The 144,179-nt window shown below is 29.9% G+C and overlaps 2 protein-coding genes across 5 annotated transcripts; one reads left to right on the forward strand and one right to left on the reverse strand.

The window, feature by feature from the left end:
* Nucleotides 1-13,558: 13,558 nt before the first annotated feature.
* On the reverse strand, nt 13,559-22,336 carry LOC129983993 (MAPK regulated corepressor interacting protein 2-like). The gene is made up of 6 exons (XM_056093737.1): nt 21,979-22,336; nt 21,822-21,903; nt 17,005-17,120; nt 16,156-16,212; nt 15,577-15,627; nt 13,559-14,024 (listed from the first exon to the last, which is right to left on the reverse strand). The coding sequence occupies exons 1-6, from the start codon at nt 22,028-22,030 to the stop codon at nt 13,954-13,956; spliced, it is 429 nt and encodes a 142-aa protein (XP_055949712.1). The 5' UTR covers nt 22,031-22,336; the 3' UTR covers nt 13,559-13,953.
* An 823-nt stretch (nt 22,337-23,159) lies between these two features.
* Nucleotides 23,160-81,460, forward strand: LOC129983992 (techylectin-5A-like). Of its 4 annotated transcripts, XM_056093736.1 has the most exons (9): nt 23,160-23,357; nt 25,150-25,275; nt 28,084-28,202; nt 31,627-31,715; nt 50,877-50,971; nt 51,608-51,768; nt 55,337-55,442; nt 56,987-57,151; nt 58,975-59,605. In XM_056093736.1, exons 6-9 carry the CDS (start codon nt 51,631-51,633, stop codon nt 59,280-59,282), a joined length of 717 nt encoding a protein of 238 aa, XP_055949711.1. In that variant the 5' UTR covers nt 23,160-23,357; nt 25,150-25,275; nt 28,084-28,202; nt 31,627-31,715; nt 50,877-50,971; nt 51,608-51,630; the 3' UTR covers nt 59,283-59,605. The 4 variants fall into 4 exon arrangements, with proteins under 4 accessions (XP_055949711.1, XP_055949710.1, XP_055949709.1 ...); XM_056093735.1 differs by lacking the exons at nt 23,160-23,357; nt 25,150-25,275; nt 28,084-28,202; nt 31,627-31,715 and adding an exon at nt 41,803-41,955 and having other exon boundaries at nt 58,975-59,606; XM_056093734.1 differs by lacking the exons at nt 23,160-23,357; nt 25,150-25,275; nt 28,084-28,202; ... (4 more) ...; nt 56,987-57,151; nt 58,975-59,605 and adding exons at nt 41,858-41,955; nt 69,905-70,002; nt 70,750-70,910; ... (1 more) ...; nt 76,937-77,101; nt 80,768-81,460.
* Nucleotides 81,461-144,179: the final 62,719 nt, after the last annotated feature.

A 144,179-nucleotide genomic window follows, 5' to 3' on the forward strand; every position in this document is an offset into this window, starting at 1 on the left:
TTTTTAAAAAAATTATCTATTTATGTTGGAGCAGGGTCGAAATGGCCTGATGTGAAAGGCTCGACTTCGGGATGAAATGGGCGAAATACCGTCTGACCTAATACGTGTTAACTTGATCGACGTCAAAACCTCTTTCCATTGGATCTAGCGTGGAGTTAGGAAAAGCAGAATCTAAAAGGCATCTCCCTTGTTCATCTCCCGATGTTTAAAAATTGCCAAGATTAAATCCAAAATAGTACTCGTGATTGCTAAAAAACGACAATGACTGTTTCGCAATTAAGAAATAATATCTTCATACTGGACAGGGCGTCTGTGAATCCAATTGCATTAATTTGCTTTGCCTGCAAAAAATAAATAAAATAAAATGTACATATTTTTACGACGTATAGTTTTCAAATTCTTTTTTCAACTCCTTACAGAATTTTAGGAATCCTAATCAATAATAATAAATTACTAAGTTAAAGCTTTCTGATAAAAGAAATTCTTAATCTCTCTATGTAGTAATAGTTTAGGGTATCACTCTAAAACTTGATAACATATATTTAGCTTTGGGTGAAATACGAATTTTAGGTAGATACTGGCAAATTTTAGCAATTAAATATTAATTTTAATTTTAAGAGAAGACAACCTGAAAGATTACTTGGTCCCAAACACTTAATACTTCCTTGATTTAATACCTGAAGTAATAACACACAATGGATTTTTATTACAAACAGAATTCCAACAATTATAAAATTCAAACAACATTCTGATAAATAATTTTGGGAAACAAGCAGCCTCAATGGAAAGCCAACGGACGTGAAATTAACCTTATATTCATTCAAAATATATTTTTGGTTTGGTGCAGATTTTGTAATCTACGTTAACAACCATACTATTACTTTAGGAGTCGTGATATCAAAATTTTCTTTATTGTTTAATCAAATATTTAAAATCCAGAATTGAAGTATGAGCCTTGACAATATAGCAGTAATAATTAAAAAAAAAAACTTTCAGCAGGAATGGTCTTCATGAAACTTTCTTGCATATTCGCCAATAAAAGTCTTAGCCCCCTTAAATTGTGAGCCCTGGGTAAGACCGCAAATAACTCGCATGGCTTTGGTGAATGATAATTAAAACACATGGATCTTAGCTGGATATATCGCAAGACTATGTATTTGGGACAGCTTTTTGGCGACCGACTGACAAAAATTTGGCGTAAAACTACAATTGTAGCCACAAGATAACATATCAAATTCATCGCGTTTACATGCATGCGAAAGTACAAAACGATAAAGGGCAACCGTTTGACGGATTCGGTTCAAAATTTGATATCCATATTTTAGATGCTAAACTTGCGTACCGAATTTTATTTATTTAACTTTTTACATTATATAGCCATAGAATTCACTTGTAATTGAACAACTGGATAGAAAGCCTGTGGTTGAATTTCGTTCAAAATTTGATAAAGAAAATCTGTAAATTTGGCCGTAATTTCATATACCAAATTTCAACGGTTTAGCTCAAAGGCGTTTGTGAGTATCGTGTTCATAGACAATGATTACAATACTTCCTCTAAACTTCATACACGATGAAGTAAAAAAATGCTTCAGTTGTAGATAGTATGAAATTAAAAAACGTTTTAAAAATTTGCAATTTTTCAACATCAAGAAATCATTTCAATCAAGAAAACATCCTTTGACACGTTTTAAAAGGCATGACTTTGAAATCGTGGCAATAAAGTATAAAAATATAATAAAAATTGATAAAGTTATCTAGTGAAATGAAATTTTATTTAACGAGCCCAAAGACTATAAAAAACTGTCCTTCAAAAGACATAAAATGATCTAACTCGGCACATTCAGAAATAGAAAATGCTAAAATATGAGACAAAACCAAGCCAAATCATAAAAGAAATTTTAATAGTTTTTAAATGATGTATATAAAGATAAATTATTATGGTTACATATTTAAAAAAAAAACTTATGCTATAAAACAATTTTTTTTAAAAAAATAAGGACATATCCGAAGAAAGAAATTTAGTTTTGACAAAAACGTACGAGTAATACATGTCATTAAATATTAAAATCTGTTTAATATTTTACGAAAAAAAAGGAATTATTACAAATTATGTTCAAGTTATTTTAGTTCAAGTTAATTGAAGAAAAAAATATTTTATCTCCCTTTTACCTGTATTAAAAGGGGCATAGAAATTTTTTAATACTGCAACTAATCCTTCAAAGTGATAAGAAACATTGCTTCAAACTTCATCCAAATCCGACAAGGAGTGTGGAATTGTATTTATTCAATTGCTTGAATTGTGGTTCTAGTAAACAAATAGACAGTCAGACGCTTATTTTTAGATACAAAGATAATAATCTTTAAATTATCGGCAAATATTATTGAAACAATAAAATCGAGACACAACATCAAACGATAAAAAAACAGTGAAAAATCCTAAAAAAGGCTCATTTTCTGGATATTTTTAGATTGATACTGCTTTTTTTTTATAACGAAAATCCATTGAAGAAATTTGTGTGGAAATAATGCATAATCAATTTTATTTTGTTTACAAGTAATAAATAGCATTCTTAAATGAAATTGTTCAAAACATTCTATAAAATAATGGTGTAATCGAATTTATTATTTCAGAAAAGGAAAGAGGAGAAATAAAAAAGCAAAATTGTCATATTTTCAAACAAGGAATAAGTAGTTTTTCCCCGTGATATTGCTTGTTGTGAATTATTTATATAGAAAATGAAATTTGAAAGTCGGCTTATTTATTTAAAAAGGTGAAAAGAAAAGTTCAGTCGTTTGTAGTGTATTGTTTTAATAAAACTATCTAACTCTATCGGAAACCTGGAGAATAATAGATCAATTTCAAAAGGCTGATCAAACATTTTCTCCGATAGATGAAATCTAGAAAATCCCACAAAATGCGGTTACCAGACTCTGAAATCGTTGTTTACTTTCTCGCATATGTAGTATAGAGAAAGTATAATAATCGTCGAAAAATTCGAACCCGAGATTTCAACGAATCTCCACGTTTTAGACCTCACTGAGATCGAGAAACACTTTTTTTTGGAAAATATTCCCCTATCTGTGACAAAGATAGCTCAAAAACACTTTGAAATAAAGAAGGAACAAATTTGTAAATTGTTCTACCAAATTTTGAGCACACTTTGTTCATAGGAAATTTGTCTGTCCATCTGTTCGAATTTAAGTTAACACAATAACTGCAAAACGAAAAGATCTTGATTAATAAAATTCAGTACTCAAACTTAACGTCTATAGCGTAGACACGTATTAAAGTTTAAGCCAAATCCGACAAGGAGTTGGCCTTCTGTTTGTCTATATTTCGAGAAGCATGTAAACGCAATAACTCATAAACAGAATTATTTAAATATATCAAATATGGCATGACATTTTGTGAATAAAAGTGTAGTTTTGTTTGGGAAATCGGTTGGGAAAAACGTGACTAAAGCACAAATCCGATTTTCGGATACTATTAACTACAAGCCATGGCTTAATTGTCACAAAACTCGCCAAGGATGACACAATAGATTCAATAAAAATGGTAAATTTGTGCCAAAGATTTAGTGACTATTGCACGTCAGTGCAATGCAAGGAATTATCTAGAGCAACATTATCTAAGGTTATTAGAGAGGAATTATCTAGGATAATTACAGAGTATGCGAGATATGAGGAGATTGGTTCTTATCTCACCAGATTGGATTCCGATGACCAGAAGCGATATAAAATTAGGTCCGATAACATTAAAAAAATCGCCATTCTTCTGAAAGTAGCTTATTTGTCACTCGTAAACAAAGTGTGCACCTTTTTTTCCCCTCTCAACTCAGTATTTGTCGGAATAAAATGATTTTCGACCTTCTTTTTACTTTCTGATACTTAAAATATTTGAATTGTAAAAACTCTAGCTGAGTCTCTACTAATAAAAATGAATGCGTGTACTTGTGTGTGTTGGCTACATTGCTAAAGCCAGACCGTTTGATCTACAGCTATCAGATTTGGCATTTATATTCATGTAAACCTTAAAGGGTCGGAAGGAACAACTTGTAATAATTTAAAAAAAAAAATTAAATTAAAATTTTAAATAATTTAAGCTGAATTTCTACTTTTCTTCGCGATAACTTCCGAAAATTTTGTTATTCAAAAATAAATTTTACACAGTATCAAAATTTAAAAAACTACCTTTTTAACAGTGGGAATAGTTGTGCAAATGTTTACTGATTTACGACAATTTTTTAAAGATATTTTTATTCCAAATATCCAGTAATAGATTACATTGTTGTCCTGCAATTCAAAACATGTTCATTGTTTCATCAATATTTAATAATGTTGTTTTTGTCCATCGCTGAAAGCTAACGAAGAAGAATTCTATTGTGTAATTTGAAAGATAAATAAAAACAAATAATATATAGAAAAAATTTTTAATTCAATTCCTACTTAGGTCAACAAAAAAAATTATTGTAGTTACTTTTAATTAAATAATTACAATTAATATAAATATGCATATACATTTGACAGAATTACAATATTAAGTGCCAAAATAGAGCTTGGCGACATGGCGACGGATTTGGCGAGTTTGGCGACCAAATTGAAATTACTGGACAAATTTAATTAATTAATTAATATTTGAAAAAAAATTGTATTAACATCAAGTGTCATCCACTACAAGTTTAAAAAAATGTATTTGAACTTGAGTGGATGAATAAGAAGTATTTTATTTTATTAACGATTGAAAATTTAAACAAGATATATATGGAGAGAGTGTGAGCTAATAGTAGGAATTGAAAAAACTGAAATTGCCAAATAACGATATTTATAAAATAAATGAACCCCGCATTTACATTTTTAATAGCGCTATGATGTCTGGAGATGGTCTCCATAAGAAAGGTTCACATACAAAAAGAACAAAACTTATGCCGTCAAAATAACATGGTTTTAATGTTTCATGTAATTTGTCGGAATGCGGACATGAAGTTATATCTAAAGGATTTAACTGAAATTAAATATAACCAATAACCTCGGCGAACCAGCTGTCACCAAAGGCGATTGGTTTTCAATAACCTCAGTGTTTTAGACCACCTTAGCAACACTAATTCTTGTTTGAAGCAAACACTTAATTCTTGTTTATTGGATCTAAAATTAGAATATTGTCATTAAAATTGCAGATCTGCGTCGAATTTTAAAACGGTCAAAAGGAGAATGACCATAATAATCACCCAAAAGGAGAATCGCCATACTACAAAACACACACACACACAATATATATATATATATATATATATATATATATATATATATATATATATATATATATATATATATATATATATATTCTATTTGTATGCGAATTTAAGATTCGTTATGCTAATGTCCTGTTTAGAATCAACACGAGGGCAATTTTGGGACGGATCTAATGATTTAAAACTCTGGTCAAATGATGTGGACGACACATGAGCTAGCACTCGGTTTCCATCAAATAAATAAATAAATAAAATGCGCCCCATTCTATTTGTATGCAAGTTTAAGGTTGGTTATATTAATGTCACGAGAGTAACGAGACAACACGAGAGCAATTTAAGGGCGGGCTTTATGATTTTGTTCGATTAAATTATAAGGACGACACCTGAGCTAATACTTCCTTCTTCAAAATTTTGCCCACACCAAATGGAGGACAATTAGCATGGAAGAAAAATGAGAGAAGAGCTTTCTTGTTTATTTTAAATAAATTCCTCTTTTCTTATCGTTCTTTTAATAATGAAGAGATTATCATAGAAAACATAAAAGCACTTTATATACCTAAGTTACTTTAAAACTTGTTGAAAAGGGAAATTAAATTTAAAAAAATGAATAATTCAATGTCAAAACATAACAACATTTTATTTAAAACGGCGGGAATGGTGAATCATTGATTCTATGTATTAAATGAATTACAGCAATCGGTTATTCACCAAATAACCTAAATTCATGTAATATATTAGAGTGTGCTGTATATGGCACGCTTTATTCAACCTTTCAAAAATGATATTAGCTTTCTAACCAATTTTTAATGTTTAATTCAAATAATATTTCTTTTCCCCCATTGTTTTTATTCACATAATAGGAATGACATTATGAACACAAAAATAAGTCGGCATAGTAATGCCATTCTTCACTTTGATTTTAATCCAACGAATTCAAGCAGCTATTTTATCCAACTACAACTACAATTATCCAATCCAACTTTCACCATCGAAGCTCAGGTCCTGAAGAGTAGCTGTGCTCTGTTAATCAACTTGTTGAAAAGGTAAAAGAAAAAAAAATAATTTCTCACAATTTCTTTCAATTTTTATTCCGTTGTATATAAAACTAAAATTAATAGAAACAATTTAAGCCTTCCTTATCTGAAATAATTTAGAACTCATTTTTGATAACTAAATTAAATGCGCTGGAGCGTGGCCAATTCGAACTTTTTAAATTCAAATTCGTCGGCAATTAAAATGATAGACTATCATCCAAATTCGAATTCATCTTGGTTAATCAGAAAACCAAAAGTAAAAACTTGTGAAAAAATATTTTGTTAAATACATTTGTATTTTGTGCTTGTTTCAATTTACGTGATGATGTATTCAATTAAAAAAACAATAAAAATCTCATTTTTTTCGTTGGAGGAATCTTTATGTTTTTGATTTGTCTCAAGTCCGAAAAACAATCATTCTTGGGATTGTATCTTTCCAGGAATATTTTTTAAAAAAGCATGAAATTTGGTGTATGGTCTGTATATCAAAATTGCAGATTTTTTTATCAAATTAAGAGGATTAGAAAAATCAGCAAGAAGTCTGTGATTTTCGTTCCTTTATGTCCATTCGAATATGGTTATTCGAAAATGAAAATAAATGGACGGATGAAATTAATCATGTTGTTTTAACATTAGAATTACAAATTTGTTTCAAAATTTGGACCAAGTGAACGTGTATCGGTTTGTACATTTGCATGTACCCGAACTTGGAAATTACTAAGACTTAAACAAATAAAATTTGATATGTAATCACTAAAAGTGCAAATGCATTTTGAAATTAATGGATATTTAATGGAAAAGAAGATCCAAGTCCGGATGAAGCAATTTAGGACAGTAGCGTAGCGAGGGTTTCAGTTAGTGTTTTTTCAAAGTGCAAACAGCACACCGGGCATGGCGTTATTTTTTCACTTTTTCCTCATGTTTTTCTTTAAATAATGATATTACAGACATAAAATAAAATTTGCAAGAGTTAATTAGGAATGTATTAAAACGATTCTCTAAAAATTCGAATGGTAATTGACTTTAATTTCCAAAAGTTCGATTACATGACTTTTTTAATTAAATGGAAATACAAAATTAAATTATCCTGAGAATATCGAAAAAAAAAAAAAAACGAGTATCAAGGATTTTAGGCTTTTTGATAATTTCCTTAAATCTATATTCAGTATCCTTCACTAAGCACTGAAATAGAAAACATGCTATATTTTCTTAACCCTTTCTAGGGCCGTGGGAAGTATGCTTCCCACCAAATTTATCAATCTTTGTATGAAATTATGTAGGTTGGCATAAGTGCTGACACATTTTTTTAGTAAGTCAGAAACTTAGATGCTTCAGTTCTTTATTTCAGACAAAAGGATGTGTCTTGATGTGTTACTTAATTATTAATTAACCAAATTAATTAATGAATCAAATTAAATTTATCGAATAAGCTAAATGAATCCCTTTTCTTATTCTAATGTCAAGCCTAAAAATATCTTAACATAATATGACTATAAAAAAATGGCTCTTTAAAGGGTTAATATACATGTCGAGGAGAAAACTGATTTTAAAAACTTTGAACACATTAGCTATGAATTACATAGTTTACGTTAAAATTTTATTGCATAATTGCTTAATTTAACATACTGCATATCGGTTTTTTATTACAATTACTTGTTAAAATTATGTTTTTGAAAAATTATTCACTTTATTTATCAAAATTGTTTTCTCTTTATTGATTTATTATTATATATTTAAACTATTAAATATTAAAAATAAGAATTCACTTCTATTTTTAATTTAAATTTTTTCGTTTTCTCATGCTGTTTCGCCCAGCTCTTAATTCAAATTTTTAGATATATCGAATTTTTATATGATCCTGTCAGCTTTAAATTAAGCAGATTCCACTATAATTTCATTATGAAAATTAGTTCAAAGATAAAACAAACAGCCATTAATCACCACATTACTATATTCAATCGTTCTCGCAAATTTCCATATCTGACACACAATCATACAAATGGAAAGTAAAACAAATAATATCCCGAACTATTTCTCACAGTCAATTGAGTTTCACATGTGTCAGTCAGTACCAGCATTTCCCCCCCCCCCCCCTTCCCAATTTCCCATCACGAAATATACGATCTGACGTCATCCACGCGGTTATTTGACGCTTCAGTCATTCAGTCTTTATATAACGGTTTCTATTCGCGCTGTTAGGGCAGAAAGGCGAAGGAGAAATCAATTGAAAATAGCACTTTGTCCTTGCTTAGTTGTCTGTTTTATGCTAGTTTATTTACCCCGTTGGCAGGTTTAACTCAGTTCATCTGATTCAACGAAATATTTTGATTCATTGCTTCCTTTCTGAGACAAGTTTAATTATATTTCATTATTTATTTTAGCAAGAATAACGTTCTTTATTTCATACTTTTTTTCACCAGGACTTGCAACTATCGCACGAAATTGAACTGATATATATATTTTATTTTCATCGTTCCGTTATTTTATTTTCTCATACAAGAAGTAGAAGTACTTAAAGAAAGAATACAAAAATCGTTAAAAGATTCTAGGTTTTGATGATTCTCTAAGTTAGTGCCCTCTATATCGGAATTATGAAACTGTCTATCGGTCTGTGAACTTTACAAATAATAAAGATGAGTATGTGTGTGCTGACGCTCTACAAGTCAGGCTGTAGGATTAGAAGCTAATAAATTTGCCACATATTTACCTTGGAGGGTGAGAATGTACAACGCGGAACGATTTTTTGAAATATTAGTTAATGTGTATGTACACACTTGAAACTTCGAAAATCGTTCAAAATATCTAATATTTTTTTATTTCTTAATAATGTTCTCTGATCCTTTAGCTTTCAAACGATACCAAGATGTTATCAATATTCGAAATATTTCTCGAGTTATAATTATTTTTCTTGAGGTACTTTCATTAAAAACTCTAGTTACGATTTTTTTAAAACTCATTTTATGAAGAATGATATTTTTCTACTATGTTGCTTCATTTTATAACTCAACAAAAAATTAACCAAATACAATTATGTATATATAAAAATAATTTGCATGAAATAGCGGATGTTTTGTGCATCAATCAAAGTTATATTTATAGAAATAAATTTTTAATAGCTATTTAAAAGTTAAAATTACAGAAAAAATCTCGCTTTTTCTATTTTTTCGTTGATGAAAAAATTGTTAAAAAAAACTATATATTTTTCATAACTTGATTGAGGCAGACAACATGAAGACTATTATTAGGCATAATTCCAACTAGAATTGTGTGTCTGTACAAATTAGAATTTAAGATATCCTGTTTCAAAAAATATGCTAATTAGCTCATTAAATATTATATAATTAATTAATAATTAGTGTAATATGGTTTTTTTTGAGCTGAAATCAGTTTAAACATATATTTATGGCCTACTGTGAAAAAAACTGGATTTTTACAGTTAAAAATCTTCTAGTGTGTACGTACACCTTAATTAAAAATTAAACGAAATTTGAACTTTATCCTATCTTAACTTCCAAAAATATACCACAAAAATGCAGTGCAACAATTTTTAAATTGCTAAAATTTAAAAATTTATTTTTTTAATGGTACCAATTTGATAATTACGCAAATTTTTTTTATTAAATATCGGCAATTTAAACATTTTTTTTGTTTGCTTAACTTTTAATAATTGATAACTTTGTTGTCCGAAACTCAAACCATCTTCATTCTTTCATTAAATATTGAATTGCGTGATTTCTTTAATTGTTAAAAGCCCAAGAAAGATTCTATTTAATATATGTGTAGTTTGCAAAACGAATAAAAAAGTGAAGTTAACAATACCACCAAATTTATAAGAGGGACATTTACATTTTTAATAGAATTATGTCATAGAATTAGTCTCCATTAGAAAAGTTCACGTATTCATACGTACAAAGCCTATGTATGAATATCAAAATAACACGGCTTTACTATCTGATAATATTATGGAATCACGAACATAAAGTCATATCTTAAGATTTAACTGGAATTAAATACAACCAATTTGGATTGATACAAAATTTGATGCGTCTATGTTATAGATGTTTTATTTTTTCTGAATTTGGTCTGTTTAGCTCTCTTCGTTCACAGTTATCGTGTTAACGTATATTCGAAAGCCAAACAGACGGATTCTTTCTAAATGGATCTTACCCAAAATTTTATAGAAATCTATAAATTTGGTGTGAAGGCCATATACGAAACTTCATCCGTCTAGCTCAGAGCTTGTTTGAGTTATTTTTGTTTCAGACAGATATAAAGTTAAGAATGTGCTTCTAGAAGAAAGGTAGGTCTAAAATGTAGAGATACGACAAAGTCTCAAGTTCGAATTTAATTAATGATTGCAATACTTTCACTGGCCTTCTTACATGAGAAAGCAAAAAAGGGCAGAAAGAACAATGGAGCCTAATAACATAACGTAGATAATTTGCGTAGATGTATATGTTTGAGGCATAATGGGACAATATGATTGATTAATGTTAAGTGATTCTGAAAGCAATCAATCACTTTTAGATTAACTCAAGGAATAGATTAATAACTTACGTTTTAATATATATTTCTTGCTTTTTCATATTTCTTGAACAGACTTTTGGATATGAATAACTTTCACTTTTTCACATGAATTTCGGAGAGCAAAATTATAGGATTGAAAAAAAAAAATCCCTTATCTTTCTGCCAAAATTACTTTCGTGTACTAAAAAATTGGTCAGCCGTATACTTCAAGTTGGGAGCCTTTAAACTGGACGTATGAAATTTGATGAGGTCTTTAACCAAAATTTTATTTTGGGTGAAATCGGTTCAAAGAAAATCCATCTACCCGTCCGAGTGGTTGCGACTACGATAACACAAGAAGAGAAATATATGAAATTTCGTATATTGTTTTATTACAGAAATATTAGATGCGCATGTGAAAAAATAATAATGTTTCCAGAAAGTTTAGAAAAAGTTCTAGCTATAATATATATTATACATATCTGTTAATTTTTTTTCAGATATTTTACCAATAATTCTTCTATGAAGGGGAGGGTGATATTTAAAATAAATGTTGATACTAAAATTTAATAGGACATCTCCTTCAAACGACAAAATTTTACAACATCGTTTTCACCTAGATCCTTCCAAGAAAATGTGATCAGTGGAGACCCGTCCAATAAAAGCTGCAGGATTCCCAAAAATTATTTTTTGAAGTTGCAATTTCGTTTTTTCAATTCAATTTATTTGCTTCCCCCCCCCCTTTAACAGCTCGATTTTTCACTCCATGAGTACGATGATCAAGTAAAAAGGGTTAACAATTAGGCAGCATATGAATCAACATGCAAGAGAAATGAGGTCGAGGCTGCTATGCAAATAACTCATTCAAGATAACTGTGCATGCAAATTATGGAATGAAAGGAATTAAAAGCAATCCTTTCAATTTTGAAGTAATGAAGTTGCAATCAAACCAACGGCTTAGACAGCAGGAAAAACCTTCCCCCCCCCCGTCTCAATTTTACCAACTTCGCTTTCATTTTTTTCTTTTCTCTTTCATTGGCCGTTTTCAGTTTCGATTCTTGCCGGCTGGGTAAAAACACATTTGGTTTATTAGATACTAGTCGCCTCTGGTGACCAGCTGATTCGCCGAAAATTCTTTTGCTAGAAATCTTTCGTCGAAAAAAAAATTATGAGGCTAATTTTCTAAAATATTACTCAGAAGAAAATTTTTATAAGGATGTATTAATATACTATCAATTACTCGTGAAAAATGATGAAGTTGAAGATAATATATTGTATATCATATTTGATATTCATTTTTGGGCAAGCATTATGAAACAGTGGGTAAAGATAGTGTGCAGGGTGGGTAATTCTATCTACAAAATCACTTCCTTTTTCATATAACTTCTATTCACAAAACTACAAGGAATTTATATCATGTTTATTTAATATTTTCGAAATTAACTGCAGAAGTCACAAAAAGAATTTTAGATAAATCTAAATAACTTAAAATCCTTTATGCATTTTTTTCCCTTGCAGCCTTAATTAATAAAATGAAATCAATATCAATAAGTATGCAAAATTAAACATATATAATAATTAATATTTTCATTCCTAGGACATCCCTCTTTGCCTAACAAGGAAAGAGAGCAATACTGTGCTTTTTCCTCAAAATAAAATAACCGATGCAAATTCTCAATCAAATCGGATTATATCACTAATATCCCTGGCTAGAAAGAGACCTAGTTACAAATTACAAAGGATAAAATGATAAGTGGTAACTTATCTTAGTAAAATCATATTATGGCAAAGTATTAACCAACTTTTGAAGACGTAAATTTAAATTGAAAATTTAGGCAAATGAAATCGAGACAATATATATACATAAATCCTTAGTAGCATACAGAAAATGGGCAATATCAACTTGGGAATATTCTGAAATTTTGCATGCAAACATTTAACATTAATTATAATGCGAAGGGTAGAGTACATTTACAAATGGAAATTGTATGAAATCTTATTCATAGTAATAATTTTTTCATGAATATGTATTTATGTTCTTAAACAATGAAAACGTCTCAAAAATATTAACTAAATGGTTTAATTTAATTAAATTGCATTGCACTTTTAGATATATTTGAAATAAAATAATATTATCCAATAAATATCCTGGGAGCCTAATCTGCAGCATTCAAATATTTCTGGATACATTACAGAATTTTGACAATACAAAAAAAAAAAAGAGAGGCATTTATATATGCTCTGGGAAATGAGAAGGAAGGTGAAAATGAGGCTTATATATAGACTCCTCGGATCTATGTCATCGCATATTACAAACCTTGAATGTATATACAGAATATATTTCCAAAGCTCTGGGGACAATTCTGCATACAGATAGATATTTGAAGTCGCATATCATCACAGGGCATAATTACATAACTCTCATATGATAATAAAATGCGAATTAACTCTATTTTTTAAAAATATTTAACTATGTATGAGCTTAATTATAAATAATCCCTATGATTTTTGATATTAATCCTTTAAGAGTGATGTCAAAATTGAAAACAGATTTTCACATGCCACAATTTTAACAGATAACAGAGCCACAAAACATGATGAAACAAGTTCCAGAGTTTCCAAATTTAATTTATCCAGAAAAATATCTTCAAAGGCATAGGGTAAAGTAATAATGTTTTTGGTTATGATTGATTCTATTATGCTGAAAGTTTCTTTTAAATGAATAAAGTGAAATATTTTTTTTAAAAAAAGAAAACTTTTCATACAAAATGTCATTTATAATTTTATTGCTGAGATTGCAATGCATTTCCTTCATAAAAATCACAGTTTTATTTCCTACACTTTTGTAAAATAATTGTACAAAATGCAAACTGAAACAAATTGGCTAAAGGAAGAGTAGGCTTCCAATGAAAAGATAAACCAGTCTGTTTTAATGTTTGGATGAATAATGGAAATAAATGTTCGATGCTTGTCCACCAAGCCTAAAACAGCGTGAAGGAATTATGGAACTACAGTTTCCCCATGATGCAATGTTCACTGGGAGCAGGTTGAGGTGGAATGCGAAACATTTCATTGCACTCCTTTAATTTATATTTCTTCTAAATTCACAACAAATTCACACTATCTCACTAGTACTGTCTTTCAATTGACTACAATTTTATTACTTATGAAGTTAGTTTAATCTTTCGAAGAAATCTTTCACCCCAAAATGACTCCAGATCAAATGGTTTAAAGTCTAGAAAAAAAAGAAAATAAAATTAGAATAATTTTAACATAGCATAATTCATAAAAATAATATATAATTTATTAGGAACTTATTGACACTAACAATATATTTGAGGCATTTAACCCATTAGTAAAAAGTATTTTACAATATTGTGAAATTATTTTCTTTATACTGTGCAGCAATCAAAACTTTAAGCAATTTTAGCTTTTTGTGGCCCAAAGCAGTATACAATATGAGGTTTAGTTCTTTTTTTAATAATCTGGATAGTTTCATTTCATATTTCAATAAATTTGTTGCTACAAATAATTCAAATGATTTATATTAGGTCACTATTATAGAACCTTTGTAAAATGCATGTTTTTGATTATTTATTATAATTCTTTCTTTGCATTTACATTTGTATATTCTACTAATTAAGCAGATATTTGAAATTTATAAATACTGAAATATCTAAATAAATACAATGAAACAGATATGATAATTCTTTCACTTTGTTAATTAGTAGAATTCCTAATATCTATACACTGACTGACTAATATGAAACTCACGACAAATTTAGAATATCGAAACATCATTCTTAATATTGTGTGTTATCCTGTATATAGGGTAGAGAATGATCAATAGTTTTTAAATTAAAAACTAATTCAATATGTAATTAAAATTTCATTTTGACAAGAATGAGCTATTTCATGAATTAAGATTACAGATTCTTATTTCTAGGCTTCCAAGTATTGAATTTATATTCTTCAAGAAAGATGCTTATCAGAAATTTATTAAATATATTTAAAAACTTCAAATTTTTTTAAAAAAGATTAAAATAAGATTGTTTAAAACTATTTTGTCATTCATTTTGAATTTATGAAAGGAAATCTAACTATACATAGCAAAATGATTGAAATACATTTTAAGTCTAAAATAAAACCTGTAATTCCCTTCATGTGTTAATAAAAAATATCAACATAATACATTGTTATATTTACATTATTTAAGACATTTAGTTTGCATATGACCATAAACTATATAAAACCACTGTCACGTCTATAAAACAAACACATAAAAAATTATTGTATTTTAGATGTTGCCCTTAACATCTTACTTTAAGCAGATAGCAAGATAAATGATTAAGAAGAAAATATCTCAGCAGAATTATTAATTCTCATTTTGACAAAATAATAATAAATATTTTGATGAAATGTCCAATCTTTTCTCCTTTTACACACACACATACACAAATTCCTCTACTGCTCTGTGAGTTAATGTTCTAACAAGAAATTACTTATGAACATATAAAATATTACACCAATGAATGCATATAATGTATAACAAACATGCTTAGTGTGATGATAAGGATGCTAAATCCTTTCAATTGCAAAGCATCCCCTAATTACATAAATAACCCACAAAATTTTCATAATTATTTAAAATGGCAGCTAAATTCATAATGAAAAAAGGGGCTAAAGTTATAGCAAATGGAAATGCCTAAAAAAAGATGTTAATTATTACTGTACTATTTATACAAATAAATATTAAAACAAACAAAATACTACATTACAATACTTACTAGCAAGATGCGAACTTGAACTGGTGTCTTGATAGAAGACAACTTTAGGCACTAAAAATGCAGTAAAATAAATAGATCTCAGTAAATAAAATAAAAAAAAAAAATACTAAGCATTAAATAATGCAAAAAGGTTTACATGTTGAAGCAAAAGTACCAGAATGGTAATGAGCTCGATTTAAAATATAGAAAAATTTAAATATATAAAAATACATTTTTCACATTATAGAATCTGGGAATGCATAAACTGAAACAGCAAATAAAATATTTTTTAGATAATTAAAGAATATAAATACACTTTAATAACCAAAAGTATTGTGAGAAACCATTAATCATAATTGTTGCGAAGTTAGAATTAATCACAAAATTTTAATTTCTTATGAATGTTATATAAAAATGATTATAACTACTATAAATACTCTATAACTACTCCTTGATTTTTTTTTTTTGATAAAACAAGTATTGTAATAAAATTAATACAGATAAAATATGATTTATAATAGTAACCAAAGAAGGGAATTTAAAAGCAGTATGAATAAATTTTAGAGAAAAAAGGATATTGATAAACATATGAAATCATACCTTTGTTATCAGGTGATTGTTTTGATGTATCATACTCCTTCACTACACCAGTCCATGCTACAAAGCAAACAAAGCAGTTACAATACTTACAAATTTTGAATTTTTTAGACTGATATTATTTATTTTGCATCTGTATCAAGATAGTTCTCATTTAATATGGATGTTCTTTCTATCTGAATTTTTCAAAGTATAATTACCATTATTTTAACATTCTCAGCTTGGTATCAATTTCCAATGAGCTTCAAAAACTTTTGCAAAATCCTGAATCAATAATTTTTTATCTTTGCATTTATAATGATGGCTACTTCTCATTCTTGAAGTTATAAAAAGTTTCTAGTTAATTTGTTATTCGTTTTTAATTATTAGGCATATGTCAATGATTTGTACAATTTTGCTTTATTCATTTTAAAATGATCACAAATTGAAATTATCTAAAATTCAACTAAGGAAAAATTTAAATAAAGATTTTTAAAATCATTTGAAATGACTGCATTTCACATTTAAAATATTTAGAAAATAAAAATTTTTACAAGTATATTTGATAAATTATTTTTTGAGTTATTATTCGAGTTATATTTGCATTCTGGATTCATAAACTGATTTTCATCCTTTTTATCACATTAACTTTACCTGATTCTTCGAATCAGAACTTTGAATAATATTGTTGCAAATTCTAGTAAATCATAAATATATTACAGTTACTTTTAAGTTCTACTGTGCTAGTAAACTCTTTTTAATATATATCCTTAGTAGTGAGAAGAAATGAAATTATATTGATATTTGTTTATTTTGTGCATACAGAAATATGTATAAAGAGCATTTTTATGAATAAAATTTGATAATACTCACTATCTTGAATATATTTGATTAATTCATCATATTGTGGGGGAAAATTTTCTTGTTTGACTTTCTGAATTTGTGTTTTCTTACCATTCACTTGATGACTGAAAACAGGCTTTGGCAAACTGCAAAATAAGAAATATCATTAAATTAAATGAATTATAAATTAATTTTTTCTTTTTATTTTAAATTTATTAAATTCTTTATTCTATTTAAGGAGCTATGGAAATGTTTTCAAAAATCGCAGTTCACTAATGCATCAAGTAACATTAAAAATCAAGTTTTGATTAAAAAACATGGAAGTTTGATATTTTTTTAGTTCGAGTATATTATTTAGTTTAGTTTTATTTTCATAATTAGAGATATTAAGTATGTTATTTTGCTAATGAACACATAACTCAAACTAGGAATGTTTTCCATTTTCATGGTTTGAATTTATGACACACAAATGTTATATTAGATACTATGAATTTTCTATCCTTTATAGTTTCAGAGTGATTTGAACTAGTAGACAACTATGTTTAAAATAAAAATAGACAATAATAATTCATGATAGATAACTTTTGGTCACTTTTTAAAACATGACATCAAAAGGGAGCTGCATCATAATCAATTTTCACATTCAGAAACTATTTTTCTTAGTAAAAACCCTCAAGATTTTGAGGTACTACAAACATAATATTTAATCTTCTTTTTGATAACAATGTTTGCTTTATTGAATTATCTCTTGTCCAATAAATAAATTCATGCTTCAACATTTTGATACCTTGGAACCTAGACAATTAAATGAATAAGTACAATACTGGACTTTTCCGTAATTATCTTTTCGTATTTCTATTCTATTGTTGTTTGCTAATTAATATATAATAAAACATTAACTCCTTTTAATTACTTGTTTTTTTTGACAAAATTTTAAAGTGAAATTGAATATAAAAAAATATACACAATTAAAAAGAGTTCTTGCATTGTAACTGCTTAATATACCCACACTAAGTATTTTTCTATTCAGAATAGCTTAAATTTTACCTTTTTAACTGATTTTAAATAATGTAATCATTATTTAATGAAAATTAATTATTGAGATTATTGACTTGTTATAGGTGAGCTTTATTAAAGGAGTTTTAACTAAATGAACTCGAAACAATTAGTTTCAAAAAAAGTTTATTCTTACTTATAAAGATAAAACTGCAATTAAAAAAATGTATAAGTCTAAAATATAGAAGTAGGGTTTTCATGTATTAATTTACAAGAAAAATTCTAAAGTACAATTTTTATATTACTTTTTTTTTTCAATATCTTTTATTTTCTTATTTCTACTTCTAGTCTTCCAAAAAATAAAGATAAAAAAATAATAACTACACCAGGAAACATTCTAACATTTTTTTAATGTCTCCAGCACTGCACTTTTCAAAAGTTTTGTCTCCCTTCAAGCTAAGTGTATTAAAAGAAAAGAAAAGTAAGAAATACAATATTCTATTATTTTAACCACAGAAATTGATACTTTGTAAAATCTTCCAGGATTTTTTTTCTCTCTGTGAAAAGATATATATCATTCCCATTACATAATATATCATTTTCCATTATATTTACCTTGAAAAAAGAAAACACTAAAAGGAAACTGCTTTAGATTTTGTCAGTTTTAAATTTATAACATTAAATAAATCAGTAATGAAATTTATACAAAGATGAAACCTAGAATTGCTACATTTCTGCAATGCTTACACGCACGTCATCTTTGGACATGAACAGTAACACAGACACACTGAAATAGTTTTTTTTTTTAAAAAAAAATCTTATTATATTTTGGTTTTCCAAAACAATCTCAAATTTTTAACACATCTTTAAGGAGAAAATGATCCCTAACTAAAAAAATACTACTAATTTGGGCAAGAGGGTAAAAACTAACTCCTTCGATTGTTACCATGGAATTTATAAATCTACTTTATGAAAAACAATTAAAATATGGAAATACATTCAAATTTAATAAAAAGCAGAGATTAAGCTTCAGTCTTTAATATCCTCAACAAGCTTGAAACAGTATTTCACTTCTAAATAAGTAAACTGCTGTTGTATCTAGTAGCTTCTTAACGAATTCAACAGCATACTAAAATATCACATAAACTCCAATTGTTGAAATATTAAAACAACTTATAAACATTTTTTAAAAGAATTACAGGTTATTTATTTCTTTATTAATTATATTTTTGAAAAACATGCAAATGAAAATATTGAATTCTCGACAGAATAGACTATAAAGACAGAACTTATTCAACTATTTTTGATAATATGAAAAATCACTCAAAGGAAACTTATAACAATATTTTATGCATCATAAAAGAAAACAAGACAAAGATGTTAAAGCAAAATTATATTAAAAAGATGAAATAATTTAACAGCACAAGAAAAATTTAATTTTGTTCAATTTTTTCAAATATTAATTTTTCTTTTCTTTTTTAGAAATTCCTAACAATTCCTTTTCATTTTTGATGACTTTTATTTTACATCTTAAACTGAAGCAGATTATACACGAAACTGGGGGGTGGGGGTGCTTTTCTCAGTTTTTAGTTTTATTTGTATTATTATTACCAGTGTTATTACCATTCAGATTCATAGAAATTTAAAAACAAAAATATTTTACATGTCAATTTTTTAGTAAAAAAAAAAAAAAAAAGAAAGAAAGAAAATAATGATACAATATTGTATAATTCTAATAATCATTTGACGTCAAATTTTAATAATTCTAAAACAAATGACAACAGAATCATAATAAGTTGTTTCTCTACTTTCAAGAAATTTTAAGGAAAGAAAAAAAAAAAAAAAAAGATGAATTAAAAAGGGATTAAATAATCACATAAAATAGAATGTGAAAATAAATGAAAATACAACAAAATATTGAAATAAAATTATTTAAATAAAAATATATTGCAATCTAAAATGAGTTGAATCATTATAAAGTACTTATACATTCGAAATATCCAATAAAATAGAAAGTATTTGAAAAAACATTTTTTTAACTGAATGTTTGGCAAAAAGTCAGTGCATATTTCCAATTCTCTGTATAATGGAAGAATACAGAACATTAATAAAATTTAAAATTTCTCAAAATAAAACGAAGAACAAAAATCTTTCATGCATTTCTAATTTACACATTAATTTCTCTGCTGTATCTTCTTTTAGCAATAAATAATTACATACTATAAAAATTTTTAATTCTCCAAAACTGAAATAAATTATAAATTAATACAAAGTATGAAGGAATTTTTTTTTTGAAAAGTAAAAGTTATACTTAATTTTTTAATTTAAAAAATTCAAAAAATTAATCTAACTGAATCTTTTTTAATATCCTAATTTTAATTTGTTTACTTTTTTTTGGAAAAAGATATGATAATCTAATTTATTCTGTAACTATATTAATTATTATTTAAATGTATTTATTCTGAACTTCTTATCACATATAAATTTCAATAATATGTCCAAAAATTTTATTTTAATTCAAATATTTCCTTTAAATCTAAAAGTTATTTAAATTTCAACATAAAAAAAAATCAATGTGTTTTAACAGACCAACAAGGAAGTTTGCTGACAAGGAAAAAAAAGTGACATAAATCACATTAATTAAGAACAAGCATGCTCATACCCTAACTCCGATAATCTTTTTCTATTTCTCATCCTGCTCTTTCTAAGCTATGCAACATACAAAATAAATGAAAGAGGCCTCTGGGTTACAATAAGAGAAGTGGAAATTTCTAAAAATAGCATTACCAAGATCAAGTGCAGGAAGGCAACCATTCACAATAGCTTTTAGCAAAAGTGCAGTTAGATTGAACATTAAAAACATAATTAACTTCCTACAATAAAAACTATGCAAATAGGTTTAATTTAACATTCTGTTTTAAGTATGATTAAAATTTCTAAACATATATAAATAAATCTTTATTCTCATCTTATAAAGTATATTTATTTTGATGAGTAATTTTTTAAAACATAAAAAAAGCAGAGACAATTATATACATATAAGTGGAATATTTTAATAAATCTGTACTCTAATTAAAAGTATAAGATTTAATGTTTCAAGTTTTAAAAAGTATTATTTAAAAGAAAGAATTTTACATTTGTCCATTTAGCAATAAAACATTAACCTTAAATTTATTCAGTATACAATTTCAATACAATTTTTATGTAAATATATTTTTATAAAATAAAAGAGAATGACCTTTTAAAAGGTAAGAAGAATTAAAAAAATATTTTATAAAACTTATTGTTTTATTTTTAGAATGTTTGAAAAGATGAAAAATAATTTTAATCAGAATTCTAAGTGTATTCGACAAGAAAATGATTATCTAGCTTGAAGTGCATTTTCTAAATGATCATGGATCACTGACCTAGTAACTAGATAACTAAAATTTATTATCACACTTGCGCAACTATTCTGGAGCATCGCTTATATGTAGGTCATCATAAAAACAAAATAAGAGCATTTTTGAAATTTACTGAAAAATAATCAGAGATAAATCTTCAACAAGATACGATTCAAGGTAGATGGCTATAAAAGTTTTTGATACGATCAAAGTAAAAATTTAACTTGCTATTTATTTTAAGATAAAATATCAGGTAATATTTAAAAATTAATGAAAATATTCTTTTGTAAACTTAGAAAAATAAAGAATTTGTAAAAAATAAACGAAACAGATTCTAATAAAAATTATTTAAGAATTTCATCTCCGCAATAGCAGAATCAGTTACATAATCGAATAGCTCAACAAAATAATTATTTCGGTTTAAATGAAAACAATAGAAAGTTTATAAATAGTAAAAAAAAAACTTACTTCATATCAGTGTGATTTCCACATTTTACGAATTCGCGATTATTAGTCGAAGTTTCAAGTGGATCAACTTTTTGTGCAATGCCTGAAAAAAAAATGATGAAATATAAGAAAATTTTAAAAATGATAGCAGATAGCAGAAAATGCAAAAAATAATTACCTCGTCTTGTATTAGCTATTAATTTGTACGGTCTATTAGAAATAGTATACATATTTTTTCCTCCTTAATTGAAACTAGCATGCATGGATCACCGTGAATGCGACCTTACTTGCACGAAGCATGGACTAAGTTAAAACATATTTAATATTTCACTGTTTTCTTCTTGCGCTTAGAAACAGGAGTAACAAACTTTCATGCACATCTGCGCTTGCCCACAGCCAAAAAAAATTAACACCTTTAATGAAAATCAGTGCCGTATTTCGTATGTACTTTATTAAACAATATCTTTTTAAAAATCCATTAATATAATCTTTGATTTCCAGTTGCTTGAAATTTCTAAAATTTACCTTTTTTCACATTGTTTCTTTTACTTCATGCGCATGCGTAGCAAGTCGATATATACTTTCAGTATGCGTTTCGTTTTCAATTTCGCTCATTTAGAACCTCTCAAACTTCCGGTCTAGCAGTTTAACTTCCCGTGCACTGCATAGTCTAAGAAGATTTTTAAATGTTATGCAGTTTATTTAAAGATATCGGTCAGCATTTATAACTTTTTCCAAATTTAAGAAAAATTCTGAATTATAAAAAAAAACATAGTTTTATACTTAAAGCGTTGGTTGTTGATCCAAGTATGAGTGCCCTTTTGCAAAATCTTTTTCGTCGTTATTTCTGATAAAAACATATCTTCAACTTGCATCGGATTCTGGTAGTATTGACTGTTTTCATTTTTCGAATATGAATCATACTGCGTTCTATTATCTCCAAAAATTTCGCCAATGAGATTTTGGTGAATCTTCTTGAGATAAGTGAAATTTGTTTTGCGCTTTTACACTGAAATTATGACTTTGAATGAAATTTTGGATAAAATGGGATCATAAGTTTGTATGCATATAAATATGATAATTAAAAAAAAGCAACTCAAAGAATAAAATTTGTGTATAGTTTTATCTTAAGATTCTTAAAAATCTATCTAATTTTGGTCAAATTCTGTTAATTGGTTGACTGTTTATTTTTTGAATTTGAGTTTTCAAAATCGCAACAAGTTAAATAATGGAATTCAGTTTGAGATTTTAAAATTCTGAAATATTCTCTGAAGAAAATTTCAAAGGTACTCGGGTAGTTAAAATGCAACCGCAAGAAATTTGTCCATAAAGTAGTGTGGCAACAACATTGTCGCGTTTTATTTACCGAAATCGAAACTTCTGTCAAGACTGTCGCAGTCTCACATTATTTGCGAACTTAATTTGACAAGATGTGTGCCATCACTGTCTCTGACAAATATACAATTAAAAAAGGCATTGTTTATGTCCAAGATTTAAGAGGTGGTGCCTCCCTAGTAAAATATAACGTAGTGCCTTTATTGGAACTTTTCAGATAAGGTAATAAAATTCTTATAAAATAATTTCATCGTTTTTTTTTAATGTTGTTGGTACCGAAATTCATTCGAGATTTACTTATAAACTCTGTCGTCAATAATTTGGTATAATGTTGTATTTTAAAAAAACGTTTTTATTGTTAAGAATAATTGTAAAATAATATTTACGTGAAGCATTGCTAATTGCTGAAAATTATAAATATGTTCTACTGATCATTAAATAAACAAATAAACTTGACCTCAGTATTTATGACCTGATTTTAGCAGCAAGCATTTCTAAATGAGAAAGGGCCGCAAAATAATATTTTTCTCCCTACTGGTTAAATGGTTTCAATAACAGAAAAACAAAACTATCTTCTGATACATATTTTTTGAATTAATTAAATTCATGTTCTGATCATATATCACATGGGTATGTAAGTCTACATTTTAATATGTGTCATTATTATTATTATTATAGATTATATCAATTGCAGTGATTGCGAGTAATTTTATTCTTCTGTTTATTTCCTTTTTTCTTTATGCTAACTGATACTTCTTTAAAAATTTAAAACTATAATGTTCAGTATAGATAAATATATTACCTCCCATTATTAGCTCAAAGATATATATATGATTTTGTCAGAAATTCTTAAAACTGTACAATTTCGGGAAGATATCATAGCATTATTGTAGATTATCTTATGTTATATGGTTTATTAATGTTAGCTTAGAGTGAGCTTTTGTGCTATCAATTTTAAGTAAGGTCTTGTGTCTTTAAGCAGTGGATGACATTCTAATACTGCAATATTAAATTATGCTGCTTGTTAGGAATTTTAATTTTTTTTTTTCAGTTGTGTCAAATAACAAGGCAAATTAAAAAAGTTATTTGCATTTCATATATGTGGTATAACAATATTGAAATTCAATAATCTGGGTGAATAAGCTGGTCACCAAAGGTGGCCAATTATTTTTTAAATCCGTATTTAATTGAAAATGTTAAAAACAATTAATGGGAAATAATGCAAGTTAAAAGTATGAATTTTTTTTGTCAAATACTCTGATTTTTTTTATAGTAGAATGAAAGTTTACTATTTAAATTTTTATTGGTGGAACTTGTATTTGGTCTGATGCTTTATAATTATCAATATTATCAAGTGGAGCAAGATATTTCAAACTTTCTCCATTGCAAGAAATTCATTTTCATTGTATCTAAATAAGTCTGCTTTGTCATTTATAAAAATGATTTTTATGCAGGATGATCATAAAGTCTTTTCCTTATTACAAAAAAAAAAAAAAAATTATAGAAGGATCTTTGAACTTAATACTGTAAAGTTTTTACTTTTAAACAGTTCTTAAGCTTTTTTTGTCCAATAGATAATGCAACTAATGGAGAAATAATGATTTTACATTCAGTTGTTATCATAATGGCATCAATGAAGGAAAAAGTCATCAATGTCATCAATGTTACCATGAATTCAAATCGATCATTACAGTTCATTTTCAGATTTAGGTTTTGATAAAGAACAAAATTTTTGTACCATTTGTACCAAAATACCATTAAAAAATATTATTACTCTCAAAGTTAGGAGCGGAGATAATGCATGTGGTGTCACTAATGTTGGACAGTACTTGGCAAAAATTGGAATACTGCTTTGATATTTTTTTACCTACCTAGAGTGTTCATATTATAATTTACCATTGTTATTGGTTTTATTGAAAAATTGACTATAAAACTGATTTAGTATAAAAAATTTTATATTAAAACTATTTTATTAAAATCTGTATATAAATAAACTTTTTTCTCTCCTCCATAGATTTACTGAATTATATGAGTGAAGTTTGTTTTATCTGATCTTTCATCTCTAACAGAATGCTGATAAGTTTGGAGATGAGTGTGAAAAATTATCCCTCAATTTAGGATAATAGTGATAATGTGGAAGGTAAATATAGATTTTTCATTGAATTGACTTTTTCATCTTTATTTGTATGTCTAGATAGAGAAATGAATTAATTCTTTTGAGGGATAATTTTATGTATTCCTGGAAAAATGACATGAGTTTATTTTTAAGTGATTTCAGTTCATTAATGTGTTTACTTTCAGCATATTGTTATTTTTTATAGAACATTTATTCATTATATTTAACAAATTCAGAAAGTTATATAGCAAAATTTTTAAAAAGAAATATAAAACTTTGTTTGCATAGTCAATAAAATCTGGAGTTTTTATATACCATTTTTAATTACTTATGTAAAAGAAAAAAAAAATCTGTCTTTCTTTTTATCCTGAGCAACCTTCTTTCAGAGAATCAATATGTTAATGAAGAAGCCACTTAATGTTTCTTAATGCAGCTTAATATAATAAATTAATTTTAGATATAAATATAATGACAGAGCTTTAATAAGATTAAAGCTCTGTCATTATAAATTATTTTCATTAGAAAATTACAGAAAAAACATGGGTTAATGTTAGGCAATCATTTCTAGAACCTTAAACAATATTTTTTTTTATACCATGAAAGATTCAATTATTTTTGAAATTTAATTTCGTGTAACTAATAGCTTAGTTCAGTTGGACTAATATTTATTTGACTTTTCCAGGAAATGAGAAGGACATATTTCTCAAGTAGCTGTTGTTTCAATCATTAGAGGTTGATGAACTTACTTTTTCAACCTTGCTATAAATTACCAAACTTACTAATATTTATGAGCCGAGTTTATGTAGGAAATTTTCATGTTACCTGATAGTATAAATTAATTTGAGAAATTATACTTTCGAAACTTTTATATTCATCATGATGCCATTAAAATGAAATGATGAAAATTAAGCCATTACATATAAATAATAAATTTTTTATTACTCTTTTATTTTTCAAAGGAAACTGAAATTTCATACATAATTATTTTAAAATACACTTTTTAGTAGGAAATGTATCTAACTCTGTTAAAGAAATTGGTTCATTATACATATATTGCAAATTTTTCATTAGACATTAATGATATTATTTGTTTGCATAATTTAAATATTTAGTATCTCCTTCTTCAGTCTTGTAGTATTTAAAATAAAGTGCTTTTTCTCTAGAAATAATATCTAAATTTTTTAATTTCACCTGAACATCTTTTGAATTGTCATTATACTGGTCAAAAATTTTAAATTTATGTTTTGATATTTCATAATTCATTTTTTAAAAATTTGATTTCTTGTTCTATCTTTAAAAGTTCTTAAAACATTGTGATGTTTTTAATTTATTCAACTTATCATGGATGACCTATAAAAATTGCCTGGTTCTGCATCTTTTTTTTTTTTTGTATTATAAATTAATTTACAAAATCTTCAAAATTATCTAAATTTGTGGCACACATTTTTAATTTATGTGTATTTTGTTGAATAATTTTACAGAACGTTTTTCTCTCATTCAAGAATTCATACTTTTGATTTTTAAGAAGGAATTATTAATGAAGGGAAGATAAAATATCTTATACGAGAGAATATAAATCACTATTTTATTATTATTAAATATATAATCTGTAAATTTATATTACTTTAAAACCTGGTATTGTGCAAACTGAACTGGGTAATTTCAATTTTATAATTCATATTTAGAATATTTTGCGAGTGGTTTTAATAATTTTAATATTAGAGTATCCTTAATAAGCTTTCAATTTAAACTAAATTGTTAATTTGAAGATAGTGCTAAACTGTTAGATTGAAGATAGTATTATGTAATTTTTGCATTCAAAAGGAAGAGTAAGTAATTTCTATATGATATTGAGTACTTGTTTTTAGTTCCTGTCATAGGCCGCCACTCCCATCATAGGCCGGGATAGCCTGGTTGGTAGATCGTCAGATTCGCGTCCCTTAGGGTGCGAGTACGAACCCTGCCGGCCGAAGATTTCCCGCGTGCTTGGTGGCTGACGCGCGTTAAATCTGTCGTGGTCACAAAGTCCTCCATGTCGAGAGTAATACCCCTGGGGGTACTGGATCAGGGGTGATCGTTCTCTGATTCAGGTCTAAATTAGTCCGCCCCGTAAAAAGGGTTGTGTCGTGTGTGTAGCTAAGTCGTTCTCTTGGCCCTAGATGGCGCTACTATAGAAACAAGAGTCGCTCCCCTACCCCAGGCTTAAATCCGCTGTCTTCGAACAGCGGGCTTACCTATGGCAAGTGCCATAAGAAACAACAACAACAGTTCCTGTCATAAATCTGGCATTTGCTTGTAGCTGTATTTGTAATCAGTACTATTTTTATTTATCAAAATAAATTTACAAATGCTTACAAAAATACTAAGTGCATTTTTGTTCAAATGGAGTCTTATTTATTGCATATCTTCTCCATTGGTAAAGAATTTCTGTATTTTGAAATAAAATATATTTGAATTAGTTATAATTTCTTATAAAAAGGTTTGATTATTGAGAATTATTCTCATAAAATAATATTGATATATATAATCTAAAGATGTATTTTATAATGATTATGTCTTCATGAATGAGTAAATTTATGAATGTTTACAGGAGAGAAGAAGCATGCATTTATAACTTATAATGTTGCATTTATATGTACATTTATAAATAATAAATTTTATTATATATGCATTTTACAATGCATGCATGAGTTGGGAAATAAATAACCTAACCATAAGTTCATGGTGGAAATGCATTTTGTTTGAAGCCTAATAAAAGAATTTTTATTATATAGTTTTCAATGAGTGACTCATGAAATAATGAAAATTAAATTTTCCTATCATGTTTTGTAGTATGAAGGAAAACTTGGGACTATCTGAAAATCATGGATTGGAATGGGCTGCTGATTGAATTTGACATCGAATTGAGACATCAATTTTTAAATCGGATGCTATTCTTCAAGCAAATCCAGGTAAATTGCAGTTTTTTGTTTTTATTTTTTTCAATAAACTTATTTTTAAAAATTCATTTTAGGACTTAAAAAATTACTGTTTATATTCCTATAATTCTTATTGGAATTATAAATGTTTTATTCAGTTCTCAAAATTGTGAAAATGATTTTTTTTTATGTATGTAAAGGAAATTAGATTATGAAATATTGATTTGGCTATCAATATTTCATTAATATTGATTTAATTAACAGTATTAAAAATTTTATATAATTACAACACAGGTAATTATATATAAATTTTAATGAAAATGTGATTTTATATTATTCAAAATTTAGGAATGCAATTTTATATGTATTTTGAATCTAAAAATGCTATATAATTTTTTTTAATTGTAATGTTTGTTTTTCTCTTTTTTTTATGAAACAATATGAATGTATAGTTTAGTTTCCAAAAATATTAAATGTATCTGTTTTTCTTCTGGAAATTTGTTTCCAAAAATTACAATATTGCTTTTGGAATTACTAGGTTTGTGTCTTGTAATATATAACTATGCTATTTTGTGAGTTAAGATTATTAAAAAACTGTTTTAACGACATAACTTTTATAATATTGTTGATACTAACTTTAATGCAGAAATGATAAAACTTTCAGAATGATATAAAATCTCCAATTTTATTGCATCAGCATTAAAAAAGGATTTATTTTTTCTGTTTTGGTTTAATGTTGATTCACCATTGATTGATTTTTTATTTATTACTTAAAAGAAAACTTAAGTTTTAATTAAATCCATTCTTATCTTAAATTATTTTCTTCTGTACTTCCAGATGGTATGGTATCTTCATGTTCTCTATATATTATTCAAATACTTAAATTATAATCTGTATAAATAAAAGCAAAAATACTTAAATAGCTTCTAAGCAATATAAATCCAAATTATTAAATATTTCATCTTCACATTTTGCTGATAAATCCTTATTAGCATAAAATATTATATCTTTATGATATTGTGTGGCATTTATAATATCAAAAAAAAAACATCATATAGATACTATATAATATCTGTGTCAATAAGGATGCTATGAAACATACAAAAGATTTTGATGAAATTTTTGTGACAATTAATAGTTAATTTTTTATTTGAAAACTATGCTTCCATGCAAATTTATATTTAATGTTGACATTCTTATTGAATAAAAATGTTGTATTTAAAACAATTTTATTCATTTATCTCTGAATTTTGATTCAGAATGTTTAATTAAGTTTTGTATCATTCTTTAAAATTATTAATAACTTATAAAAAAAATAATTTTTGACAGTTTTTGAAAAATTTTGATACACCAAATAATTGTGAAAAACTTCTAATTTTAACTGATATTACCATTTCAACTAAAAATAAAGTTGTATTTACAGAGATACTTTACATTTTATTATATTTAATATGCAAAAATATTTTTTAAATCTATTTATCTCTCTCTCTCTATATATATATATACGTATATTAAGAAATTATTTATATATTGAAATTTCATTGAATGCTAATATATTTTTACATGGTAACTTTAATCTGTACTTTTGTTATAATATTGCTTACAAATGCAGAAACATAAAATTATTTGATAATTAATTAAATAAAAAGAATGTAAGAAATGTGCTCGTTTCTATAAATTTTTAATTCAATGTATGAATGTTCTAAATTTTGTTCAAATACATTAATGTAATATAATCAGATCATATTCAGGATTACTTAACTGATTTTAATGGAATGCTCAGTGTAAGTTTTCTTATGTTGTTTTTAGAAGTAGATAGATCTATCACATACCATTGAATTATGCTTTTTTCTCCAAAAAGGTGGGGGGGGGGTTGATTCTTTCTGATGAACTCATAAATAAATTTGATTCAGTCATAGCATTTATTGTGTATTGTGGTTGTGCTATTTTTGTAGTTATATTCTCCTTTGTTGAGAACTGCTTTAAGATCTGTATAAAATGTGCAAATTAAAGGTCATATATTTATATAGTTTTATTTCTTTATACACCCTCTGTCACTAATTTTTAATTAGTAACATAAACATTAAATCAAATTTGTTGGATGGAAATTATTTCATTCAGATTTACAAAAAAATTGTCTTTAAAAAAATCAATTTCACTGATAAAGTCAGTTTGATGAAGCCCAAGTATTTTTACCCCTTTGATAATTAATATTTAGTTGATTTATAAAAGAAACTGCTAGCTTGCAGATACCATTTACTTAAATCAATGATTTGTTGATGGCTGTAAGGTTGAATTATCAAATGGGCAGAGCAGGCCTACGTAATAGGCAAAGTAGTCCTTTAGACTCCTATGCAATCACATATGAGTCTAAAGCTTTTAATTCTTAAGATTTAAAGTCTTCAGATTTTTCATGCATTAGTTTCAGAGTAATTTAATTTGTGCTTTCATTTAATTTATAAGAGTTGTGCAGTACTTATTTAAATCAAGATGAAATATTGCTTAATTTTCTGATAATTATTCTTTACATTTTTTTTTTTTTTTATGTTTGTAAATAAGTATGACCAAAACATTGGCCTTCTTTAACTACCTGCAAATTAACAACCTTAGAAAACTTTACATTAAAATATTTATATTGTGCTAATAAAGATTTACATTTTTTTTACTAAAGAATAAAGATTTGTAATTTTTTTACTATTTTGTTCAAAATTATTTTTAAATTGCCATAGTTTTTATACAATAGATACTGAAACATTCTCAAACATAGTTCTAACAAACATAAAGAACAGTATAGCAAGACATTCTTTTAAAATATAACAAAAGAAGGAGTGAGGTGAAATCTAAACTAACATTTCAAAAGACAATTTCATTTCTTAATAGTAATAATGCAACTCTTTGTTATTATCATTTTTCATTACAATTCATTTTGTTCACCTCTGTTAACATCAATGATTCTATTATAGTCAACTGTTAGGAAATATTTCAGTCCATATAAAGATAAAATAATATGGTGATTGGGTTGCTGATTTTTGGCTTCAGATAGACAATTGCTTTAATTTAGAAGGGACAGAAATGTGAAATGGAGAGCATATTATGAAGAAATAATTGAGTTATAATAAATGTGATTGTGTTGAACTCGGTAATTTTTTTCCTCATTATTGATGTTTATTCAATATGATTGAAGAAAATATTGTAAAACATGGGAAACTTTGATCCATGCATATCGCATAAAATTAAATTGGTCTGATGTCACTCAATTCAATTGTCACATCTGCTAAGTCGTCAAAGCCAAACTAATGTTTCTTTTTTTCTTATGCCATAAGCAGACATAAATTATAAACAAACTAGATATTCTGTAACTGATTGTGGCTTGGATATATCCAGATTTTTTTTTATATATATATATATTCTTAGATTCATAATTTTCATATTTGCTTTTTCTCACATTTTGTTTCAGGCTAAAAATATCTTCAGAGATTGATTTTATGACTGATATTATGACTGAATCCTGAACATCTTTGAACATAAGAGCTTAAAGCTGCACAGGTAATGAAATACAACGTATTGCTCAATAGCAAAAATATATGCAAACTTTTAGTATCAGAAATCTATTATGAGACCTTATTCGGGAGGAATTTAAGGATATTTAGTGAAATAACTGGTTATATTACAAAATATTTTATATATTATAAACATTAACTGCAATTTTTCTTTTTAATTATTAATTGCTAGTGCTTGTATTATAAGTACTATTAATAAGTAAAGTTCAAATTCTAATATGATGTATGAAGGAATAAATATTGATATACTGTGTTCAACAAAATATATTTTTATTCATAATGATTTTTGAGCTGATAGTTTGGAAATATTCATGCATATTCCTTTGTCAAAAAATTTGAAAATCTTTTTTTAAATGTGAGGCTACACAGTAATAAATTACTTTGGGAATTTACGTTAATTAAAACAAAAACAGTTATACTTTATGTCTTGTTGATGTAATTTTTCAGAATATGTAACTCTATATCTAAGAATGTGTGTAATGGCAGATTTAAATTAATGAAAATTATATTTGATTCGTACAAAAGCATAGTTTTCTGGCTTTTTGAAATGGATTTGCAATCTACCTATAATGATGAATTAAAAATTACAATGAACTAGTTTGTGTCGTAATACAGTAAAAGAGAAAGCGCACTAAGATAAGGCACAATTGATTAACAGCAACATAATTATGTTAGTCATTTATGTATTTCAAAAACACTGTAATGTTTTTTTGAATTAGTTTATATTTGAAATTTTAGTGACAATATTAACTTTTCACTTAATATTGTGAACTTTTACTTTTTGCTAAATGCTGTATGAGTTCAAATTAATATTTTACAATCATGACATTTGAAATCTGGCATTAATAAAAATTTTATTGCTTCCTGAGTCTTCATTTTTTTTAAACTGATTGCATTGTTAGATAATTATTTATAAAAAAAAGTAGGCAAGAATGATGCTACAGTGTAGAATCAAGCAAGCAAGAAATGTTATAAATGTCCCAAGTACCAATATTTGAGGACACTATAAAGATAGAGCATTGTAGCCTTTATGTCACATTTTTAAAATGAAATATCCTGAAAGAGTGAAAAAAAAATACCATTTCCCAGTACCATTTACACTTGGTTAATTCTGATGATGACCGGGAGCAAAATAGGTTTTATGCAATGAGTACTAATCATTTTCCCTAACCTGCTGAGATTAGAGTTTTTTCATCAGTTGATCTAAGTTAAAATATTTCAAATATTGTTTTCTAATGTGATGATCCAAATTGCTTATTTTTTAGAGTTATATAATATTGCATAGAAGTGATCTTAATATAAATTTGATTCAAGTGAGATATTTGAAACATATTCGTAGTGTTATGATTAATAAATTTATATATATTCTTTTATTTTCTTTTATTAATTACAGTTCAGCAAATGCAACCAAAAGCTAAATGGATATGTCAAGAATCTTATCCTTCTTTACCATCAGCTATCCTTTGAATCCACTTCGAACTGATAAAAAAAAATGAGCTAAAGTAATTTATGCTACTTGAAAACATATGATGACATTGAGTTATACAAACTAGTGACAAAGTAATTGTCTTTTTAGTTTTCTTTTTAATGTCTGTTTTAATTATTTTATATTAAAATTTATATCGGGCATTTTTATTGAAAGTATGAATTTTAATTTCTACCAATGAGGACTTGCGATTTTGTTTCACTACCTTTTTCAGAGTTTTGTGGCTGCTTTCACCAAGTTTTTTTGGCCTAATAGTTCGTTTTTCTGCAGTTTCACTGCCTCGACGTTTCCACTTCACAATTACATCATTCACAGTTGATTTAGGCTTCTATAGAATATCCGCAATCTCATGAACTGATTTCCCTTAAAGGTGGCATCCGACTGTACTGCCACGATTAAACTCACTAAGCACCTTTCACTTACTTATTGCCTCACAAACGCATAATTACAACCTGACAAACCACTACTAAAGTTTTTATAGCTTTCGATTACGCATCAAATTGCGTCAGCCGCCAGAACTACTTTTTTAAGGGGTGTCCAGATACTTTTGGCCAGATAGTATATATATATATATATATATAATTAAAAAAAAATCTGAGCTAATTTATTTTAATAGCAACTTAAATTTCAATTATGAGTTTATATAGAAATATAGAACATGCTGCTTAATTTGAATGAAATGTTCATAAATATGCTTTAAATATTAGTATGATAGTTTTTTTTTCCCATTAAATCAAAAGAAAAAGATTATTAAAGACAAAATTATTTGAAGAATTTAAGAAAAGGATATGTGCTTTAAAATATGAATAATTTATAAATCGTAAATATTTGTTAGTAAAATATTTTAAATTATTATTATGTATTGATTATCTTTAATTAAAATTAGAATGAATGTGTGTATTGGCACTTTATAGAACACACTGTTTGAGCTACAGCTACCAAATTTGGCATGTTATATACCTTGAAGAGTGTGATTGTGATCATTTGGGCGATTTTTTAAAATTTTTTTATTAGAATTTGAATTAATTAAAAATTAAACTGAATTTTGAAATTTTTCGCAATAACTTTCAAAAATATTATGGCACAAAAATAAATTTTACACTGTTCCAAAATTTAAAAAAAATTTGTCTCTTAACAATTTAGATAACCGTGCAAAATTTTTCTGAATTTCAATAATTATTATTCATTATTTTTTTTTTGCCTAATTTTTGACAATAAATTACATTGTTGCTCTGAAGTTGGAACTGTCTTCATGGTTTCATTAACTGTAATTGTGGGTTAAAATATGAAATGTGTGAATTTTTTCCATTTTTAAAAGTTTAAGAATAAAGATTTCTTCGTTTAATTTTTATGTAGGTTGAGACAAATAAAAAAAAATTAAATTGAATTACAGCAAAATTTATAAGAAAAATGAACCACACATTTCCATTTTTATTAGCTTCATGATGTTATAGAACTGTTCTCCATTAGAAATGTTCTTGTGCACAATGAGTGGAGCATTTGTAAGATAAAAGTAGTAAGCTTTATTGTCTGATAATTTGGCGGAATCATGGATATGGATGTTATATCTAGATATTATTATACCTACATGTATCTATTATATTTTTAATAAGTTAGCATGTGAAAAATATTTCACTAATTATGAGCACCTTTATATGTATATGGCAAGAAATGAAAATTTATATTTCGTAATTTTTCAGCATTATACTTATTGACTGAAATGACTTACAATCGAGTTCAATACTTCATTTCAAAACGCTGAAAGAGTATATATAATATTTAAAAATTTGATTCATATCTTAAATAATTGTCTATTTTTTTTTTCAGTCTTAAATTAACTGATGTTGCTTTATTCTAAAATATTTTATTTCTTTATTCATATCCCACTTTTTTATTTATTTCTAATGCATGCTCTAAAAAAATTAATGGTAATTGCATTTCTCACTCCCTGAATGAAAGGTTAAAAATCCCTAACATCTTCTATATTTCATTCAGAGATACCTAAGATTCCCTTTCCTAAATGGACATGTGTCTCATTGCGAAGCTTTTTTTTTTTAATTGGCCAATTTAATCTCTTTAAATACATTTTAACATATTAATGTTTTATTTTAGTTATTTTTTATTTTTATCAACTTTATGAAAATGTATTTGGCTTTATTTATATGTTATGACTCCAGACTGCCCATCATCCCATTCATACATAATATTTACTTAGATTGAAGCTGGTGCTCGATATTTATAAATATTCGAATAGCAATGGGAACTTAATAAATCATAAAAGAACTTTACTAATTACATATGATAAAATATTAACATTATCCTAGTATTTTATAGTTTATAGAATTGGTTCTTTTTACAATCGTATTTTCTTGGCAACTAGGAAAATAAAATTCTGTAATTGACTTGTTGAAATCCCCCTATTAGCCTTGTTTTCCTAGGCAGCTGCTTAGCTTGCTTAGAACAGATCTGACATCCTGAATGCTAGAAAAAAGTTAGTTTTTCACGAGATTGTAGCAGATTTGTTATTTTTCAGGATTGCAGTAGATGTTCTCATATGTAAAACTATTTGAATACCTGTCAGCTTATTATTTCTTATAGCATTATTCTTCTTCATGAGCACAGCAATCCCTTGTAGACCTTGGCTGCCTCGACCACGTGCACTTTCCAACGCTTTCTATCCCCCACAACTAACTTCCAGTTTTTTATATTCAGAACATTCGAGTCTCTTTCCATATCATCCAGCCATCTGGTTGGAGGTCTTCTGGCCCTGGATTCCATAGGATTTTTAAAAGTAGATATTCTGAGGACGCTGTTTTCAGCCCTTCTCTAGATATGACCGAGCCATCTTAATCTATTGCTCCGAATAACCAGTGTTATCTGTGGTTTCCTATAGAGTTTGTATAGTTCAAAATTGAATCTACTTATAGCACTCTACAGAATCGCAAATTCATCAACGAATTTTAACTAGGAGAATGTTGTACATAATTGTTGTTAAATGTGAAAACGCCAGGAATGAAGTATACAGCAGTGTATGTTTTCAGTAAAATTGTAATAAATGGAGGTTCCAGTTGAAAGACTTTTTTTTTGCCGGTTTAAACTGAAAGTTGGTAAATTTAAAAGAGCTATAAATTTCTTTCGCCTTTTATATTTTTAAGGTATTTGTAATGATATGCACACTCATGAAAATAGTTAATAAAACATTCTCACAATTTGTTGGAATTTTTTTTCGGTTACCGTGCCCAAGAACTGCATTCTGGAATAAACTGTTCTTCAGCGTTTTTATTCTATAAAGCATCAGGTAAACAGTGCCAGCAGAAAGACAGAATACATTGCATGCAACAAGAACACTTTTTCAAGAAATCATCGGAAGTGGTTTTTCTCGAAATTTACTGACATACACTCTAATAAATGTACTTGGGAATTATTAATCATATGTCATTGGTGGACAATAATTTTAAAAGAGCTTATTAGAGTGCAGTCTCTAGCAATGTATTGCTGGGGTGCGGTTAATATAAAAGCCTGAAAGTCGAATTGGTATTTGAGTAGCCTTTTTTTCCAAAATGGCGTTCAAGTTAAAACCAAACAGAATATATTTATAGAATTGATGCGGAACTATAATTGTTGTCACAAAACCATGTACCAAATTTCATATAATTAAGTCACACTTGTGAATGTACAGACCGACAGATGGTCTCTCCTTTGACGGATTCGATTCCAAATTTTATATATTGAATTTGTATCCAATTAAATCCATCTAGCTCTCGTCGTTTTGCAGTCATTGCGTTCTGACAACCAGACAGATTTTTTCTGAACGGATTTCTTCAAAATTCGATGGAAGTCTACAAATTTGGTCGTAAGTCCACATACAAAATTTCATCCGTGTAGCATTTTTGAGTTATCTGCTCGAAGTATTTTCGAGTTATGTTTACCGACAGATGGAATGGCAAAAATGTGTTTTTTAAACTTAGGGAGGTTTGAAACGTGGATATGAGTTTAAATTTTTTGTCGATTACAATAAATTACTCCAAACTTTGTATACAAGTAAATAAAATGGTTGCAGTGGAGCGAAACATTTCAAATTAATGATACTTCATTACAAATGTTTGTTAAAATTCATATACAGTAGACTCCCGATTATCCGCGGGCGGGTTATCCGAGCCTGCCGCACAAAGTTTTTTTTTTTTTGTACAAGCGTAAAGCAAAGAAAATAAAAATGTTCACAAAACTGAGCGAAACGTTAAATTTGCTAACATCGTGCTTATTTATGGCAAAAATATCCCAGGCCTTCTCGGAACCTATTTGGAAGAACAAGACGACGCGGAGTTGGCCGAGAAACTTATGCTACGAAAAATGCAATCTCGGATCAAGAGAAAATGCTTCCAAAACAAGAAGCAAACACAAATGACTGATTTCTTCAAAAAGGTGTAGTTTTACAGTTATGCTTTTTAATTACATAATACATTACAGTATTAAAACAATACATATGTATTCATTTTTCTGTGTATCCTTGACGCCTCTTGTAAGTACAAAGCGCATTTCTGTTTTCATTCACAAAATGCATTTTAGGTTAGTTTTGAATGATATGCTAAAATATTAAATGTTAGTTAAACACTTCCTGCTGTTTATTTTCCGTTTTATTGTACATAAAACAATTTTTCAAAGTTGGAATGACTGTTTGCTCTTTTGCTATACCCGTTTTTAGCTTTTTTCGGATTATCCGCGATTTTTGTTATCCGCAGCGGCCGCTCCACCCAATTCCGAGGATAATCGGGAGTGTACTGTACTTAATTTCATGTATGCAGCTCAAAGTGTTTTTATGTTATCACGTTCCTAGACAGATATATACATGAAATCATAAACGCATATTTGGTACTCGAGGAGATCCAAAACTTAAAAATTCGTCAAAATCTCGAATTCGAAATTTTTTTGACGATTACAATACTTCCTCTTTTAAACGTGAAAGCAATATTGTGTCTTTGATATAACATGTATCACAATACAAAAACAATCAAATAATTAAATACCTGAAAATGTTACTATCTTTTACTTCCTCGTAGACTTAGTACAGAGAAAGTATAGTAATCGTCAAAATATTCGATCTCAAAATTTTGAACAAATATCCATGTTTTTGACTTTTCTGAAAACACATTTTTGGAAAATTTCTGTCTGTCTGTGACAAAGATAACTGAAAAAACGCTTTGATCTAGACGGATGAAATCTTTTATACGGTCTTTATACCAAATTTATAGATTTCAATCAAATTTTGTGCAAAATCCGCTCAGAGGAAGTCTGTCTATACGGCTGTTCGAATATAATTTTATATGATAACTACATAACGGAGGAGAGCTAACTAGATAAAATTCGATACACACAAATAACATCTGTAGTTCAGACACTTATGAAATTGTGAGCCAATTCCAACAAAGGATTAACCGTCTGTCGGTATGCACTTTCAGAAACATGTAAACATGATGACTCAAAGACGCAATGACTTGAATATATCAAATTTGATATTTGATTTTGTGATTGCAATTGTAGCTCTATATCAAATTTTTGTTCTAATCAGTTGGGGAAAGTGCGACAAAAACGCAAGTTTGATTTTCCAATACTATTGGGTTGGCAACTAAGTAATTGCGGATTTTTTTTAGAAAATCAAAGACAATTTTTTCATGGAACTAAATAACTTTATTCTGTAATGTATTGCCCATTTTGATCAATGACCTTTTGCCATCTTTCAGGCAACATCATAATCCCACGTTCATAAAACTTCTGGTTTTTATTAGCAAAAAACTGAATCAGGTACGATTTGACATCATCATCATTATTGAAATTTTTACCATTCAAGGAGTTTTGTAAAGATCGAAACAAAAAGTAATCAGATGGTGCAAGGTCAGGACTATATGGTGGATGTGGCAAAACATCCCAACCAAGCTCCAATAATTTTTGCCGTATGACCAATTATGTGTGTGGCCTTGCATTGTCACGATGGAATACAACACCTTTTCGATTTGTCAATTCGGGCCGCTTTTCTTCAACTGCATTGTTTAATTTCGTTAGTTGTTCAATATAGACATCAGAATTGATCGTTCGGTTGGGTGGTAAGAGTTCAAAGTAGACAATTCCTTTGTAATCCCACCAAACTGATAACAAAACCTTCTTTTGATGAATATCAGTTTTTGATGTTTGAGTTGGTTCACCTGGCCTGCTCCACGATCTTTTCCGCTTGATATTGTGAACAACCCATTTTTCATCGCCAGTTATCAGTCGTTTTAAAAATGGATCATTTTCATTACGTTTCTTTAGCAAATCGCAGCTGTTAATGCGTTGCGTTAAATGCGCTTCTTTCAGTTCGTGAGGAACCCATGTATCGAGTTTTTGAACATAGCCAAGTTGTTTTAAGTGATTTTCAATGCATGTATGTGATACATGAAGCTTCTCTGCAATCTCGCGTGTTGTACTGTGACGATCCGAATCGCACAGCTTTGCTTTGATTAGGTCGTCATCAACTTCAACTGGACGACCAGAGCGTTTTTCATCTTTGAGTGAAAAATCACCAGAACGAAATTTGGCAAACCAATTTTGACACTGCCGTTCTTTTAAGGCTTCGTCACCATAAACAGCACATAACTTTTTATGAGCTTGCGATGCGTTTTTCCCTTTGCGGAAATAAAAAAGCAAAATATGACGAAAATGTTCCTTTTGATTTTCCCTTTTTCAACGAACGCCAAACGAAAACTACGCAACCGATCAAAAAACTTTTTTTACTGCTTGACAGCTGAATTGCCAACTCTCAAATAACAAAATGTGTTTTACATTTGTACTACGTCTGCAAACCTAAAAATTCAACTGGAGCCATCTATGAGTGAAATCCGCAATTACTTAGTTGCCAACCCAATATTAACCGCATACCAGGGATTAATCGACAAATAACTTATCAAGGATTACACAATAGATTTAGTAAAAATGCTATATTTTCTCTAAAGGGCAATTTTAACTATTGTACACCAATAGTACCTTTATTAGAGAGTGTGCGAGAAAGTTTTGTGAAAACCATTCCCACTGGTTTCAAACTAATTATTTGACATAAATGATATTGGGGTTACTATATTGTTTACGGAAATAACATGTTTTTGGAAATAGAAATAAGTTTAGTGAATTATTTTTAATTAAATATTCCTTAGTAATTAAAAAATAGAAAATTGGGATAGTGAGGGATATTTCTCGAATTTGGTTCGCTTTTTCAATCCAGCTTAATCAAAAATCAAAATTTTCTCAACTAATCCAGAACACTTAATCACTTTATACATTAGCAAAATGTGGGAATTCAAAATTAATTTTTTTCATGCAATATTTTAAAGTTTAAATCTAAAGTACTTGATAGTAATATGGCCACTCTAAATGTTAACTAGAATTGTGACAATTATAATGATGTTAAAAAAATTATCCATTGGAAACCCGTGGCTATTAGTTCTATCTGTTCTCTTCAAATTATATATATATAATATTTGTTTTCGTTATTGAGTTTCAATTTAAAATTACATAAACAACTTTTTTTTTAAAGTAATATATCCATTTAAAATAATTCAGCAATTCCCTAATTATTTTTCAAAAAGATTCGTTTTTACTGCATTTCAATTACGAAAACAAACAATGATAAAAAGTTGCAAGTTTATAATTTTTTAAAAAGAAATTTGTTTATTTCTATTTTGAAATAATTCGAAGGTTAAAATTCCAAAACTATTACCAAAAACACATGGATTGGGCAGAATAAACAAATAAAACTCTTGAATTTTGAAAGAGTAACAGCATGCATTTACTAGTATGTTGATGGAGTTTCTTTAATTCTTTTAAAAACCGTAACTATTTTGTGAAGATTCATCATTTAATATTGAAGAGCATTAAAAATTCAATCAGACTCATTAGTACATTATACTTCTTTAGTTAAATAACTACACACACACACACGCACACGCACACACACACACACACACACACACACACACACACACACACACAAAAAAAAAAAAAGATTAACTTACACGATCAAAATCTGGAGGGCTGCTCTGAAATACAAAGAAATGCATATTCCTTCATCCACAGGAAAGCTTATTGGGTAAATTCATCTCAGTGCATAGTTGCAATTTCTTGAGGTGTATTTCAATCCTTTTTTGGTAAAAGTTTAAACTTTCAAATTATAGCCATATTTACTCCCAAAAATTTTAATCGATTTTTTTTTTTTGAGCATAGGCTCATTGTAAAATTCGAAAACTGTATAATTCTTTTGATCATCTTAATATCCATAACATTCGATATAAGAAAAATGCAAATGAAGAGTTAGCTTTCTATTATTGTTCTTAAGTTGTTTTCTAAAACTTTTTATTTGACACGGAATCGATTTCTTCTTTTCTTTCTAATCTTAACAATTAGTTTCATTTTGGATCAAAATCTTATCTTTAAAGCGATTGTAAGTTATTTTTAAAGATGCAGCAGAGATATAATGGAAAGATCACACACACTTGCTAATTTCACATTCTCTATTACGCGTGTGATTCTCAGAAGAATGATGATTGGCTCATTTTTTATCATTTTTTTTCTTTACTTTTGCATTTATCATTGAATTGTAGTTATCAAACAATAAAATATAAATAAAGCGTACATTTGAATAAATCAATCTTTACGGCAAAACTTTGTTATTAAGTTCGATTCATTTAGAAGTTGTTCTACTATTTTCTCTAAACATGTAAGTATATTAGAAATTTTCATCTATTATTAACTATTTCGCATGCATTGTTGTATTTAAGATCTGCATGGGATAGCAAAATTGAAGGTATTTAAATTTGTCATAGTCAAGGCAGCAATAATTTAAAAAAGATAAGCAGTCATTTATTCACACTTAAATTGCTAAGTTATTTTTTGAGTTCTTATATGTATCGAAATAACAATAAGTATTCCTATGTTGTATCATGTAATTAGATAAATTCGTAGGACAAAGAGTCTTACGAATTTATAACTACAATGCAATCTCGAGAATCCGGCCTAATGTGGTGGATGGGCAGATTGGATAGCAAAAAAAGCCGGATAGGCCGGAGTTCTATGAACTCTTTTCTTTATTGACCAATACCAGAATACAAAGTTTTTTTTATACCAAAACTCCCTGTTATAATACGCATTTTCGCACTTCTTATTGAGTGCTAAGCCCTTCATTTATCTCAAGCCACGCAGAATGTAAATGTCGCAGAGGTCCGCTGAATCATAGAAGCAGTTGCCAGTAGCGTGTCGAGTTAAAATAGAATGCTCTGTACTGGTATTTTATATATGTTTATATACTGCACTGCATGTTTCAAGCATTTATTAGAGAAAAAGTAAGTTCAAGAATATAAACTATTCACATTTTAACATAAATTCTGTATTACTCAACTTAAATGCAGGAAGCATAAACAAAAGTAATGTAAGTCGTAGGTGTAATTCTTAAGAAAATTGACTTAAAACTGATTTTATTTTTTTTACTGATAAATGATTACACAGACATGAAAAGGTAACCCTAAGATAAGAGTCAAAAACTTACAGTTTTTAGTTTTTAAAAAGTTCTAACAGATGACTGCTTCTGCCTTTCCTTCCTCATTTAGTTACGATAAAAGGAAACTGGGTCGGATAGTCACGAACCGGATACTCGGCAGTGTACTGTACTAACTTTTTTTTACCACTGCTAACTTTACTTCGCCCTGATTTACACAGAAGCAAACTTTGTTTACTTCTGCTTAAAGTAGTAAGATATTTTTAATTGTTAATTATGTGTAATATTTTTAAATAAGTTCTAAAACTTTTTATATCTAAGTGAATTTATGTTTGACTAATTTGACTCCCCATTAGACTGGAATTAGAAATTTGAGATTGATGGGCTGGAATAATTTGATATCCCATAAGAATTAGACTTAGGTGTTTATGTTCCCTGGTTAGAGTAATTTGACATCCCATCAGAGCTGGAATTAGGAATTTGGGATTGATGGGCTGGAGTAATTTGATATCCCGTCAGAAATGGAAATGTGTATTTATACTTCCTGATTGGAGTAATTTACGCCTTGTCAGAACCGGAATTTGGTTATAATCCTTTGAAAATAACTACAAAGTGACTGACTGAAAAAAAAAATTATAGATATACTTAATAATCCTTACAATTTACAAATCATGTTAGCCAGACTCTAATCCCTGCAATCGTATACATAATTAATTTTAGCGATTGCATTAAAAATATAAAAAAAAAAATATCCACATACATGTTCTATGTGAATATTTTTTGGATCGATATATTTAAGTAGAATTATAAAATCAATGACTGTCTTATTTGCAGTCATAATCTCATTTTTACTTTTAGTACATTTTAAATTATGATTAAATTAATTTTTGCTTCAAAATTAAACAAAATCAGTTAATAAGTTTTAAGGTATTCTTAGATTAACGGCGTATAATCCATAGACATATAATCCGTATAATTCATAATGTGATTCTTTGAAACTCTGTTTCAGAATTTTAAAATAATTCATTTTATTTGCTTTTGCTTAACTATGGAATTACGTAACATTTTCATTTTTTATTCGGCTCTTAATGAGTTTTAAGTTTTAAAATTTTGTGCAGTCGTATATTCCCGTTGACAATACAATATTTTAATATTTTCTGAATCTAATTAATAGCCAATCGCTTCATTTTAATTATATTTTTATTCCATGTGAGCATTGTCATAAGGAGGTGAATTTGTAAAAAAAATTATTTTAGAATTACATAATATTTATAATAATGAAATATGATATATATTTAATACAAATGCTTATGATATACAGTGGCTCAAAAAATTGAGAGTACACCCTAGTTTTACTTGATAAATCTGACTTTCATTGTAAATAACACATTACCGGGAAGTGCAAACATGTTTTTATTTTTACACATAGCAAATGGTGTAATTTAGACAAAAAATAAAGAAAAATCAACGAAAAACTTCAAAATTGAAAAGTTTCAGAAGCATTTTAAATAAACATACGCAGAATTTTGCCTCAAAAAATAGAGAATACACCAATGAAATTTTTGCAATATCACGCATAAAAACAAAGTGTCACTATTAAGTTGCATGTCTTTTGGCTCTTAAAATGGCCTCTAAACGTGATGGTACCATTCGACATATTTTTGATGGTATCTGAAGATATTTTACCCTATTTTTCTTGCAACACTTGTTTTAAATTAGTTTTGTTTCTAATTTTGTGTTTTTAGACCACTGCTTCGAGTGTGGTCCACAGATATTCAATGGTATTGATGGCGGGGTACTGTGGTGCTGTGTGTAACTGCTGTTTACAATGAAAAAGACATCATATTTTGACGTTACGTGCATTCTGTTTGGGGTCGTTATCCTGCTGGAAAATGGAATTTCCATCTAAATCCAAATTTTTATCACTTTCCTTTAGATTGCTGCGACTATATGATTCATCCAACTTGTTTCAGAAACTTTTCAAATCATAGGCAGAAGTGTAGGTGCTGAAACTGTGCGAAATGCCATAGACACGCTGGATATAAAAGTCGCATTGTTAGAGAGAAACCGTTCATCAGCTTGCAAATTCAGAAAAAGCATTTGAAGTTTGCAAAAACTCATCAACTGAAGACTAATAAACTATGGAAGAAAGCTACATTTAGTAATGAAAGAAAACGCAACATTTTTGGCAGCGACGGCCGTCGTATTGTACGGAGAAAGACTAATACTACTTTGAATCCAAAAAATTTACGTCTTACAGTTAAACATGATGGTGACTCCGTCATGATGTGAGGTTGCATGGCTTCATCCGAGGTAGGAAATTTAATTTTTATAGATGGCATTATAAACGATATGGTTTTCTTGAATATACTTCGCAGAAAGTTAAAGGAAAGTGTTAAAAATTTGGTTTTAGATGGAAATTCCATTTTCCAGCAGGACAACGACCCCAAACAGAATGCACTTCAGGTCAAAATATAGTGTCTGTTTCATTGTAAACAGCAGTCACACACACCACCACAGTACCCCGACATCAATACCATTGAATATCTGTGGACCACATTCGAAGCAGTGGTCCAAAAACACAAAATTAGAAACAAAACCCATTTAAAACAAGTGTTGCAAGAAGAATTGGGTAAAATATATTCAAATACCACCAAAAATGGGCCGAATCGTTACCATGACGTTTAGGGGCCATTTTAAGAATCAAAAGACATGCAACTTAATAGTGACACTTTGTTTCTATGCGTGATATTGCAAAAATTTCATTGGTGTATTCTCAATTTTTTGAGGCAAATGAAAACATGTTTGTTCTTCCCGGTAATAAGTTATTTACATTGAAAGTCGGATTTGTCAAGTAAAAGTAAGGTGTACTCTCAATTTTTTGAGCCACTGTATATATATATGTGTGTGTGTGTGTGTAATTTTTTTTTCAGTACGTTACTATTATTATAATCTAAAAGTTATTAGTCTGTTTGGCGACTGACTTCTCTCTTACCATAATAACAACATTAATTTAGTCTTCAATAAATTTTATAAATTAAATCTTATCAGGGTAAAAAAAATTTCATTAAAAATATATTTACATAGTATCACAGATTAGTATAGCTGTTTAAATATGTTTCGAAGATGGTGATATTAATCGACAAATAAAATTGACGAAATCACTCTAGTTGTTGAGACTGGGGCGGACATCTAAAGCTTTACTTTACAATATATTTTAAAACTGAAGCATTTTGGAAGGCAAAATCTCCATACAGAAATGCCCAATGAAATAATATTTTTGAAACCTGTCTCAAAAATGAAAGGTAGCGGTTGAGTGCAGTTGGTCAAATATCTGTAGTCAACCGTCAATCTACTAGTCATGATTTTTCATTCGAAATTAAAATTGACAAAATCGAATTAGTGATTGGGGGTGGGGCTGGTTTTTTTATTTATATAATCTTATGAAATATATAGATGCCATCAAAAACAATAACTAGTAAAAAAAAAAAACCCAAGTCTCGCAACTCAATTCTTCTATCGTAAAAAGTTGTGAGATCCATGTAATACCAAGTCGGTCAATTTATTCAGTCCCTACTTAAGGGTCCTTCTGTCTTAAGTTGTTACGTAAGTAGCTAACCTAACAACATCTTATAGTAATCATATCAATATTAAAAATCTTTTATGGTTAAAATAAATAGATTGACTTGGCCATCGCATAGATTGACTTGGCTTCTCGGTGAACGTCAGGTTGAGACCCCATCACATGAAATCACAATGTATCTTTACATTAAATTAGATTACATTAACATATTATATTAAATTAGATTGTTTGGTGCGATTGCCAAGTCAATCTATTTATTTAAAAGATTTTTAATATTGATATGGTCACTATAAGTTGTTGTTAGGTTAGCTAATTACGTAATAACTTAAGACAGAAGGACCCTTAAGTAGGGACTGAATAAATGGACCGACTTGGTATTACATGGATCTCACAACTTTTTACGATAGAAGAACTGAGTTGCGAGACTTGGTTTTTTTTACAAGTTATGTTTTTGATGGCATCTCATTTCTTTTTGCATGTAGTCTTCCTCTTTTTATCTGGGGGCACGGCAGTGCCCTCACCAAGTCGAGCAAAAACAAGCGGCACGGCCGTACTATCCTTTTCTCGAAGCAGTTCAGGCCATTTTCAACCCCCTATAACTTCGTTGTGGATAAAACTAGAAGCCTGAATTTTCAGTAACCAAGCAGGCATTATATAAACAATTTATTTCAAATTTCAAATATTTATAATATTTCAAATTTCATTAAATTTGAACCAGTAGTTTAAGAATTATAACTAGTCAAAGTTTGTGAATTTTGTCACTGACTGACTGACTGATTGATTGACTGACTGACTGACAGATCATCAAAACTCTAAGGCACTTTTAGCAGACATAGAAGCTTCAAATTTAGAATACAATTAGTGTTTAGTGTATAAATCAAGGAAAAACTAAAATATCCATGTAATAATGGACGGATCGATAAATTTTTCGAAGGTTCGAGCATTATCCATTTTGTCGGCAAATTCGTCGCCAAGTTTGTCACCAAGCTCTGGGATCACTGGCTCGGCATCCGGCAGCATCCAATACAGATTACTGTAAAACGGTCTTTCATATGATGACACTATTCTCGCTGGGAAAAATTAATTAAATCTCAAAATTACAGGTTTCTAACAATATCTAATTTGAAATAATTCAATTTGAAGCTGTGGAAGCTACAAACGCAATGGGTGACTTTCAGAAAATCAATCTGGTAGAAGAAAGCAAACTGATCTTCAAAGTATGATCTCAAAACTTAATGTCGATCAAAAAAGAGTCTTCGATATGATCACAAATAAAATGGACACAACCGATAATAACGCTGACGTTTTACGCTGTTTTGTGAGTGGAACTGGTGGCACTGGAAAGAGCTTTTTAATTAAAATTCTGAAAATTTGGGTTAAGACTTATTTAAACAAAAAAAAGTGGCAGTTAGTTCTCCAACAGGAATAGCTGACTATACATAGAATAGATTGACTATACATAGACTATTGCAACTGCCTGTAGAACACAAGCAAATACCGAAGTACAAACAACTTTCTGATGAAGTGCTCCTTCTGAGATCAGATTTGAAAGAAATAGTGTTGTTTATAATAGACGAAGTGTCGATGATATCCAATGTTTAACATATATTTACTTACGCTTATCTGAAATATTCGACACAAGAGACGATCAGAATTGGTAGTTTGGAAAAAAACATCTTGTAGTTTTCGGAGATCTCGTACAGCGTCCGCCGGTAAGAGAAAAGTCACCTTTTGAAAAACTATCAATTGCTGAAACTAACAAGTTATTAGGTTCCCTCAGTGTACCGAATCTGTGGACTGAACTGTTCATATACGATGAACTTACAATTAACATGCGACAACTCAATGATTTTGACTCTGTTGAAATGCTAAATAGAATAAGATTAGGCGTGACTACACAAAAAGACCGCGACTTACTCTCGACTAGATTAATAACTCTCAAATCCAATTCAAATGAAAACAGATTAATTGAAATAATTGAACACCTCTCGTAACTTCCTGATGATATCGTTTGCTTATTATCTACAAAAAACATGTGTCAACAATTAAATACTGCAATGCTTAAATCTCTTCTACATCCCAAAATAAAACTTACAGCTGTAGATAGCATAAATTTCCCCAGATACCTAACAAAAAGAGCTCGTGAATGCATAAAAAAAATATGAAGACGATGCTTCTATGACTGCAGGCCTGGAAGAAAACATAATTATAAAAATAGGAGCAAAAGTCATGTTAAGGCGAAGTATTGACGTGAGTCTTGGTTTAGTTAATGATTCTATCGGTATAGTGCAAAGAGTAAAGGTTGATCAGGAAAATACAAAAAATAATTAAGAAAATATACATTGCATTTAATAAAGAACATGTTTACGAGCTTAGTCCGGTCAAAACTAAATTTGAAATTATTAATAGAGCTTATGTTCATCGCGAACCGTTTCCCATATGTATAGCCTATGCTATAACTATACACAAAAGTCACGGTCTAAGTCTAAATAATGCACTGATGGATATTGGTTCTGCAGCGTTCACATCCGGTCAAGCTTACGTGGCACTTCCGAGAGTTACAAGTCTGGACAGCTTACATCTAATAAATGTCGACTTTGCAAGTATTAAAGCGCAGGAATCCTCAATTTGTGAATATAACAGACTAAGAAGCATTTACCGTCCAGACTTGTCAAAAATTGTAATATCAAAGCTTACGAGAAAAACCCATAGAGACAGAGACTGGGCTTTGAGAAAAACTGTGGCTGAATCTCAAGAAGTAGTACCGGAAAAGAAAAAGGGGAAGACTACATACAAAAATAAGAAAAGGACTATCTACAAAAAGAAATGAGATGCCATCAAAAACATAACTTGCAAAAAAAACCAAGTCTCGCAACTCAGTTCTATCGTAAAAAGTTGTGAGATCCATGTAATACCAAGTCGGTCCATTTATTCAGTCCCTACTTAAGGGTCCTTCTGTCTTAAGTTATTACGTAATTAGCTAACCTAACAACATCTTATGGTGACCATATCAATATTAAAAATCTTTTATGGTTTAAATAAATAGATTGACTTGGCAATCGCACTAAACAATCTAATTTAATATAATATGTTAATGTAATCTAATTTAATGTAAAGATACATTGTGTTTTCATGCGATGGCCAAGTCAATCTATTTATTTAAACCATAAAAGATTTTTAATATTGATATGGTCACCATAAGATGTTGTTAGGTTAGCTAATTACATAATAACTTAAGACAGAAGGACCCTTAAGTAGGGACTGAATAAATGGACCGACTTGGTATTACATGGATCTCACAACTTTTTACGATAGAAGAACTGAGTTGCGAGACTTGGTTTTTTTTACAAGTTATGTTTTTGATGGCATTACATATATTGGTACACTGAGTCATTCACTGCAAATGCAACTTTGTAATCTGGCGGCACGGCATCCTATATATTATATATATTTATATGGGATTGCAAAGTTATTTATGCAGTTGGTGTATCTAGAAAACTAGATCGAAATTACAAAATATTTTAGTTTTTCCTTGATTTATACTCTAAACACTAATTGTATTCTAAATTTGAAGTTTCTATACGTCTTAAGCCAAACTTTCAGAAATTTTATTAAAAAGCCCTTTCCGGTGCCACTCACAAAACAGCGTAAAACTTCAGCGTTATTATCAGTTGTGTCCATTTTATGTGTTATCATATCGAAGACTCTTTTTTGATCGGCATTAAGTTTTGCGATCATACTTAGAAGATCAGTTTGCTCTTCTTCTACCAGATTGATTCTCTGAAAGTCACCCATTGCGTTTGCAGCTTCCCCAGCTTCAAATTGAATTATTTCAAATTAGATATTGTTACAAACCTGTAATTTTGCTTCCCAGCGAGAATAGTGTCATCATACGAAAGACCGTTTCACAGTAATCTGTATTGGATGCTGTCGGATGCCGAGCCAGTGATCCCAGAGCTTGGTGACAAACTTGGCGACGAATTTGCCGACAAAATGGATAATGCTCGAAACTTTGGGAAATTTATCGATCCGTCCATTATTACACGCATATTTTAGTTTTTCCTTGATTTATACACGAAACACTAATTGTATTCTAAATTTAAAGTTTCTACGTCTGCTAGAAGTGTCTTAGAGTTTTGATGATCGGTCAGTCAGTCAGTGACAAAATTCACAAACTTTGACTAGTTATAATTCTTAAACTACTGGTTCAAATTTAATGAAATTTGAAATATACCATGTTCCGATAATGAATACTTGGTTTCTGAAAATTCAGGCTTCTAGTTTTATTCACAACGAAGTTATAGGGGGTCGAAAATGGCCTGAACTGCTTCGAGAAAAGGATGGTACGGCATGCCGCTTGTTTTTGCTCGACTTGGCGGGGGCACTGCCGTACCCCCAGATAGAATTTATTCACAAAATAATGTGATTAAACGATATCCTTTAGTTTCCAAATAGTAAGTCATTCGCGAGCTCACCTGAATCCGAGTTATACTTCATTTTTCAAAAATTTGTTTCGTTAAATACATTATTTGTATTAAAAGATTTTTTGGTATCTCTTTTTTAGGGAGAAAATTCTGATTGGTTTAGCCGTTTTTGTTTCTGCTTGCATAATTCAATGCATCGGATCAACTCACACAACCATTATACCAACTACTCAGAGTAAGTTCTTTTGCTTTATAAATTATTTATTTAAAGTTTTGGGCTTTATATTTATTTATAGTTAATCTACTGATCAAAACTTTGCTTGAAATTCAATACATGGTTTCACTTTAGACGCAATAAGTTAAAATTATTTGTTTTTTGAAAAAAAGTCGTGTATTTAGCTTGAATTATGTTCGGTTTCGGGGCCACACGAAAAGTATATTGAAATGAATTGTGATTAAATAATGAGACCGGTTCTGACCTTGTATACCACCCTTCGAGACACACTCTGTAAATAAGAGACCACTTAAAATCTCCAGATTAAAGATTTTTGACGATTGCAATTCTATATCTATATGCTCTATTTATAAATGAGGAGCTAGTTTGAGCTGTAGTCGTAATAGCTGTGTTAACATTTCAGAAAAAAAACCCGATGATGTATTTTTGAGAATTTATTATTGGATTATGAATCATCCTTCGTGATATGGGTTGCATTTTGTTTAAATTCTGATAAAAACTATGCATACTAAATATGAATATCAATAATGGATCCAAATTTCCATAAAATGGTTGCTAGTTTCTAGTTCCATACTATTTGGTCCACTTGTGATTAAAAATTATATTTATTTATGTATTGCTGCAATATTTTTTTAGCGCCACAACCCGAGTATTACCCGATGCCCAAGGATTGCGAAGAAGTTCGCAGAAATGGCCACAATGTGAGCGGAGTGTACACCGTGTACCCCAGGAATAGAATTGCCATGTGTTCCGTCGCAGTGTATTGTGACATGAAGACAGAAGGGGGTGGATGGACGGTACGTATTCACTAAAATCCATTTTCATTTTTATTTGTTTTTGACTTCCACCACGGGGCATTTAAGAAATGAGGATATGGTGGTTGGTTCTCGCCACAATGATACTTTCAGAAATGTGGCTACCCCCTTCTGATGATAGGACGTTCATTCCACGGGAAGGGTTGTACTGTGGCCGGTGATGGTCCTTAGAACTCAGCTATCTTTCGCGCCAGTATTGCTATCGTGGCGGTCTGGTCATTCAATTTTTCCGTGAGCTTTAGGGCGGGTCGGAGTAGTCAATTTATGATTATTTATTTTTGAAATTTTTAAATTCATATTAAGAGTGAAATCAATTAACGTTCAAGTAACTTGAATCAAATCCGCATCTGTAGTTAATTTTTGGAATCAATTGCGCAATTTGTAGGATGGAAAATATTATCAACGTAGCGTAAAGCGATATGGAATTAGATAATAGTTTACATTTTTCACACCAAATACATTAATTTTTTACAAGATAGTAAGATCTATGCCGCATCAGGAGAAAATAGAAGCAGGTATCCTTTTAAATGGCAATAATGGCATCTCGCCTCTGCCGGAGACGAGGCTTTTTCCATATAATTGAGTATCAGTTTCTATTTTCTATATTATAAAATTTTGTATAAGTTTATATTCCGTATAAACAGAGATACTATATTTTCCCCCGTTGCATATGCAATCAACTTATGTGAACAGGCGTCTTTTTATCGAGCTTAGATGAAATTCAATCTACAATTCAATAATGAATCCTCTGTCTTTGCATATTGTAGCGTACAAAATAACTTTTCCAGATGCATAGTAATTTTCTCGTAAACAGGCAATAGCTTCGCTTTTACCAACACTGTTTGAAAGTGAAAAAAAAAATGAATTTCTCTATATACAGAGATACATCAATGCGCCTCTATTTATTTCGTTCATTAGAAATAAATATTTCAAATTTGTTCTTTTTCAAATAAAAAGGTTATTGCCTTTAATAGTACTTTCAAACAGCATTAACTGGTCCCCCACCGAGGGGCACTACAGATTTGAATACGAGAAGCTTCCGGCATAGTGGTTGGTTCTCGCCACCCAGGTGGGTACAGAAATGGTATGGGATCGGCTACCCCCTGCTGACGTGCTTTCCACGTTAAGGGTTGTACCTTGGCTGGTGATGGCACTTAGGACTCGATCTTAAGTCCCGATCCGACGGCCTATGCACATCTTCAGACATGCATTCTGTCCTCTTCTCCTTTTCTTGTGATTTTCCGGTATTCTTTGTTATCTGTTCATTTTACCGACAATTTGCAAGAAACTCCCGACCGACGTCCCCAGGCAGGGGGGGGGGGGTAGGTCTTACAATTGGTTAATCGGCAGATTTACTATCATATCCGTAAAGGCAACAAGCCATCGGAATGCGGCTTTAGTTCCTGCCGATGTTGTTACGGCGTTGCGGTCATTCCGATTTTTCCGTGTGCCTTTGGGCGGGTATTAATTGTAATATAATAGCCAATTTGTGATATACAAAGCTGGAAAACTCTTGAAAATTTTACCAACAAATGACTCACTATTGTTAAGTTGGTTGTTTTTTACTTCCTTATATACGAAGTGCAGAGGAAGTATTGTAATCATCCAAAAAATTCATACTCAAAATTTTGATAAATTTCCACGTTTCTGTCCGCAAAACACAGTGACGCAATTATGTCTATCTATAAACACAACAATTAAAAAGCAGTTTGAGCTAGACGCTTGCAGTTTAATGTATGGAATTATTACGAAATGTGTAGACAAACTTTTATCAAATTTTTAATGAAATTCATTCACAGGAGGTCTGTCTCTGGCTGTTAGAGTATAGGCGAATTCGAAACAAACAAGAGCGCAAAGAGTTAGGTAAATAAAAAATAGTAAAAAATTGATAGTCACATTTACTGTCTAATATATATATATATATATATATATATTGTTACGAAATTTCCGGGTTCGTTTGGATAGCGGAAGTTATATGGTGTGGACAACGCTCAATCGGCAGGCGGCAGTAGAAAATAAAACAACGACGTTTATTTACACGAAGACACACAGGACAGCACAAAAGACGATTATCTTCAGCCGAGACGTGCAGCATACAACCAGACTCTACTGCAGACAGTAGCGCACAGCTTAGTTCAGCACTAGCTTCACTCCGTCGCTGCTCCGCTTAACTCTGGAAGGCCAATTCTTTATCGTCGATTCCGACTACTATCCTCTGTCGATTCCGATTACTCTCGACTACTACTGGTTCACGTCTACTCGGCAGCTGCAGGCTGCTCCTTTTATAAGTCTCAGGAGGCAGGACTAGAAGCCTCTCAACCAGCCAGGAACGTTCGATGCGTAACTCGGTTCCTACTGGACGGATCTGGAAAATTCTCGATATTTCGGGTATAATATATTTTGGCGCCAAAGTCGCCAAATGGTCGCCAAGCTCTGGGACCTCTTATGGAACCAACTATGCTGGGAAGCCGCATCACACATTCGTAACAATATATATACTTATCAAACTTTGAACCGATTCCGTCAGATGATTGACTTGATCGTCTGTCGGTCTTTACTATAGCACGCAATAATTCATAAACACTGTGACTTAAATGCATTATTCGGTGTTATCATGTAACTACAACTGCAGTTTCGTGTTAAATTTTGGTGTTAATCAGCTGGTAAAAACGCGTCCAAAATACAAATTCTCTCGATGCTAAATTCACTCCGAAAATCTATATTTCGTAAGTATTGTTCACCAATATCATGCTATGTATTCGCGTCCCTACCTAAGGTGCACAACTTTAAGCAGAAAAAGAGGTATAAAACCTTTACTGGAGAGTATGAGAGAAGACCATTCCCGTTGGTTTCTTGTTATGCTGCAAGCGGAGTACATATTTAGGTCAGCATTTCTTCAGCATTATGCAAATTCTCTAGAAAAGCAACATGATTCTATGTAAAATCAAATAACTATTTAAACTCTACCTGAATTATTATCTAGATGTTTCAAAATCACTTTGATCAAGGAAAATGTCCCTTCTCTTGGTTAGATATGCGAACAAATATTTTGAATAATTAATATTTTGTAATGTTAAATTTCTACATTTTATATTGCAGAATTATTGTAAATTTATTATTAGTTTGGATCCTTGATCTCGAAAAATTAAGAAATGTTGGCACGTTTCCATTTCGCCTGCGCAAGCGATAAAGTCGCCGTGATACAACCGGTTTCAAACGGTTGCTATTGACATTTTTATATAATATATACTTTTTTTAGTATAATGTTGCCAATAAAGAAATCGTGGCGAGATTTGTGCCGGCGAAATGCAAAAATATCGAAATTTTTAATAATTTTATAGAATGACAATTGCATGCCAAAAAAATCGAAGGTTTCGCAAGTTTTTTTTTTTTTTACTTATCACGTTTTATTATATTCTTCCATATTTGTGTCATTTGTGATATATATATATATATATATATATATATATATATATATATATATATATATATATATATATATATATATATATATATATATATAAATTTAATTTTTGACTTATTTTGTTAGGTAATTCAAAGAAGAGGAAATTTCGGAAATCCCATTAATTATTTCGCTAAGATGTGGCAACAATATAAATACGGATTTGGCTCTTTGGAGAAAGACTTCTGGTTAGGTAAACGTCTGTTCTTATTCAATTTTAATCGTAATTTATTATTTATTTTAACTTATTTTAGTCATACAGTTTAAGTAAACTTTAATTCACAAAAATGCTGCAATATTAAAGTGAGACAGTCTTGAGATAATCACTATATGTATCAATCATTATGTGACTCAGAAATTATTCTTATTATTTATTGTTGAATGGCAATTGTCAAATGTAAACAAACTATCATACAAATTTCAAGCTGCTTTTTAAAATATTTTAACAGCTGCGTTGAATTGACCGTTTCGCTTAGCTAATTTTTGGAACTGCAAAGTATTAGAAATGCTCTGGAGAGTCTTCGCCGTGTCACCAAAAGGTCCATTAAATCAGAGTGTAGAAGATATAAGAGGAGTCGAGAAATAGGCATCTAATGGGAAGTTTAATCGAGCTCAAAAATAGACTTAGTTATCATTGGATGGGAAATTATTATGACTTGTCTATGGAAATAGCTTTTCATAACTTCCAAAACAATTATTTTATAAAAATGATTTTCATATTATCTTAAGACTTAAAAAATTACCTTTTTTAATGATATGAATTCCATTTTAATACAACTTTTCCTTGAATTTCATTGATATTTTTTTAATTCGGTTTATTACTTAGTCTAAACAATATCTTTCAATATTATGGAAGAATTCAAATTCATCCATCAATATATTCAACCGCCTACTTTTAACTCCATAGTTTATATCATAATATATGCCTTTACCTTTAAGAGGCATGCAGTTAGTAGAACCCCGAAAACTCTTTTTTTATTTTAGATTTGAGTTAATTCTAAATAGATGAGGCATTTGATTTAATTATTCATTTTGAGAAATTTTTTTAAAAATAATTCCATATTGTGATCTTATTATTATCTGAAGAAAGCAACGTTTCGAACGTGAAATCATGGAGAGAGAAAATAAAAAGGCGAGACTGATTTGTAAACTTTTGAAATGGGAAATACTCAGAAAAAGACTTATTTTTTCTTTATGAAGCCTTCTATATGGATCAGTACAGAATATCTATTTTGAAGAATAAAATGTATTGACTTAAAACAATAATCAGATTTTGAGACTCGTGTCAGAAACTAAAGATTCGAGTGATTCATAAATTAAAGGCTGAAAGGTTTTTTTCCTCTTTTTTTTATACTTTTGAATTAAAGTAACAGTGCTTTTATTTTTAAAATTATATGACATGAAAAAAAGTTATTAAATACATTTTTACTTTCTGGTTTCGACTTTGGAGTTTTATTATATATTTTAGACCATTCGAAAAATAAAATTTTAGAATCTTGGACCCAATCGAACATAGAGTAGTGCATGCATGCATGTTAAAAATGTTCTAAATACATTTAATTTTCTTCAAGCGTAACGCAAATCATAATTTGTTGTACAAATGCATGATAATAACAGGAAGAGAGCTCCTCTATTAACTTTTTTGTGCATCTATGCTAATCTTTTTGATAAATAAGAAATATGTTTTTGTGTATTATGCTCAACTTTTTGATAAGCAGGAAACGCTTTTTCTCGCAGGTAACGACGCTATCTTTGCTCTCACCAACCAAGGCGCCTATACCGTTCGATTCGAGTTGCAGAATGCGAATGGAGTGTATGCTTATGCCACTTATGATTCCTTCTACATTGAAGACGAGCAGAACAAGTACAAGCTGCACATAAGCGGTTACAGTGGGAATGCTGGTAAGATCAATCATTATTAATATTTGCCTCTTCAAATGTCTCCATGTTTATTAAAATCTGTAGCAAAATAATGATAGAATACTCAGTCCAAATTCAAGCATTACTTGATAGTTGGGACAAATCATATATATAAACATATTTTATGTGAAGCAGAAGGCAGGTTGGAAGACATTGAGGAGACATTTTACATTTTTAAATTCATTTTAATCCATCTCGGGAAGGCAATTTGTAAATAATCAGGCGCGGACAGACCACGTCCACAACAGCGCGGAACAAAAGCAGAAGTGAGGAAGGGACGAATTAAATGATCACGTCTTATATAACCTGGGATTTCCGGCCATGTGGCGATTGAATACACGTGTTGACCTTTGAGAAGGGCAACGGAGGAATCATTTTCACTTGACACGTGGAACTGATGGCGCTGTAATTTTTACACAGCTTCATACGTGGAATGGGATCAGGAAACAAGAGAACACTTTAGAATGACCCTGGCATGGGCCGAAATGTAGGAAATTAATTTGGATTAAAAGATATTAAAATATTGTATGTGTGTGTGTGTATTGATATTTTAAAATGTTTAAACTTAATTAATTTCCTAATTTTTGTAATTTTTAGCACGTAATCTGTATGAAATGAAATAAATATGAAATATGATGTTTTCTAAAAAATAAGTGCAAGAAAAACTGTTGCCATGCTTTTTTTATAATATCTATATTATTAATTCTATAAATCAGTTTTATTCAATCTTAGTTTTAGTTTAGTTTAATGTAGACAGGATATCCACTCTAATCAGGGCCAAACAGTAATTTTGTAATCTTTAATAATAGCCGTAATCTGTAAACAAAATGGCCTAAATGAAGTAAATAATAAATTTTTTTATGTAACTTCAGCCAATAAATGTTCTGATGAATTCGAATTTTAAAGTTTTATACAGATCCTGTTCTGTGAAATATATATAATAAGATGTTCATGAGACATTAATATTGTAAAGAAAAAATTTCCACTCTTTTTCATTGAAAATATATTGAGTTATGAAAATGTGAATGTCTCTATTCTATAAAAAACGCGCGATCTTATACCTCTCTATTTTGACCATCTTGAAGAAAATAGCTAATCATTGCTTGGACTTTCCCTTAGACTGATAGTTTAAAATAATGAAATTATTAATTGTCCTAAAATAATGATATTCAATGCTCAACGAAAGGATTTAAATGCCTTATGGCTCTGTAGATTGAAACTTTAGATCGTCAAAATAATTTTACTGGGGGATTCATAAAATCGAAGGACTGTTAAAATTTAGACTTTATGATTGTTTTCAGAAAGGCATTGGCTGTTTGAAATAAATTGCCGCATTTAAATCCTTTCGAATGTGAACTGGATTTTATGATGGAGAAATTTTTACTGAATAGTTCTTTGAAATATTAAATAAATTATTCAAAAATATATTATGTTGTACACATAAGATTGCAATACTGAAGGATTCGATTTTCTGCAGTCATATTTTTAAAAAGTGTGTTTCGTTTCAGTAAAAAAAAAAAGTTTTCTTATTTATTCAAGTTTTATCTTATCCATTTCAAATTCAAATCTTATTGCGGCTGAGAGCAAATTAGAGAGATATACAATGACCAAAATATCGTAAGGCTACAATAATATGAATCATGTGACCATCGGAATTTGAAGTTAAAAAAATATTTTGCCGAAGAAGCTATTAAGAGGCCAAGGTACATAAATATGTAATTGATAATTTTTGAGAGCATTACTCCTAGCAAACCAGCTGGTCGCCAAGGGCGGCTAGTCTCTAATAAATTTCTTCTCTAACTTAGGCGATTCTATGTATTATCACAACGAAAACTTCTTTTCCACTCCTGACCGGGACAATGACCGCACCAGCAATTACAACTGCGCCAAAGACAGATCGAGCGGATGGTGGTTCAACTACTGCATGACATGCAACCTGAACGGACTCGCATGGAAAGGCCCATATAAAGGCACCAACGACTTCAATGACGGTATCGAATGGCAGAGCTTCATGGGAGCTAAGAATTCTCTGATTAGTACCGAGATCAAAATTCGACCAAGAATATTTTGCACCAAATATAATGTTGAGGGTGCCACCACTCCGAAATTATAATCTTGGATTTTCTGTATATGCATTCATTTTTTTTTTTGTTTTGATCTTACAAATCGTATTCAGAAATCATCTACTTTTACTGATTATATTGTCAGCACCAACTCAAGTTGATAAAATTTCTAAAAACTCTAGAAGTATTATTTCCTTTTGGATTGTTCTGAATATGATTCTAATATATTTAAAATAATATATAAAGAAGTTAGTTTTAAACGTTATATTTAATGTTAAAAAAACTGCCAAAAAGGACAAGATTCGGAACTTATTGTATGGTTTATTAATAGATATGATAATGAAACGATTATTAGAAACAAAATATATTTCAATTGATATGTTATTAAAAAATGTTTTTTTCTGAAATATTAAATAAAATTGTTTCTTTTTTTCTATAATCTAACATTATTTTAGACTCATACTTTCTTTTCACATTCATTCACTTTCAAAAATATTGTTACGAAAATTGTCCGGAGTTCGTTTGGATAGTGGAAGTTATATGGTGTGGAGAACACTCAATCAGCAGGCGGCAGTAGAAAATGAAACAACGACGTTTATTTACACGAATACACACAGGACAACACAAAGACGACAATTATATACAGCACACAGTTATCTTCAGCCGAGACGTGCAGACAACAGCACACAACAGACTCTAATGCAGACCGTAGCGCACAACTTAATTCAGCACTTATTTGACTCCGTCGCTACTCCGCTAATCTCTGGAAGGCCAGTTCTTTCTGTCGATTCCGACTACTCTGCCCTAACAGCTGTGGCCGCTTCCTTTTATAGGTCTCAGGAGGCGGGGCTAGACGCCTCTCAACCAATCGGGAACGTTCGAGGCGTATCTCTGTTCCTACTGGACGGATCGGGAAAATTCTCGATGTTTCGGGTATAATCTATTTTGGCGCCAAATTCGTCGCCAAGCTCCGGGACCCTCCGACGCGACACCGGACTCCGTCCAATACCGATGACTGTAAAACATTCTTTCCGATGGTGGAACCAACTATGCTGGGAAGCAGCATTACAGATTCGTAACAATATGAAAATAACTTATTGGTAATAATACAGATTTGGATTACTGAACATTATTGTAAGTTATTAAGAAACAACGAGATGTCAAATTTCTTAATGTTTCAACATTGGGGAACAATATTATTTTAATAAATTTTTCAATATTGCACAATATTATATATAGGATCAAACCTAAATGATATACATATTTAAATTATTCTTTAACACTACTTTATACCATAAATGAACAATACTGATAAGATATCAAATTTCTTGATGTTTCAACATTGTGGAAAAATATTATACAATATTATTTATTATCATTTTTTTTCTATATTACACAATATTATATATAGAATCAAATATAAAGGATATTATTTTAACAAATTTTTCAATATTGCACAATATTATAGATAGGATCAATGATATACATATTTAAATTATTCTTTAACATCACTTTATACCATAAATGAACAATACTAATAAGATATCAAATTTCTTCATGTTTCAACATTGGGGAAAAATATTATACAATATTATTTATTATCCTTTTCTTCTATATTACACAATATTATATATATATAGAATCAAATAGAAAGGATATATATATATTATATAATATTGTACAATACTATTTAGCATTAATGAGCGATATTAATAAATTATCAAATTTCTTAATGTTTCAATGTTTGGAAAGAATAGTATTTATACGAATTTTTCAATAATGTGCTGTATTATGTACGCAAATAGGATCAAGAATAAAGGATATTTTAGATAATAGAATCACAAGATGAATTTTTTGACTTTAGTAAAATCTGCTTATTTAGTGAGGATTTTGACAAAATGACACCACAAGTGCAAAATTATTTTGCGGACTTTCCCTCTAGACAATGTCGCCACTTCATCCTCTGTTTAACAGTGGAATAAATTGTAAGTGCTCCACTCCAATATCTCAAGGTGAGCGCCGCCTATAGAGATTTGCTCAAAAATTACTGTTATATTAAAATTTTAGAAACACTTTTAAGTCATTAATTAGCACCTTTCGACTAGTTTTAATTTGAGTTGTCTCTGACTCTTGTGATCAAATAAAATCTAATCATTTTTGGTTTTCGATGTGAAAAAAAGGTTTATCTGTTCAATTTCGCACGTATTTGAGTTAACATAAGAATCATATTGCGGCGATCAATTGTGTGTTTTTTAAAAAAATTATATAAAAAACAGTGATAAAGTTTGACTTTTTTTTAATACCATTCCTGTATTACTGGATTTGGAAATACTATAGCCATTCTAGATTTCCAATATAATTTATTAATAGTGGTATCATTGTACACTGTTGCATATCAAATTATAGATTGAAGTATGCTTAAAACTGAGATGTATTTTATTTCGTCATTCTTCAATCCGCAAAGGTACAAGAAAGGGAAAATTTACTTCGAACTCTCGTAACACATTTACCTATTCGTTATTACAAAGGGTTTTCCAAACTAGAATTGAAATATCTTGTGCTAGACTATATGACCAAATAAAGATGAAACACACATTACCAATTATCTCACAGTTTGAGGCATTAATCTTAGATAAAATACTTTAGTTTCCCCTAAATAAAAAGCATTATACCTCTGACCTGGTTAAAGAAACAACACATCATAGTTTTCAAAGGTACAACATAATACAGTTTCATATTCAGTTTGGAAAAGGAAAAAAGGATGTGTACAAAATAAGATTATTAGTCTGTTTGTAATATACATTTACTAATATCATTTCTTAATAGTTTTAAGAAATACTATGAATCAAAATAATTTTTTTATTGGTGAAATCAGGAGAATATATATATATATATATATATATATATTTACTTCACAGTAAACATGTCTTCCAAACAGAAAAAATCGAAATTATGCAGCTGGTAGAATATCTTTGTACTAAACACATGAATTTCTAAATTTTTTGATCAAACTGAAGTTATCAAAAGATACAACACCATTCTTTCCGATGAAACGTATGACATTGATAAACAATTATTGCAAATGCGCCTATAAGCGCGCAGTCCTTTTCGATTAATAGCTGGCATGCATTTAATACACAAGTACCAGAAAACCGAATAGGTATTTTAAATGTCTTTTTTTTTCAATCGACTAAAATGAAATTTCCACACAAAATTGCAATTGTAGTCATAACAAAGCATGCCATATTTCATTAATTCAAATCATTTTGTTTTTGAGGCATAACGTTTTACATTTTTGAGAAAATACAAACTGTTAACCGTTTGATAGATTTGATTTCAAATTTGATACATACCTACATTTTAGTTTATAAAACTGTGTACCAAATTTTATCTATTTAGCTTTTTATATTTTGATATTATCATGTTCATTTTTACTCAGACAACTAGATACACAGACATCCTCTGAATGGATTTACTTCTAAATCCGATAGATAGTTGTAACTTCGATGTAAAGATCATATTCCTAATTTCATCCATCTAGTAAACAGGGTTGAGTTATCGTGTTCCTAGAGAAACAAATATAATTCCCAAAACATGTTTTCCGGACGCAAGGAAGTCTGAAACACGAAGATTCTTCAAAATCCCGATTTTGAATTTTTTTCTGATTACCCTTTTGAGACACAGAACATAAAACTACTGAATTTCAGGTAAAAATTGATTAAATTAAATAAAATACACAATATTGAAATGAAAATGACAATTTATTAATTTTTTCGACAGCACTATATAGAGCTAAGAGCAGTGGATTCAGTTGAAGCCACTGTGTCAATCGTCTAAGAAAAAAATAAAATAAAAAAATAAATAAAAGGCTTGGTGGATTAGCAAACGAAATGACTATGCCTCAAAGAATTATCACACTTTTTATTTGTATGCGAAATTGTAAAAAATTTAATCCAGAATAGAACAACTAATCCAGAATACTTAATCATTTTATACTAGGGATTGCAATACCGGTATACCGGGATACCGAATACCGGTATTTTGAGCCATTTTACAATTTCGTAATACCGGTATTCACAAGTTTAAATACCGGTTTTTCGGTATTTAATAGAAATTTTTTAAATTGTCTCCACTATATGTTCAGGAATCGCCAACATAGCAAAATAGTATACGTTTTTGTTTTTATGTCTCCCTAACGGGCGAAATTAATTAGCTAATTAATGGCTTAATTAATTGCTTAAATCTAAATTAGCGAAACATGGATTATCCTTGAAAGAATATATTGTATCCATAACGTCTAATGGAGCAACAGTTATGAAAAAAGTTGGAAAGTTGATGGGTGCAAATCAGCAATTGTGCTATGCTCATGGAATTCAATTAGGAGTAATAGATGTATTATACCAAAAAAGTAAAGAACAAAAGAATCCAAATATTGTGGATATAGAAACTTCGGATTCCGACATTGAAGAGAGCAAGAGTGAGAGTGATATTGACAATGAAGATAATGACAATGTAATTGTGGAAGTTGATATTGCTAATGAGGATGAAATATTAACCCATCAAGAATTGCTTCCTATAATTTATAAAGTTCGAGAAATTGTTAAAATATTTAAACTTTCCCCTACAAAAAATGCCATATTACAAAAATATATACTAACTGAAAATAAAACAGAATATATGTTAATAATAGATTCTAAGACACGTTGGAACAGTTTACTCCTAATGATGGAACGATTTTTGAAATTTAGAAATCCAATCCAAAAAGCAATAATCGACTTAGACCTGCAAATTAATTTTTCAGACAGTGAATTCGACTTAATATCTAGAACTATATCAGCTCTACTTCGAATAAAACTGGCTGTTGAGGCATTATGTCGGAGAGATTCTAATTTTTTAACAGCTAATGCAACAATAAATTTCATGCTGCAGTCACTGAAAGAACAGCACACATCACTATCTGAAGAATTATATATTACATTGAAAAATCGCACAGAAGAAAGGCATACCGAAATAGAAAATGTCTTATGGTATTTACATAATTATAATGATTTTAAAAATGAAAATGAAAAAGAAGAAAAGAAAATAATCCATTCAAATCTGATTAAGTTTATAGTAAATTTTCTTACAATTTTTTACCCACAAACCTATCCACATTCAGAAGAATTCGGTTCAGTTATCGAAGATTATGATGACACTAATGTTGATAGTGAAAAGGAATTGTCTCTTGAACAAAAATTAGAATTAGCGATAAATAAATAAAAAAAAAAAATTCAACGAACCAAAATACAATACAGAAATCAGCTATATCCAAAACCATCCGACGAGAAATTGATTTATTTGAAGATGAGGGATTTAGAGATAAATACTTGGAAAAAGTACATCGCGTATTGCTAACAGTATCACCAACTGGCGTAGATGCCGAAAGAGCGTTTTCGACAGCTGGTAATTTTTACGCAAAATTACTTTTCAGCTTTAATGACAGTACAATTGATGCATCATGTTTTTTAAGATCACATTTCAAAAATTTGCAATAGTACCACAGACTAAATAGTAATATTTACACTTTTTTGTGATTTAAATAAATAAGTTGTTCTTTTACTTTTTTGTGATTCTTTATATACTGTTATTTATAAGTTCCATATCATTTTTTGTGATATTTACACTCTCTTATAAAACTGGCAAATAAAACAAAGAAATACCTTGTTTTCTTTCTTTTTCTAAAATCCCGGTATTAAGATCTAAAAAATATCGAATACCGGTATTGAAATTTTGGTCCGGTATTGCAATCCCTATTTTATACATTAGCAAAATTTGGGAATTTAAAATTAATTTTTTTCATGCAATGTTTTAAAATTTAAATCTAAGTAGAGTAATATGGCCACTCTAAATTTTAACTAAAATTGTGACAACTGTAATAATTAAAAAAAATCCATATAAAACACGTGTCTGATAGTTTTATCTATTTTTTTTCAAAATAATATAATTGTCTTCGTTTTTGATTTTCACTTTCAAATGTAAGTTTTCTCTAATTCGTTTGGTCATCTTAATATATATAACATTGTATATAAGAAAAATGAAAATGAAAAGTTTACTTACTATTATTGTTTTTAAGTTGTTGTTTTTTGAAATAACATATTGCCATTTAAAAATATTCAGCAATTCCACTTTTTTTTTTTTTTTTTAACAAAAGATTCATTTTTATTGTATTTTTTTTTCAGTTACGAAAACAAACAATAATAAAAAATCGCAACTCTATAATTTTTAAGAAGAAAACTTCTTTATCTTTATTTTGAAGTAATTCAAAGGTTAAAAAAATTCCAACTTTCTAAAAAAATGCTGTCAAAAAGTTTGAAATTATTGCCAAAAACGCATGGATTGGGCAGAACAAAGATTTAAACAAATAAAACTCCTGGATTTTTGAGAGTAACAACATGCAGTTATAGCACGTTTACGAAATCTCTTAAATTCATCTCAAAGTCATAAATATTTTGTGAAGATTAATCATATGACATTGAAGAGCATTAAAAATTCAATCAGACTTAATAGTACATTATAATTCTTTAGCTGAATAACTACATGAAAAAAAAAGATTAACATACGGGATCAAAATCTGGAGGGCTGCTCTGAAATACAAAGAAAAGCAGATTCCTGCATCACAGGAAAGATTGTATTCATCTCAATGCGTTGTTGCAATTTCTTGAGCTGTTTTTCAAGATAATACAATCATTTTTTGGTAAAAGTTTAAACTTTCAAATTATAGCCGTATTTAGTCTCAAAAATTTTAATCAATTTTTTTTTAGAATAGGCTCATTGTAAAATTCGAAAATTGTATAATTCGTTTGATCATCTTAGTATCCATAACATTCGATATAAGAAAAATGCAAATAAAAAGTTAGTTTTCTATTATTGTTTTTAAGTTTTTTCTAAAACTTTTCATTTGACACGGAATCGATTTCTTCTTTACTTTCTAATCTTAACAATTAGTTTCATTTTGGATCGAAATCTTATCTTTAAAGCGATTGTAAGTTATTGTTAAAGATGCAGCACAGATATAATGGAAAGATCACACACACTTGCTAATTTCACATTCTCTACAACGCGTGTGATTCCCAGAAGAAAGATAATTGGCGCGCTTTTTATCATTTTTTTGCATTTAATTTATCATTGAGCCGTAGTTATCAAACTATAAAATATAAATAAAGCCGTATTTTTATATAAATTAATCTGTAGCGCGAGACTTTGTTACTGAGTTCGATTCCTTTAGAAGTTTAGACTATTTGCTGCTAAACATGTAAGTATATTAGAATTTTTTTATCTATTATTAACTCTTATGCTTGCAATGAAGTACTGAAGATTTGCATGGGATTACAAAATTGATGGTATTTAAACTATCATAGTCAAAGCAGCAATGATTTAAAAAGATAAAAAGTAATTTATTCACACTGAAGTTACCAAGATTTTTGAGTTCTTATATGTATCGAAATAACAATAAGTATTCCTATGTTATATCATGTAATTAGGAAGTTAGATAAATTCGTAGGTTAAGGTGTCTTACGAATTTATAACTGCAGTATTTTCGAGTATCCGACCTAATATGGCAGAATGGCAGGTCGAATAACAAAAAAGCCGGAAAGGCGGAGTTCTAAGAACTCACTTCTTTATTTATCAATATCAAGAGACAAAGTTTTTTGATACCAAAACTCATTGTTATAATATGTATTTTCTCACTTCTTATTGAGTGGTAAGTCCATTTTTCTCAAGCCACGTAACATGTGAACGTAGCAACGGCCATCTGAATCATAGAATCAGTTGCTGGTAATATGCCGAGTTAAAATAGAAGGCTCTGTACAGGTAGTTTATATCTGTTTATATACTGTACTGGACGTTTTCAGCATTTATTAGAGAAAAAGTATGTTAAAGAATATAAACATAATTTCTATAATGCCTAACTTAAATGCAGGGAATATAAATAAAATGTTAATATAAATCGTAGGCCCAGTTCTTAAGAAAATTGACTTAAAACTGACTTCATTTTTTTACTGATAAATGATTACATTGATATGAAAAGATAACCCTAAGATAAAAGTCAAAACATACAGTTTTTAGTTTTCAAAAAATTTCTAATAGTCGACTGCTTCTGCCTTGTCTTCCTCATTCAATTACGATGAATCTAGACGGATAGTACGGAAGCCGAATAGTCGCGAACCGGATACTCGGGAGTGTACTGTACTAACATTTTTGTAATACTACTAACTTTACTGCGTCCTAATTTAAGCCGAAGAAAACTTTGTTTACTTCTGCTTAAAGTAACGACGTATTTTTAATTATATGATTTCAAATAAGTCCTGATACTTTTATATCGAAGTGAATTTATATTTAAAACACCGACTTATCTTAAAGAGTAATTTGCTGCTTATAATCGGAGCTAGGAATTTGATTTCTCTGAGTTGGAGCAATTTGACTCCCCATCAGAACTGGAATTCGGAATTTGAAATTGGTGAGTAATTTGATATCCCATCAGAAATGGAATTACGTATTTGTGCTTTCTGATTGGTGTTAATTTACGCTTCATCAGAAATGTAATTAGGAATTTTGAAATTAATGGGCTGGTGTAATTTGACATTCCATCAGAAATAGCGTTAGGTATTTATACTCCCTGATTGGAGTAATTTGACACCTCATCAGAGCTGGAATTAGGAATTTGGGATTGATGGGCTAGAGTAATTTGATATCCCGGCAGAAATGGCAATGTGTATTTATACTTCCTGATTGGAGTTATTTACGCCTTGTCAGAACCGGAACTTGGTTATAATCCTTTGAAAATAACTACACTGACTGAAAAAAAAATATAGGTGTACTTAATAATAATTACAATTTACAAATCATGTTAGCCAGACTCTAATTACTGCGATCGTATGCATAGTTAATTTTAGCGATTACATTTATAAATATAAAAAATATCCATATGCATGCTCTAAGTAAATATTTTTGGACCGATGTACTTAAGTAGAATTACAAAATTGATGATTGGCTATTTACTATCCTAATGTCATTTTTACTTTTAATATATTTCAAATTATATTTAAATAAAACTTTTCTACAAAATTAAAATAAAATCAGATTAATAAGTTTTAAGGTATTCTTAGATTAGTAGCGCTCTGTGGCGCAACCCAATTAGCTCATTGGATTAGACTGTTACGTAATGTTGTTCTGCAACTTGTAATGAATTTATTGAGACATGATTTTCATAAAGCTTCGACGACTTCTTTATCTAATTGCATTATTCGTTATTATGTTCAATGAAACTCTTCATAATGCAATTCTTTGAAACTCTATCCTCAGAATTTTAAGATAATTTATTTTCATTTGCTTTTGTTTAACCAGAGAATTATTTGTTTTTTTTTTCTGTATTCGATACATTTAAATTTTGAAATTTCGTGCAATCGTGCTTTCCCGACCGCAGTACAATATTTTAATATTTTCTGAACTTAATTAGTATTCAGTAGCTTTATTTTAATTGCATTTTTGTGCCATATGGGTGGTGTCATCTGGTGATGAATTTAGAAAAAAAAATTATTTCAGGATTACACAATATTTATAATTATGTATTATGATATATATTAAAAACAAAAATGTTGAAATTGAAAATATTTTTTTAAAGCAGACTTCTATCAATATATTAGGAGTCGATTTTTTTCCTTCCAAAAAATATAGATGTCAAATGAAAACTGAAAAAGAGCGAGGCAAATGACGACTGGTGCATAATATTTATTTTCCCTTTCCCAATATCTTTCGTCCTTTTCTGGCCTTAAAAATGTGAAATGAAAATAATTATTTTGTCTTTGCGACTCTTTATTTCTAAACACTTGCTCTTGTAGCATCTTTATTCCTATACATCTCTAAATACGTCGTTGTTATTATGCTACCATTTAGAAGCTATTAGTCTCTTTGGCGACCAGTTGCTCTCTCACCACAATAATAACATTAATTTAATCAAGTTAAAAAATTTTTGATGAATTACAGCTTATCAGGATAAAGGACAACTTCATTAAAGATATATTAACGTAGTATCACAAAGCAATATGGCTGTTTAAATATACTTCGAAAATGGCGATATTAATTGATGAATAAAATTGATGAAATCACTCTAGTTGTTGAGACTGGGGAGGGCCTCCAAAGCTTTACTTTGCAATATATTTTAAAATTGAAGCATTTTGGAAGGCAGGCAACCATTGATGATATATTTGGAAGTAATGAGAGATATAGATTAGCAAAATCACCATACAGAAATGCATAATGAAATAATATTTTTGAAACCGATCTCAAAAATGAAAGGTAGCGGTTGACTGAAGTTGGCGAAATATCTGTAGTCAACCGCCAATACACCCAGTCTAGTTGGACGTATCTAGGAGTCATGATTTTTCATTCGAAATAAAAATTGACGAAATCGGATTAGTAATTGGGTATGGGGTTGGTTCTTTGATTTCTCAAAATATTTGAAATATATAGGTAGAGTTTATTCGCGAAATCATGTGATTAGAGGATATCCTTTGGTTTCCCAATAATAAGTCATTCATTAGCTTAGTTGAAATCCAAGTTATACATCATTTTTCAAAAATTGGTTTCGTTGAATACATCATTTGTATTAAAAGATTTTTATACTCTTTTTTAGGGGGAAAATTTTGATTGGTTTAGCCGTTTTTGTTTCTGCTTGCATAGTCCAATGCATCGGATCAACTGGTTCACCCACTACACCAACTACTACTCAGAGTAAGTTCTTTGTTCTTTATAAATTATTTATTTAAAGCTTTGCACTTTATATTTATTTATAGTTAATAAATAAATATAATGAACACAACTAACTATAATCAACTAATTAAAACTTTTCTTGGAATTCACTATATGATTTTGTGTTGAATGAATGTTATTTACCGCAAAATGCCAAAAATATTTATTTTGTGGACACAAGTGGTGTGTCTAGTTTGATTTATTTTCGGTTTCGAAGCCACACGAAATGTATATTGAAATGAATGTCCTATTACCGAATTATGATTATATATTAACGAGACTGATTTTAATCTAGTATATCACCCTCCGAAACTATACTCTGTAAACTAGAGATCACTTCAAATTTTAAGATTAAAAATTTTTGACCATTGCAATTCTCTCTGGTTGTATATACTTCTTATATGAAAAAGTTAAAAAAAAATATATCTCTGTTTATAAATGAAAAGCTAATTCCAAAGTGCATTGAGTTATAGCTGTTTTCGAAAACATTTCAGAAAAAAAAAATTCTATGTATATATTTCAAAATTTATTTTTGGGTTATTAATCATCCTTTGTGATATGGGCTGCAATTTGTTTAAATTTTGATAAAAACTATGCACATTTAAATAGGAATATCAATAATGGATCCAAATTTCCAAAAAATGATAGCTAGTTCCTAGTTCTATACTACTTGGTCCACTTGTGATTATTTTTATTTTTATTTATGTATTGATGCAATATTTTTTTTAGCGCCACAACCCAAGTTTTACCCGATGCCCAAGGACTGCGAAGAAGTTCGCAGAAATGGTCATAATGCGAGCGGAGTGTACACCGTGTACCCCAGGAATAGAATTGGCATGTGTTCCGTCGCAGTGTATTGTGACATGAAGACAGATGGAGGTGGATGGATGGTACGTACTCACTAAAATCCATTTTCATTTTTATTTCTTTTGACTTCCACTAAAAAACGAGGATATGGTGGTTGTTCTCGCCACAATGATACTTTCAGAAATGTGACTACCCCCTTCTGATGATGGGATGTTCTTCTCACGGGAAGGGTTGTACCGTGGTCGGTGATGGTCCTTATAACTCAATCAGAGTTCGCGCCAGTATTGCGGCAGCGACGATCCGGTCATTCAGTTTTATTCTTTTGCCTACGGGAGGGTCGGAGTAATCAGTTAACGATTATTTCTTGTGACTGCCACCGAGGAGACCTCAAATATGAGGTTGAAGAGCTGGTATGGTGGTTGGTCAGCACAGAAATGATGGGTGTTGGCTATCTCCTCTCGATGACGGGGCTATTTCCCGCCGGAAAGTTTGGACCGTGGCCGGTGATGGTCCTTTGGATTTATCCATGGTTCCGCCAGTGTTACTGTCGCGGCGGTCTGGTCATTGAGTTTCTTCCGTGAGCCTTAGGGCGGGTTGGAGTAGTGAATTTCTGATTATTTGTTTTTTGAAATTTTTGTATTCATACTTACAGAAAAATCAATTCATGTTCGAGTAATTTACATTAGAGGCGCAAACTGCATTTAATTTTTGGAATCAATTGCGCAACTTGTACGATGGAAAAAATCGTGATATCACAATCCACTTAAAACGAAGTGGAATTAAATGTTGATGTTGTCAAGCCAAATAAATTGGCAGTAGATTCCATGCCACATCTAGAGAAAGTATAAGCGTCTAAAATTTTATATAAGTTTATATTTCTTATATACAAGGTTATTCAACGGAGTGGTAAATTTTAAATATTTATTTCTGATGAATGACCTTGAATACTTATACGGTACTTCATTGAACAAAGAAAAGCCCAAAATTTAATCTTATGCATTCAATAAGAGCTCCATTTTTTATTTAGCAAACGTCGAATTATAAGTGTACTTCTTGCCACACGTGAAATAATTAGTCCCTAATTAAAATTTAATGCAGCTAGATCTGCTCTTGTTGATCTTGAAAACAGGCAACAACCTTCATACCGTTGGTTGCTGTATATCAATTTCTTTGCTCCCTCTGCTTATGGTTATGGCTACAGTTACATACGAAAGCAATTCGGATACTCTCAACATTTTCATCTGATATGCGACGATGTCTGATGCTTTTTTCTTTGCACATGCAATCATCTTCTTTGAACATCTTGTACAAACTATAAATCTGTTTATAACGAGGCGTCTATTTGCTGAACCTCGATGAAATTAATTTTACAGTCCAATAATGGATCCATTCTTTGCATACTATAGCATAGAAAATAGGTTCTCGTAAACAGGCTATACCGTCGCTTTTACCGGCATTGTCTGAATGAAAAAAAAAATCTCTCTATCTAGAGACGCATTGTATGCATCTCTTTCTATTGTCCTTCATTAGAAATAAATATTTTAATTCGGCTCCTTTTTTAATAAAAGGTTTCTTGCCTTTAGTAATAATCTTAAACAGCATTATACAAAGCTGATCTTCCACTGGGGGGGGGGACCTCAGATTTGAGAATGAGAAGCTTCCGACATGGTGGTTGGTTCTCACCAGTCGGCTGGGTACAGAAATGGTGTGAAATTGACTACCTCTTTCTAATGACGAAACGTGCTTTTCTTTGGAAGGGTTGTAGAGTAGCTAGTGATGGCCTTTAGAATTCAACGATAGTTCCCACCAATATTATCGCGGCGGTCAAGTCATTCAGATTTTTCCATGTGCCTTAAATAACTATGCATCCGGAAAATTAATTTAATAATTTTTTAAAAATAATTTTTTCCAAAAGAATAGTAATTTTCTCACAAACACGCAAAAGCGTCGCTTTTACGGGTCTGAATGTTAAAACAAACAAACAAAAAAACCCCGAATATCTCTCTATCCATAGATGCATCATATGTGTGTTTGTCTGTCGTCGCACATAAGAAATAAATATTTGAAATATGTTCTTCTTTCAATAAAAGCTTTCTTACCTTTAGTAGTAATCTTTAACAGCATTGTATAAATCTGGTCACCTAATAGGGGGCACTTTATATTTGATGATGAGAAGCTTGCACCATAGTGGTTGCCATTGGATACAGAAATCGCCAACCAGGTAGTATTCGCCACCAGGTGGGTACAGAAATGATGTGGAATAGGCTACTCCCTTCTGATGATCGGATGTGCTTCCTACGGGAAAGGTTGTACCGCGGTCGATGATGGCCCTTAGAATCCAACCATAGTTCCCGCCAATGTAATAGCAGCTGTCCTGTCATTCAGATTTTTCCATGTGCCTTAGTGGCTGGCTAGAATAGCCAATTTGTGGTATACAAAGCTGATGAACTGAGGAAAACTTAATCTACAAATTGCTCACTGTTGTTGCTTTTTTACTTTCTTGCTTACAAAGTATAAAGGAAATATTGTGATTGTCAAAAAATTCGAACTCCACACTCCCATTAAATCTCCACATTTCAGAAAACCACAACGCCAAAATTATGTCAATCTGTAAAACCAATAACTCAAAAACAGTTTGAGCTAAACACTTGAAATTTGGGATATGGAATTACGACGAAAGTTTTACATATTTCCATCCCATTTCGAATGAAATGCCTTCACAGGGGGGTCTGTCTGTCTGGTTGTTCGAGTATAGACGAATTCGTAAGAAACAAAAACACAACGAGTTATGTTACTAAAAGTTGATGCATTTACCATCTAAAATATATATACTTACCAAACTTTGAAACAAATTCGTCAGACTATTGATTTGACCGTCTGTCGGTGTTTACTTTCGCTCACAATAATTCATGAACGGATTGATTTAAATGCAGGGAATTCAGTGTTATCTTGTGACTATAACTGCAGTTTTGTGTCAAATTTTGGTGTTAATCAGTCCGCAAAAAGGTATCCAAAATATATTTTTTGGTGGTGGTTTCAGTAAAAAAGATAAATTGACGCCAAAGATTATATTTCGTAAGTATCGTTCACCAGTATCATGCAATGTATTTATGGCCTAATCCAAGGTCCACAATTTTATGCATAGGAAGGGCAATAAAATCTTTATTGACAATATAAGAGAATATTTCAGGAGACCAGTCCCGTTGGTTTCTTGTTATGCTGCTAGTGAAATATAAATTTAGATCAATGTTTTCTGCAAATCTTCTAGAAAGACAATATGATTTCCAAGACTGGAGTTATGTAAAATCTCTATCAAGGTGTTTCAAAATCACTTTGACTAAAGAAAATGTCGCGCTTCTTTCTCTTGGTTATATATGCTGACTAACTAAATTGGGAAATAATACTATTCATTTCGCTGTCGTTCAGCAAAGACAGCTTTTCAGAAAAAAATATGCTTCTTTAATGCTTTACCTTACAGAAGTATCAGACGATTTGAATTAACTTTTGAGATAAGCTCGTATAATCCGAATAAAATTCTTTGTTTTCATGAATTTTAATAACTTGAACTTGAATATAAACAGTGAAGGATATAGCGACAAAGGCTGTTATCTCATAGGAGCGAAAAAGTTACAGTTAAAAATTTTAATACATGAAAGCTGTTAAGTCCGACTTTAAAACAATCACTACAGCTACTTTTTTTTTGAAGCCAGGATTTTGAAATTAAATTATTAAGTGTAGTGTTGTTGTCAAATATTTTAGAATATTAAATTTCTAAATTTCATATTGCAACATTATTGTAAATTTTTTACTAGTTTTGATCCTTGATCTCGGAAAATTAAGTTTTGGTATGTTCCCATTTCACCAGCGCAGGTGTTAAAGTCGCCAGTAATTATACAACCGGTACCAAACGAAATACTAGTATTATCACTAGTATACTAGTAGTGTTGACATTTTTATATAATGTATATAGGGCGCGTTGTCGCCAATGAAGTCTACTTGGCGAGATCTGTGCCGATGAAATGGAAAAGTTTCGAAATTTTTAATAATTTGATAAAATGACAATTATGTGCCAAAAAAGTCAAAAGTTTTTGCGAAGGCTTTTTTTTTAACTTATCACGTTTAATTATATTCCCATAAGTTAATTATATTCCCATATTTGTATCTTTTGTGGTTTTTACATATTTTGCTTGTTTCTTAATTTTTGACTTATTTTGTTAGGTTATTCAAAGAAGAGGAGATTTCGGAAGTCCAATCAATTATTTCGCTAAGAAGTGGCAACAATATAAATTAGGATTTGGCTCTTTGGAGAAAGACTTCTGGTTAGGTAAACGTCTGTTCTTATTCAATTTTAATCGTAATTTATTATTTATTTTAACTAATTTTAGTCATAGAGTTTAAGTAAACTTTAATTCTCAAAAATGTTGGAATATTAAAGCGAGGCAGTCTTGAAGTAACAAAATATATAAAACGTTAAGGTATAAATGGTGCAGAAATCGCTCTTATTATTTAATAATGTGAGTGAACAAGTTGGTCTCTAAAGGCGGCTAGTTTTAGTTGTAATACTAGATGTGTCTCAAATGAAATATCAATAAGGTACTTCTTATTTTATTAGTAGATCCAAATTTACGCTCAATTTTAACTGACTGAAGTTTTAAAATTTTTAATATAAAATAACTTAGAATGCTTGTTTAATGAAATCTTTGTTCTGATTAAGAGTTGGAAATTTTAAGCATTAAAGAAAAAAAAAATCTTTTCTGCAGAGCTATTGATATCTAGATAGATTAAAAGCAGTTAGTTGTTGTTGTTTCTTATTCCACTTGCCATGGACAAGCCGCTGTTCGAAGACAGCCGATTTAAGTCTGAGGGGGGAGCGCCTCTTGTTTCTATAGTAGCGCCATCTAGGGCCAAGAGAAGGACTTAGCTACACACACGTCACAACCCTTTTTACGGGGCGGACTTCATTCACGCATTTCATTCGCTCAACCACAGATCGTAATTTAGACCTGAATCAGAGAACGACCACCACTGATCCAGTACCCCCAGTGGTATTACTCTCGACATGGAGAACTTTATGACCACGACAGATTTAACGCGCGTCAGCCACCAAGCACGCGGGGAATCTTCGGCCGGCGGGGTTCGAACTCCCAACCAAAGGGACGCAAGTCCGATGCTCTACCAACCAGGCTATCCCGGCCTTAAAAGTAGTTAGAAACAGTTTAAATCAATAAAATATGCTTCTAAAGTTTTACAAATTCTGAGGAAAAGTTATCTTTTCATTTCACATGCCCCATATAAAAATTAATCATATTAATTGTGTTAGTAAATCATATTCAAGTTCTTTATTGTTTATTTTTGTAGTATAATAAAGTTATCTTTATAAAAACCACAAATATATTTTTATATTGCATATTTAGTTCATGAATTAAAGTATACTGACGATTGCAGTGCGTACACATCAAAACAGTAGAAATGTCTTCTTTAGACTTCTTTTAAATACTAAAAATACGGAATGTTTTTGTATTGAGCATCGTAGTATCATAGAGAGAATCGAAACGCATTTTAGACTTCTTCAGTTAATCATTTTAGTCGGAAATTTCATAAAGATCATTTGAAATTTTAGAATCAAAGAAAACATATCAAATACGATACACATCTAAGATTCTAGAGATAAAACAATACGCTAATCAAGTTAATTAAGATTGAAGGACAGAGAGATTAAACCCTTTGACGGGTTTCATTCAAAATATGATAATTATCTGTAGTAAATAGAGTAGAGATCTCATTCTAGTTTTCATCATCTTAGTTCATTTCGTTTTTTCATTTTCGTATACGAATTCGTAGAGAAAGTCTTATAATCTTCAAAAAATTCAATTTCTAGATTTCGTTGGATCTTCACATTTTACATATTTTGAAAACATATTTTTGGAATTATGGCTGCTTATGTACACGAGGTAGTAGTCTAAACGCATGTTAATTTTCTTTAAGCGGAACACCAAGCATTACGTGTTGTACAGATGTATGATGATGACTGACAGAATGCTCTTTTGTTGACTTTTTTGTTCATCTGTGATCATATTTTTTGATAAACAAGAAACTCTTTTACTGGCAGGTAACGATGCTATCTTTGCTCTCACCAACCAAGGCGCCTATACCGTTCGATTCGATTTGCAGAATGCGAATGGAGTGTATGCTTATGCCACTTATGATTCCTTCTACATTGAAGACGAGCAGAACAAGTACAAGCTGCACATAAGCGGTTACAGTGGGAATGCTGGTAAGATCCCATCATTATTATTAATTAATGTGTTCCTACTAAAATCCCTCCATGTTTATTGGAATCTGTAATATAGTTATAATTGTAGAATTCTTGATCAAATGCAAATAAATTTAAGCTTTACTTAATAGGTGAGACAAATTATATATATATATATATTAAACTCTTAATTTAAACCAAATTAATTTCCAAAGCTATATCTTAATTTAGCCCATCATAATTTCATTCTCTTATTTCCTGATCCAATTCCACTTTCTATTTAATTAATTTAACTGAAGCTTTGTAAAGATGATGCACCATCAGTTCTACGTGCCTAGTGAAAGTGATCCCTTCGGTGCCCCTATCCAAGGTCAATATGAGTATTGAATTGACACGTGGCCGGAAATCCCCTGTTATATAAGACTAGTGATCATTTGTTTCGTCCCTTTCTTACTTCTGCTTTTGTACAGCGCTGTGGCGAACGTGCCTTGTCTGTGTCTCTGCTTGTAAATAATTATGCATTCCCGTAATGGATTAAAATGAATTTAAAAATTTAAAATGTCTCTTTTATGCCTTCGAACCTGCCTTCAGCTTTAAAAATTATATATATATATATATATATATATATATATATATATATATATATATATATATATATATATATATATATAAAGTAATAAAAACCAAGTTAATAGGAAAATCAAATTAAACCAAATAAAAAAAGAAGAATCCGGCCTGAAGACTTTTTCAAGAATCACCCTCTGGCAGGGATTCAAAAAAAGGGATTTTTTTCTGTGAAGGAATGCAGACTAAACAGTCTAATAATGATTCCTCGTGGCCCGAAAATCCCTTGAAAGCAGGCCCAAGAGATATACCATTTTAACAGAAAGAAAAATACAAAAGAAGAAATTAGAAGAAAACATCCACTAATAAGCAAAAATACAATAACAAAAATAAAAATAATAACAAAAATAACCATAAAATAACACTCAAACCAGTAATGAAAACAAAAAGGAAAGAACATAGCTTTTAAGGAAAAAGGAAATAACCCGAATAAGACAAAGATACTATAAAAAAAAAAAGTAATTTATTTTTACAAGTCGCTGTGTAAGAAAAGTGGTTGCCATTTGATGAGAAATTAAAAAGGAAAAAGGAGCTGATTGGTTTATTCCAATCCCTATGCTGTTCTCTCATATTTCACTAAGTGAAGCTAATTGGGCAGAAGAACTGTGTATAAATTTAGAATTCATATTTTTTCCCCCAGCAATATATTTATTGGCTCAAACAACCTACATAATTCTTCAGATCACTTATTTTATCAAATGGAAGTTGATATCTATCTCTAATGGTTTAGAAAGAACTTAATGGGCCATGATTAAAATAAACATTCTCTATGCATATTGTTACGAAAAAAATCCAGTGCCCTTTTCTGGATTGTGTAGCGAAAAGTCCAACGGCTCAATAACGAATAATGATTTTTATTCTACATGGATACAAGATACGCAAGTTACAAAATACAAACAAAGCGTATAAAAAAACTGCACATGTAGAAAACAGGAAAAATGCACAAGTAGAAAATCACGATTATCAAAGTCCTTAGAGAAACTCAACTATTCTCTTTCTAGAGTCTCTACTCTACTACTGTCTACAACTGATTTGAGGAGCCGCGGTGGCCTAGTGGTAAAGTCTCTGTTTTGGAACCGGAGGATTTCAGGTTCGGGACCGGATTCCATTGAAGAACCGTCGTGTAAATGGGTCTGATGTACGTCGGGGCCAAACGTCTTCCCGCTGGTGTAGTGTGGACGTTTGGAGAGGCAGGTGCCAGCTCAGGTGTCGTTTTGTCATTTGACAGCTGTTCAAAACTACGAAATCCGTCCCAAAATAGCCCCAGTGTTGCTTTAAAACGGGACTTTAATCTAACTAAACTAAACTAATCTACTACTGATTTGAACTCTCTTAGCTTTTTATAATTTTTGTAACAGAGAAAAGAAGCTGTTAGTACAAAAGCTGAAACTTGAGTAAATGGAATTATCCCAAGATTCCCAAAAATTCTGGCTCCTTTATTTTTGCCACCAAACTCGCCAAATTCGCAGTCAAGCCCCGGACCCACTCTTTCAACAGCCACTCAGTGTCCGTTGGAACTATCTAATGCTCTTTTTCTTACCATGAAACTGACTCTGTAAGGAAAGCAATAGTATAAATTCGTAACAATATGGACGAAATTTGATGTTTTGCTTATCAACAGCCTCGCATGCTTTCTAATTTAAAAATTGTACGCCTTTTATTAAATTAAACTTGTTTGGCTTTTATTTCGAACACCAAATTGAAACCAGCTTCGTTTTTTCTTTCATCATTAATTGTAGAATTCTGTATTCTTTTTATTTTCAACTTCTTTCAGTTGTTTATTTCCTTAAAAAGGATCAGTATCCGACTTCGATATATGCTTTTTAATCGTTATAAAGATCGACGACGAAGCAATTATAAGAATTATTCTGTAAAAGAAATAGGCTTGTATATTATATATGCATCTAAAAAAAACAGTCGTTTTTACTTTTGAAAGTAAGAAGTTCAAATTTTATTTTCCTAAATTCCAGATTTTATTTACATTCAGATTTTTTTCTAAGCTTCAAAAAAGAAAAGAAAAAAAATTCTAATTGTTTTTCAATAATATTTTCAAATAAAGGGTGTCCCAAAATTAACACAAGATTTGAATTTGTCACCATTCGTGCAATAAAGCGTTGGAAGCCCTGTTAAAACCCCCCATTTGACAGCTGATAGTTTAGGGTTAGTAGTAATGGAGCGTTACACGATGGAACAGCGTGTTAAAGGAATATTTAAATAAAATAAAAAATAATTTTTTTTCTTTAAATTATATATTTTTATTCAATCGTATAATACACAGGATAAGGTTATGTATAGAATAACACATAGGGCAAACGGCCTCCACATTTTTTCTAGCACATGCACACTCTTTTGTAGAAATTTTCCATGATCATTTTGCATAAATGTGGCTGAATTTCGTTGATGCAGCGTTCAATTTCCTCCTTCAATACACACGTGCTTGTGGGCTTGTTGGCATAGACCTTTGACTTCAAACAACCCCATAAAAAGAAATCCAATGGTGTTAAATCTCACGATATAGGGGACCAATTCTCACATTTTCGAACTGTGACCGTCAGACTTTCATTATTTTTGAAATATTGTTCAGCAATGCAAACTATCTATGTTATATCGTGTAAAGTTCCTTTTAAATTATGTTTCCAACACTTTACTGCACGAATGGCGGCAAATTCAAATCTTGTGTTAATTTTGAGACACCATCTAGAAGGCTGATAATTTGAAAGTTCTCATTGAAAAGCATTACACGGTAACTGAATGATTGGTTTAGTTTAATTTAGTTATATTAACGTTCCGTTTTAAAGCAACATTAAGGCTATTTTACGTCTGACCTCGTAATTTTGAACTGCGGTCATAGGACGAGGACGACACCTTTGTTGGAAACCTCTTCTCCAAACTTCCACATCCCACCCGCGGGAAACAAAAGCACCACGTATAAAAAACAATGAAATAATTTGGCTTATAGTTTTAGTTTTGATTGCCAACGACCAATTAATCCAGAATATATATTTTGACTTCAAATCTGATTTTGTTATCCAATATCTCTAATAAATTTCTTTTCTAACTTAGGCGATTCTATGAATTATCACAACGAAAACTTTTTTTCCACCCCCGACCATGATAATGACCGCAGTAGCTATTACAACTGCGCCAACGACAGATCGAGCGGATGGTGGTTCAATTTCTGCTTGACAAGCAACCTGAACGGAATGGCATGGAAAGGCCCATACAAAGGCACCAACAACTACAATGATGGTATCGAATGGCAGTCCTTCATGGGATCCAAGTATTCTCTGATAAGTACCGAGATCAAAATTCGACCAAGAATATTTTGCACCAAACATCATGCAGAGGGTGCCACCACTCCGAAATTATAATCTTGGATTTTCTATATATTCATTTATTTTTTTGGATCTTATAAATCGTATTCAGAAATCATCTGCCTTTATTGACTATATAGTGAGCAGCGACTCAAGTTGAAAACACTGCTAAAACTTCTACAAGCATTATTTTTTTCAGTTTAATTATTCTGAATATGATTCTAATATATTTAAAACAATGGATGAAAAATTTAGTTTTAAATGGTACATTTAATGTAAAAAAAACTGCTAAAAAGGGCCAGGTGTGGAACTTATTGTAAGATAAGTATGGTTTATTAAGATATATAGTAGTGATAAGGTTATTAGAAACAAAACGCATTTCAATTGACATGTTATTAAAAATTGTTTTTCTGAAATATTAAAAAAGTTTTTTCTTTTTTTTTCTACAGTCTAACATGTTATTTTAGATTCTTAGATTATGATATAAAGCATTATAAATATGAAATTGAGCTATTAGTAATTATACAGATCTGGAATAATAAACAATATTTTTTAATATTGAACATTATATATGAAGAAAGAATAAGATATCAAATTTCATAAGGTTTCAATATTGGGAAACAAGATTATACAATATTATTTTGACAAAATTCTAAATATTACACAATATTATAGAGAGGATCAAATATAAAGGATAGACATATTGTATCATATCATATAATAATATGACAATAATGTATCGCATAAATGATAAGACAAAAATAAGATATAAAATTTCTTAATGTTTCAATGTTTGGAAATACACTGATGTTAAAACTTAAGCAACAGTTCTTTTTTGGTTATAACTCCACCGGAAATCATCTGAGAGACATGAAATTCAGAAATAAGAGACAGAATTTTGTACTTAAATGATGATGAAAGAAAAATTACGTAAATATAAATACAATGCATATAGTATGGAATCAGACAAACAAAGGCTTTATTGAACTCATAGTATCGTTATACATGATTGTCTGTCCAAGAGGAAGAACAACAAGCAGATGATCATTACTATGGGATTTGCTCTCCCATTACTGCAATGATTGCGTCGTATCGTCTCTCCATACTCAGCACCAGATTGTACAACAGTTCTTGAGGTAAGAGTGCTTATTCCTCAATCAGCATCTGTTTCAGTTGTTGTGTATTCTCCGGAGGATGTAATTGTGCCACAAGGCTTCTACCTAAAGCATCTCACACATGTTCTGTGGGATTTAAATCAGGAGAGAATGCTGGCCAATCCATTGGAGTAATATCTTCACTTTCCAGTAGCTGTTCAACATCAGCAGTCCGGTGTGGCCGTGCATTGTCATCTATAAAAACGAAGTCCTGTTCAATAGCACCTCGGAACAGATGAACATGGGGAAGGATCCCGATCTCTCTCCAAATCCACTGGCGTTGTAAATCGGTCGTGGCACTGAAATGACTCTCATCAGTAAAGAGGACACGGCTCCATTGATGAGATGTGCTCCTTATACCCCTTCAAACAATGCCACCGATGGCCACAGTAAACCGCAACACTTGTTGCCCTGTTGCTATATACAGTTGCTGAGTAATGGCGCTTGCTGACTGGTATAGGATTCTTTTCGCCTGCAGGATGATTCATTGTTTCACTTTTCGCTGTTTTCCTAGGGAGACAACACCAACCTTTCTAACAGCTGTACCTGTGGTTTGGAAGGCTTTCCAGACGCGCGAAACGACACTTTTGTTGATTCCGAATTCTTCAGCTACACTGGTCAAATTACGCCCCTCCTCCGGCTTTCCAATCATTCTTCCACGTGAGAAGTAGTTCTAGTGATTTCTTCTAGCCATATTTCACGAAAGAACTCATTTGCACTTGCAGCGAATGCCTTTAATTGCCCCTCCGTTCTTCCTTTTATTGTAATCTTAAGCTGCGCTCGCCAGCCGCAAGCGTTTTGCATACACTCACGTCGCCTATGACGTTTTGTGCTTGACATTTGCATACGCATCACCTTTCTACTGAATTGCATATTCATTTTTCTGACCGCAATACCCCCCCCCCCCCCCCCCTTTTCTACAATTTCATGACTATCTGCTTAAAATTCACATTGTTCCTAAAGATTTGCACACCAGTGTAATATTATACAATGTTATCATACGAATTTTTGCAATATTGCACTGTATTTATACTTAAATAGGATCAAGCATAAAAGATATTTTAGATAATGGTAAGATTCTATTCTATAATGGTAAGAATGGTAGATGGTATTCTGTAAGATGAATTTGTTTGACTGTAGGAAAATATGCTTATACAGTGAGGATCTTGACAAAATGACACCACAGGTGCAACATTATTTTGCGGACTCTCCCAATTACCAACTATCTCACAGTTTCAGAAATTAATCTGTGATAAAATATCTTTTGTTTCCTCTAAATAAAAAGTATTGTTCCTCTGATTTGGTTTAAGGAACAGCACTTTATGGTATTCAGAGGTACAACATGGTATAGTTTCACATTCTATGTCATATTTAGCTTGGAATAGAAAAAAAAGGGGTGTGCGCAAAATGAGATTATTATTCTGTCTGTAATATGCATACACTAATATCATTTCTTAATAGTATTAAGATATACTATATATCAAAAATAATTTTTATTGGTAAAATCAGAAGAATATTTTTATACAGCACAGCACGCATTTCTTTTAAGCAGAAACAATCTGAACTAAGTGACTGGTAGAATATCTTTGTACTAAATACATGAATTTCTAAATTTTGTGACCAGTTACCTGCACAGACAAAAGTTATCAAAAGCACATTCTTCCCTGCAAAACAACATTCTTTCCTATGAAACGCATGGCATTGATAAACAATAATAAGCCTATTAGGCCCAATTATTTTTCAATTAATCGCTGGGAATCATTTAATTCAGAAGTACTAAAAAGCTGCATAGGTGTTTTGGATGTTTTTTTTTTTCAATTTACTAAAATAAAAAATTTCACACAAAATTTCAATTGTAATCAAAACATCGCATACCAAATTTCATTAATTTAAATCATCGTGTTTTTGAGTTATTACGTTTTACATTTATAAGAAAGTACAAACCGACAGATGGTTAACCGTTTGATGGATTTGGTTCCAAATTTGATACTTATTTACATTTTAGATTATAAATCTGTGTACCAATTTTTATCTATTTAGCTCTTTATGGTTTGAAATTATCATTTTCACTTGTAATCAGACAACTAGATATACAGACTTCTTCAGAATAGATTTTGTTCAAAATTCGACAGATATCTTCATATTTAGTGTAAAGGTCATATCCCAAATTTCTCCGTCTAGTACATGGGTTTGAGTTATCATGTTCAGAAACAGGCAGATATAATTCCGAAAACATGTCTAAAAAACATGTCCTCTAAATAAAAAGTATTGTTCCTCTGATTTGGTTTAAGGAACAGCACTTTATGGTATTCAGAGGTACAACATGGTATAGTTTCACATTCTATGTCATATTTAGCTTGGAATAGAAAAAAAAGGGGTGTGCGCAAAATGAGATTATTATTCTGTCTGTAATATGCATACACTAATATCATTTCTTAATAGTATTAAGATATACTATATATCAAAAATAATTTTTATTGGTAAAATCAGAAGAATATTTTTATACAGCACAGCACGCATTTCTTTTAAGCAGAAACAATCTGAACTAAGTGACTGGTAGAATATCTTTGTACTAAATACATGAATTTCTAAATTTTGTGACCAGTTACCTGCACAGACAAAAGTTATCAAAAGCACATTCTTCCCTGCAAAACAACATTCTTTCCTATGAAACGCATGGCGTTGATAAACAATAATAAGCCTATTAGGCCCAATTATTTTTCAATTAATCGCTGGGAATCATTTAATTCAGAAGTACTAAAAAGCTGCATAGGTGTTTTGGATGTTTTTTTTTCTTCAATTTACTAAAATAAAAAATTTCACACAAAATTTCAATTGTAATCAAAACATCGCATACCAAATTTCATTAATTTAAATCATCGTGTTTTTGAGTTATTACGTTTTACATTTATAAGAAAGTACAAACCGACAGATGGTTAACCGTTTGATGGATTTGGTTCCAAATTTGATACTTATTTACATTTTAGATTATAAATCTGTGTACCAATTTTTATCTATTTAGCTCTTTATGGTTTGAAATTATCATTTTCACTTGTAATCAGACAACTAGATATACAGACTTCTTCAGAATAGATTTTGTTCAAAATTCGACAGATATCTTCATATTTAGTGTAAAGGTCATATCCCAAATTTCTCCGTCTAGTACATGGGTTTGAGTTATCATGTTCAGAAACAGGCAGATATAATTCCGAAAACATGTCTAAAAAACATGTCCTCTAAATAAAAAGTATTGTTCCTCTGATTTGGTTTAAGGAACAGCACTTTATGGTATTCAGAGGTACAACATGGTATAGTTTCACATTCTATGTCATATTTAGCTTGGAATAGAAAAAAAAGGGGTGTGCGCAAAATGAGATTATTATTCTGTCTGTAATATGCATACACTAATATCATTTCTTAATAGTATTAAGATATACTATATATCAAAAATAATTTTTATTGGTAAAATCAGAAGAATATTTTTATACAGCACAGCACGCATTTCTTTTAAGCAGAAACAATCTGAACTAAGTGACTGGTAGAATATCTTTGTACTAAATACATGAATTTCTAAATTTTGTGACCAGTTACCTGCACAGACAAAAGTTATCAAAAGCACATTCTTCCCTGCAAAACAACATTCTTTCCTATGAAACGCATGGCGTTGATAAACAATAATAAGCCTATTAGGCCCAATTATTTTTCAATTAATCGCTGGGAATCATTTAATTCAGAAGTACTAAAAAGCTGCATAGGTGTTTTGGATGTTTTTTTTTCTTCAATTTACTAAAATAAAAAATTTCACACAAAATTTCAATTGTAATCAAAACATCGCATACCAAATTTCATTAATTTAAATCATCGTGTTTTTGAGTTATTACGTTTTACATTTATAAGAAAGTACAAACCGACAGATGGTTAACCGTTTGATGGATTTGGTTCCAAATTTGATACTTATTTACATTTTAGATTATAAATCTGTGTACCAATTTTTATCTATTTAGCTCTTTATGGTTTGAAATTATCATTTTCACTTGTAATCAGACAACTAGATATACAGACTTCTTCAGAATAGATTTTGTTCAAAATTCGACAGATATCTTCATATTTAGTGTAAAGGTCATATCCCAAATTTCTCCGTCTAGTACATGGGTTTGAGTTATCATGTTCAGAAACAGGCAGATATAATTCCGAAAACATGTTTTTCGGAACCAGGGTGGTCTGTAACATGGTGATTTGTCAAAATATAGAGGTTGAATTTTTTACTGATTTCCCCTTTGAGGCACAAAACATAAAACTATTGAATTTCAGGTAAAAATTGTTTAAATTAAATCAAATACATGAAATACGAAATGAAAATGACAATTTATTAATTTTTTTGACTGCACTATATAGAACTGAAAGTAGTCTATTCAGTTGAAGTCACTGTGTCAATCGGCTGAGATAAAATAAAAGCTTGGTGGACTCAAACGAAACCATTATGCCTCCAAGGGTAATCACATTTTTTATTTCTATACGAGATAGTTAAAAGTCTATCATGTCAACTGGACACATGTGCATTTAAATTCTGTTTTTCTTGAATAGATTTCTTATGTTGAGAGATATATTTTAGTGCTCTGATTTTTGTAAGAAATTGTAAGCATGATTTTGGTGAAGATCTCAAATTGTAATTAAGAGAAGTGTCATGGATAAGAGATGGAGAGTTTGCAATTTTCTGAAATAATAAACTAATTTTAGATGGTTATATAGAAATAACCATTCCTTTACTACCAACGAAACAGAAGTATTTGATAATGAAATGATACAAATGAATTATCATTTGTATCATTTCATTATTTGCTTATCTTAATCATTTATCAAATGACGACTTCTTAATTTTTTGTCTTTGGGTTTTTCTTAGTTAAGGCCAAGAAAACATATATCTAGTCATGAGGAATAGACGAAATAGTTCATCTGAACTAAATTTTAAAATATAGTTAATTGCAAATAAAATTTGAAAATTTCGGAAATACATAATATTATTAAAAGTGCAATAATAATTTTAAAAATAAATTATATCCCCTTTCAATCTGGGATTTACTAGTCTGGTATTACCTTATGATTTTGTCTTTAACCTGTAAACCAAGTATGACTGAATATGTCAATGCGAAATAAGTTGAATTTGCGCTATTTATCCTTTTAACAGATTAATCGAACAATTACAGATTATATAAACAGTTTTAAAATTTATAAACCTTTAAACGTATTTATTAGAGAGGGAATATTTAATAATCTTTTTGGTCGTAAACTGTAGTTTCTTTAATAGATAATAGATGGCGCCACATCGCTCAGTTTTAAATGAAAACTCTTACGGATGACAAAAGATGGCGCCGCATCCTATTCCTAACGTGTTTTTAAAGTGGAAGATTACCAAGATCAAAATCCTTAATGTTTTAAAGAAATTATTTGAAATTGATTCTGAAAAGTAACAAAGGAAATCGTTTTATTTTAAAATGAAGTGTTAAACTTACTAAACTTTAACTTTTAACTTTTATTACATATGGGATTGCGAGTGGAGCATAAAGGACATATTTATCCGATGCAGCATAGCATTTTATCACGATATATTTTTTTTAATGAGACTTAGCTAAGTATTGAGACAATTCGTTGCAATTCAGAAGTTCAGATGCTATTCTATGATTTGTTTTGCACTTGAATTAGCTCACTTTTCTGATGATAAAAATATACTCCAAAAAAAACCCCGAGTGGACAAAATGATAACTATTAGCGAGTTACAGTTTAATTTTTACTTGTAACTCAAAGTTCGGTTTTTAAAATGTAAATATCGGAAAGGCATTTGGTAGATGAATTGAGAATGATACTGAATGGTGGCATTTACAAAACTATTTTAATTTCTTAAAATGCCCTTATGAAGTAAGAAAGTGAAAATTAAATGAAATGTAAAAAAAAAAAAAAAAAAAAAAAAAATGACTGATTTCTGTGAAGAAAATCTGTAAAGATTTTTTAATAGAAGTAAGAAAGTTTAAATTTCTTTTTTTTATTATGCATTGCCCATTTTATCAACTGAAATTAGAAAGCTTTATTTTATCATAAACATTACTTACTTTTCTCAAATAAAAAAAATTTAAATAAATAATGAAGATATAATGATGAATTTGTGGATGATTTAGTATTAAAAATGTCTGACGAATGTCATTTATCAATTATTCGTACAAGTAAGTTAAACGTAAATTGACTCATATGTCCTGTATGCCGAATTTAATTTATTTTGTTTTATATTAACGTCCCGTTTTAAAGCAAAACAGGGTTATTTTGGTACTGACCTAATTATTTTGACCCGCTGTCAGATGACGAGGACGACACCTGAGCTAGCACAATCTTTGTCCAATCATCCACGCCACACTAGGCTGTGTTCCGAAATAAATCTTGAAAAGAAACAGTCACCTTCCTTTAGAAATAAGATGCCAAAAAGACACACTATACCAATGGTGCATTTTTCAATACGCGGCAAAAGACAAAAAAGTATAATTTATCTCTATATATTTTAAAATAAGTAAATGTCGATTTCTTGGATTTCTTTTTTGAAAATCGAACTTTTAATTTTGGATAGGAAAAAATAACATATTAGACGAATGGTAGAAAAATATGATTAGTAGTAGAAGAAATTTATTCACTATATTTATTATAAAAATATTTAATTCTCATATTTTAATAACATATTTAAAATCAGTATGGTTTCGGAGTTATTTTTGCTCAACAATACTAAAAAAATCAAACAGAAAGTGGCTTTGATGATCTAGTGGACGATTTTAACTTCAGAACAGAGGGTCGTGGGTTTAAGATCCAGTTCCAATGAAGATTCGCCGCATACTGGTGCACTTTAAATATGTTGACATGTATCGAAAACAATTGTAGAGGTGTGGGTACAAGAAAGAAAACTTTTTCCCTTCTGATTAAAGCCACGATTACTAAGTTCATCCCGGAGTTCATTTGAAATAATAATAAAATAAATAAAATATGACTGGTACTTCTATTATTGATGCTTTCAAAATTTTTACCCTTTGTACTCGATGTATTTATCTTTTGCGACTTGCATGTATTTATTTTTTGGTGTAATAAACAGGTCCATGTATAAAATGAATAATCATGAATCGAATTATCTTTCCGGGTGCAAAGGGTTAATATTTGTGGACGTCTATGAGGTATTCTCTATCGAAAATAAAAATATGTTCAATTCAATAGCTGTTGATTTTAAGAGGTATTTTTTAAAAATCAAGATTAAAAATATATGCAGTTTAATAAATTCTCCATTTAGAAAGAAAATTTCTGTATTTTAGTCATTCATGGTTTTAATAGGTATTCTCAATCAAAAATAAAAAATTGTGCTGTCCAGTAATGTCAGTTTTAAGAGGTATCGATCAAGAATAGGGACCATGGTGGCCTGATGGTAAGGTCTCGGCTTCGGAATCGGAGGGTTTCTGGTTCGTGACACGATTCCACCGAAGAACGTCGTGTAAGGGGGCCTGTTACACGTTAAATCCGTCATGACCAAACGTCCTCCCGCTGGTGTGGTGCGGTGTGGAGAGAGGGGTGCCAGCTCAAGTGTCGTCCTCATCATCTGACAGTGGTTCAAAATTACGAGGTCCGTCCCAAAATAGCCCTAGTGTTGGTTTACAACGGGACGTTAACATAACTAAACCAAACCAAACCATCGATCAAGAATGAAAACTTATGTAATATTTTAACTACAAAGAAAACCAAATACAGTTGATGGTAATCATTCCTTCTACTTTCAATAGCTTTTATTGATTGTGAAAAATCTAGATTATATTAGGTGCATTAAGATGTTTTCTGATTAATTTCGCTGATGATATAGAAGTAAAAGTAAGAAACAAAGAAGTAAAGCAAAAAATATCAAAGGGAAAATTATTTCAGTCATTCAAAAATGCGTCAATGTCTGCTTGCATATCTTATGACACTAAAGGTTAAATTGTACTTCGTCTGTTACTTAATAATAGTTGCAATTGATGAATTTAATTTACTTCCTAACGATAGAAGCAAAAGTAAATAGACACAGAAGGCGAAATTTAATATTAAAGAAACTAAATGAAATTCAATAATTATTGAAAATTAAAAATATTATTCCTATTTTGCATATTTCAATAATTTCGTTTTAAACTTGTAGGTAAAATAGCTTAGCTGCGAAGCTTTGCTTTTTTTTTCTTTTCTGTCTGAATTGATGTCAAATGGTGTTTAAAACTTGTTTTATAGATTTTCCTTTTTTTTTTTCTCAAAATTTTAATAATGTAAATTCTGGAACCCCAAAGGCGTGAATTGTTGATCTTATGATGCCTTTTCTAGCAAGAAAAATAAGTCGAAGGTTTTTCTTTCTGTTTCTTTATTTTTTTCTTCTGATTTTCTCTATATTCTTTGCATTAACTTTCATCAGCACTAACATAAAATCCATCTTGGCAATTGTTTTCCGAAGCACGTTTCCAAATTCTAGGCTTGGTCAATCTGTTGCACTGAAATTGTTTTGCAGCTAGCGCCATTGCATCTTTTAACGACTTTTCGCTTTTCTTTTGTTATGTCAAGAACTGGACAATCGCAAGTCGTCTTTTGCCTGAAGTTACTCTTTCTCTCCCTCATTTTTTTTCTTACTTTTTCGTATATGTAGTACAGACAAAGTATAGTAATCGCCAAAAAATTTCGGACTCGAGATTTCGACAAATCACCACATTTTAGACGATGCTGAGTTCGAAAAAAAAAACATTTTTGGAAAATATCCGTTTGTCTGTCTGTGATAAAGATAACTCAAAAACGCTTTGATTTAGATGTTTGAAATTTGGTATACGGTCTCTACACTGGTTTTGTAGATTTCTATCAAATTTTGAATAAAGTCTATTCAGAGGAAGTCTGTCTGTCCGGCTGTTCGAATTTAAGTTAGCATGATAATTACAAAACGAAGAGAGCTAGATTTATAAGATTCGGGCACATAGATTTAAAATTTATAGTGTAGACACCTGTTAAAATTTCAGCCAAATCTAACAAAGGTTTGATTGTCTGTCGGTCTGTACTTTCAGAAACATGTAATAAGATGATTCAAAAATGCAATGACTTAAATATATCAAATTTGGTATGTGATTTTGTGACTACAGGTGTCATTTTGTGTCAAATCTTTGTTCCAATCGGTTGAAAACATGTGTCTAAAACACAAATTTGATTTTAATATACTATTAACCGCATACCAGGGTTTAATCACCAAATAACTCGCCAAGGATGGCATGACAGATCAAGTAAGAATGCTAAATTCGTGCCAAAAATTAATATTTCGTAACTATTGTACGCCAGTACCATTCAAGTCGTTCTCTGGAATGACAAGTTTAATAGAAAGTATGCGAGGAAGTTTCAGCGAGACGACTCCCGTTGATTTCACCTTAGTTTCACAATAAGTTGATATTCAACTATCAACCTATAAATATAAATATAATAAAGCATAAAATTTATTATAAATAAAACAATTCATTTGGATCATGTTTGATATTAGGAAAATAATTCGTAATAATTAGATGAACCTAAGCATTAAAAAATGTATCAAAATAAATGAGAGATGTTATGAAGATTTGAAAATTTTGATCTACAACATCACTTACACCTACTTCTGCCAGTTATTCCAGTTTAAATATTCACTTGCTACTGTTATTATGGGACATAGGGAGTAACTGTTAGGGTCATATATTCAAATTATTTTTACAAAGAATAGATAGTTTTTCTTTTATCATGGGATAATATTTTTGTTGTTGGGACTTATGGCATTTTACAAGCCCGCTGACAGTAATCTGTTTGCGATTTAAGCCGAGTGAGCGTCTCTTGTTTTTTCAGTAGCGCCAACTAGGGCCAAGAGTACGACTTAGCTACTTCATGCGACATATTTGCTTGCACAACCACTCTTTATGGGGGGGGGCATATTCACACACCTCACAGACAGAACACAGAAGAACAACCATGCCCGAACCGGGAAAGCCCAGATCACGGGGAAGATTTGCTATCCAGGACGCCGGCAGAGTTCTATCATAAAACATATATACGCATATTATCTAACAAGTAACGTCGTGTTACACTGAATTTGAACATACTTTTTCCCCAGAAAAATAAAATGTGCATTGCATTTTAAGGCTAACCTATCCCGGGTACATTTTTTTAACAATTTTTTGATTAGAATCCTTTTACGTTATTTTATCTCTTAATTTTGTCATCATAACCGAAACCGGCGTTTGTGTCATAAAACCTCACTTTCCATTCCATTCCATTTCCCAAAGAAGAATTTCCTCCTAATAAATTTTCAGCTAATGAGGGATTTAAAAATTCACATTTTAATAAAAATGCAATTTTTAAAATAAAGGATATTTTTTCAAATCATCGATTCAATATATAACTGACTATCGCAGTAGTTGATACTTAATTTTCATTGGTCCCTCCTCTCCAGCGTTATGAGTATATCAATGATTTAGATATATACAGGGACATGTAGATATATACATAAAATAACTTTCCATTTTTGTATGCATCTCCAGCGAAAACTTATGAGCGAAATGAAACCGAATTTCATATACAGATTATCAAATGTACGAATAGATGAATCATCGCTTAAAATGCTTGAAACAGAAATAAAGTATCAAAAATCACCGATGAAAGAGATTTTAATGCTTTCGGAATGAAAACAAAATCAATAATTATAACAAATGCATGGGAAATGTATTATACAAGATTTCCTTTATGTTCTATTGATAAAAAATACAAATATAGTTACAAATGCCAGGCAATATGAAATTACCAGAATATATTGTTTCATTCATTTGCACCAGGCTTACATTTTCAATGCTCTGATTTTAACATTTTGTATACTTTTTTTAAAAACCTTTGCAACTTTTTTTTTTGCATTCCATATTCTGAATATGAAACTTAGTTTCATTTCGTCCATCAGTTTTATCTGCAGTTGCCTAAAAAGAAGAAAAGCTATTTTAAGACCACCGTATATATCACACCATATGCCAGAAATACTCTAAAAATAGCATTTCGAAACAACATACAAAAATGCCCATCCAAATTGAATACGATATGTTTGTCATTTCCCCAATCCACTGTTCATCCAACAATACATCAAAAAACACCCGCACAAATCTCCAGACAGCCTCAGTGGTCCTTCCATGATGATATTCCAAAACTCATCATGGGAGGAGGGGTGGATTTTGTAACATACCCACTTGTTCCATCAACAAAATGGAATGCACAGTGGATCACAATGCCTACTGATCCTTTCCAAAAATTGCCTCTTGACAGTTTTAAAACAAATGACAGATGCAACACTTGCCGGATGAACATTGGATTATTAATGAACTGGAGTACTACAGTAACTCTGGGAGAAGGAGACTGGACACGGGATTTGTCTGGTGTTAATCATATCTCCTGCATGCCTTCCCTCCTCCCCTCTCGGGGGAAAATCCTTTCGTCCTGGTTATCAAGGTAACAGAGTCCCCTGGCTGGTTGATGACATATGGTGGGGAGTTTTGATAGATGCAAGCCCTCTACGTGGAATTGGTCTCATTTGAATACTTAAGAATAATTTCAAGAATGTGCTGAGATGCAGGTTGTTGGTGTTGTCGATTATGAGGTGGGTGCGTGAAAGATGTTAGGAATTCCTTTTCGCGGGCAATGAAATTAATTCCTGAAATCTTTTAGATATCGTTATGTAAACGATTTAGAATTACAATAATATCCAAATAGTACATAATTATGTATTTTAAGCATGATATATCAATAAAAAATTTGAATTCAAGAAATTTACTGAAAAATTAAAATTTTAATGATGGTGCCGTGTTAAGAGGTCAGATTTCAACAGGTGCGAGATGTGATGTATCCATATTAAAAGATTTTATTGAGCAAAAATACTTTCAAATATTTCCATTTTCTTGCTTTTCACTTTCTCTACACATGAAAATAAAATTCTAAGCAGCACGAAGTTTTAATAACATTTAAAATAAAAAAGAAAAGAAAAAAATATTTTGATATTTTAGTTAAATTTGTTGGAGAAGAATCCTCTAAAGTATTCTCACATATCCCCTAATAAAGATGCTATCCCTCCCCCTACTCTCGCATAAAAATAGCAAACCTTGGGCAAGGTTGTGATAGCCACCAATACTTAAGTTTATATTTTCAAAGTACCACACATGAGTGTTTTGTAGTTCTTAGTATAGTGAAGAAAACCATGTGTAATTTTGGATGCCTTTTTTTTCAACTGATTGAAAGTAAAATTTGATACAAACTACAGTTTTACTTACAAGATCTTATCGAATTCCTTTTTATCTAGTAAATCCTTTTATTTAAGTTTTGAATTATACATACACATGCATAGAATGTACAGACGGAGAGATGGTAAATTTTTTTTAAAGATATGGTTCAAAATTTCATATGGCTCTGTTTCTTAGATGCTAAAACTGTATATCAAATTTTGTCCTTCTAATTATTTACGTTTTGTAACTATCGTATTTTCTTGTATTTGAATCGATGACAGACAAATTTACTGTGATTAGATTTCGTTTAAAATTTGATTAGAAAATCTAAAAATTTGATGTAGAGACCATATATCAAATTTCATCTGTCTAGCTCGAAACATTTTTGAGTTATATAGTTCATAGATAGACGGACAGGGAGATCAAAAAGTAAATAAATGTGGTGAATAAATTTATCCGGTTGTGCCTTTACTATGTCAGTATATCCCAAATTTTGATTCGTCATCTGACCGCGGTTCAAAATTGCGAGGCCCGTCCCAAAATAGCCCTAGCGTTGCTTCAAACGGGACGTTAATATAACCAAACCAAACCAAACCCAAGTTTTGATGGCGTCGTACTTTTGGCATAACAGTATAGTAGGGGATTATAATTCACGATTAATGAAAATGCTTTTCATAATAATTATGATATAGAAATGTAAATGTATTAATAGTAATATAAATAGATATAATAATGAATAAATACCAATAGATTAAATATTATAATATAGAAATAAGGTGAAAAGCATATGCATACTAATTACGGATATGAATTAATATAGAAAGAGTATTTCTATTTATACATAGCCATTAAATTACAAGGAAATAGTAAAAAACTATATTTTCATAATAACGAACATATTGCTCCTATCAGAGCATTGGCGGAGACAATTTTTCCATTTGTTAAATGAAGTGCAACACGTGTCAGAACCTCTCTAACGGCTATAGCTTATATGGTGGCATTCCCAATACAGAGAGTATTGGCATAGGGCACTATAATTCCAAAAATGTATTTTCTGACTCGGAAATGTCTGAAACTGGGAGATTTCTCTAAAACTCGAGACCAGAATTTTTGAAGATTACAAAATTTCCTGTTTTTATACATCGTATAGGAGGAAGTAAAAAGTAAAGTATTTAAATGCAGCTATGGTTTTGGCTGATATTAATGTCTAACTGAAATTAGAGAATTCGCTTAACTTTATAAAGAGGATTTAATCAATTACAGAATAATTATTAAAACAAATTCCCTATATATGATATGAGCCTCTACTGATAATAGTTGAAGAATAAAGCAAAAATCAATATTGCGGTTCTCACAGTTAAAGTAACAAAATTTGGAAAATTTCAAATGGCAGCACTTTTTTTTTTCTTTTATTGGAATATTATTCTAAAATTAAGCTGGCAAAGGCTAAGATAAAAGACGAAAACAACCAATAACAATATGGAGGCAACTGAAAAACAAGACATTTTGTGTTTCGCAAATTTTACACGTGTGTTCAAATGCTTAATCTTTGTTTCGAGATTTTAGAAATATTTTACACATATATTTAGTTACTTTAATTTATTTACGAAGAAATTGCCAAACTTTAAGTCGAAATGACATATTTATACATGTGTCTGATTTATCGCTGATAAAATTAGTTGCAGTTTTGAAACTTTTAAAACTATTTATTAAAAATAATTCAGCAGTCAAACTAATATTATCAGGAGGCTAATTTTTTAAAGATGACAAAAAAATTGAGTTATTGGGACTTAATCAATCTTATCGATGTAAACTTCGTAGTTGTGAATAAAAGAAAATAACACAAAAAATATGTTTTTGGATATTTTTAAAATTTTTACATAGGCCAATCGATACAGTTGATTAAATGACAGATAAAAAATATCATTTTTGGCAGCATTTTGTGATTGACATTCTTATAAAAAAGTGTAGAAAAAAATCGAACAAAAAAAAATTGCGATTTATTTTTCAATCGCAGCTGATTTATCTACTCACAAATCGCAGCTGTTTTGAATAATTTCGCAGATGGTTTTATAAACGGAAAAATTATGTTCAAGATTCTCTTTCCTCAATAATTTTTTTTTCAATTCTCATTTATTAAAATCCCACAAAACTTCTCCGTGTAAAAGTAACACGGACATAAAAAAAAATTAAAATCGCAAACTCAATATCAAAAACGCATTACATTTTTAGATTGCACAATTTATACTTAAAATTAATTTCCATCTAATCTATATGCGAGCGTGTATTAAATACAAAATCCATCTCCCCTTACTTTGGAAGCAACAGATAGCAGACGATAAATAGAGTGCTCGTGCTATCACTCACTAAATGCAAGATTTACAGAACAGAATTTAGAACCACATTACTGGATGGTTTATCAATATGGCGCGTATGCTTCATCTGAACGTCGGTAATTCGGAAAAATGCGCATTCTTATCTCAACCGTGCATTATTGCTGAATTTACGACATTTATATGCATTAAACGAATCCTGTTTTTCATTGTTATTGACTTTTTCTGACTTGCAGAAACAGAAAATAAATTCGCAATCAACTTTGCTGCCATCAACTGACTTAAAAGATATTTTTTTTATTTGTATTTCTTTCTTTTTTTAAAAATTCTAATCGGTGGTGGGGATCTTTTTTATGGAAGAAATTCCCCCCACATTTATGCTGGGGGTGTATTTTAATGAACGCGTGGTGCGATGGGGGATTATGAGGTGGAAACAACTTTTAATTCCTTCGGATATTAATACAGAATGTGTCGCAGTTATGCGTTATTTGAAAAATATTTTATGAGTCAATTATTTGTGCTATGTGGAAGGAAATATGATTAAAGAAATGCTTTTAGTATGTGTTGCGTGACGTTTTTTATAAATATAGTGGTGGCAGACGTAATATACCAGCCACAAGTGCCTAATTATAAAATTTGTCTTGATGGCTTCGTTTAAGTTTTAAATGTCTCGGGAGATGGCTCTAACATGAATTCTCAACTATAAAAAAAGACAGTGTTATGTAAGGAAATAAAAGAAGTTTTATGAATATTTCATAATTTATTTGTTTTATTTTCATAAAATATAAATTTCAGAATTATTGAAAATTAAGTTTGTGTTAAAGTGTTTCCATAAAACAGCCAAAAAATTTTGTTAACAGATAAAACAAAATTTAGTATTTCAGTGCTTCCAGATAATAAAGTTTCAACATTTATTGAACAAAGAAATGTAACTAGTATTAAAGTGTTTCAGATTTTTTTTTGATAAATAAAAAAAATGAGAAGAGATCTAGAGTGATATTATAAAAATCATTTCAAATTTTGTTTATCTATTAAATGAAGTGAATGCACAAGTGTTTTAGTAAAGCAAATCTTTAAATTTTGTTAGCCATTGATATGAAATAAATAATAGAGTAGTTCCCAAAAAAAATCCTTCAGAATTTGCTTAGCAATAAGATGAAACGAAACGATAATTTTGCAGATTTTGTTAAATAATGAACTGAAATTGATGTTAGAATGTTTTCGTAAAATACCTTTACAGATTTTGTTAACCGGTAAAAGAAAATGAGTATTAGAGTGTTTCCGAAAAATAACCATTCATAATTTGTTAATGGTAAATTAAATCCAGCGTTATTGTGTTTCGGTAAATGACCTTTCACATTTTATTAAATTGCTGAACAGAATGAATGTTAGAGTCTTTTAGTAAAATAACCTTTCACATTTTGTTAACTAGTTAAAAACAAAAGTGAAATCATAGTTTATTTAACATTTGTAAAACACTTGCGATTGGGTAAGATCAGTGCGTAAGAATCCAAAAACTATGGTTATAAATACGAAATACGTGACTCTATTTTAACAGTCGGTTTACTGAAATGAATTTTAATCTATCGATGCATGATGAGACAACCAAAACATAATAGATTATAAATTAATTTATTAAGTAAAAAAGTAGAAGAAAATATTTTAATTTCCAAAATTCGGTTTCGAGGCTCTGATGATGTTTTATAATTTCTAGAATCCGAATTACCTTTTATGGATTTATATTTGTTTGTTCTCAATACGATTACTCAAAAACAGGAGCCAGGGCGTCCACACTAATTATGGCCCTATAACTAATTTTTATATTATTAGAAATAGGTACTATTTTCAGTTAAAAATATATCCAAATGTCAAAGAATTATATTTTATGCAGTTAGCGTTAGTAAATCTTAAAAAGAATGTACTGTATTTGAATTTTTATACAATCGTCTGGTTCTATTAAACTTAATTATTAAAATATTTTTCAGACACTGACGCTATAAACGGAAAAAAGTGTTACTTTCCTGGAACTAAAACTGACTCATTTATTCAGTCTTGAATTTCTTTTTTGTAGGCCAATCAACGACCGCTTCATGGAAGCGCTTTGGATTGATGGATAAATATCTCTAGAGATAACCATTAAGATGATCTAAAATCTTTTGAGAAACAAATATTTAAACTTTCATGACTCGGTAATTTTTAATAGGAGAATTATAACATTTTTTTTGTTTAAAATGCAAGTGCCTCAAAAATATTTAATTAAATATGATGATTATAAAAAAAAATAGATGATTGTTTAAAAACTCATTCTCGTAATTTTTAACAATGCATTTATTGATCCAAATAACAAAATAAAACACTTTATGTCATTTACAGCATTTTACCCATTGGAAATATATATATAGGGTGTCCCAAAATTAACGCAAAATTTTAATTTGTCACCATTCGTGCTGTAAAGTGTTGGCAACTCTATTAAAATAACTGTTTAACAACTGATAATTTAGGGTGTGGTGAAAGCTTATAAGCCAGTTAACAGCTATGATACGCGACCAATTGGTTTTGTATTGTGGTCATGTTACTGAGCTGCGAACCACAAGGTCCCAGGTTCTATCCTGACATATCCCACTCCGCTACAAGGGTTAATAAAAATGAGCGTTACACGATAGAAAAATATGTTTTCATTGTTGAACAGTATTTCAAAAATGGGGAAAGTCTGTTGACCACATTTCGAAAATATGAAAATTGATCCCTTAATCTTGTGATTTAGCACCATTGGATTTCTTTTTATGGGGGCTTAATTTGAAGTCAAAGGTCTAGGCTAACAAGCCCACATGCAAGCGTGCATCGAAGGAGGAAATTAAAAGCAGCATCAACGAAATTCAGCCACATTTATGCAAAATGATCATGGAAAATTTCGACAAAAGAGTATGTGCCATCACAGCCGTAGAGAACCCTTTGCTCTATGCCCCATACATAACCCAATGCTGTGTACTTTACGATTCAATAAAAATAGAACAATTTAAAGAAGTGTTTTTTATTTAATTCAAATCTTGTTCTATCGTGTAACGCTCCCTTTTTACTTACCCTAAACTATCAGCTATCAAATGGCATTTTAATAGGGTTGCTAACACTTTACTGCATAAATGGTGGCAAATTCAAAACTTGCGTTAATTTTGGGACACCCTTTTCTCATCTCTGGAGCTTTAGAAATTGGGAGACGATTAGAGTGGTAATTTAATTATGACTAGTTTTAGTAATATAAATATTTATATATATTTATTATAAATATTATTTATAATTATTATTTATAATTATTATTTATAAATATTTATTATATTTAATAAAAATACGTAAAATAAAAATTATTATTCAAAATTTTTTGTTACTTTTTATTATAAAAAGCTGAAATGTTTCGAAGTTTAGTTATATTAAAGTCGAGTTGAAAAGCAACATTAAGGCTATTTTGGGACGGATCTCGTAATTTTGAACCGCGGCCAGTTGACGAGGACACCTGAGCTGGCACCCCCTCTCCACACCATTTGGACCGGGAGAACTTTTGGCCCTGACTGATTTAACGTGCAACAGACCCCCTTACACGACGTTTCTTCGGTGGAATCGGGTTTCGAACCTGAAAACCTACGACTCACGAGTCGAGACCTTACCACCAGGCCACCGCGGTCCCTTGAAAAGTTTCGAAAACTCCATGAGAAATAAAGTCATTTTTTTATTTACAAGTAATTTTTATTGACGCGATAGTATTGAAAATCGTATCATTCCATGAATGGATTATTCCATGGGAAATTAAATCCATTTTTCATTCGCAAGTAATTTTTACTTACACGACAGTATTAAAAATCATGTTACTCCATGGAAGTATTATTCCATGGCCATCTAAATCTATTTTCATTCGTAAGTAATTTTTATTTACCCTATAGTATTAAAAATCGTGTCACTCCATGGAAGGATTATTTAGAGCAATTCTAAAAATTGAAACTGCTTCCAATAGTCCATATAAGACTGGAAACGAATCTTTTCATTTACACATCTTACAGATTTCTTCCCAATGTATCTTTTCTCAACTATTTCTTCATACTCTCTCTTATATCCTCTTTCCAAGTGCTGTTCATCAATTCTGGTCGATCCCGTGCCAGAATTTAATCCCCGTGAGGGAATATGTAGGGATTTACAACGACAATCTTTTTTCCGCTCTAATTCATTAACAGAGGGACAAAACAATGCCGACAAACAAAAAAAGTTCATGCTGTGGGTGTTGTTGCATAGTTTTTTTTGTCCCTTTTTTCTCAGAAAATCCAGGAGAAGATGAGAAAGGAGGTGGTGGCAAGATGAAGAGCATCAAAATAAATGAAACCGGATTTTCCCGGATTTTGATTCACTTCCTACCGTCTTTGATTCCGGGATTCGGTCTTGAGGAGTTGCAGGCGGAAGTTGGATTAGATTAGAACTCATTTAATCTTGGTCCGGCTCTTTCTCTTTCCGTTTTCGAATGTGTTCAAGAACTACACTGTGAGGAATTTGGCAACAGGTGATGGTACGAGTATAGGAATATTCTACGAAATGTAGAATTTAAAGATACTATCTTAAAAATGAAACTTAAAATGAGGAAGTATTGAAAGTTGACCTTGAGATTTTGCTGTATCTCCAAGTTTCAAATATATTTTTCTAGGATAAAAAACCACTTTTGAAATTATGTGTGTCTATTTATGATCACTCAACTCATAAGTCAAGAATACAAAAAACTAGAAAGATGAAATTTGGTGTGCTGTTCCAGCTTCAAATTTGCAGATGTTAATTGGTGTGAAGTTTTGGACAAAATGCGGATGTCTAGCTATCTGTCAATCTGTATACAAGCCATATAATTCAGAAATGCAAAGAGCTAAATGAAGGAAATTTGATGTATAATTTTGTTATAAAAAATATGGAAGAGTATGAAATTTTGGATATAATCTGGCAAAGAGATGATTATCTATTGGTTTCTGAAATGAATGCAACAACACACAAATGCAATGACTTAGATAAATAACGTATAGTATGCTGTTTTGAGACAAAAATTGTAGATTTATAATGGAAATTTATACTCCAATAGTTGATAAGAAATCGTCTGAAATTTTTACTCGTTTTTTAATTTCTTTATACGAAGTATAGAGGAAGTATTTTAATTGTCGAAAAATTCGAACTCGAGATTTTGAGGAATCTCCAAGTTTCAGACTTTCAAAAAACACATTTTTCGGTTTTTACCTGTTCATCTGTCTATCTGTCTGTGAATACAGTAATTCAAAAATGGTTTGAGCTACAAGTATAAAATTTGGTATATGGACTTGCGACCAAATTTGTTGATTTCTATGCAATTTTGAAAGTAAATCCTTTCATAGGAAGTCTGGTTGTCTGGCTGTTAGAATAGAAGTGAACTCGATTACAAAACTCGGTAAAAGTGAATTATAGTGTGCCCCCTATTGCGCCAACAATGCCAAGTCGCCAATAAAGATGGCGGACAAAATAAACAAACACTTCCTTTAATTACCATTTCCCGCCATATAATTAGGACTTTTTACTGATAAGTATTTTTTCCCCATCTGTAGAAGGCACCGGGCAGAATTTTTTAACTTTAAAAAAAAAAAAAACCTACGGCTTTGCTAGCAGCGGAAGCGGGAACCTAGTAGCTTCGCTAGCAGATTGAACATAAGGACTTGTGGATAACAGAAACAGTACATAACCAAAAGAAAAGAAAGAAGCAATTGGAACATTCTCCATACAAAATTTAAAAAAACATCCTTTTCCCAACTTCACCAACTCGTAAAAAAATATATTCCACTCACCCTTCATCCATTCTGCCAGTTCGATATCAAACCATTCTTAATACAAAATTTCAAACAAGCACCCTTTCCTAACTTTATCAACTCGTAAATATATATATATATATTTAACTCACCCTTCATCCATTCTACAGGTTTGAAATACTCCCGATATAACAAATTATGAAGAGAACCAAGGGTTGGATCACCAAAAGAATTACGAGAAGTGCAAAGAATTCCATTGCAGCTGTCTTTTAAAGTGAGAATGCAAACGATTTTTTAAAACGCATACTGACAATTAAAAATTGCAAAAGAATAAATATTTTCTGTTCTTATTCACATTAAAAAAAGAAAGAAGAAAATAACTTTTAATTATAAGCTTAACTTTCTTTATTTAATAAACTTTTAATTATAATAAAGAACAAAATTAAAATCTTTAATCGATATTTTTAAATATTTTTAATTTAACATTTTTCATAATATAGTTGTAGTTTATGTACAACTCAACCATTGCAAAAAGTAGTAAACAAAACAGCATTAGGGTTGCTAGAAGAGCGTTCCGATGGGTTGCAATATTGGCGACAAACTCGGGTGCACACTATTCTTCACTTTATCCCAAAACTTAATGAACGGGATACATAAAATTTGGTACACATGTTTAACATCTAAAATAGAGATTCTTATCAAATTGCGGATCAAATCTTCCTGCCGGTTTGTAAAATACAAATAAATGAAATTCGATATGTTATCTTATAACTGCAACTTTAGTTTTGTGTCAAGCTTTCTTTTCGATCTTTGGCAAAAAGACATCCAAAGTACGCCCTATAGATACAGTAAAAATGTTAGATTTACGTTGAATATCTATAGTTGGTAACTATTGTTGGTAACTATTCGTGTTCTTACCAAGTTCCACAATCTTATGCTGGGGAAGCGAATAAAATATTTATTGAAGATTATGCGAGAAAGCTTCGAGGAGACCACTTACCCTGATTGAGATTATACTACGAAACACCGTATATTGAGTCATTGCACCAGGGATTCTGATTAGCGAAGGCTTCAAGCCTGCAGACATTGACATGTCTTAACATGATTCTTAGACTAAAGCTCTTGGCTTTTGTCAAATTTTAGGTACAACCAGTCAAAAGGAAATCTTTCTGTCTGTCCGACTGCGTATACTGGAACACGATAGTTAAATCAGCGGGAATGGTCTCTGAAATTTCTTATATAATATCTAATAAATGTACTTGTATATTATTAACCTCGTGCCATTAGTGAATATTATTGCCACAGAATCTATTAGATATTTAATGAATCTGTTTGTGTGTATGCTATAAGTGCTTAAAAATTATGAACGAATTTTAAAATTAAAATAAAGCTGGACGAATTAAATCAGAAGTTATTGTTTTTAGTATTAAAAATTCAAATTTTATTTAAAAGACTTTTTTCTTTATTTGAAACATTATGTTTTATTTTATTGATATAAAGTATATAAGCAATGCTTTGATTTATAAATTTTTAATCAAAAATTAATTTACGTGTTTGTAGATATCATAAGTAACGTCTATGATTTTAAGCCACAACTTTACTTACTTACGCCAGCATGCTTTAAATTCTAGCCAACATATCTCTTTCTCTCTCTTTGCCTGTTTTGTTCCTATTAAATGAGACACGACGGATTCTGGCATTTCTTACTCCTGACTCATATCTCGCAAACTTTTAATTAAGTCGAGAAAACTTAGCAATTAATGAACATTAGCAAAAGTCATAAACAGGGAAGAACTGCTCAAATATTTCGCCAAGCTCCCTCTGTTTGCATTTGGCGCCCATCCTTTCGCCATTTTCAAATCTCCCCTCCCATGTTATTGCTGAACGCTTGGCGAAAAGCAGGAAGTGCAAATTGGAATTTTGGTTCCCTTCCCGTTTAGAACCAAAGCAAATATTTATTGAGACCGCACGCTAGTTAAACTGGAATATCAGCTGCATTGAGTAAATACTACTGCTTTTGGAAAGAATAACAAAAACAATTTGGCTAACAAAATAGCAGAAGTTGGATAGATTGAAGTAATGTTGTGTAAATTTTTTTTGTTGGTTACTTTTAACTGCTTGGAACAATGTTTACAATCTGTTTTAGTTGGAGAAATCTATTGAAGTTGGAAGACAATGTAATAGAAAATGAGCAAATATTATATTAAAACAAACGACTTTATTTGTTGAAATGTATAATGAAACTAGAAACGTTAGTTAATCAAACGCTTCTGAAACAAACTATTTAATTAAATATTTACATACGGAGGAAAACTCAAATAAATTGTATAAAAATATTTTACAATAGAATTTTACTTATAGACTTGAAAATACAATGTTTTTTTTCCGATGAAAAATCATATGAATGACATAATTTGAAAACTAAGTACATATTGTTTGCTTAAACATGTTCAATCCGAAAAAGTTCTAAATTAATTTAAAGTAAAATTTTTATAAAATTCTTTAAAATGTCACGGAAGTATTGCCTCAAAGAAAGAAATCTTAAATGAAGACACTGGAAATTAATGCGTTAAAGGTTTGGTTGTATTTTATGGAACTCAATTTTTTAAATTTTCTAAAAAAGCTTGTCAGACTGATATGTCATAAAGACCGACTTCATTTAGAGGGTTCATGAAATCTGGAATTCATATTCAAAATATGTTAGTATATTCATTGTTTCGTGTGTGATATCTTTTTCTCCATAAATATCAATATCTTCGAGAACCGTGAAGACTTTATATTTATTTAGTAATATGTTGTTAGATTCGCTTATTATTCAGCATAGAGATTATCCAACAGATGAACCATAACTCTTTAGTTTAGAAGATAGGTCGTAGTCGTGTTTTAGCATATAAGTCGTGATTAATCTTGTCAACGAATTTGATGTATAGAATGTATTTACAATTAGAGTTTCAAGCTTATCAAAAGTATCAAAGGAATTTTCATTATGTCCTATAATTATATCTGTGCTCATTATTTATCAATCAACAAAAATATCCTAACTTTAAATTGTTTATATTTAGTCCTTTGCAAATTAACTTTATTTAACTGTAAACTGCGCTTTTGCAACAAGTATAAATACAATTCGGTCTTCTGTAAATATTGTCACGTAGGTAGTCTAGTGTGGAACTCAATGACACACACAAGAAGTAAAGCTCAACTAATTTATTAACTCAACTCAGAACACGGTAACTGCCAAATCTTCTGCTTTTATACTAGCAGAGAAAGTTCCAGAATACTTTTCTGGAGACAGTAAGAAAAGTCCTGAACACTTATCTGGTGAACTAAAGAAATGTCCAGAATCTTCTGAAACATGAAACAAAGGGAAACATGAAATGAAGGGATTAAATATTTACACATACTATGAATCGCATTGTCTCTAGCGGGATTCGAACTTAAGGTCTCTTGATTACGAGACCAGCGCTATGACCATTCGGTCATGGAGATTCGACTGTTTCGTTTTCAATGCGGCAATATGTATAATAAAATGTGAGTCTAATTAGCATGTTTTTCTACTAATTTGTTTTACGTCTGGAATACAAAATAAAGCGAACCTGCAATTTTTGATGAATCAGATTACTAGCCCTAAATGGATTGCTAGTTAAAGTTACAGTTAATTGTTTAATTTCGCGTTTAAGTCAAAATACTATATTAATTCTTATGAATCAATAGATACCATATTATATTTTGTTGGGTGCTTCCAGAAAAGCAAAATACTATTTTTGGGATCTCCAAATAAATTCAAATTTAATAAATAAATATAAAATAAATAAATAAATTCAAAGTTAGTCACCATGCCAGCATTTTAATAAATTTTTTTTTTTAATTTTGTTCAATTTTTTTACTTGGGGAAAAAAATTAATAGCACCAAAAAAGGAATGAAACCAGTTTTCCTTGTAGGACTGCCAAAGATATCCATATTCAAACCATCCAACAAATCTCCCACCACTATCGCATCTCAAATCTCCAGAAATCGAAAACTGAAACAAATGGTCTGGAGATACGAGGGATACTGATGATGAAGAATTCTCTGATGATAAAAAAAAAATGAAAGAAGACCATTCATCTTTCTCCCTCTCCCCTAGTTTTCTGTTTTACCTTTTCCATCATAGGCCATCTTGAAATTCTCAATCCCAAAAATAGTCCGGGATGGATACTCACCCAATACTTGCTCTGGATTCCAAAATCCGGCATGTTGACGGCTGCGTCATCTTTGTTTCGAATATTTGATATATGAAACTGTAGAGGACCTTTGACAAATTACAGGGATCTTTACATGCTGGGAGGGGACGGCAAAGGTGAAGGGGGGTCTTTGAAATGCAGAGCCCCTTCCCTTTACCCAAGTGGTATAGGAGTGATTACAACGTGTCCTTGCAGTCCGTCGGTGAGGGAGGATTCAACCCCGTGGTCATCTTTTATAAAGCATAGGGGGGTTTTTGAAATAGAAAAGCTGGGTTTTGGGTTCGTGTCATTTGTTTTAAAGCGAAGTTTGAGTTGTTGAGTTTTTAGAAAGCCGGGTAATTTAAAATGCTCTTGGGTCTGTCAGGTGGTTGGTTCGGTCAGCAATTGACTCCGGTGAATCATGTGCATTCGGAAATAAAGAAAAATGATTCTTTAAAAAAGTAGATTTCAATCAGGGTGAGAATTTGTTGTATTCTTTGTAATGTTAGAAGTTCTTTTTCGAAATTATTGCCCGGAAATTTCTGAGTTTGTAATGTAATTGATATTAGGGCATGAAAGAAGTTGTATTTATTATATGATGTTATTTTTTAAAAAAGAAATTATTAAATGAAATGGAATGAGTAATTTATCCTTAGTCAATAAAAGAGTTTTTAAAATGTATAGAAGTTAATTACAATAAATGTTAAGGGGAAAAAAAAAGAGATTTTTCTGTCACAGTATTTGAAATAAATCAATTATAGCAAGATTAAATATAATATAATCTGAACTTTTAATGCAGTTTTTCAAATAAATGAAGTTCATTTCCATAGCTGCAGTCATACAAGATCTGAATACTAAACAACAAGCGGTTTCTACTAATTATTAGTAAGTGTTGATTGAGATATTTCAATTGCAATCACTACAAGATAGCAGCTCATAGTGTGATAAGTTCTAGATACACTGTGTCCAAGGTATAACAAGACGTACGTTCGAGGTTTTCTTCTAATTTTATTTTCGATATTAAGTCAAGTAAATATTTTTGTTATTCTTTTAACTCCATAGAAGCGAAGCAAATATTTAATTCCATTAGTTTCGAATTTTCATGAATATAAAAATAAGGGATTATTTGAAATATTTTGTTTAAATCGATAAAATGAATATCTGTTCATTAGAATTATTCTGAAACTTATTATTATCCACCATCTATTAACTATTTCCAGAACTGAGTGTACAAAATAATAATTCATAAACAAAGTTCATCATCCATACCAAAAACTTAAAAAAAAGCATTTGAAAAAAAAATCAGAATATAAAAAGAATAAAAAAAAAAAAAAAAAAACTATCATTATTCTATCGTTTTGTCTCTCAAGTGGCAAACGATATTAAAACCAGCATATGTTGCTGCTGAAGTTAAAACAACATCCAGCGAAGCCAATTAGTTATTCAGGATCATTAATTCCAAAATGACAAAAGTGACAGCTCCTACAAGACTCAACTGCATACTTGCTCGAAAAATCGATAAACATTCGCCCTTATGAACAAAAGAATTGTTATTTAAAAACGTGTCTTTATGGATCATTAGATGCGTTTGCAGAAGTAATTCTTCTGCAATTACCGTTGCCATTTTTCTATTAAAAATAGATTATTGTTCACGGAAGAGGTCCTCTATTCTAACTAGCTCCACACTTAATCCTCGTCATTCATTAGCGAAATACCAAGGCAATTCAGAATCTGTTACAGGCAGTGGTCGGATGACACGCGGGAAGCACACAATTAACCCAGTTTTTAAAGTTTATTTTTATTTTGGAGACAGCAATTTGAGTGTGGTTGCCTCATTTTTCATTGGAATCATTAGGCAAATATGTTTAATTACTCAAACTACACATACGATACGACAGATTTTTTTTTTGTTGCTGTTGTTGGTGGAAGAATAAAGATTAATTATGTTGTTGAAAACTAAAAATTCTTTCAATTAATATTGTTCGTATGAATTACCTTGGGCTGAAAAAAAGAAGGTATAAAATGATACCTGAAAAAAATGGAGTGTATGATATATTTTGTTGGAATTTTTATTATGGATAATTTAAAAGTGATTAACTTAGCTTGAAAAATTCTTGACTAGATATTAATTAATTATTTTTTTATTTTTGGGCTATAATTTATAATTTTTTTTTTTTTTGCCTTCAAGTGAAATGAATTGAAGAAAACATTCTTGCTCAAGAAAATGCATATCTAGTAGTATTTAGCCAAATAAAGACGAATTAAACCTTCTTGTTTTTTCTAATAATATTATTATTAGATAATTAGAATTAAGGATCAATTATTAAGGAACATAGCGATCAGTGAAATATTTAATGATCACCAACAACAACGAAAAAAAAAAAAAAAGAATTTTTGAAGCATTAACTGCAAGAATACTTGGGGAGAATCAAGCGTTTTTTTTTCCACATAAGATATGTCTATTTGTAGATATAATTGACGTTGAATTTGTTTTCTGTGTGAAATCTACTCATGCGGATGGTATTCGTGTGTCATTTTCTTTATTACTCACTTTTATTTAATTTGTCTTGTTTCTTGTTTGTAAAGATTGAATTTTTGTAATCTATTTTTTTTTTAACTCATCTATTGATGTGATAGTGTTTTTCAATTTTGCATAATTGCATGTTCTCGATATGACAGTATACAATTTTAAATTTTTCAGTATTTAATATTAGCTGATCGATTGATTGAATAAATTTTGATTTCACAGGTATACATTATTTCCGACGAATTTGAGAAAAAAATTGATTTCAAGATATTAAATACTTATGATAATGAATTATAAAATAAATACTAAAAAGTTTAAAATAATTAAATCGAAAAAAATTGCTTTTTAGTGCATTAAAAAATGTATTTTTAAAAATTGCTTTAAAAATTTGAACACTCTTCAAAACCTAAACCAAATTGATTTTCAATTATTAAATCATTTTTAGTTCACCAAATGTATATAAAAAGCACCCTCTAATTAAATTTTATATCATTGCCTATCTCTCAGAAGGAAAAAGATGAAAGTCACAGTACAGCATAGGATAAAATGACTTAGATGCTAACTGATTGATGTTGTTCGTGTTAATATTTATTTGTGAAAATGAACAAGTTGATATTTAAGTAACCAGTGCTTATATTAACAAAAAAGTATGCAGTGTTAACGAATTTTTATAATTTCACGTTGAAATATAATAAAGGAAACGGAAACAATAACTGATATGCTCAACAAAATTTAGATTTAATATTGATATTTAAGTTAGCCAGAGAGAACTTAAAAATATGACTCACAAATTAATAAAATAATTATGAGTTTTGTATTAATATTTATGTGAAGAAAGTGAAAAGATCTAATTAGTTTTCAACAAAATCTGGAACTTAATTAGTTGTTTAAATCATTCAGCGTACATTTGAAAAAGAAATATGTACATTTAAAGAGACATAATTTTCGTATTAACACTTACGCAGCCGGCGTCCTGGCCTAGGGGTTGCGCGTCTTCTCAGTGATATGGGCGTCCCGGGTTCGAGTCCTGGTTCGGGCTGTGTTCTCTACCCTGTGTTCTATCTGTGAGGTGCGTGAATGAGCCCCCACCCCCCGTGAAAAGGGGTTGTGCATGCGAGTGTGTACGTGTTTCTTCTTCATGAGCTAGAAATCAGACCTCTGCCCTCAGGTGCTCGGGGGGTCTTTACCATCAGAAGCTACTGTGCAAAAACTTGGCTTAAAATCGTCACACGACAAAAAAAAAAAAAAAAAAAAAAAAAAAAAAACATTTACGCAAGGAAATTGAAGAGTGTTTAATATAGTTTAATTAAAGCTGAAGGTAAAAAATTAATAAGGATTTCAGTTAGACAAATCGTTTTTACTACAATCAGTACGGATGCTTTGAAAAGTTACTGCTTCGACACGAATAACGATTCACTCACTTATGCATGGTTTTCAGTATGCAAGAATTTACATCTACTAATATAATATTATTAAATTTCTTAAATTTTCTGCGTATCTCTAACAGAAATTTTCTCGAAATTGCCTCAACCTGGGTCATTTCAGGTGTGCCTGTCTGGTAAATGTTAAACTTCTCATGACAAATCAAAAGTCATTACGTTGTTTTGACAAATAAATCTGGAAAACGAATTACTGTCTCAATTGCCGTCCTTACCATTTGACCAAGGTTGAAAATGACTAAATGTCTCCCAAAATAACTTCAAAGCAAGCTGCCCATCGATTGAAAGTTAACTAAACTATCATAACTTAGCATGCGAAATTGTATGATATAATAGGAATACGATTTGGGAACACATGGCCATTTTGCTAAAATCTAATGAATCAAATTTATTGCATTTAATTAAAAAGTATTAAAAATATAATTTTTTTATTTTCTTTAAAAAAAGTTCGTTATAAACGGAATAAAACTTACATCAAGACCTCAAAAAAATATATGCTTTTAAAATTTCTTTATTCAAATTTATTAAATTTGTTGTATTTAATTAAAAATATTAAAAATATAGAATTTTTTATAATTTTTTTTAAATGTATATCATAAAAGGACATGTCGTGAGAAGTGAATGAAAATAATTAAAACCCCTGATTTAATTGTAAAAAAATATTGTTCAAATTCACTTTTAAAATGAAAATCCTTACCGACCTCCTTTATCTGTTTCTCTAAAACATTTATTTTTAAACCTGATATCCAAACAGCCTGGAGCTATAGTTTTAAAACCTATTTGTGAAATTACATGGACTCTCAGCCTCCGAGCCACGTCATCTTCAGTTTTTCGGTAAAAACGTCCTGAAACCTCACAACAGACAAACACGCCGGTTCAATTCAAACAAAGAATCGCAAGCTTAAACAAACCATGTAAAAAGAACTGAAAATTCTCATTTTAAAATGGAACTTCGGATCCAAAGTGCAAGAAGGGTGGCGTGAATTCCCCCAAAGGATTGCTCATCCCATACGTAAATGCATATTTGATCAGATTGAGTCTGATATCCTGTTATGTGTGACCTACATTTTCAAATAATGAATCTACGATCGTGTTTGTATTATCTAGAGCACTATATAGAGAATGTATTATAGAAACATTTTAGACTTCTGATATTGTTTGATATAGAATGTTTTATTAATTTATTGCTACCGCAAGAGAGAGATATAGAGCTTTATGGAACTTTATCGCTTAAATTTAAGTGTTGTGAGAGATGTATGATAGGATATTTATGCATAACCATGACCTACTTTTGAAAATAAATAAATTTAAATGCTTCTCCGTAGTGCATAAAACAATAATTCATTGCTTTTGAAGAATTTAAAACTTCTATGAATGAATGTATTTTGTTATTATTGATATTGCAAAATAGATTACGATTTAAGATATTTTAGATGTATATTTTAGTTTATATGTATATATTACAAAGATTACATTTTGTGAAATAGATTTAATTCCAATCATTTAATCCTTTCGTGGCTGTAAAGTTTAAAATTTTAGTATAGTTTTAGACTCCGGATATGTTTATGTTATCCAACTAGATTCAAAGGATTTAAAAATAAACAAATATTTTAATGTTTATATGATATTTTTTATTAATATAAGGGATTTTTTTTATATAAGGATAAAATGATGAATAAAAGTGAAGTTATTTAAATATATATGTAGGTTTGATGAAAATGCATATTTTGATGTAAATTTAGAATTTATTTACAAAAACTAGGTTATTGTAGAAAAAAATTGTAACAGCTTTTCATTTTTCTTTTTAACATGACATGTGTAAAAAAACTTAGAATGTAACTTACTAAATATTATATTCAAAAATAAAATTTTTGTGTGTAATAAATGAAATTATCTCTGAAATTTTGGAATTTGCTTTCAACAATATTTAGATTAAACATTTATAAATCTACTCTTAGAGAGTTCAACATCAAATCCATAATTCATTACATTCTGCATTACGTAATGAGCGAGAATTACAAATTTCATTAAGATATCTTTATTATTTTTTGAGATATAACAATATTCGTGCAGTAGAATTATGGGAAAAAAACACCTTCAGAAAATGCAGTTAAATTTGTTAAATGCTTATAAATAAGCATTACTTACAAGTCAATAGTTTGCTATAATTTGATTTCTAATTGATATGGAGATAAAATAAAGATATCACTGGAGACATTAATTTATCTATTTTTTGAAACAGCAATAATAATAGTAATAAAGCGAATTTTCATCCAAATTTATATTTTCAACCTAGTCGGATGCTTTGAGAAATAATAAATGCCATTTTGTTAAAATTTTGTTATTCAAATTTATCAAATACATTGGATTTCATTATTCAAGGATTTCAAGGTATTAGCAATCTCAACTTTCATTTAGTTGAGTAAAGTTTACTTTAAAAATGGTTAAGAGTTCAAAAGGGTTAAGATTTATACCAAGATAGTGAAAAAATATACCTTTAAAAATTGTTAAATCATGGTTTTTACCCAAAAAAAGCTGATAACTGGGACTTACCATTAATATTATTCCGAAAATAAAATTCAGTATTTGTCAAAAGGCAGCAAGAAACTAGAAGGGAATTTCATTATTCAACAGTTGCATTTATATGTAATTTCATTTCGACAATTATAATTTTTTTTTTAATTTACAGATTTTGAAGTTCTTTTAAAATAGCAGGCCAAACTATGGTATGTATAACTTATTGTTGAGTTTTTTCAGAGGCATTACATTATAAAAATACAAATTTATAAAAATTTCTTCAAAAAAGCAATCTTGCCACGATAAGGGTTAAAGGAAAAAAAATTTTGTTATCAAAGTAGACGGAAAAAATGCCATAATGAAAGAATTAAAGATGAAAAACTGAAGAAATTTCGATTTTAAGATCCATACCTCATTCCATCAAACATCCATTGTTTAAGTTCCTCAAGCGTGTTAACCGTTTTTAAGGCCACAGGTGGTATACTTAACTCATTCTTAAGTATCAAGATAAGCTATTTTACTACCACATATCAAGTTATTCAGAAAACTTTCTGGGTAGTAAGTGGTAATTTCTCAGTTTTCAGGGACAGAAACTTTCAGGTTCGAGACCCGATTCCACCGAAGAACCGACGTGTAAGCATGTCTGGTGCATGTTAAATCCGTCAGGGCTAAATGCTCTCCCACCGGTGTGGTGCTGAAGTTGGGAGAGGGGGTTGCCATCTCTGCCTCGTCCCCGTCATCTGACAGGGGTTCAAAATTGCGAGGTCCGTTCCAAAATAGCCGTGTGTTGATTTAAAATAACGGAATGTTAATTTAATCAAACCAATCAGAAAATATTCGCCGTTGTTTAGAGGAATTGTTATTATTTATTTATTTAATTTTACAAAAAAAAAAAAAAAAAAAAAGGAATCTGTTGAAAAATGTATGTGCATATTTATTGCATAATCTAATTTCAGTTACAAATTATCAATAAAAGTCTAAAGCTTTTGTATATAGTCACATTTTGAGATGAATTTGTCAAAGCAGGATAAATAATATAAATTATAATGATTAAAAATGAGTTTGATTATATGCCGGGAGAAAAATGGAATGAATATTATTGAAAACCATCATATCAAACATTCCTCATTTTTAGTCATTTTTACGTAGATAAAATATTTGTGAAACTAATACATGAATGCATAACCTAAAAGAAATATGGACTAAAAATTTTTTTTCGAACGCATTATCTCTGTCTACAACTGGATCATTCGCAACACGCGAACTCTCAGTGATAAGAATTTCAATTTTCTCCTCTCAGGAAAAGAACAACACAACTCCATCGCAATAAAATCGCTTTCTCACGACATTAGAAAAGCTATCAATATTCTATTCTTGCGAAATATTGTCTCACCATGAAAAATGCATGTTTAATGTTACCATTTCTCTCCTGTGAGAATGTATTAAGTATAAATCTAGAAAAATCAGCTAGAGAACGTTTTCGCAATAAATATTTCACCAGATTAGAATTTTCTTTGATAGAGCTCGAACGGTTACGCTTTAGGATTGTCGCCAGATCGAATCTAGTCAAACATCTATTCTTTTGATAAGTTTTGTTATAACCGAGGTTCTATCGATTTTCTCTTGATAGAATAAATAACATTTATATATATATATATATATATATATATATATATATATATATATATATATATATATATATATATATATATATATATATATATATATATATATATATATATATATATATATATATATATATATATATATAATATATATATATATATATATATATATATATATATATATATATATATATATATATATATATATATATATATATATATATATATATATATATATGTGTGTGTGTGTGTGTGTAAATAAGAGACGCTTTTTTCAGACAAATAACTGTTTACACTGACGGATCTAAGACATCTACCTATGCCTTATTTGCTGCGGTTTTTCATGTTTTCTCCTTCGTGTTGTTCCATTTCTACGGCTGAGATCACTGCAGTTTTGCATGCTTTATTAGAAATTTCAAATAGACATAGTGGAAGCTATATTATTTAAATTGATTTTTTAAAGTGTTTTACAGTCTTTAAAATCGCTTCAAAATCATGCTCATCCAAATATTTTAAAGATTTTAGACTAATTTGATAAGATTATCTCTCGAAGCTTTACAGTTTTATTCTGCTGGATACCATCCCATGTGGGAATATGTGGTAATGAGCAGGCTGATAAGAGTGCCAAATCCGCAACTCGTTTTTTAGAAACACCCATGCCTGCATGCGATTTGAAGAAACAGGTAAAAAGCTGTCTTTACATAAACTGGCAAACTGAATGGGATTCAGAAACTCTAAACAAACTTCATAGTTGCAAGCCTACCATAGAAAATTGGCCTTCTTTGAATCATCGAAAACATGACACAGTTTTAACTCGTCTGATAATCGGTCACACTAGATTCACACATAGACATCTGTTATTAAATGATCAATTGCCGATATGTCCACATTGTGACTGTGGAATAACAGTATCGCTTTTATAGAAAGTGTTTTTATTAAACTTTGAATTAGAAATAAACCCTTTTGGCAAATTATAACCTTCATATTGATTCTTGTGCCGTAAAACCCCAAACTAACCAACCATTCAGACAAATAAGAAGAAAAAGAGCTGTTCTTAAGCCACAATTTTATTTTTCATGATTATTTAGTCGAATGTTGTTTTTTCGCTGCTTTTAAAAGCTTTTTTTTTTTTTTTTTTTTTGCGGTAGTGTTAAATTTATTAATAAGAGTCGGATTTGAAGACTTTTATTACAATACACTCTAGAGTTAGGAGTGAGCTGTAATCCGGTTAGCGACTATCCGGTTTCCGTTCCATCCAGTCTAGTTTTCTTCGCCGTAATTAATTGAGGAAGACAAGACATTGCATTGGCAACACTGCCAAGGCATTGCTACGATTCTCCTACATGTCATGTGCAATATACAAGTTGTGATAGGAAAAGAGCAGCGTTCTGCTCGTTGTTCATTGTTTCGTCAGTGTGTAACGGATCTCATCTGTTGCCGCTGTTCCTGATTATAATTGCACAGTACGAACAGGATTTTTAATTGTTCTTGGGGTATATTTAATCTTTTTTTTAAGTATACCACAGTGATATGTACAGAAAATATGAACAGTTTATATCCTTTAATTTACTTTCTTCTCTTATAAATTATTGCAGTGCAGTATATACATATATAAAATACCAGTATAGAACCTTCTATTTTAACTCGACATGTTGCCGGCAACTACTTCTATGTTTCACTGGGCCGCGTTCATATTATTGTACGTGGTTTGAGATGAATGGCGGGCTTAATACTCATAAAGAAGTGAGAAAATACGTATTGCAACATAAAAACACTTTGTCTTCTGGTATTGGTGGGCAAAGAAACGAGTTCATAAAACTCCGGCTTATCCGGCCTGCCCTTTCACCCCATAAGGCCGGATATTCGGGAGTGTACTGTTTTCTTATTTTATTTTACTTTATTATATCGAGAAATTTCTAATTTCGTCATTTGTTTCTTTATTACGATAACGTTATTAGAATCACTATTAATAATATTTCCAAATCAACCGGTCACTTGAGTCAAAGAGTCATAATATCAGTGTTCAAAAAGTCAAATTCAAATTCTTTTTGAAAACGAAATAAAAAATGAATTAGAGGAAATAAATAGGAACAATGGTTTAGGTGAAGCCCTATGTAAGAAAATTGCGATTTTTCTAATGTTTGTAAAATTTACTAGTGATTATAAAGCAGAGAAAAATTATTTAAACATTAGTTCTATTTTTTTGAATTTTTGATTGTTATCTAAATTATATTTCTTGAATGAACGGACATTTTTAAAAATATGTTTTCTGATGTTACATACAAAGAAGGTTTTCCACTCTCTCTATATTTTTTAAAATATAAATTTTTAAAGAGTAAAATGTAAAGGCTGTCCCAAAATAAACGTAAGATTTAAATTCTGAAATTTTTTCATTATTTTTGAAATTTGTTGGCAACCTTATTTAAAAAAGCAACATTTGACAGTAGGTAGTTTTGGGTTAGTAAAAATGGAGCGTTACACGATAGAGCGACGTGTTTTCATTGCTGAACAGTATTTAAAAATAATGAAAGTCTGACGGCCACAGTACAAAAATTTAAGAATTGGCCTCCTAGATCGTGTGATTTAGTCAAAAGATTTGAAGTCAAAGGTCTCTGCCAACAAGGAAGTATGCATTGAAGGAAGAAATTCAACTCTGCATCAACGATTAAGTCGAATTTATGCAAAATTGTCATGGAAAATTTCGACAAAAAAGTGCGTTATGTGCCAGCAAAATCGTGGAGGCCATTTGCTCTATGTGTTATTCCATGCATAACCTTATAGTGTGTACTTAACTATTCAATAAAAATATAACAATTTAAAGAAAAACTGTGTTTTTTATTTAATTAAAATCTTGCGTTAACACTTTGTTCTATCGTGTAGCGCACCATTTTTACTAACCCTAAACCATCAGCTGTCAAATGGGTTTTTTTAATAGGGTGAACAGCACTTTGTTGCAGGAATAGTGGCAAATTCAAATCTTGCATTAATTTTGGAACACTCTTTAGATACAAACTATATTTATGAATTATGCAGGTATAATTTCAAACTAGAAAATATGTAACTAAATTAGTAATTTAAAATGTACAATCAATTGGCATATGGAAACCATCTTGACGGCATAGTTTCAATTTATATATTTATAAACTAAGCCTACAACTAACGTTAAACATAAGCATATAAAATTATACCTTACCATAGTAGTAAAATATAAGGAGAGATCTTAGATGAGAAGATAAAAGAAAAAAATTATATATAATAATCAAACTACATTTTAATTCAGATTTTTTCGAACATTATCATATCTTTTTCCCAAGTTTTTATCTCCACCAACTTGCTGTTCATCTCTGAGATAGGCAGAAACTTAGTCAAACGATTTGACAAGCGTGATTCTTTTCTAACTGCAATATTTTATGATGATGATGACCGTGGCCATCATCATTGGGATCATCGTTAGATGTGTTTGAAGAGGAAGGTGGTGGTGGATGGGAGTCCCTTGTCCCTTGGGAAATCAGGTGGGTGCGAGAGTCAATGGGGGGGGGGAGGAAGAGCAGGAACGAACAGTGAGGGGTTTGTTTTAGTGATAGAGCACGAAGATGGAGGATTTAGTATTTGGGAACTTTTGAAAGAGATACTCATTGTTACAATTCAGAAAGGGATTGGTGATTGAAATTTTAAAAGAATCGTCGTGTTCCTCGTCATCGTCCCACCTACTTTGATGAATCATGAATTTATTCAGACAAATTTAGATTGATTCGACTGCCAGGAGCTGCACTGAAATGTATTATCGGATGTTTGTAGTTGAGATTGGAAGGTTAAACAAGGATTTTAAGTGTTGAATGACATGTTTTTACATGGCGTCGTTTGTGATTTAAATCAATAAAGTTTTTTTTTATTAAAGTTACAAAAAGTTTCAATTTAAAAGCTTATAAATTTAAAATTGAATTTTTTTGAAATTTTTAAAAAGTATTTGGAAATTTAAATTGAACATATGATTCCAGATTGTATTTTTTTTTTTGGAATTTTTAAAAATTATTCCGAAAATTAAAGTTTACATACGCCAAATGTTGCATTACTATTTACAGAATATTTTTAATGCTGATTTGTGCATAATATAGAATACTATAAAATTAGAATCATTGTTTTGTATCAATAGAAAATCATGGAAAAAAAGTTTTGTCAAATAATCTGTATTAACTAGGGATTGCAATACCGAACCAAAATTTCAATACCGGTATTCGGTATTTTTTAGATCTTAATACCGGTATCCCGGTATTAGAAATTTTAGAAAAAGAAAGAAAACACAGGTGTTTGTTTTATTTGCCAGTTTTATAAGAGAGTGTAAATATCACAAAAAATAATATGAAACTTATAAATTATAACAGTATATAAAGAATCACAAAAAAGTAAAGGAACAACTTATTTATTTAAATCACAAAAAAGTGTAAATATCACTATTCAGTCTGTGGTACTATTACAAATTTTTGAAATGTGATCTTAAAAAACATGATGAATCAATTGTACTGTCATTAAAGCTGAAAAGTAATTTCGTGTAAAAATTACCAGCTGTCGAAAACGCTCTTTCGGCATCTACGCTAGTTGGTGATACTATTAGCAATACGCATTATATTTTTTCCAAGTATTTACCTCTAAATCCCTCATCTTCAAATAAATCGATTTCTCGTCGGATGGTTTTGGATATAGCTGATTTCTGTATTGTATTTTGGTTTGTTGAATTTTTTTTTTTTTTTTTTTATTTATCGCTAATTCTAATTTTTTGTTCCAGAGACAGTTCCTTTTCACTATCGACATTAGTGTCATCATAATCTTCGATAACTGAGCCGAATTCTTCTGAATGTGGATAGGTTTGTGGGTAAAAAGTTGTAAGAAAATTTACTATAAACTTAATCAGATTTGAATTGATTATTTTCTTTCCTTCTTTTTCATTTTCATTTTTAGAATCATTATAATTATGTAAATACCATAAGACATTTTCTATTTCGGTATGCCTTTCTTCTGTGCGATTTTTTAATGTAATATATAATTCTTCAGATAGTGATGTGTGCTGTTCTTTCATGATTGCAACATGAAATTTATTGTTGCATTAGCTGTTAATAAATTAAAATCTCTCCGACATAATGCCTCAATAGTCAGTTTTATTGGAAGTAGAGCTGATATAGTTCTGGATATTAAGTCGAATTCACTGTCTGAGAAATTAATTTGCAGGTTTAAGTCGATTATTGCTTTTTCGATTGGATTTCTAAATTTCAAAAACCGTTCCCTCATCAGGAATAAACTGTTCCAAGGGTCTTAGAATCTATTATTAACATATATTCTGTTTTATTTTCAGTTAGTATATATTTTTATAATATGGCATTTTTTGTAGGGGAAAGTTTAAATATCTTAACAATTTTTCGAACTTTATAAATTATAGGAAGCAATTCTTGAAGGGTTAATATTTCATCCTCATTAGCAATATCAACTTCCACAATTACATTGTCATTATCTTCATTGTCAATATCACTCTCACTCTTACTCTCTTCAATGTCGGAATCCGAAGTTTCTATAAACACAATATTTGGATTCTTCTGTTCTTTATTTTTTTGGTATAATACATCTATTACTCCTAATTGAATTCCATAAGCATAGCACAATTGCTGATTGGCACCAATCAACTTTCCAAATTTTTTCATAATTGTTGCTCCTTCAGTCGTTATGGATACAATATTTTCTTTCAGGTATAATCCATGTTTCGCTAATTTAGATTTAAGCAATTAATTAAGCCATTAATTAGCTAATTAATTTTGCTAGTTAGGGAGACATAAAAACAAAAACGTATACTATTTTGCAATGTTGGCGATCCCTGAACATATAGTGGAGACAATTTTAAAAATTTCTAGTAAATACCGAAAAACCGGTATTTAAACTTGTGAATACCGGTATTACGAAATTTTAAAATGGCTCAAAATACCGGTATTCGGTATCCCGGTATACCGGTATTGCAATCCCTAGTATTAACACTTGTAAATGCAAAATACTTTAATTTTAAGGTGATTTATATTTTCAGAATTTTATAATTAATAACTGTGCTATCTTTCTACATTTTTTCAGCAAATTCTTTTTGGAAATTTTTCTCTCTCATTTCACAATTATTAGGTATTTACTGCATTCAATAATAATCTTGCTAATGCAGCATTTTAAGAACTTAGACTTCTTTTTTGTAATTCTTTCTTCCAAAAAAAATTGTATTAAAAGCATTACTGAAGATAAAATACGTGAAATTTATTAAAAGATGAATAATTTTATTAAAAGAAAATGGAAAAGAGTTCCTTGATAAAATTTTATTGAAAGAAGTTTTATAAAAGGAATCGTCATAAAAATTCTTATTTTGTGTGCATATTTTTACCAATTTATGGTATAAAGAAATCATCCATTTTTAGAAGACTGTTAAAATGTCAAATAATTTTTAAAAAAGAAAGTGAGTAAATAAACACTCTTTTACAAGGAAATCATATTTATCTTTCTAACTGAGTCATCTTTATTTGCTCGTTCTTCCAAAGTTAAAATTACATCTTCTTACAAACGAAAACAACAACAAAAAAAAAAGGTTATGTTTAGATAACACAGCCTATATAAATATGAAAGAAGAGATTGCATTTTAGAAATATTTGCTGCCATCTTTTATCTAACAGTTCCAAACGTATATATTTTATTCTACATTATTTTGAAAAAACAGGTGTCCCTTGCGTCCTTGTTATAAATTTTTTTTTCCATCAAAAAAAGCGCGCGACTTTTTTGTACAAATACAGAACGAAAGTCGTCTGCGCTACTGAGGCATCATGGGAAATCAGTCTCAATGCTTTTGTACGTAAATAACAAACGTTTTTGATATAAAAAGCCGTATCTTTCGTTCTGCATTTCGAATATTTGGATTCCAAGGAAATGTGTAGATGCATTAGAGCTTTGCTGGAGAATTTTGAGAAGTAAATGAACTGCAGGTGAAGAGACATTATGTATTGTTAAAATGTTTATTTGAGATTGCAAAGTTAATATATATATATTTGTGTCATTTATGTTCTCGATATTTTGTTAAATTACTACAAAGTTTAATAAATTTTAAACGAGCTTGATATGAAAAATTTGTGAAATAATGTAGCATTTTTTTTAACAACCCATAGAATTTCTTTTTTTATTGAAAAGAAATTGAGAGGTATGTACTTTACATTTTCTCATGTTCTTTCATATAAAGATACTACGAATCGTTTATAGGAGAAATTGATTTTATCAGTGAGTTGTATAATTGTCTTAACTAAAAATCCTTTAAAGGAATAAAAGCCATAATTTTCCTGCAGCCATTTTTTTCTTATTTCCATGATTTGATAAAATTTCTGTATATATTATATCAGCGTTTCTCAACCTTTCAGTATTCGTGGCCCGGTTTTCAATCATAACTTTCATCGTGCCCTCCTCCCTTACAATAAAATGTATACAGCAATAATGTATATTGAGTATTTTGAATTCTGTTTTTAAATTATTTTTAATTAACTGCCAAAACAAGAGTAAAAGCGAGCCAACGTTAGCGAGAAACCACATCTTGCATTTTGGACAAGCGGACAATGAACAGATGAAGCGAATGAAAGCGGAGAAAATTTAAATATTATATTTGAACTGAAAGCCAAATAGGGAGATAACGTTAAAAGAATATGAAAGTAGAAAAATTCATCAATGAAAGTTAACCTAGACGGGGTGAGCTAAATTTAGAAACGGGGAATACATTTTTTAGAATAATAAAAGAAATAAAACAGAAGCATGACAAAACGAAAGTGAAAAAAATAGGAATGTTTGTGCAAGGGAATCCACACGACAGAGGCCGTCTCGAGCATGCGCGGAGTAAATGTTTTCTCATAAGAAGAAGGAAAATATTCGATACTCAAGTTTCAATTCCAGCCAGTCTCATTCGAGTCGATCCTTTTATCGCTATCGAATTAATTGTGAATTTGTATGTTATATATGTTTTCGTGTTAATTGCAATTCACCATATAAAATATTCAGGGCAGCGGATTTAAGCAGACTCATGAATAAATTTTTAAGTGGAAGTAAGCAAGCATTAGACGATAGTCAAGCATCAACAAGTACACAGACGAGCGTGGTTCTGAAAATAAAATCAAGAAAATATTCTCAAGAATACTTAAATTTTGGGTTTACCAGTACTGAAGTAAATGAAGAAAAAAGGCCTCTGTGTATCATTTGCTCAAAATTGTTGGTCGCAGACAGCATGAAACCTAATAAACTTAAACGACATTCGGAAACGCTTCATAGTGAGTACGTCAACAAACCCAGAGAATTCTTCGAATTAAAATTAAAATCATATAACAAGCAATAACAATCATAACAATTTGCGTGACAAATTGTTTTCAATATAGCTTGACGAAGCAACAGATAGTAATAAAGATGCTCATTTAATTGCTATGTTCGAATTTGTGGTAATATGTCAGTAGTAGAACTACTTTTCTGCAAACCAATAGAACTCAAAACATCAGCACTCGCATTATTTGCTATTTTAAATGATTTTATGAACGAGGCAAACATAGAATGAAAAAATTGCTTCGGAATATGCACCGATGGTGCTCATTCAATGTTCGAAAAATTCTAAGATATACAAGCCCTTTTAAAACAAAAATCGCCTCAGTGCACACTTTGCATGATCCATAGAGGAACTTTGGCTTCGAAAGAAATGAGTCCTGGTTTGAATATTGTGTTAACTACAGTTGTAACCGTAGTAAATTACATAAAAATGAAACCCCTGAAATCGAGAGTCTTTTCCGCACTTTGTGAAGACATGGGTTCAGTACATTCAGCGTTACTATTTTATTGCGAGGCAAGATGGTCATCACTGGGAAATTTTTGCAACGTGTTTATGAATTAAGAGAAGAAATCGCCATTTCCTAGAAGAAGAAAACAGACAGGAGGCCGAGAATTTTCTCGATAGTTTATTTGTGATGAAATTGAGGTACTTGGTCGACATATTCGAGAACTGAGACTAGCTATTTCTAATATTAAGCCTTCCTTCGAAAAACTTTGCTCTGCAAGACAGGCCCAAGGAAGTCACTAATAATTATTAAATTTGTTTTTAATTTAGTATGTTTGATTAAGTAAGTTGTTTTACTTCAATAAGTTATTAAATATGTCGAAATGTATTTTGTTTTCTTTGTGTATGTGTGCTTTCCTTTCATTCATATTTTTTCTTTTTCTCTCTTAAATAATATTTTCTCTTGGATATTCTTGCTCCCCCCTTCTAGTGTGCTCGCGCCCCCCTAGGGGGCGCGCCCCACAGGTTGAGAATCGCTGTATTATATTTTTTGTATATGCTGCAAATATGTGAATAAATACATTTAAGTGCTGGAAATAGTTTCTTTTTCATTTTTATTTTCTTTTTTAATAAAGTAAAAATTTATTGCAAAAAGATACGATTTTTTTCACAACTGTGTATATGGTCCAAAAGTGATATTTAATATTTTATGGATTAAGTAATTATTTATAATGGATTGCAATTTGAGAAAAATGTGTGCCATTGAAGTCATGGTTATTTGATTTTATAACTATGCATCATCTTAGTTTGTTGAATCAAAATTATTTTTATTGTATGAATGACAGTACTTTTGATGAAATGCATAATACATTTCTAACTGAAAAAAATACAATTATCCTCAATTTAAAGTGGAAATGAACATAAAAAAACAATTTGACACATTTAAATGTACATTAAAATCATAAGTGAAATTTATTATATACATTTTTACAACAGAATCATGCATAGAACTATATGAAAAAATCGTTTCTTTTCTTTTGGTATTTATTAATTTACCCAAAACTGAATCAAATACTTATATTATTTATTTATTTTTTATTTTTACAGAAAGTACAATAAAGTTTTTATTATATATTTTTAATTCTATTTACAATAATTATACAATTATTTATTGAAATGTAGTGTTTTATATACAATTTTTAGTACTGGTCTGAAAGAAAATTGTCGGAAAAATATAACTCTAATCCAACCTACCAATTATAAAGGTACTAGGAAGCAAAAAAGAAGATGATATGTATATAAGTTTTAAGGTATTCTTTATTTTTGAGAAAAGAAAATACACATCTTTGTTGTCATTTAATGAAATCGATCTTCTGTGATACTTAAACTATTCAGTTCATATGAATATTCATATACGGAGTCAAATGCTTTTTTTTTTTTGCAATATTAGTTTTACTACTTTTTGAATTATTTTTTATTCTTCACTATATAATTTATAAATGCATTTAATCTGTGTAAAAAAAACTTCTTTACTTAAAATAAACAAATTCAAACACCTTTTGAATTTGGAAAGCTTTGCTTTTAATAGGTAAGAAGTGCTTAGTAAATATTTGAAAATAAAAAGGTTTTGTAGAGATTTTTTTTTTCTTTTTTTACATTCTGGCCACTCTAACCAGAGCATAGCAAGTTTTAAGCTAAATGTAAATATAGAAACATAGCATGGCATATGTTTTTTTATGTTACCATGCAATAATATCTCATTTTAGTGTTTTGACATGTGAATGTTATGTCATATAAATTGATTTCATTGCATCATTGTTTTTAAACACACAATTATTTTTATAAAGGTTTTGTTATAGAATTCTGTAGTTTTATGTTTATTTTTCTCCAATAAAAACAGGTAATTTATTTGTAATGAAAGTTTTCTATGGAATTTAATAGCTTCGGAGAGAGTATTATAAAATGAAATTATTTTTGTCAACATTTTCTAACAAATAAACATTTTCTTCTATCGAAAGTAGAACATAATAGAATTTGAGAAAATTAAAGAAATTCATATCACTTTGGTTTAGACAAAACAATTTTTCTCCTAAAATTTTGTGATAGTTTATCATACTTTTTTCATTGCATTTCATTATTTAATAATGGTTTTATTTCCTTTAAGAAAAAAAGCCACGTTAATTAAAAATCTGAGCTTAAATATCAAATGACGAGGTTGCCAAATGTAAAAAATACATGCCATTTTTCTGATTTTTCAACATGACTTTAATATCCAATTATTTATGCAATCTGATCTACTTCCTAGGGAATCCGATGTCGTAATTTATTGTCGCCTAATTCAACCGAGACTAGTCTCTTAAATAACGAATCAACAATGAGTCTTGAAAATCGCCATTTTAAGGCAAACAAGGGGAGCACTAATTGACAATGAGAACTTGATAAAGATAGGGTTACTAGAAAAATTGTATGATATATTCGTCGCCAAAATTTGGCGAACTCTGACAAAATCCTTTTTACCTTTAGGCACTATTAACTCTAATGAAATTGTGATGCAGTTCGTAAAGTATGTTAAATTGAGAGTTAATTTCAGACAAAAGAAAAATAACTTTGTTCATGAGATTTGTAAAAAATTCTTGTTTATAGAAATGCAGTTATTTTGAAAAGAACTGTGCGCAGTTTCAAGAGCATTATAAAATTTACATTGTGGTATTTGCTACAGTCTATTCTATTTTGGAAATGAATATAATTTATCATAATTATTTTAAATTGTTACGAGAGAAATAAATAAAAAAAGCGTTACTGATTTTCGTAAAAGTCAGTAATAGTAAAAGGTTTTGTGAGTGAATTTTCAACTTTTATAAACGTGACTGTCAAATATTCGTAGAAATTCATTACTCAAATACTAAAACTTCACGAAATTTTGCTTTCAAATCTACATAGCTGTAAATTTTAATGACTCGCATTTAGTATGATTTGGTAGGATGCATTATTTATCTAAATAATCAAAGAATATTTCTCTTCTAAAAATAAAGTAATTCTCTAACTTTATTTTAAATTTCTCACTCAATTTACTGGCAGGAAATTAAACATATCGTTTCCAACGTGTTCCAGCTTTATAAAAAGAAATCGAAGAAATAAATCAATTTTCGTCAAAAATATAAAGTTGAATCGAACAGAATATCGATTATTAAAGCTTTAAACCAACTTCTACGCGAATGCATGAATTTCTTTAAAACACGTAAGGGCATATTTTATGGACGAAATAATTATAAAATAAATTCTATATAAATTCGTTAATTAATTTAAAACACATTAGCGTACATTTTGCAGGGCGTAATAACTCATATCGTTGATTTCTTCGGACATTCATTGTCTTTGACTTTATATATTCCACCATTGTGGCTGCTTTTACAGGACTATCATCAAGTATTTATTAAGTAGAAATCGTTGCTAGAAAAGAAAAAAAATATCCTAAAATTCTTTTTTCTTCTATCGCATACGGAGAAAGTGTTGTAATTATCAAAATGTTTCGACCCTTAGATTTTAATGTATCTGTCCCATTTAAAAATTTTGAATTGGCAAAACAAACGAACAAACCCACCTTTGAAATTTAAATTACCATCACTATTACTATGATAATTCCTAAATGGAACATGTGAATATGAATGGAATGGTGATTAAAATCTGACATTTGAAATTTAATCCAATAGCACAGATCTGTATTTTGGATAATATCCTTCAAATGAAGTCTGCTTATCTGTGTGGCTGTGTGCATGCATACAATATAACGGTAAAACGCACAAAATAGGATCAATGTCACTTCACTTCATATTCGATTTTTATTAACGAATGTTTAGACGTATATCAGATTTTGTACTAATTTCGTTACCAGATGTAGTGTCGATAGTCTGCTCCTCGTAAATTCAATAACTTGTAAACGTTACCAATTTGAATGGTGAATTTCAGTATAATTTTTATATCGAACAAGTGGAGGGCATGAGTATATAGTGAATTCCCTGGACTTAAAAATGCATTTGGAGATATAAAAGCTACCAAATCGAAAGATGAAAGGAAACTGATTCTAATAATACCCTTCTTGAGTAATTTTCGATTTCTTTCAGCTAACAAGTCCACTATGTATTCTTACACCTTCACTTTTCCATTGCTGCCACCTGATATGGCCCTGACAACTCTTCTCCACTATTCCTCTCCTGATTGGTTCCTGGCCGCTTTTTTGATCAAGATATTTAATCTAAATTTGTATTCCTCTCTAATCGTTCTCCTTCTTAATGTTAATGTTTATTTCAACATCTTCGTTTTTCCATAGAAACTGAAAACTCTAAACTCTAAAGTTGTCTCAATCGGCGACTAAAGCATCGCAGTAACCCTTCTTCATTCTGCTGATTCTTCAATTTTCATGGTTGTATAGTTCACAAATTCACGTTCATTGTTTCAAGAACATTTCAGAATTTCGCAGTGACTGGCATAAGGTAAAACTTGACAAAAAAGACTTCAACTATTGACTTTTATATTACTTTTCTGAAGATAGAAGATAAACTTAATAAACTTGATTTTTGATTTTGGATCATATTTCTTTTCATATTATTTAAACCAGCAAGTATTTTACCCCCCCCACACACACACACCACCCAAAAAGAAAGATCACTTAAGTGAATAATGATTTGCGTGGAAACTGAATTTAAAGGTATGAGAGATTTCCGTACCTTGATAATTAAAATTAGGGACACTATTCAAAATTAGAGTTCCAAAATTATGTTCCTTTTTAAAAAAATTTCAAAACAATGATGGAGAAATCGTCTGATTCCTTCGTAGTAATAAGCTGATTAATTTAGTTAAAATCACTTTCCATTTCAAAGTTATAAGAGATCTTGGAACAGACTTCTTAATTTTGTTGAGTGGTGCGATGATAGGGACAATACTTTAAGCAAAATATCATTTTTTGGCTTCCACGCCATATTAAAAAAATATATCTTTTGGTGTTTGTTCCCTACAAATTTAACTTTCACCAGAACCGAGGCGAAAAATGATGGCGGTAAAATCTATCCTTATGACTTTTCTGGTGTCAAAAGACTAGACTCTTTAAATAAGAGTAATAATCACGATATGATGAATGAAAAAATTTCTAAAATGTTTAGGCAACTGCTACAATTATTTAAATCTTATATATCGAACTTGACTCACATAAAAAAAAAAGTCTTAGTCTTTTTTGTTACAATGGTAGAGATTGTATTAGTACCGACCATAGAGAAGAAACTCTGACCTTATACCTTATATAGAAAAACCAAGGATATTATAAATTTTCGAATCTAATGGCGAAAATTTTTAACTATGTTATGCCAAGAAGTGTTTTTCTTTCGTGTTGAAGGATACTTTCTGGAATTTCTTCTTGAACAATTTCTTGGCAATGTAATTTTATTTTCGATTAAAAGTCAGTTGCAAGCTTTGAGAACCATACTATAAAGAATCTACCTATTATTCCAAATGCATCCATAAAACTAGAACAAAAAAAAAAAAAAAAAAAAAAAAAAGGAGGAGGAAGTTCAAAGTACTCAAGAGTTGATGAAACTATTTTTCCATTTTTTGGGTTCTGACGAAGCAGCTGTTTTTTGAAATTGAAGCAAAGGAAGTTTAAAAGATTGTTGTAAAACAGACTTATCAAACAGAAAAGGTAATTTTGACTAACTAAACTTTTTCTAAGTTTGCGTGGAATTGCTGAATAAACAACACAATAGAAAGTCTATTTTTTTAATGATTTATAATATGCCAAAAAAACCCAAACTAAGCCATAATTTCATTATTTTTTCTCTCTTCAGCATCTGTTTTCGGCATTCATCTTTTCCATTCCGCTTATTGCATGGATTTCTTTAAAAATGGCCTAAACAAAACTGTACTATAATTGATTTGAGCGACTTTATATCCAGATGACATGTGCAAGTCATGGTACATTTAACAGTATGTTATCTCATTTTGCAATGTTTTTCATCCTATAATGAGTACAATAGATTCCAAAATTAGATAGACGCGAATGCATTTGCTATGTGCTATGAGCACTCTTTGATCTCGTTATAAATTTTAACGGAAATTTACTTTTTAACTGGTGTAAATAAAAGCATAATTGTGTTTGTAAATTGCTATTTTCTGTAAATAGCTATAACAATGCTGGAAAAAAAGTTCAAAACTCACTACCGGGTAATTTGTTGGTATAGAATTTGAAAATTGCAATTTACTCGGCTCTACCGGGTAAATTGTTGGCCTCATTTAGTAATTAAATTTGAAGCTTAATTACTAAATGAGTCGTAGGTATTCACTGAGAAATACATTTTTTAATGTTTTAAGTAGATTTATGATTAAAAATTACTCGGGAAATCTTAACCTTTATCCAAAAATAATTTAGATGCATATTAGGGCAAAATTTACAGTTTTTACCATGCTAAATTTTTTTTAAAAAAGCAGCTTTTGTACCATATTGATTTCATTTTTGACAATGTTTTCGTTAATATTAATATTTAAAAACTAAATTTAAAAATCTTTTACAATAATATTTTTCATTATTTTAGTTATTGCATTCATAAATTCATTGCGATTCAATTATACTTCTTTGCATGCATTATAGTTACTATAATTTAAAAGTGATATAAAAGCAGACAATTATATTATGAAATGTGTATTTTGGAATTGGTTAATTGTTCTACAATGATGAATTAAGTTTTGAAGAGCTTCAACTCTTTTTTCAACTCCAATTTCTAAAACCAAATATTTAATTTCTATGTATGTAATTTTTAAGTGATCAGTATTATGACAAACAGTCTGATTATTGGCTTAATTATCTCTTATTATATAAAATATTTATATTTAAAATTTATTAAAACAAAATAATATTCTCTTTGAAAGACAATCTAAATATTTTTTCTAGAGTTGTTCTGAACTTCAAACTTATGATACTGTCAGTAAATCATATAAAAATAACCCCACTAATTTATAGAGAATTTAAAACTTTTTAAAAAATAAATGCTAATAGCAAAATTTTAAAATTTGAACGACACTTCATTATAATTTGAATAAATGTGAGAATACGACACTTGTAGATCAAATCAAGAGGCTAAATTTCATTGAAAATATCAAAAACAAATTTTGATTTCCCGTTAAATTAGTGGGATCCTAGACAAACGCTTATTTTGTCTTTTTGATAATTCGGCGCTGCTGTTGTGACATTTTCACCAGAATAAAAGGCGAACGAGAGTAAAATTTTAAAAATGTCTAGTCCAAATTTGTTCTAGTTTTTTTCTTTTTTTCTTTTTTCATTCCAAAATAAAACACTGAATCACGTAGGATTCTGGTCTCCATGGATATCAACAAAATTCAATACCTGCTGTAGCCGATAAATTTATCTGCAGTTTACCCAAACGATTACAAAATTTATTTCCACTTATTTTACAGCAAGAAACCAACCTCGAAAAATTGATTTCTTAGCTTTTAAAGAAGCAAAAAAAAAAAAAAAAACCATCAAACCACGGCTCAATCTTGAATAATTCAAAGAAAACTGTGAACTCAACTCTCCAGACACCAAAGAGATCGATTTATCGCCAAATCTGGCGATGAGGAAAAAAAAAAAAGTTCTGCCAGCCAACGCTTATTTTGGTGTCTCCTGCGTGCGAGGCTATTTTTCCAGCTTTCTTATTGGTCGGCTGAGTCTCGTGGGATACTTACGGCTTCCTAACTTAGCAAAATCCAATTTTCCCAAATCTGATTTGGATCAAGAATTTCAGCCAGAAGAGTTGACAGCCATCTTAAACGTAGTTCTTATATGAGAGATCGGGGAAAATTTTCACAGGTTTTTTTTTTCAATTTTTTTTTATTTTTATTTCGAGTAGTTTATTTTTACGTTTCCGGTTTAGCACGTATGATGCCTCTTTTTCTATCCCATCTGATTTACGAAAGCGAGGGTAAACGTTATTTTATCAAGTTTATGCTCTAATTTTTTTCGTGCTTTTATAAAGAAAAGAAAATTTGACAGGTGAAGTTATCCAAACGGTGTCTTTTTTTTCGATATGTTTTTTACAAAAAGGTCAATGGCGATATTTTCTATCTCTCTAGTAGCATCTATGAATCCGATTAATTATTTTGCATTTCATTCATCAAATTCAAATGGCCCTAATAATCATAAACGATAAAAAATGCTGAATAGATGTTTTCACAGAAATGTAATAGTTTTTGTAAAATTCTGAAAAAAATATATATTTAAATTATTTAGAATTCGAGGTATCATAGTTTAAGGGCGTTTAAACTCAGATATTGTCATGCATCAAATAAACAAAATTTTAATTCATATGGTGCATAAAAAACTCTACGTTCTTTGTAGAAACAAAAGTTTATTTAGAAAATAAAATTTAAAAAAAAAGAGAAAAATTACCTCGAAGTTTGCTTTCTTCCTTGGTACTTGTCGCCTTTTCTCTGCTATCATCCTTTATATTTGCAGAGATATCTTGTTCACAATGATTAATTCCAAATCTCGTGCAAGATGAATGCCAGTAATTCTGGATCTGACCGGAGACAATTTCGTTTCTGATCTTGCATTGTAATCTTATTGTTAAAGTTAGTGAAATCAAATGCTTTCACCAATGAATAAACCCAATCGTGGAATGAGTTAAAAAAGTCGCAATTTCGATTATTTTCAAAAATTGATGGCAATTATTTGTTAAAATCAAGCAGCCGAACTTCAACGAATTGGTCTTTCAAGTGTGAATCTTACTGAATCTGGACTAACTCCATTTGTCCATTGTTTATTATCTATGAAGAAAATCGAAAAAGCAAACAAACGAAGGAAATTTTTATTCATTGAGTAAAAATATGGGACTTCGCTGCAGTTGGTGGGGAAATGGAACTGACTTGTATTCGGTCATTGGTGAATGTTGTGGTTAATTATTTATAATGCCATCCCAAATGTCCACCTCATTCTTTCAAAGATACCTAAGATTCCCTTTTCTTAGACGACTCGCATCAAAGAAATCCCTATCAGAATCCCTTAGTAAAATTACTAAAAGGAAAATTTCTGTCACTTTTGCTTATGTCTTTTGGTGCGAAGCAAAGCTTTCTAACTTCGTCCCCATGTACAAGTTATGTCTCCCGAGGTAAAATAAATCGTAGTTAAAATTCCAAAAGTGTCATCTTCTTAGCCCCATATCTATCAAAATTATGCTAAACACACACAGGTTCTCAGAGACCTCATGAATGGACAATTACTGGTCCTAGACCATAAAGTGTGAGTCCGTGATATTTTCAGTATATCCAAAAGTTCCATACGAAGTCCTAAAGGTAAAAGTTTCTCTAATTTCTTTACAGCAAGGACAGCCAAACGCATAGTGCGTGACGTGACAGTTCCATCATCTAAGTACAATTCTTTTCCAAAAAGTCTGGATTTGATGAACAGAAAAAGCCGTCACAAGATATCAACAGATAAAAATGTCTACATTGTTTAGAACATTTTAGATAAAAATGTCGCAAACAAGGTTTTGCCATCACGACTTGAAAAAAGCGAATTAGATATTTGGCATTTTAAAAAGATTGCCAGATACGTTTTCTGCTTAGCAGATATCTTTAGTGAATTGCAGATACGTTTTGATATATTTCTGTTAAAAAAAAAAAAAAAAAAACTTTTTTTTGGTAGCAATAGCAGTTACTATCAGTATTAGAAAATTCCTTATGGACATTGAAATTTGGAATTTTCAGTAAATCGGTTTAGAATTTTTTAACAGATTAGACGCTTCGTCGGTAATAATTATATATATTTCTTGCATATTCTATTTTATTATTTCTATTTTAAAATAGTTTCATTAATTGGTGAAGCTGGAAACCAACTACATGATTATGACTGTCATTATTCAAGGTCAGAAGTATATCCTCGTATATGTTTGAGATGTTGATATGTTTCACTTTCCTATTGCTAGAAAGAAATATATATATATATAGATTTTTCATTCATAGCACTTTATTGTTTGAAGCGTCCCTTTAACTTGTTGATTATGGTACCTAGAATGTAAAGGCAAAGGTTTTACTTGAAACTTCTTTTTGATCTTAGCTTTCGAGCTATTAAGTAAATTTAATAATTACTGTTTTTTCCCCAGATCACTTATTTTATAATTTCATTTTCCTTTTCTGTCTATACGGGACGAAAGGGATTCCAAAATTGAGTTGCCACATTTGACGTATATCACGTTAATATAAGGGGTGTTCAAATGAAAAGTTACGAAACAACACTGTAGGTATAAATGAAGACTTTTTTCAAAGTATACACCATAGGCCTGAGCACAACGATCCCATTGCTTAACGAGCCGAAGGATTTCTTGTTCCCAAAATTCCTGTGGCCGTGACGAGACCCAGTAATTCACAGTGTCCTTGAGTTTGCCGTCCAAGGTCCGACACTTGTTCAATTCCTCGAGCACAGAAGAACCATTAACTCCGACGTGTACTGTGAGACACTCTGAAGACTACGCAGGTCCATCAAGAACAAAAGACCGGGGTTACTCACAGAGAGTGTGGTTCTGCTCCATGATAACGCGCGTTTACACGTCACCAAGATCACACACGCAGAACTGGCCAAATTCAAGTGGGGGGAACTCGACCATCCGCCCTACATCCCGGACATATCGCCCTGCAATTTTCATGTGTTTGGTCCTCTGAAAAAAAAAAAAAAAAAAAAAAACATCTGAAAGGGAAGCGCTTCAACTCGGACCCCGAATTCAAGGACACTGTGAAGGGCTGGATCTCGTCACTCCCATAGGAATTCTGGGCACAAGGAATCCTTTCACTCGTTAATCAATGGGATCGTTGTGCTCAGGCCTATGGTGCATACTTTGAATAAAATCTTCATTTATACCCATAGTGTTATTTCGTTCCTTTTCATTTGAACACCCCTTGTATGAATTGCTTCCATTCGTTAATGTGATCACAATTTGATATATATAATTATGCGAGAACGTCTTTCCATACCTCTAATCTTGTGACCATCACAATTATTAATTAATTGAGTGGATATAAGATAAAGTTAATGATGGTGATTCAAAATAATATAGCTTCAGAGATCCTTTGTCAATAATGCTGTTTTTATGAATATAGAATATGTTTTTAAATTTGTTTTTTAACGCAACACGAAAACTCATGCTAAAAATTTGATATTTAGAATAAACATAATTTATCAAATAATGTTATTACTCCAATTTTTATTCACAAAATTGACATAAAAATAATTCACATAATTTTGAACATCTAAACGTGATAAATGAAAGCTAATATTTTTTTTGAAATAATATTTATCCAAATAAGCTAAAATTAAACTAATCATTAAATTAATCTTAAATAAATTGAAATAAACAAGAAAAATTTTTTGATTTCCAGTTTTAAAAATGATAACTTAAATAAAAAATATCAAAGTAAGACTCATTTTCTCAATTAAAAGCTTATTTTTTTTATGGAGGTTTGTTTCCATTATTAATTTGTGAACGATCACTAATCCATAAATAATGACAAAACCTATTTTAACTAACAATTAGCGTGTCTAAGAATTAAAGTAAGGACTTCCTTACTGAGCTATATAAAGCTACTGAGCTATATAAAGTAGTAGAATTATTGGTCTTTATTTCAAACATGTTTTTAATTTCTCATATATAAAGTGTACAAAGAGAAAATATCGTCCTCAGAATATTCGATTAGATTTTGATAAAATTACTTATATGACTTTTTGTCTGTCCGTCTGTATAGATGTGAGCATGACATCTCCGAAACACAATGTGCCGATGGATGAAGTATAGCCTATATTTATCATCCTAGTTATAATATCTGCGTCAAATTTTGAACCTTATCTGTCAAAGGAGATGACCATTTAGCGGGCTCTATAAGTACGTACACTATGTAAACGCCAAACTGGCCAAATTCAAATAATATATAGTCAATTTTTAAATAATTTTCAAAATATTGTTTAAAAAGATCTTAAATTTTTAATTAAGCATTTAAATATGAAATCCAAAAATTGACATGACGAAATCTAACAGTCAGTAATATCTAGTAGTGATTTGATTTTCATTCTTTAATTATATATATATATATATATATATATATATATATATATATATATATATATATATATATATATATATATATATATATATATATATATATATATATATATATATATATATATATATATATATATATATGATAATTAATTATGAATAATTAAAGAATTTGTTGTTTAATAAACTATTTTTATTTTAATTTATTTCCTGTTTTTTCACATTAAGTTTTTATTGACAGGTATAAAACCACTACAGAAAAATAATCTGAAAAATAAGTGCCAGAAGCCCATTTAAAATATTAATTGTCAATATGGAGTTAGATGTGAAGCAAAACTTTCCGATGAAAGTCACAGGTCAAATCTTCCCATTTAATCACCATTCATCTTTTACAAACGGCTTCCATCATTTGTCGCCAAACAAACCCTGGCCACTCTTTGCTTCCAAAATTCAATACCGGCAGATTCGTACTGACTTTCAACACGGCAAAAGCGCCGCTCATTTCCAAAGGGGGTTGTCTTAGTCACCCCTGAGCCCTCTCGAGGGACGTCCAGACGATGCTTTTGCTCATTACGAACATCGGGTGGATGAAATGCCGAGAAGTCAACAAGATTATGCAAATAGAACACGAGTCTACCCTTCAGAAGATTTTGCATCTAATGCCGGGGGTGTGGGGCTTGTCCAAAATCCGGTTAGGGACCGTCTGCAGAAGAACCCCTGTGTATACAGAGGGATTCCCTAGCCGACTCACTTCTTGCTTCGAAGTTTTCTGGTTCTGGTTCACATTCGTCCCCAAGAGAACGTTTTACTATAGGGTGTTCTTCCACCCTCCAGCTGTTGGTGAAAGGTGGAGGGTAAGTTTTTAAAACGATACTGTTTGAAGAGGGTGTAGGCGACCTTTTTTTTTTTAAAGTCAAAAATTAAAGGGCTGAAATGACAGATAAAGAAATCGATGAGACTTGGAATTGTAATCGATTCATTAAATTTCAATATTTGTATGACAAAGCACTGGAATTATTCACTATAGGGTGAATATCCCATTTCATGATATCGTTTCATTCATTTTTAATACATGATAGAGGCATGCGTTGATTCTCTGGTATACTTAAATATCATGGCATCTGTGTTTTCCAGTCCAAATTTTACTGACTTAAAACTAGAATCGGAAGTGAATAGGGATTGTTTTAAAATCTTTCCTTTGTTTTGTAAAATCTTTCACTCAAATTTCGTATCAACGCAAATTTAGACAATTATAGATGACATGCATATTTATTTTTGTCGTGTGAATGGGATGTTACTTGAATTGATTGCATTTTGAGAGTTAACTAAATAAGCATTTATCACCAATAAAATAGCAAAATAATTTAAAAAATAAAAATCCCCCCCCCCCAAAAAAAAGGCATGAATTTTTCGTTAATGTTTCTAAATTCACTATTTCCCAACAATCAGCTATAATATTTTATGTTTATTTTATATTCGTCTCGATAATTTTGTCCTTACGATGATGGTGTGAAGCCATCATATTATCGAATAACATCGTAGAGACATCGTACAATATTTTCTAATAGTGCATAAATTTTCCCTGTCGGCACTGCTTCGTTCAGTGGTGGCAGGGTGGTTGACTGTACACAAGCAGAAGTGCATAAATCTTCTATAATACAAATTACGCCGAATAAATTCCATCATGTTATGTTTCTAAATTCGTATATTTCAATTCATTCAAATATCACCATTCATGATATTTGAATGAATAGTTTGTTTCTATGTTTTTCTCTTTCCAAATACAACAAATTTATCTTCATTCTACTCCATTATACATAATGTTATCTTTTCAGGAGATTTATTGCTTGCTTGCAGTATATCATTTAACATTTGCATTGTTTCATCAAATATTTCATTTGCTTGATTTTTTTTTTTTTACATTGTTGAAAGCTAAGAAAGAAGGATTCTATTTCATATCTGCTTAGTTTACATGGCGAATAAAAGAGTTAAGATACAATACGTTAAAGTTAAGCTAAAATCCCGGTTACATTTTTAACAGTGCTGCAATGTTATAAGATTTGATTCTGTTAGGATGGTTTATGTACACAACGAAAACAATAGGATCAGTCCATTAACCCTTTCTAGGGCCGTGGGAAGTATGCTCTCCACCAAATTTATCAATCTTTGTATGGAATTATGTAGGTTGGCATAAGTTCTGACAAATTTTTTTAGTAAGTCAGAAACTTAGATGCTTCAGTTCTTTATCTCAGACAAAATGATGTTTCTTGATTTGTTACTTAATTATTAATTAACCAAATTAATTAATTATTCAAATTAAATTGATCTAATAAGTTAAATGAATCCCTTTTCTTATTCTAATTTCAAGCCTAAAAATATTTTAACATAATATGGCTAGAAAAAATGCCCCTTTAAAGGGTTAAGCTAACATGGTTTTAATTTTTGCCACAATTTGCTGCGTGAAAATATTTTCCAGAAAGTATCGTGAATATTAAGATATGAATAAGAGGTTTAATTGAAAGTAATTTTTATAAAATTTCTCAGCCAACCAGCTGGTCGCCAAAGACGGCTGTCCAAAATAAAATTTCATTCAAGATGAGCTCTTGCCCACCCACTTCGCATTTACATAGAATTCATATACTAAAATTGCAAAGAATTATTCTGTTTATAAATATATGGAGTTAAAGATGGACGCAATTCAAGCATTTTTTTAAAAAATTCTAGTTTTATATCTAAAATGATAAGAGATAGATTTAAAATGTCAAGCAAGGTAAATTTTTCACGTGTATAAATTTTTTCATGATTTCAGTATTTTCTCTCGTACGTAAAATATGAAAATGATTAATGCTTTAATAATACCAACCAATTTAACAAAAAAATATTTTCAAATATACCCTTGAAAAATTTTTCAAAATCGCAGAGATTTTTTCCCATGTTTTTTTATATAATTAAATAAGGGTTAAGCTAACATGGTTTTAATTTCTGCCACAATTTGCTGCTTGAAAATATTTTCCAGAAAGTATCGTGAATATTAAGATATGAATAAGAGGTTTAATTGAAAGTAATTTTTATAAAATTTCTCAGCCAACCAGCTGGTCGCCATAAAAATAAATAAATAAAAGAATGATAATAAAAATAAATAAATAAAAAAAAGACTACACATTCTTGCTTTCATCAACGTATTCACAACACATTCTTGCTTTAGCATAATTTTCATCAACCTATTTGAGTATTCATTTCCTTTCTTCCTTCTTTCGACAGTAAAATACTTGTCTAAAAACAACACCATCCATAAAATTAAATAAATATAAATGTGTATTTACCCATTATCTTTTATGCATTTGAAATTACTCACATTAATTTTTATGAAACCTGTTTACATTTCTAATACAATTATGTACACTTTAGACAATAATTCAATATTAAAGTAGCATTTCGCGTGGGTTTAGAACACTTTTATTCGATTTCTGCTTGCGCTAATATATGTCTGAGTTTTGTATGTGCATTAATTTCATATAAAACCCATTTAATTTATTAATATATTTATATAGATATTAAATCAATATTGTGGTCGCATTCTGTGTAAGCTTAAAACACTTTTGCTCGCGTTTTGCATGGACTAATACATATATCAGTGCTTTTAAAAAAGAATTAATTTTTTTCCTTTAAATTGAATGCTCCTTTTTAAAATACCATACAAAATCAAGAAATCTAAACAAGGAAATAATAATATATATACTAACCGTCACTGGGCTTTTGTGCTATTGTAAATTTGTATTTCATTAAATCTGTATTGTACATTTTATTCCGCATATCATATTTTTTCTTCTTCTTTCGCTTATAGCATTATTTATGCTTCCGATTTCATATTTTTTACTGCAAATAATGATTTGTGTCTGTGGGTCTGACTCATCATTTAATTTGTAAATGGAAGATAAAACTTTTGGGATATCCTGTATATATATATATATATATATATATATATATATATATATATAAAATATGTCCTCTGTGACTTTTTTTTTAACGAAATTTTATCAATCCTAAGCTGTTTTATTATCCTGTATATTATTATTTTTTATTTTATTTTATTTTGTGAACAGCAAATAATTTTTTTTTTCATAAAAAACTTGCTAACTTGCTTTTATTTAACTTTTATATTTTCTAGACCAGATTTTATTTCAATTCAAACCAGTAAAGAATAAAAATTCATGACAATCATAATAAGTCACAGGAGCCTTGACATGGCTTTTAAGATTGGACAATGTGTTACGCTTTCATTCCATTGATTCATCTATAAATTGTACTCTGTGTCATTTTCTCATAAATCTGGCTTAACCAAACGTCTTCTTGATAAATTTCTCTCGATTTGGACGCCATAGAAATCGTTTCTTCAGTAATTTTTCACAATTAGTTCGACGATGTCCCAGTTTTGCATATAAACAGCAATATATAATTGCTACCATAATAAATAACTATTAAATCCTCTTATTTTGAGTGCCATGGAGATAGTTTCTCAATTTATTTAATCCAATTAAATGGATGATTTTGTTCTAGTTCTGCATATAAATAAAATATATTACTTTATTCGTCATAAATATCTAAATAAATAGTTTGCATCTTATTTTTATTACAGAAATATTAATAAAAGATATGGAAGATTTTTTCGGCTTTAATAACAGAGTACTGGAATTTTTATAAGTGTCCAGTGTAAATACGGATTAAAGATAACTAACAGTTTTTGCGAAAAATCTAAAAATCGCTGAGATTTGATCATAAAAATAAATGTTCTAGTTTTATTTATGAATTTTGTAGCAAGCAAAATTAATCTAGGTTGGAAAACGTTTAAAATCATCAACAGTTTTGATAAAAGTCCTACTGAAATACAATCCCATCAATTTTTCAATTACGTCGAACAAACTGAGACTTAAAATTATAAATAAGGAAATATTTTATAATATAAATCAGGAAAATATTTAAGCAAATATTATTTTTAATTTTCATCACCAAAATAAATAATAATAATAAAAAAAATTACAATTATTTCTAATAATTGATTATTTTTTTAACTGAAAAAAATTACTTTCAGTTTAATTATTTAGTATGAGTATGGTCAGTTGTTTAGTCTTTTAAAAATTACTATTTTAAAGATTTCAAAATTATTAATTCCCATCTTAATTTATAGCAATTTTAGAAATTTTTTACCTTTTTTTTATATTTAAATTTTTAAGCAGAATTTCAATTTTAAATATTGTCCATATCTCTATGCATATACATGAATAGGAAAGACGAAAATTTTCTTATTTTAAAATCGAAAAGCAGAAGACGTTTACATCGAAAAAGAAAATATTATTATTTCATGATTTACATTTAAATACGAAAAATGATTGTAGATGGCGCTGCACGTTCATCTAGCGCTCTTGTTATTCTCCTGAGATTTGCCCAGCTTTTTAAAAAATTCTTATCAAATTACTTGAAAAACGATCCCGGCTGCTATTGTTTGGGAATAACCATCTTTTATAGTTAAGTCATGAATTCGTAATTAGACAGGTGTGTGCGCTAATGCTTTAACTCTTTCTCACGCTTTAAAACACCTGCTGCATTGTTCTAATTTTTTTTGGTGTGGTTTTATTTAATATTTGATTACTGGTATGCTAGCTTAGAAAAATTATGCATAAATATTTGGAGTACTTTTTTTTCTCTGCTTCCGAATATTTATATTTTTAAAAATAAAGTAACAAAAAAGGAAAAATAATTTAATTTTTGAAATCGATTTTTATTTAGTATTGAATTTAATATCCGATTACAATAAAAATCAAATTTTTTTTAAATTTCATTTAATTTTGATTAATTATTTTTAATAAATTGGCAATGGTACTGCATTAATAAATTTTATCTATAGTCTGGAAAAAAGAAGGAAATTTGGAATTTTACGAATTAAATTCCTTGCTTTTATTTGTTGAGAGAATAATAACTTTACCCTAATAGATTAATGTTTAAGCTTTTTTAGCTATGATCCCGTAGATATAAATTAAAAAAAATCATTTGAAAACTTAATTTTGGTTGGAATTCAAAGAATTTTTTTTTTTTTCACAAACCTCACTTTGGTTTGAGAATTTCACTTGAGTGGATTTGGAACAAAAAGATTTATAGCAAAAAAAGACTATTCTCCCTTTTTTACAAAGACATATAATTAGATGTAAAACATCTTCAATTTTTTTGTATCTAAAGAAGAGTACTATCGATTTAATTCCATTAATGTTTCCGCTTATACCAAACAAACTGTTACATAAGAAAACAAAACAGGTATTATTATTTAATAGCGAATAAAAAAAAAAAGCTTTCATTTTTACAATTGCTTTAAAAATTCTAATTAATGGTGTCAAAACTGAAAATGCTCATAATAACATTTTACACTCATATTATTTAGCGAAAGATAAAAAGTTTATTCTAATGATTATATTATTTTCATAATCCAATTGGCGGGAGGGGGGTACTTATAATGAATTATTTATAAAAACTACTAAATCATTACTAAATTGGACAAAAACTTCACATAATTGAAATATTCATATCCTATTTGAATGTTTCCGTAAATTAATAAGTTTTATAAAGACTGAATATTCTTACAAGAGTTATTTGATTTTATTAAATATGTTCTGTAATTTCATTTCTCTTGTTATTATGAAATTATATTTTACGCTATTAAAACCAATCTTGCATTTATATTCACTTCAGACGACATTTTTACACAGAGAATTAATTATTAAAAATTAAAGCAGATTTTTGCAGACGATTTTTCGCTGACGAAAAAAAAAAAAAATATCAATTACGGAATTTAAATATGAAGAAATGAGCTGTTAAAAGTTTTGATCATGATATAGTTCTTCAACTCTAGCATTTGATGCTTCTGAAGCAGAATAAAAATAATTTCGCGTATTATTTCTTTCTTTTCTATAATTGCATTTTATGTCGCTAGGAAAATCTCGCATTTTGCCTGTTTCAGAATCTGCGAAAACTTTTTTCGTTCCTAAAATGAGATTTCGAATGAAATATAAGTTGCTGCTTATTTTGCATAGGATTTATAATTGATTAAATCTATTTTGATTTTATTTCTTTTCTTTTCTTGTAAAAATCTCTCCAAAAGTTGAGAAGTAAGATTAAATTAGCGAGTTATTTTCAGTTCTTTAAATCCTAAATTCTAAAGAATTTTCTTTAAGGATGGAATTTCTCTATTTTCTGTATTATTTCGCTGACAGGATACATTTTACTCTTATTTTGCGATAAATTCATGCTTTTAAAATGGTTGTAAAATTTTTGTTGAATTCGAAGTTCAGAATCCTCTTATTTAAAGAAGGATTAGAAATAGTAATCTTTTTCAATATATTTCCTAGAATCATAAATTGAATAAATCTTAAGCACCTTTAATATTTTCGGAACAATAATATTTAATTTTAATAATAAAGGAAAACATATGTATGTTTATGTGTGTTGGCGTTCCACAGGACAGACCGTTAACGTAGAGTAAACGAGTTTGAAAGAGATATTTTCAGAGGAACAAAATGCGTGCCACAGAAGGATTTTTTTTTGAAATTTTAATTAATTCAAAATTAATTGAAATGCTAATTTTCTTCTTGCTATTACTCCTATAAAAATTATTACACAAAATTGATTTTTACACCATTAAAATTTTTTTTAAAAATCTTTGTTATGTGCACCAATTTAAATAACATGCAAATTTTTCTAATTTCGGCAATTTTTAAAAAAAATATTTTTGCATACTTCTCAATAATAGATTTCAATGTGTAATTGAAATTAGAGTCGTTTTCGACCTCCCGTCAAATACTTAATTGCGTGACTTTTTTTTTCATCTTTGTAAGAAAAGGAAGACGGATTTTAATTAAAATTTGTGTCGTTTACATGGAAAAATAAGAAAGTAAAGCTGCAATACCGTTAAAGACTGGTTATCTTGAAATTGCGTTTTTAATAGCACTGTGATGTCATGAGATTTGATTCTTGGGTAGTTCACACACTGAGCAGAACATATATAAGGTTATTAGAATAACAGATTTTAAAACCCAAAAACATTTTCTTGAATATTAAGTTATGCATAAAAGATTTAATTGGAAATAGCGCATTGAATACTTCTAGCGGACCAGTTGATCGTCAAAGGCGACTAACAAAATAAATAGAATCAGTTATGTTGTACGTTGTTAATGTCTTTACTTTCAATATTTCAATGTTTGGAAATTATGTATTATATAGTTTAAAAATCATCCTTTAAAAAAATTCAAAGCTTGAGCTTTTTCTCTCTCTTTACTAATTCCTGCTATTTTTGATAGATGCAAAATGTAACCATTAAATATAAAAAGAATCTGTCTGAAAAGATACT

This window comes from Argiope bruennichi, chromosome 9 (genome assembly GCF_947563725.1).
Source record: "Argiope bruennichi chromosome 9, qqArgBrue1.1, whole genome shotgun sequence".
Taxonomy (NCBI): domain Eukaryota; kingdom Metazoa; phylum Arthropoda; class Arachnida; order Araneae; family Araneidae; genus Argiope; species Argiope bruennichi.

Coding starts and splice junctions, on each gene's coding strand:
- LOC129983992 (XM_056093734.1), top strand. Junction 70,003..70,749: donor TACACCAACTACTACTCAGA/GTAAGTTCTTTG, acceptor TATTTTTTTTAG/CGCCACAACCCAAGTTTTAC. Junction 77,102..80,767: donor CGGTTACAGTGGGAATGCTG/GTAAGATCCCAT, acceptor TTTCTAACTTAG/GCGATTCTATGAATTATCAC.
- LOC129983993 (XM_056093737.1), bottom strand. CDS start 22,030: ATGTATACTATTTCTAATAGACCGTACAAATTAATAGCTAATACAAGA. Junction 17,121..21,821: donor GGAAATCACACTGATATGAA/GTAAGTTTTTTT, acceptor CTTATTTTGCAG/TTTGCCAAAGCCTGTTTTCA. Junction 16,213..17,004: donor AATCAAATATATTCAAGATA/GTGAGTATTATC, acceptor TTTGCTTTGTAG/CATGGACTGGTGTAGTGAAG.